At 40.7% G+C, this 144,179-nt stretch overlaps 2 protein-coding genes and 1 long non-coding RNA gene across 7 annotated transcripts in view; 2 read left to right on the top strand and 1 right to left on the bottom strand.

The window, feature by feature from the left end:
• The window catches only part of ccdc40 (coiled-coil domain 40 molecular ruler complex subunit), a 68,774-nt gene extending 16,553 nt beyond the window's left edge, over nucleotides 1-52,221 (top strand). For all 3 annotated transcript variants that reach the window (XM_084128059.1, XM_084128060.1, XM_084128061.1), the window contains exons 10-21: nucleotides 14,279-14,400; nucleotides 14,479-14,722; nucleotides 14,828-15,010; nucleotides 20,630-20,875; nucleotides 21,059-21,272; nucleotides 23,275-23,444; nucleotides 24,064-24,155; nucleotides 39,897-40,017; nucleotides 41,161-41,349; nucleotides 50,778-50,936; nucleotides 51,341-51,478; nucleotides 51,830-52,221. In XM_084128059.1, coding sequence (XP_083984185.1) covers nucleotides 14,279-14,400; nucleotides 14,479-14,722; nucleotides 14,828-15,010; nucleotides 20,630-20,875; nucleotides 21,059-21,272; nucleotides 23,275-23,444; nucleotides 24,064-24,155; nucleotides 39,897-40,017; nucleotides 41,161-41,349; nucleotides 50,778-50,936; nucleotides 51,341-51,478; nucleotides 51,830-51,943 — 1,992 coding nt within the window. In that variant the 3' untranslated portion in view covers nucleotides 51,944-52,221. The remainder of the gene's footprint in view (nucleotides 1-14,278; nucleotides 14,401-14,478; nucleotides 14,723-14,827; nucleotides 15,011-20,629; nucleotides 20,876-21,058; nucleotides 21,273-23,274; nucleotides 23,445-24,063; nucleotides 24,156-39,896; nucleotides 40,018-41,160; nucleotides 41,350-50,777; nucleotides 50,937-51,340; nucleotides 51,479-51,829) is intronic.
• Nucleotides 52,222-73,299: 21,078 nt separating this feature from the next.
• On the top strand, nucleotides 73,300-124,982 carry card14 (caspase recruitment domain family, member 14). 3 transcript variants are annotated; one of them, XR_014608178.1, is made up of 22 exons: nucleotides 73,300-73,996; nucleotides 74,816-74,953; nucleotides 75,213-75,419; nucleotides 75,672-75,790; nucleotides 77,483-77,635; nucleotides 77,746-77,865; nucleotides 78,121-78,246; nucleotides 79,570-79,719; nucleotides 79,855-79,965; nucleotides 81,707-81,837; nucleotides 82,714-82,763; nucleotides 90,284-90,353; nucleotides 90,448-90,664; nucleotides 102,920-103,046; nucleotides 108,544-108,781; nucleotides 109,421-109,484; nucleotides 110,128-110,242; nucleotides 110,857-111,021; nucleotides 115,616-115,798; nucleotides 116,300-116,418; nucleotides 123,175-123,290; nucleotides 123,443-124,566. XR_014608178.1 is itself a non-coding variant. In XM_084128058.1 (21 exons), the coding sequence occupies exons 1-21, from the start codon at nucleotides 73,786-73,788 to the stop codon at nucleotides 123,648-123,650; spliced, it is 2,952 nt and encodes a 983-aa protein (XP_083984184.1). In that variant the 5' UTR covers nucleotides 73,300-73,785; the 3' UTR covers nucleotides 123,651-124,982. The 3 variants fall into 3 exon arrangements, 2 of the variants coding, with proteins under 2 accessions (XP_083984184.1, XP_083984183.1); XM_084128058.1 differs by lacking the exon at nucleotides 115,616-115,798 and having other exon boundaries at nucleotides 82,717-82,763; nucleotides 123,443-124,982; XM_084128057.1 differs by lacking the exon at nucleotides 115,616-115,798 and having other exon boundaries at nucleotides 123,443-124,982.
• Nucleotides 124,983-136,812: 11,830 nt separating this feature from the next.
• Nucleotides 136,813-138,273, bottom strand: LOC311092958. The gene is made up of 3 exons (XR_014608342.1): nucleotides 138,225-138,273; nucleotides 137,162-137,204; nucleotides 136,813-136,871 (listed from the first exon to the last, which is right to left on the bottom strand). It is a non-coding gene; the product is annotated as an uncharacterized lncRNA (long non-coding RNA).
• Between the last annotated feature and the right edge of the window lie 5,906 nt (nucleotides 138,274-144,179).

Here is a 144,179-nt window from a genome sequence, read left to right as displayed (position 1 = left end):
GACAGGGCCGCAACGTTTTCGGGCAGATACTGCGATTTGTGTTCGCTGGAAGCCGATGTGTCCCGAAGCGCCATCGGCGGCGGGAAGTAAACATCGATTTTCTAAGGGCTGTATAAGTGGGCGAGACTCCTGTACTCGCTCTCCTGGGGGAACAGCCATAAGGGTCTGCGTGTTACGACAAGACCTCTTAGTTGAAGCCATCTTAGCCCGAGAGACAGTCCTCAGACCTGTCCTCGATATAGAGGGCCTCATGCGAGAATGTTTCTTCTGGCCCCAAGCCTTATACGGGGGGGCACAAGAGGAAACCTTCTCAAAATATGAGGAGCTGGCGGCTGTCCCATGAGGCTGCCCCCTGGCAGCAACCCCATGAGACCTGGATTGACAACTGGGGATAGCTGATTGTCGCTCTGCCTCCTGAAGCCTCTCGACAACGGTTCTTGCCGCGTCGCCAAAGAGGCCAGAAGGCGAAAGGGGGGCATCGAGAAGGAAAGCCCTGTCTTTCTCCCCGATCCCCAAGCGATTAAGCCATGAATGTCTCTCTGAGACGACTAGTGCTGCCATAGAACGGCCAATAGCACGGGCCGTCTCTTTAATAATACGAAGAGACAAGTCAGCTACTCTACGAAATTCAGTAATACCGTTGAGTGAGACCTCCCAGTTATCATCCACCTCCTTGAGGAGGTCAGCCTGGTATGCCTGTAATAACCCCATCGTGTGTAGGCATGCACCGGCTCGACCCACCGCCATATATGCTTTCCCTAACAAATTCGATGTACGAGATTTGGAGGGAAGTGTCTGAGCTATCGGGTGACGCAATGTCGGGGAGAAAATATTTCGCAAAATATTCCTCAACCCGAGGCATCACCTCATAACCATTCTCATTAGATTCCCTAATGGATGAGTAAATATATACATGGGGGGAAAATAATTGAGATGAACATGGATTTTTCCACGATCTTGATACCTCAGTATGGAGATCAGTGAAAAAGGGAAGGCTCTGACACAAAGATTGTGACTGGGTCTGCAGAAAGCGCTCATCCATTTTATTTTTCTTAGTCGCTTCCTGCTTATTATATGGCCATTCAACATTTAATTTAACCACTGCCCTGGTCACAACCTCCAGCAACTCCTCAATAACGGGAATATGGGGTGGCGAATCCCCATATCCACGTGATTCAGTGTTGATAATATCTAACTCCTCGGAGCCAGATAAATCAAACGCTGTGTCTTTAACACGGTCGGAAGAAGCCGCAGCGCGGGCTTCCGAACCGTGCGCGAGACCAGTGGAGCTGGTTAATAAACACTGAGAAAGGGTCGCAACCGTCTCAGTATTATATGCCAGCCCCACGTGCGAATCCCATGCATACAAGCGGCGCGCTGCCTCAACAGACGCGGGACCTGATGCACTGGGAACGCGAGCCTGATCTAATTGATCGAACAAGCTCAAACGGGAGCGGAGCTCTTTCATAGATAGCTGAAAACACTTTGCACAGACAGCGCCCTCGAGCACTGCCCGTGCATGCTCCTCTCCCAGACAAACAACACAGAACGAGTGCGTGTCATCCTCGCTCAAATAGCATGGGCAAGGGGACGCACACCGCCTGAGTCGTTTCTCTATATTCGCCATATATATGAGATAGACAGACAACACCAAATAAGACAATACAGTCACACAGAACGCTTGCTGAAGACAGAAAGCTGATGCGGCTATGTTCCGTTGTCCTTTTATAGCTTCCGGATCACCGTCACATGCATCGTCACGAGTGACGAAAGACACAGCACCAATCAAGATTGGAATAGTTCCATTACAGACTTCAGACGCGTCATGCCGAGGGCATTCCCCAAAGTATCGAGTATCGATGCAGCGGGAGTTCCCTTTACGAAAGGGAACTCTATACATTCGATTTTCATGAAAACGCATCGCAGGGAACGATCGACTCGGTAACCATGTGTTAATTACCCCTAGGTTCATTTTTCACTGGATTTGTCCTTTAACGGCCCAAACACTCAAATCATGGACCGATCACGCACTGGAAAAGCAAAGTCCGCTCAAATAAGGTGAAATTTCTCAGTAGTAGACTTCTGTTTGCTGAGCTGGTATAGTCATGCTGGCAACAATGGTAAAATGACCTGCTCTGATCACATGCTCTGGTAATAATAGCTTTGTAGGACTATATTTTATTTTGATAATTAGTAAAAAAAAGAAAGAAAAAAAAAATCTTAAATTGATTATGTTGATTGATTATTGAAAAATAATAATACATTGATATATTTATGTTTAATATTATTTTAATATAGGGCTATTTTCTGTTCCTTTTTCCCCCCCGGTGTTTCATTTAATTAGGTGATTCTAAGTTTAGGCCTAATTATTGATGATTACAAGCTTGGAGGAATTGCAATTAATTACAGCAAATTGTGCAATTAATTAGTTCTTTTTTTTTTTTATCGATTCCCAGCCTTAATTTTTAAATATAAGCAGGCCTACAAGCTGGAATTGGTAATGCTGCACTGTAATCATAGTTATTTATTTATATTTTTCATTAAATTTATTATGTGATATTGGTTTTGCTTTGCAGCAGTATTTTATTCTTATTCTTTTTTTTTATTTTATATATATTTTATTATATTTTATTAAAGTGTAAACAAATTGTTAAAAAAAAGTTTATAGTAATAAACAACCTGCAGTTTAATGTTTGCATTTCTTTCCCTTACTGTACCGAAAATAAACCGAACCGTGACTTTAAAACCGAGGTACGTACCGAACCGTGATTTTTGCGTACCGTTACACCCCTAATGTATACTTTTACTATGTAAAGTTTTGTTGTGGTAGGAGTAAAGGAAAAAATTAAGCCTATTTGGGTGAATTTTGGGCATGTTCGATTAGTGTATAGCTCATTTGCATATTCAAATTAATTTTCAAAGAAACTTGTAATACAAAATTTTTTACTTTTCATGGGTACTTTCATTTTGTAAAGTTTCATTTTGATAGGAGTAAAGGAAAAAAATAGCCCCATTTTATTTTAAAAATTATTTTACAATTAGTTCTATTTTTGGCTCCAAAATGAGTTACTTTGCCTGGACTATAAGTTAATTTTATGAAGTATACTTAAGTAATGTTCAAGTATATTTTTTAAGTATACTGTATGTAGTATACTAATATCATTGTGTACTTGTAGTAAACTTGTAAGTGTACTATTACTATTGTACTAAATTGGCCCACTTTTAGTATACTATATAAAAGTATACGTTTAAGTGTACTATAAGTGTAACATTAGTACACAACTAGGTTTCTCATTTGTAATGCATCTGTACTACAAGTAAACTTATAAGTATACTAGTAGTTTACTATTTTAATACTACCGTAGTGCATTTTTTAGTTTATGAAAGTACACACTGAAGTGTACTCTCAGTAAACTACTAGTTTAGTAGTTTATACTTCAAGTATACCTCTAAGTTTTCTTTAAGTGAACATAACATTATACTCATAGTTTACTATTTATATATTATTTTTGCACTTGCAGTATACTACTATGTTCAAATGTAGATATTATCTTTTATACTTGAAAAATACCTTTAACTGTACTTTAACTAATTTTAAAAACATTTTATTAGCTTCATGCATACTTTTTTATCAACACTTGAATGTTGGTAAGTTTAATAAAGAATGGCAACATTTTAAACAAAAACGTTGAGAAAATCTAATTTTGTCAAAGACGATGATCTTATTCATCGTCTTTGACAAACGCGTTGTTGTGTTTGGAGCTCCATCGATTGATTTATAATTCTTGATTTCTCTTTAAACTCACTTACAACGAACATTTTCTATTTTTCCTCACCTCATAGTTACAACGCGGACTGTTGAGCAGACGCGTCTCAAGCCTATTAGTGATCCAACGTCGGATACTCTTATGGCGCTTTTCCACTGCATGGTACGGCTCGGTACGGTTCGACTCGGCGCGGAACGGTTCGGCTCGCTTCGCTTTTCCACTGCGTGGTACGACTCGACTCGGTACGGCACGGTTCGGTTCGCTTTAGCTCGGTTGCTTTTCCACTGCAGTTAGTACCGCTTCAAAGTGGGTGGGACTGATCGTTATAGTTGCCGTCTCTACTGCCATGATATCATCATATTAAATGCGAATTTTTCATTCCGTGTTTCCCTATCCACTCCTCGGCAACCAACGAGAGGAACGTCTGCACCTCGTCCACTGACCACGATTCAGCCATTTCTTTTTTTGAAGTTTATACTTTTTTTTTTTTTTTTTTTTTTTTTTTTTTTAAGCAAATACTTTTAAAACAGGCGCTACAGCGCTGGCTGTTGTCTACTGGCTATTTAAATCTAGCGGGTTTAGTGTCTCGTGTCATAAATACAATGACGCTGGTAGTGATGATTCTGTCTGACCAATCAGTGATCTGCAGTGTTTTCACGTCACATTTTAGTATCGGTACGGTACGCTTGGAACCTCAACAGAGGTGGTACCATTTAAAGCGAGCCGAAGCGAGCCGTACCGTACCATGCAGTGGAAATGCGCCAAAAGTGAGCCGTACTGAACCGAGCCGTACCGTACCATGCAGTGGAAAAGCGCCAAAGCGTGCCGTACCGAACCGAGCCGTACCGTACCATGCAGTGGAAAAGCGCCATTATAGGTTACTCCTGTGGATCACGGCTGAACGCGTCTTCTCCACACTCACTTACAAACAAACATTTTTTCGCCTATCGTGCGTCTACTCTACACCTGTACCACTAAAAAGACGGATTATATCCAAGACTTCAGTCATAAATTAGTATTAATATTGATAGCATCACTGGTAGCGTCGTTGCTAACTTAACTTACTGTCCATCTGTTAAAATGGCGAATATATCAGATGTAAGTAGTCTACCTTTTGGTGCAGGTGAGGACACATTTGAGCTACACGCGTTGCAGTCTGAGCTGGAAGCTGTTGAGAAACAGATCCACGACCTTTTAGTGAGAAAAGCCGAGCTGATAGACCGGCGGTTAGCTCTTGAAACATCACGCGCCGATGCACACAAATCAGTGATCAACGTTACTAACCCGCTGACTCCGACCTCGTCTACTCCGTGCGTTACTCAGCATCGGTCACGAGCGTCGAGGCCGCGATCAGCTATGGTCTCGTTTACGCCGGCTCCAACATGCCACCACGAAGCCTGGATATTTCCGCAGCGGAAGACGCGAGTCAGGTCTAGACCAAGAAAACTCTCTCCGACCCTCCCGGTTTTCGAGATATCCACACAAAACCGCTTCTCCCCTCTTCGCGAAACAGAACGCGATGCTGTGATCATCGGTGATTCCATCGTTCGACACGTACAAGCTACGTTAAATAAAAGTAAGGTGCATAGTCACTGCTTTCCTGGTGCTCGTGTTTCTGAAATCGCTGCTCACGTTCCCGAGATTCTGAACGAGCGCGTCGGAACTGTGGTCCTGCACGCGGGAGGGGCCGACATCAGGCTGCGACAGACAGAGGTTCTGAAGAAAGACTTCAGGAATCTGATCGATACGGTACGCAGCATATCGCCTGATATAACGATCATTGTGTCAGGACCGCTTCCCACGTACCGACTAGGTCATGAAAAGTTTAGTAGATTATTCGCGCTAAATGAATGGTTAATGTCATGGTGCAATGAGCAGAAACTGCTCTTTGTAAATAATTGGAATCTGTTTTGGGAGCGTCCTAGGCTTTACCGTGCTGATGGCTTACACCCAAGCAGATTCGGATCGGATCTTCTGTCAGATAACATCTCCAAAATGTTAAATACCTTTTGACTAGTAACCAAAAGTTCAAATCATAGTCTCTGCTGCACCAAATTAACTGATATAAATAGTGTAGAACATTGCATAGAAACTGTGTCTATTCCTCGTTTAGTGAGATCAAATAATAAATCTACTGCAGGATCTAGAAAAAATCTAATTGTTATTAAACCAGAAAATGTTGCTATTAGTAACCAAAAACAATTTCTAAAGCTAGGTCTTCTAAACATTAGATCACTCACACCTAAGGCAGTTATTGTAAATGAAATAGTCACGGATAATAGCTTCGATGTGCTTTGCCTTACTGAAACTTGGCTTAAACCTAATGATTATTTCGGTCTAAATGAGTCTACTCCAGCAGGATACTCCTATAAGCACGAACCCCGTCTGATTGGTCGTGGCGGCGGTGTTGCAGCGGTCTATAGAGATATTCTCAATGTTACTCAGAAAACGGGTTATAAGTTTATTTCGTTTGAAATACTTGTACTAAATGTTACGCTCTTAGATGTTAGAAAAAAATCCATATTATCTCTAGCCTTGGCTACCGTATATAGACCGCCTGGGCCTTACGCTGATTTCCTAAAAGAGTTTGCAGATTTTCTCTCAGATCTATTGGTCAATGTAGATAAAGCATTAATTGTTGGAGATTTTAACATACACGTAGATAATCCAAATGATGCGTTAGGGGCTGCGTTTATAGATTTATTAAATTCCTTTGGGGTCAAACAAAACGTCACCGGACCAACTCATCGTCTTAATCACACACTCGATTTAATTATATCATATGGAACCGATCCAACCGATATAGATATCATTCCACAAAGTGATGATGTCACTGACCATTACTTGGTAACTTGCATATTACGTACTGCTGTAATATGTCATGCGGCGCCGCGTTTTCGACCAGGCAGAACAATCCTTCCATCCACCATAGATAATTTCTCGAGTTGCTTGTCTGTTCTGTCTCAGCTGCTGCCTGAACCCAAACAAACAGATGAACTAGAAGAACTAACTAGCACTATGAGCACCATTCTCTCTAGAACATTGGATGTTGTTGCACCCGTTAGATTAAAAAAGGTCACAGAGAAAATTAAAGCACCATGGTACAATAATACTACGCATGTTCTAAAGAGAGAAACCCGTAATTTAGAGCGTAAATGGAAACAAACTAATTCAGAGGTCTTTAGAATCGCGTGGAAAGACAGTATGTCACGTTATAAAAAGGCCCTAAAAGCGGCCAGGGCTGAGCATCTCCGCAAACTAATAGAAAACAACCAAAACAATCCTAGGTTTTTATTTAACACCGTGGCTAGACTAACAAATAAACAGACGTCACCCGAACAAAATATCCCGTTACAGTTTAGTAGTAATGATTTCATGAACTTCTTCACTGAGAAAATAGAAAACATCAGAACCACAATTGTAAACGTTCAATCCTCAATCGCACCTTATAATTCAGCCTCAATTTCCCCCCCGCAAGAACAATTACAGTGCTTTACAACTATAGAACAAAAAGAGTTAAATAAACTTATCACTTCATCTAAAACAACAACATGTTTATTAGATCCTATACCAACTAAACTACTGAAGGAAGTGTTACCTGTAGTGGAAGAGCCTCTCCTCAATATTATTAACTCATCTTTATCTTTAGGTCATGTTCCAAGAACATTTAAACTGGCAGTGATAAAACCTCTCATTAAGAAACCACAATTAGACCCGCATAATCTAGCAAATTATAGACCCATTTCAAATCTACCTTTTATGTCTAAAATACTAGAAAAAGTTGTGTCCACTCAACTGGGCTCTTTCTTGCAAGAAAATGATATCTATGAAAAGTTTCAGTCAGGATTCAGGCCGCATCATAGCACTGAAACTGCGCTCGTTAAAATCACAAATGATTTACTCTTAGCTTCTGACCAAGGCTGCATCTCAATACTAGTTTTACTTGATCTAAGTGCTGCGTTCGATACTATAGATCATACAATACTCTTAGATCGACTACAAAATTATACTGGTGTTCAAGGACAAGCATTAAGCTGGTTTAGATCATACTTATCAGACCGCTACCATTTTGTCTATTTAAATGGAGAAAAATCGATCATAATTCCAGTAAACTATGGAGTGCCGCAGGGATCTGTGTTGGGCCCTCTGTTATTCTCAATATATATGCTGCCACTTGGAAATATTATAAGGAAACATGGAATTAGTTTCCATTGTTATGCTGATGACACTCAAATATATATTTCATCACGGCCGGATGAAAACGCTAAATTATCCAAATTGACAGAGTGTGTTAAAGATATAAAAGATTGGATGACGCGTAATTTTCTATTATTAAATCCAGACAAGACAGAGGTAATACTTATCGGTTCAAAAAACCGCCCACAGAACCTCTCACAATACAACTTTGACATCGTAGGATGTCCTGTTACTTTATCCTCTACAGTAAAAGACCTGGGTGTTATACTCGATTGTAACCTGTCTTTTGAAAATCATATTTCGTATGTTACAAAAACAGCCTTTTTCCACCTTAGAAACATTGCTAAGCTACGTAATATGCTATCAGTTTCTGATGCAGAAAAGTTAGTTCATGCATTCATGACCTCGAGACTAGATTACTGTAATGCTTTATTAGCCGGTTGTCCTGCATCCTCAATAAACAAGCTACAGTTAGTCCAAAATGCAGCCGCTAGAGTTCTTACTAGATCAAGAAAATATGATCATATAACACCGATTTTATCATCACTACATTGGCTACCTATAAAGTTCCGTATTAATTATAAGGTATTGCTACTGACTTATAAAGCCCTAAACGGCTTAGCTCCAGTCTATTTAGCGGATCTTCTATCACCCTATAATCCATCGCGCTCTTTAAGATCAATAAATTCAAGGCTTTTGGTCATACCTAGGATATCCAGATCAACCAAAGGAGGGAGAGCATTTTCACATTTGGCTCCAAAACTCTGGAATAGCCTTCCTGATACTGTTCGTTGCTCGGACTCACTCTCCCAGTTTAAAACTAGATTAAAGACGCATCTTTTCAGCCAGGCATTCATATAATATTGTTAATCTCACAGTTTCAAACTACAATCCGGCCTCTAGTTCATAAATGCCAGAGGAGAACTGGCCCCCGACTGAGCCTGGGTTCTCCCAAGGTTTTTTTTTTCTCCATTAGGTCACCTGATGGAGTTTTAGGACACCATTAGGCCGCTTGATGGAGTTTTTTCGGTTCCTTGCCACTGTTGCCTTTGGCTTGCTCAGTTGGGGATATTTTGGGGATATTTAATTTTATTCTATCAATCAATAAATTCCACTAGAAACAAACTTTGTTGTATTATTTTATTTTAATACTGTGAAGCTGCTTTGATACAATCTGTATTGTGAAAAGCGCTATACAAATATACTTGATTTGATTTGATTTGATCTTAAAACACAGATAGCGTAGATCGAGTCCAAGGCCCCCAAAGCTTCACAGTTGTTTTCTCTTCATGGTTTATGCTTCATTTCATTTGGTAACATTAAGCAGTTTTGATTTACACGCTGTTTAATTTTTGATGATTACGTTATTTTATATTTTTTGAGTGGGCAATCTTCTATTGTTTCAGCTTCTTCTTCTCTTGTGTTTTTTGATCCGGAGATTCTGTACTAGAAGATGTGTCATATAGCGCCCCCTACCTTATAACAGTGAAAACATGGATAGCTGGAAAATTCAGTCAATGGTGGGGAAAGAGTAAAATAGAATTAAAGTAAATTCCTATGTACACTTTCATTGGATTAGCCTACACAAAAATTTAGATACGCAGAATTAGAAACATATCTGTTTTATATCAATATTCTAATCAACATTTTCAAACAATGTAAGTTTCATAAGACTGAAAAACTATGTAAAAAAAGTATATTTTACAGTATTTCTCGATCAAAAGATTGAGTACAAGTACAGGCCAAATATACTTGGACTTTTCTCTCAGTATAAATCAAGTACACTTAAGTGAAATTTTAAGTATATTTCTGAGAAGTACATAAAGTATATTTTTTTTAGAAGTATATAAAATGTAGACTGAAAGTATACTTTCTTATTTTTAGTTTAAAATAAGTATACTAATATAACACTTGAATAAACTTCTTTTTCGTAAGGGTAAACATCTATCAACAAATTAAACTTACTCATGCTGTCAAAAATGACTAAAACGTCATTGGAATTTGACAAATAATCAATTTTCTTGTCCCTAATAATCAACATAATGCAGGGGAAAAGGCAATATGAACTGCAGCAGTGCTAAACTGTTCACTGTTCATCATATAACAACACACAAACTGTCAATGTATGAATCAGACTCACTAAGACTGCCGAGAAGTTCTTTTCCACGCATCATTTTAATATATCCATGTTTATGGTTACAGTCAAATCATAACTGAAATCACACCTGGGGCCGTATGTATAAAGCCACTCAGAGTAAAAATGTTATCTTGAGTCTGTCAAAATTCTAAGAATGACATCATTTTACTCTTATTCATAGACTAGAATATGTGTGATTCATAAAGGTTCCTAAGTGTTAAGATTAGGTCTCAGCTCCTAAATTATTTAAGAGAGCTGGAGAGGTATCCTAACCTAGTTAGGAGTAACAAGATGGCAGCAGAGAGGATGCGGCCACGCACTTTTCAACGAAAATATGATGTATTGGAGTTAAATGATGATGTTGATCAAACGATAAAAAAGTTTAATCATCAAGGTATTCTTTTTGTAACTTACCTTTAAGAAATTTTACAGCAATGAAATGAAATTAAAGTAATAATTATATTTTTGGCAACTGGAAAAATGCAGCAGTGCACCTGTGATGACTCGGGCCCTTCAGTCCACAGTTAGCAGGCTCTTGAATAGCACTATTGTGGCACGTACCACACCAAATATACAGTAGTGACCAAAAGTGATGTGCAGAGTCTAAAAAAAAATTTTTTTTTTAATGACCCTACAAGTTTGCGTAAACCATCAAATTATGAGGAAAATATTTTTATATTTATATTTTTTTAATATTTTAAAATATGAGGGAAGAACAAAATTTAAAAAAAATTTAGCGAAGGTATTTATCTGACAAAATTATTTCAAGTCACCTTTATTTCTACAGTGCTTTTTACAATACAGATTGTTTCAAAGCAGCTTTGCAGAGTAAACAGGAAAATAATGCAATAAAGTTAGTCTTGGCTGTACAGCAGCTCTAGAAGAAAATAGTATCATTGTCTGGCTTAAGTAAGGTCAGTGTTGATTAATTTCTACCAGAAAGACTCGGGAGGCAAAATACCGAAACAAGTATACATTTATTAACAGCCCAGCAAGCAAGTATTGTGTTATAAAGTTCTTTGGCGTAGGCCCTGTCCATAGCTTGCAATCAGACGGTACGGATTCTGCATTTCCTGCCTGAAGACGAAGGCAGGGGTGCAGCCGACCCCTTGGGAGGTATGGACAGGGACCATCCTGGTGGTGGTGGGGAGGATGGAGGTGAATGTAGGCGTCAGCATCTGCGAACTCAGACATGTGTAAGTACCGATCTTTATACTACAAGTATTAGAACACAATTGGATAGATGAGAAGGTAATAAGTGACGTAACAATTTAGTCTTCCTGGCAGAACTTACGCTAAAGCTTTCATTTCCATTGTAAAAAATCATTAGTTATCTATTTAGTTCACTGATTTCTCCAGAGCGGCTGTATAGATAAATTATGTCATCGTCCAGCTCAGTTTAGTTCTCATATAATGGTGTCAATGCAGGCAGATCAACAATATTGTTGAATATTAAGTGACAAAAAAGGGCAAACTACAGCTACAGGTTTTAGAAAAACTAAAAAGCTCACAGGAGAAAAAAAAATCATACATTGTCTGCAACATAGTAATTTATTAATATTTCATTGTCCTCTCTTGTTTTTTCATGTGTTCATAATTTCTTTGTATGACATCCTGGCTAAAAAATATGTCTGTACAATTTGGAATGTTTCATTGTGTTAACACAAATAAAGAATTGACCCCAGGCACAACTACACAATACGCTTACAAAATCTTTAACACATTTTTAATACTATTTGAATAAATGGTGAATCTGACAATTTTCCTTTGCCTCACTTTTCCCCTGGGGATTCCACAGCATCAATACTAATTTGTGATAATTTTGCACAATGCAAAGCATCATTTAAAAATAAATTTAAATATTTAAGTTTCAGTGTCTTAATTAAATTATTTTATTATAATTACATTAAATGATTGGTGTCATGCTGCAGTGACCTCACCCTTGCAGGCTCACTATTGGCTTATTCAGTGGTTGAGGGTGGCCATTTTGGGTTGACATCATTGTAGTCCTTAGTTAACAACACTTAAGTGACTGACACTTAAGAATCAGTCTTATACTTTACTGAAAGTTGCTTTTTGCTTCTTTATAAAAGTCTCATACTCTTAGAGAAGTCCTACTTTTTACTAAGAATTTTTTGACACTTAAGTCAAAGCTTAAGACTATTCTTAAAGGGTTAGTTCACCCAAAAATGAAAATTCTGTCAGTAATTACTCACCCTCATGTTGTTCCAACCCCGTAAGACCTTCGTTCATCTTCGGAACACAAATTAAGATATTTTTGATTAAATCTGAGAGCTGGCTCACTGCTCCATAGGCTTCTAAAGACGTTATAACTTGCTGGCCCAGAAAATGCATTAAAGACATCGTTAATATAGTCCAAGTGACTACAGTGGCTCAATCTTAAGTTTATAAAGCGACGAGAATACTTTTTGTGCGCAAAACCCCCCCAAAAATAACGACTTTATTCCACTATTCATTTCCTTCTCTCTGGGCCTCGAGTTTTTTCACATAGTGTAATAGCGCAGCGCGTCTGTGTTGCACGTCACCACGTAGCAAAGTAGGACTTCTCTAAGAGTATGAGACACCACGTAGCACGTAGCTCACTATTGGCCGACGCTGGTCATGTGTGTGATGCGTGTGACGTGCAACACAGACGCGCTGCGCTATTACACTACGTGAAAAAACTCGAGGCCCAGAGAGAAGGAAATGAATAGTGGAATAAAGTCGTTATTTTTGTTTGTTTTTTGCGCACAAAAAGTATTCTTGTCGCTTTATAAACTTAAGATTGAGCCACTGTAGTCACTTGGACTATATTAACGATGTCTTTAATGCATTTTCTGGGCCAGCAAGTTATAACGTCTTTAGAAGCCTATGGAGGAGTGAGCCAGCTCTCAGATTTCATCAGAAATATCTTAATTTGTGTTCCGAAGATGAACAAAAGTCTTACGGAGTTGGAACAACATGAGGGTGAGTAATTACTGACAGAATTTTCATTTTTGGGTGAACTAACCCTTTAAGGCTGCATATCTCGGCTGCCGCGTCATCAAACGTCACTGAAGGCCATCTCAATTTGAAGGATCCCTGGAAAGCAGCCTTTGTTTCACGTCCTTGATTCGGCCTGCTTTGAAGGATGCATCAAATGTATCCTCCGTGGCCTTAAATCACCTTTGCACACATTCCAATTCACGAAAATAAACTGACGGAGAACGAGTCGGTACAGAGCTGGTCAGAGTTTAACATGAAATGAAAGACAAAAATTATGTTTTCGGACATGAAAGCATAGATGTTATCTTTTGTTTTGCTGTAAATTAATCACTAACACTAAACTGACAATAACGTAAGCCACTGGGAGACGGCTGTATTGCATTAATAAAAAGCCAGTTAATATAAAGATTTGAAATGCAGTATTTTTTTAAGATTTAACAGTATGTTCGTAGCTGTGACTGTGGGGGCGGGAACATGTGTGACGTAACCATGCGCTCTTACTAGAACGTCTCATTCTAGCATTTAATTGATGAGAAGAACACTAGCCTACAAGCCTCAGAAGAACTGAACTAGGAAGGACGCTGTCTTGGTAGGATGCAGCCTTTTGAAAAACACCGGTCCCTTTGTGTTCAGTTTGCACCATTTCCATAGCTGAGTTTGTTGTCATGGTTTCAGATTACTTGTCATTTAGTTCAGGTGTGTGTCATTAATTATCCTTCCTTCTTCGTTTCTCTGTTTCTGTTCATTGCTGTTGGGTCTCGTCTGTGTCTAGATGTGTTATATGCTGCTCTCTTTTTGTGGATTACTTCTGTGTGGATTTATTAAAGACTGCCTTTCATCTTCATGTCTGTGTACTTTCTACAACACAGCATTGTGACACATTAAAAACTTCAAATTTTAACACTTTCACCATTCAAAGTTTGTCTTGACAAATCTCTTTTAGTGTATTAAATTTGCACTTAGTTTAAGTTCCTTTTAATCTTACTCCTTAAATTCAGTTAGACTCAATTCTGCATCCTTTTTGCTACCTCCATTCAAAATTCATTTTAGATTTAAAAACTTAATTGTAAAATGCTTCTAAATTCAGTACTGAATTGTGCACAACCCTACCAGGCACATCTTACAAAAATATGTACATAAATAAACATTTGCAAATGTCACCCATGAACCCGTGTGTGTGTGTGTGCTATAGGCGCAGTTGGAACTGGACTCAGTGACTGTCGAACGTAGGCAGTTACTCCAGCAATGGAACAGCAGCCTGTTAAGGATGAGGAGGCGGGATGAGGCTTACACTGCAATGCATGAGGAACTGAGGTGAACATAATGTTCATGATGTTTGAGTATGTATGACCCAGACAACAGTATTGATGTGTATTGACGTCCCTCCTCCAGGCTGGCCAATGATCACGTGCGCTCTCTGGACACAGAGATTGAGGGCTATAAAAAGTCTATCACAAAGGTGGAAGAGCAGAATGAGCATCTCACTCTGCGTCTGAACCGAGCCCAGACTGACTCCACAACCTCACGTAAACTCATCACATACTCCCAGAACCACCAGGAAGTCCTACAGGCCCAGTACAGCACATATACGCGAATGCTGCAGGAGACAGAGAAGACCCTCAGCACATTGCGTGGGGTATATCATTCACATCATTCTACAGAAATATTTCAACTGCTTGATGGTAAATGAGCACCAGTCTGAAGGTTATATATGGGACCTATGTATTTCTTTCTCTTTCAGGACCACGAGGTGCGTCAGTCCGAGTTCAAGGCTCTCAGGAAGCAGATGGAGAAAGAGTCTGCAGTGCGTTTGGACCTGGAGGACCAGATCATGAACAAAATGCAAGAGCAGCTTACTCACAATAATGCAGCAAAGTACTCATGCCGACTGACTGATAAAACTGTAGGACACAGGAGAGAGAAGGTAGGATGCTGTTAGCTAATCTCACCACTCATTAAATTATTGTCATAATTGCACATTTAATAGTCAAGTCAAGTCACCTTCATTTATATAGCGTTTTTTAACAGTATGAATTGTTTCAAAGCAGTTTACAGTGATAATAGGAAATTACAGTAACAGAGATTGTTTTGGCTTTACAGCAGCTCTAGAATAAAGTTATTGTCCAGCTAAAGTTAGTTTTGATTGATTGATTCACTTCCGTTATGAAGATCATCTATCTATAAATTACAGAAACGTCTGTCTGTGTGTCTGTCTGTCTGTCTGTCTGTGTGTGTGTGTGTGTGTGTGTATGTCTGTTAACCACATATCTCTCAAACCGTTAGTCCGATGGATTTCAAACTCGACAGGTGTCTTGGCATGAGTAAGTGCAGTGCCAAGTTTGACGTTGTTTGGATGAGAAATGCTAAAGATATCGTTAAATATATCATTTTTAGAAGGTTGTGGTTTAAAAATAAACATTCTGACATTAGAGGGTTGTATCGGTCAAAGAAGCCCCAAGAAGGTTGTGGTTTAAAAATAAACATTCTGACATAAAACACTCAACACTGTTTACTTCTGAATATTATAGTTTGGTTCCAGAACATGATAAATCCATCTATCTATAAATTACAGAAACGTCTGTCTGTCTGTCTGTCTGTATGTCTGTCTGTATGTCTGTCTGTCTGTGTGTGTGTGTGTCTGTTAACCACATATCTCTCGAACCGTTAGTCCGATGGATTTCAAATTCGACAGATGTCTTGCCACGGGCACGAGTAAGTGCAGTGCCAAGTTTGATGTTGTTTGGATGAGAAATGCTAAAGATATCGTTAAATATATCATTTTTAAAAGGTTGTGGTTTAAAAATAAACATTCTGACATTAGAGGGTTGTATCCATAGATATCATATATAAAGGCTAGATGTCTCGTGCTCGCTGCTGGCCAATGGAGGTCGACATCCGCACGTGGCGGCCATCTTGCCACAGTGTGCTCGCTCACTCGTTTAATGGTGCATGTACTTTTAAATAACCATAACTTGCTCAATTTGCTACCGATTTTCAAACGGTTTGGTTTGTTATAAATGTCAGAGATGTAGTTATGACACTGCATACATACAGTGCATACATATGAATAATTATAACATACATGTTCAAGCATTCGGAATTATAGCCACGTTAATAACGTTTGTAAGAAACCAAACCGTTTGTAAATCCGTCAAGATTTCAGCGAGATAAGAGGATTTGTGTGCGTGCTGATCATTCACCTTAATGCACAGCTTCACTGTGACAAGATGGCCGAACGGTGATGCCGGAAGTGACTGCGCCATAAGACATCTAGCGTTTATATATGATATCTATGGTTGTATCGGTCAAAGAAGCCCCAAGAAGGTTGTGGTTTAAAAATAAACATTCTGACATAAACACTCAGTCAGCTACACTGTTTACTTCTGAATATTATAGTTTGGTTCCAGAACGTGATAAATCCATTTTGATTAATTTGAGTAAAAATATGTTTTCTTTACCAAGAAAGTGGCAAGATGAAAACCACTATTTTCTGTTTCAAACTTTCACATAGCATCTTTAGGTTATAATATCATAAAAAATTCAAATCCAGGTTTGGATTTTCAAAGATCTATTATAAAAACTGATTATTTTCCCCCAAAAATGCAATAAATTCATGACACTTTTTTTCCAAAATGCTATCATATTGAAACTGTTGAAATCAGCCATCACTAAGAAATATCTCCTGAACTTTTTTGACGGCGATCAGCTCACAAAAACTGATTTTGCACAGGCACTTTGCACTGCTCCCTGAATCGACGCGCTTATTCATTTGTGGATGTTAACTGAATCTGTAAGTCAGCTATGCTGTTTACTTCTGAATATTATATTTCATTCTGGTGCGCTTAAAGTTATCGCTACTGTGTAATAGTAGCCTATGCTATTCACCAACTAAACATATCCTATTCAATGTGTTCACAGTCTCTTTCACGGGCATCATTTGTAGTAGCCTATTCACAAACTGTTTCCTCAAGCATAGCGTTTTCTCGGAGTTCACTGTGTGCTTTCTACCATGCACAAATAAAAATGTCACTGAACTTTTGCTGTGTAATTGTAACAATGAGCACTCAAACACACCAAACCAACAATTACTAAAAACAAAAACTGATTTTGCACTAGCACTTAGAAGGTTGTGGTATACATAAACACTCAGTCAGCTACACTGTTTACTTCTGAATATTATAGTTTATTCACAGCCATCATTTGTAGTAACCTAGCCTGCTCCCTGAATTCAATGCGTTCACAGTCTCTTTCACGGGCACCAAACCAACAATTACTAAAAACACATGCAAAAACTGATTTTGCACGGGCATTTTGCACTAGTTTTGATTAATTTGAGTAAAAATGTGTTTTCTTTACCAAGAAAGTGGCAAGATGAAAACCACTATTTTCTGTTTCAAACTTTCACATAGCATCTTTAGGTTATAATAACATAAAAAAATTCAAATCCAGATTTTGATTTTCAAAGATTTATTATTAAAACGGATTATTTTTCCCCAAAAATGCAATAAATCCATTGAATCAATATAAAAGTTATTTTTTATCATATTGAAACTGTTGAAATCAGCCATCGCTAAGAAATATCTCCTGAACTTTTTTGTTCAGCGATCAGCTCACAAAAACTGATTTTGCACGGGCACTTTGCACTGCTCCCTGAATCAACGCGCTTATTCATTTGTGGATGTAAACTGAATCTATAAGTCAGATATGCTGTTTACTTCTGAATATTATATTTCATTCTGGTGCGCTTAACGTTAGCGCTACTGTGTAAATGCTATTCACCAAACATATCCTTTTCAGTGCGTTCACAGTCTCTTTCACAGGCATCAGTTCACGTTGTGCTTTCTACCATGCACAAATAAAAATGTCACTGAACTTTTGCTGTGTAATTGTAACAATGTGCACTCAAACACACCAAACCAACAATTACTAAAAACACACTTAAAAACTGATTTTGCATGGGCATTTTGCACTAGTCTATCTATAAATTACAGAAACGTCTGTATGTCTGTGTGTCTGTCTGTCTTTGTGTCTGTCTGTTATTCGCATATCTCTCGAACCGTTAGTCCGATGGATTTCAAACTCGACAGTTGTCTCGCTAGGGGCACGAGTAAGTGCAGTGCCAAGTTTGACGTTGTTTGGATGAGAAATGCAAAAGATATTGTTAAATATATCATTTTTAGAAGGTTGTGGTTTAAAAATAAACATTCTGACATTAGAGGGTTGTATCGGTCAAAGAAGCCCCAAGAAGGTTGTGGTTTAAAAATAAACATTCTGACATAAACACTCTGTCAGCTACACTGTTTACTTCTGAATATTATATTTTATTCACGGCCATCATTTGTAGTAACCAAGCGGCAACCTCCCTGTCTCTCTCTTGAAACCAACACGGAAGTGAATTAAACGGCAATTCACCAACTGGCCACTAGACACCGGCTGCAGAAGTGAGTCAAATCTGTATCTCCCCCATGTTAAAATGCCCAACTTTACAGCAGAAAAAAAGTCCATATTTTTTTACAGTCTATAGTAGTAACCTATTCACAAACTGTTTGCTCAAGCGTAGCATTTTTTCGGAGTTCACTGTGTAGCCTGCTCCCTGAATCGTTGCGCTTATTCATTTGTGAATGTTAACTGAATCTTTAAGTCACCTACGCCGTTTACTTCTGTATATTATATCTATCTATAAATTACGGGAATGTCTTTCTGTCTGTGTGTGTGTGTGTGTGTGTGTGTGTGTGTGTGTGTGTGTTATTCGCATATCTCTTAAAACCGTTTTTCCTATGGATTTCAGACTTGACAGGTGTCTCGCTACGGGCATGAGTAAGTGCAGTGCCAAGTTTGACATTGTTAGCTTGGAGTTCACTGTGTAGCCTGTCTGTCTGTCTGTATGTCTGTCTGTCTGTCTGTGTGTGTGTTATTCGCATATCTCTCAAACCGTTAGTCCGATGGATTTCAAACTTGACAGGTGTCTCTCTACGGGCACGAGTAAGTGTTTGGATGAGAAATGCAAAAGATATCGTTAAAAATACCAGTAAAAGAAGCCCCAAGAAGGTTGTGGTTTAAAAATAAACATTCTGATATAAACACTCTGTCAGCTACACTGTTTACTATTATATTTTATTCACAGCCATCATTTGTAGTAACCTAACCTATACTGTTTACTATTATATTTTATTCACAGCCATCATTTGTAGTAACCTAGCCTGCTCCCTGAATTCAATGCGTTCACAGTCTCTTTCACGGGCATCAAATCAACAATTACTAAAAACACACACAAAAACTGATTTTGCACGGGCATTTTGCACTAGTTAGTTATTAACTTAAAACACTCAACGTGCTCCGGCCGCCCATTCGCTCAAAACAGTGCCTGGTGGCTCGAGAACGCACTGGAAATAGGTTCCAAGGTGCAAACGATTATCAGTTATGCGCAAACCTATGCGCAAACCTATGCAACCTCTGCGCAAACCTCTGCACAAACACAGACGTACATGTGCACATGCGCATTACGTGTTCAGTCCATAGATACGTTTGAATATACTGTATATGTGCGTAGGCGTGTAGTCCTTCTTTACAAATCAACCCTCAACAAACTACTTGTCTGGCCTTAAAATTTTTAATTTACATAATAATATGTAACTACTTTATATAATGTGCCTCTCATATAACCAAACCTAAAAACCTAAAAACCAAAAAAGTTAACTTTCATGAAATGAAAACATCAGAGACATTATTGTCGTTGAATCTCACAAATAAACATGTCACATTTCACACCAAAATTAAAAGAAAAAGAATATGAAGTAATATTTTGTAATTTATATTAAAAAAAATTAAACCTATTTTAGGACCATTACAGTTTGTTTTTTTTACACGTTTTTGTGACTATGTTCCTAGCCCCCCACCCCCAATCTCATTTGTGTTAGGTATCTGTACATGTTACTTCTCAGTCCACACCTCCCCCGTATTACTGTATTACAGTAAAACAAATATTGAGATTTTTTTTTCAGCATAAATTAATGGCAGTACAACAAATACTACCATGATGTATAAATACTTTACAATTTAATCCATCATCATTATTTAAACATTATAGTAATTACAACTAAGTATATTAAAGATGTTATCTTTTTCAACATTGCTGCCTTCCTGTTGCCCAATTTGAGAATGGCGCAAGAACTGATAAAATGGTTTCTTTGAATGCAGTCTAAGTGTCACAGGTTGTTGTAGGCAAAGGAGAGGTTTTAGGTGAGGATCTAAAAGCAGCAGTCTTTATTAACCAAAACAAAAAACTGTGGAACACTAGAATGCAACAGGAGCAGAGGAAACAGAAAGTGCTCTTTTGCAGAAAAGCAAACCAACCTTGACAGTGACAATAAAGGACTAAGAACTGAACTATACATATATATATACAGTTATATATACATATATATATATATATACATACATACATATATATATATGACCATGATTTTGAGGTGTAATATGACCTGAATGTGTTCTTGACAGGTTTCATAAAATTCAAACTTGTGCATTGTATGTGATTTCTTAGGAGGCTCAGTTAACTAAATTGGAGAATGACATCAACACAGTAACGCTGGAAGGGCAAGAGGTGGTGACACATCTGGATTCTCTTGTTGCATTTCAAGCTGAACTTGAGCAAGAAATGAGCCAGCGACACTTGCTGCTGTCTTCTCGCGAGACAGAGATTGCTAAACAAGTCACAGAGATTAAGCGAAAGCAGGCCACGATCAGCATCTACAACAAGAAGATCAAGGATATTGTGTCCAGTACAGGGGTTAGTCCACACATTTCACACTCAGTTAATGTTTTAATGTATGGATGTTTTGAAAAAGACATGGACCTCCCTTTTCTCTGATGATTATAATAAGCCATAGCATCCATCTAGACTATTGCATTTCATATTGTAGTTACTGTAGATACTGTATATTTACACTGTCAAATGTGTGTGTGAGAGCAGCATGAAGATCTAGGTCCTCTGGAGATCCATGCAGCCACCCTGTCTAAGGAGCTGGAGGAAGTTGGTGCTGACATTAAAGAGCAGCAGCAGTTGTGGCTTTGGCAGCAGGGGGAGTTAGTGAGATTCACTCAAGAAAAACAGGCCCACGGCTCTTCTGTACAGATCCTACGATCACAACTCACAATACTGCAACAGAGCAAGATCAGGAAAGAGAGTAGGTACCACTTTTCACACATATATACACACTGTTCTCAAAGACTCTGTAAACTATTTCTGCACCACTAGTTGTATTAGTATTAGTATAATAATAATAATAGATGACTATAAATTTACTAACAGGTAGTAAATACATTCTGTGTGGTATTAAAAAAAGCAGCATAAATTAAAGTTAAAGGGATAGTGTTAAAAAAAAAAAAAACTCACCTTTATTCCAAACCTTTATTACTTTCTTTTGCATAATATATTTCAAAGAATGTTTTTTTCTATACAGTTAAAGTCAGTGGGCTCCAAACCAACATTCGACCCCACTGACTTTCATTGTATGGACAAAAAAACACTGAACAGAGAAAATTAGCATGAGAGCGCAATTCCAAAAAAGCGCCGATGTGAGTGGAAAGTTCAGAGCGTGATCTACTGACGACATGCAAATTAAAGAACACAGACGCAGCCGGATCATTTCCATAATGACAAACGCAATCTACCTGTTAGCGTATGATTTAAGACATGCTTTTTTGGGGCGGTAAATAATGGCGCAAACACCATTGAAATTGGCGAGCGCAAACCTTAATAAATCACCTTGCATGATTCATTTAAATACTCCCCTTCCATAATTTTTGCATCTGAAAGGGAAACTTCCACAAATGCATATGTAATAAGGTCAGCCGCAAAAATAACTGTGTCCATGCCTTTTCAGCGCTAATATTTCACTGCGTGACTTTAATAAATCCTGACAGTAGTTTTTGAATGCCACAAGAGAGTTTGCGCTAACGCAAGCTGTTAGTAAATCTGGCCCATAGATGAGAAACATTAAACGCATATTATATTATTTAAATTATATATACATTTAGTTTTTGCGACCGTCTAACTCACAAAAAAATTACAAATACAACACATGTGGGTCTTCCTCAACTGTTGTAAGTTTTGGTTTATCTTGCGCTGACCAATGTATCACTTACTTATACTGACACCTACCAACGTGCATGCAGCATCATGCAAAAATAAAGGTTTACAGTAACGGATGCGACTGTTAATGCGGTATTCGTAATGACCCATAATAGATTTATTACGTGTGTTTCCTAGAATGGGCAATTTGCATTATCAACAGCATACAGTATCACTCACTGGTATTACATAACATTCAGTGACACATGCCACTCAAATACTGACTACATATTTGAAAAATATTACCGTTTTGTAAATGTTAATTGATATTTAAAAATCACTAAATTAGGCTATTTATTTAGGATTTTGTGTCTCAATTACTTCAGTATAGCTGGTCAACTCATCCGTCAGTCACTACTGGAGGTGCCACAACATATGTTCTGCAACATTGGCAGTGGCACATAAGTGGCAATCCATCGGCACAACAAGTTTTATTCGGCACATCCATCGGCACATGTCACATGCCACTATCCACTGGCACGTCACAAGTTTTAGTGGCACATTCCACTATCTACTGGCACATGCCAATGAAAATTGGATGTGCCACCGGATGTACCACTAAGCACAGTGATTAAGCCAATGATTTCTGTGCATAAAATGCCATATGCCACTTAATGTTAATACCGCTACTGGCCTTTTCACTTCTAATTCTAATTAGCAGTGTTTGCTGAAATGCTGAGTAATTCATGGTCTGTTGAAAGTACTTTGTTAATGCTTTTACATTTTTAAGTTTCCTTTTAATGTTAGATGTTTGAAGGGTGAGTAGAATAATGTCACTTCATTGAATCCAGTTTTTTTTTTTTTTTTGCATTCATAGAGCAAGCCTTTCACTGATTGTTTACAGTTTAATGGAAGTTGCTCCCATAATTTGCGCAAAGCGTCATGCGACGAAGGAAAAAGGTGGATAACTTTAAGGATATCAAGTGCAGACCTTTTTACCATTTGTCCAAAGAGATCAAACAAAGCTCAAAGTAATAAAATGAGTCTGATAAATAAATACATTATTGATATCATCCTCTGCGTATATGTGTGTTGGTAATATTTATTTATATAAGGTGAGATGGAGCAGGGGCAGCGTGAGCAGACAGATCTGGATAAACAGATCAAAGCTCTCATGGCAGACATGGTAAAACTGAACTCTCTGCTCAGTAAAAACAGCGATCTGAATCAAGCCCTGCAACAGAGCAACAGTCTGATGGAAACAGAGTTCAGACAGAGACTCAAGGTACAACTCTACACACTGTGTAGCTTAATGTGGAAATTCAGGCCTTTTCCTTATACACTCATTTTTTCTGTATTCGTCTGTTCTTATTCTTTTCATTTCGTCATCTGTACTGTCATTTTCCCATGCACACACCCTACAATAAGAAAGAACTGATATTCCTTTGGGATTTTGTCCATTTACTGTATAACAATAAAGGGCTTTTTTTTTCAGTGTATACTAGATAGTAAATACACAAAAGATCAGCAGTTATGTAAATACTAATCAGTAGTAATGTAAACACAATACAACATATGTTCTATTCTATAACACAAGTACAACTTGGTAGAATATTTACCAATGGAAATTTTGAAGTTTAAACAATAAATTATTTAGCTTCCCATTCTGTTAAAGCAGACATTTAGCAGAGTTTAATTAGGTTATCACCTTATTCCAAGTAATCCTGAAGACCTTGATTAAGTTATGTTTAAATAGATGTGGGGCTAAATTCTGCAGCACAGTGAACCTCAGAAGTTAGACTTGAGAATCCCTGATGCAAATAGACATGGAATTGAAATCACTCACATGATTTATTGTTAAATATACATTTTGAACAGTTTATTTGTATCTATGTTGTGTGTAGGAGGCCGAGAGGGATTCAGTTGTGACTCAGTTGAAGCTGGAGAGGTTAAATGAAGAGAAAGAGAGACTTATCAACAGCCTAGTGGAGGCAGAGTGAGTCACACATGCAGGCACACACACACACACACACACACACACACACACACACACGCACTCACGCACTCACGCACACACACACACACACACACACACACACACACACTTGTTTTGGTATCTTCATGGGGAATAACGGTATTTAAAACATGTTGGGTTTCCATGTTTTATGGGGACATTCCATAGACGTAATGATTTTTATACTGTACAAACTGTATATTCTATCTCCTAACCCTAAACCTACCCATCAGAATACTTTCTGCATTTAAACATTTTCATTAAACATCACTTAGTATGATTTATAAGCCGTTTTCCTCTCACCTGCCACCTTTGTTGGGGACATTTTGTCCACATAACCACACACACACACACACACAACACACAACACACAACACACACACACACACACACACACACACACACACCCTGACTGAGTTTCAAAATCTGGTAACACTTTACAATAAGGTTCCATTTAACCAGTTAACATTAGTTAACTACATTAGTTAAAATGAACTAACAATGACAATACTTCTAAATATATGAATCTTAGTTCATGTAAATTTCAACACTTACTGGTACATTATCAATATCAAAAGTTGTATCTGTTAATATTATTTAATGGGCTCAAGCTAAAATGAACAGTTTTTTTTAATTTATTTTATTAACTAACATTAACAAAGATTAACTAGATGGTAAAGTTTGTAGACAAACTTTAAGTTGGCTTGAAAAAGCCTAGCCAGAAAGTTTGAAAAAGTTTTAAACTGTTCTAGCATGGTTTACCATGATTTACCATGATTTACCATGTTTCTAGTATGGTTTACCACATTGCTAGCATGATTTACCATGTTTTAGGATGGTTAGATGGATAGATCAAGATTAGTTAGAAAGAAAGAAAGAAAGAAAGAAAGAAAGAAAGAAAGAAAGAAAGATTGGTTAGAAAGAAAGAAAGAAAGATTGGTTAGAAAGAAAGAAAGATTAGTTAGAAAGAAAGATAGATTAGTTAGAAAGAAAGAAAGAAAGAAAGATTAGTTAGAAAGAAAGATAGATTAGTTAGAAAGAAAGAAAGATAGATTAGTTAGAAATAAATAAAGATAGATTAGTTAGAAAGAAAAAGAGATTTGTTAAAAAGAAAGAAATATGGCTTAGTTAGAAAGAAAGAAAGAAAGAAAGAAAGAAAGAAAGAAAGATAGATAGATAGATAGGTTAGAAAGAAAGATAGATAGATTAGTTAGAAAGAAAGATAGATTAGTTAGAAAGAAAGAAAGATAGATTAGTTAGAAAGAAAAAGAGATTTGTTAAAAAGAAAGAAAGATGGCTTAGTTAGAAAGAAATAAAGAAAGAAAGATAGATAAGTTAGAAAGAAAGAAGGATTAGATAGATAGATAGATAGATAGATAGATAGATAGATAGATAGATAGATAGATAGATAGATAGATAGATAAGAAAGAAAGAAATAGATTAGTTAGAAAGAAATATAGATTAGTTAGAAAGAAAGAATGAAAGAAAGAAAGAAAGAAAGATGGATTAGTTAGAAAGATTAGTTAGAAAGAAAGATAGATGGATTAGTTAGAAAGATTAGTAAGAATGAAAGAAAGATAGATAGATTAGTAAGAAAGAAAGAAAGATAGATTAGTTAGAAAGAAAGATAGATTAGTTAGAAAGAAATATAGATTAGTTAGAAAGAAATATAGATTAGTTAGAAAGAAAGAATCAAAGAAAGAAAGAAAGAAAGACAGATGGATTAGTTAGAAAGATTAGTAAGAATGAAAGAAAGATAGATAGATAGATAGATAGATAGATAGATAGATAGATAGATTAGTAAGAATGAAAGAAAGATAGATTAGTAAGAATGAAAGAAAGATAGATTAGTTAGAAAGAAAGAAAGATAGATTAGTTAGAAAGAAAAAGAGATTTGTTAAAAAGAAAGAAAGATGGCTTAGTTAGAAATAAAGAAAGAAAGAAAGAAAGATAGATAAGTTAGAAAGAAAGAAGGATTAGATAGATAGATATATAGATAGATAGATAGATTAGAAAGAAAGAAATATAGATTAGTTAGAAAGAAATATAGATTAGTTAGAAAGAAAGAATGAAAGAAAGATGGATTAGTTAGAAAGATTAGTTAGAAAGAAAGATAGATGGATTAGTTAGAAAGATTAGTAAGAATGAAAGAAAGATAGATAGATTAGTAAGAATGAAAGAAAGATAGATTAGTAAGAATGAAAGAAAGATAGATAGATTAGTAAGAATGAAAGAAAGATAGATTAGTAAGAATGAAAGAAAGATAGATAGATTAGTAAGAATGAAAGAAAGATAGATAGATTAGTTAGAAAGAAATAAAGATAGATTAGTTAGAAAGAAAAGGAGATTTGTTAAAAAGAAAGAAAGATGGCTTAGTTAGAAAGAAATAAAGAAAGAAAGAAAGATAGATAAGTTAGAAAGAAAGAAGGATTAGATAGATAGATAGATAGATAGATAGATAGATTAGAAAGAAATATAGATTAGTTAGAAAGAAATATAGATTAGTTAGAAAGAAATATAGATTAGTTAGAAAGAAAGAATGAAAGAAAGAAAGAAAGATGGATTAGTTAGAAAGATTAGTTAGAAAGAAAGAAAGATAGATAGATAGATAGATAGATAGATAGATTAGTAAGAATGAAAGAAAGATAGATAGATAGATTAGTAAGAATGAAAGAAAGATAGATAGATTAGTAAGAATGAAAGAAAGATAGATAGATTAGTAAGAATGTGGCAGGTTTTACCAAAGAATTCTGCGCATACTCCGCCCAGACCAAGAAGCGACTCCAGTCATGTTGATTCTGGTGACAATAGGTACGAAGAAAACGAAGGAGATCCTGATTGAGTCTCTCTACCTGCCCGTTGGACTGAGGATGGTAGCCAGAGGTGAGGCTCACATTAATGTGCAACTTAGAGCAAAGCTCCCTCCAGACTCGAGATGTAAACTGGGGACCGCGGTCCGAGACAATATCCTCAGGGAGTCCAAACAGGCGGAACACATGATTCAGAAGGGCTTCAGCAGTTTGTAGAGCAGTGGGCAAGCCAGCCAGTGGGATGAAACGGCATGACTTAGAAAACCGGTCTACTACAGAGAGTATGGTGGTGAAACCTTGAGAGAGTGGTAAATCAGTAACAAAGTCCACTGCCACATGTGACCAGGGACGTTGAGGAACGGGTAGAGGTTGTAGGAGACTGGCTGGTTTCTGATGAGAGGACTTAACAGTGTTGCATGTGATACATTGGTGGATGAAAGTTATGATGTCAGATTGTAGAGACGGCCACCAGAATCTGTTGGAAACTAGCTAATGAGTCGCAGTGATTCCCGGATGTCCTGCGCTGGGGGTGCAGTGAACCCACTGTAGAACACGGTGACAGAGATCAGGAGGAACAAAGAGGCGATCCGCGGGGCATTCAGGCGGAGCAGGATGTCCCTGTTGTGAAGCAGGGACTTCGGTGATTATATCCCACTGTACGGGTGCAACAATGAGCGAGGATGGTAGAATAGACTCTGGTCTGGAGAGTTCGTTAGGACTGTCGTACTGACGAGACAAAGCATCTGCCTTCCCGTTCTTGGATCCTGGTCTGTAAGTGATCTTGAAGTTAAATCTGGAGAAGAACAGAGACCAACGGGCCTGACGGGCATTCAGACGCTTAGCAGAACGGATATACTCCAGGTTTTTATGATCGGTGAGTACAATGAAAGGTTGGCGCGCGCCCTCCAGCCAGTGTCTCCACTCCTCAAAAGCTGCCTTCATAGCCAGAAGCTCTCGATCACCCACATCATAATTTCGCTCAGCCGAATTGAGTTTGCGGGAGAAGAACGCACAAGGAAACATCTTGGCCGGGCTTCCATGACGTTGAGAGAGAATGGCACCAACTCCTGTGTTTGAAGCATCCACTTCAACGATGAACTCTCTCTCCGGATCAGGGTGATGCAGAATGGGCGCGGTGGTGAAACTCGCCTTAAGCCGCTCAAAGGCCGTTGTGCATTCAAGAGACCACCGGAATTGTTTCCCCCCCCCCCTGAAGAAGGGATGTGAGAGGGACCACAATAGTACTGAAATTACGAATAAATCTGCGATAGAAATTCGCAAATCCCAGAAAGCGCTGTAATTCCTTAATAGATGTGGGTTGGGGCCAGTTCACCACGGCTTGGACTTTGCTGTCATCCATGAAAACCCCATCTGCACTGATAATGTATCCCAGGAAAGCGATTCGGGTCTGGTGAAATTCGCACTTTTGAATTTTGGCATAGAGTTGGTTGTCAATTAAGCGCTGAAGGACAGCTCGAACATCCCTGATGTGTGCCTCGAGAGTCTCAGTATAAATCAGGATATCATCAATGTAGACTATAACTGTATGGTTCAGCATGTCTCGGAAGATCTCATTGACGAATGCCTGGAATATGGAGGGACTATTGGAAAGTCCGAACGGCATAACCCGGTACTCATAGTGACCGGAAGTTGTGGAGAAAGCTGTCTTCCACTCGTCACCCTCACGAATACGAATGAGGTTGTACGCATTCCGTAAATCCAGCTTTGTGAAGTACCGGGCTGTGCGAAGCATCTCCAAGGCAGCGGGGACTAACGGCAGAGGATATCGATACTTGATAGTCACCTCATTGAGACCCCAGAAATCAATGCACGGCCGAAGCCCACCGTCCTTCTTCTTAACAAAAAAGAACCCCGCTGAAGCTGGTGAGGTGGAAGGAGTGATGAAACCCTTAGCGAGCTGTTCCTCGATGTACGTCTTCATTGCTTCTGTCTCCGGCTGAGATAAAGGATACACTCTCCCGCGCGGTGGAACAGCCCCAGGTAAGAATTCGATAGCACAGTCTCCTGCTCGATGTGGAGGTAAGTGAGAAGCTTCACTCTCGCTGAACGCCAGGGCTAAATCATGGTATACCTCAGGTAATTCTTGAAGATCCGATTCTCTCACAGATTCATGACTCGTTTCTGGACCCTGGACAGCAGACATGCAGTTCTCCTGACAGAAATGGGACCATTGAGAAATTTTCCTCTCAGACCAGGAAATGAGTGGATTGTGACGTTCCAGCCATGGAAATCCCAAAATCACCGGGTAATGAGGTGAGTTGATTGTGTATAGTTGTAGTTTCTCCGTGTGCTGAGGTCCGACATTGAGAGTGAGGGGTTGCGTGATGTACTGCGCCTCTCCTGTCCCCAGAGGGCGCCCGTCCAGTGCAGTCATGGCAACTCGAGACTCACAAGGAACAAGAGGCAAAGAATGAGTTTGTGCAAACGTAAGATCCATTAAATTCCCTGCAGCACCGGAGTCAATTAAAGCCCTCGTCTCAACAGTCTCTCCATTCAAAATTAACTCTCAAGATAAGAGAATGAAAGGAAGGAATTTTGGGACTCACCGCAGTAGATTCAGAGGATGCGGCCGTCTGAGGTGATCTCATGGGAGGTCTCACAGGACAAGCGGCTCTCAGATGACCAGGTTGAGCACAATACATGCATAAATTCAGACGTCTCCTCCTATCACGTTCGACCATGGAGATGTGCGTGACACCGATCTGCATAGGTTCAGATTCTGTGCTGACAGAGGGGAAACTGAATTGATGATTTCTGTGAGATGGACGACGAGCCCAGATGAGATGATCTAAACGAATGGCGAGCTCCATGATCTGATTGAGACTTTTTCCATCATCACGGCATGCCAGCTCTCCCTGGAGATCCGAATTGAGTCCTTTACAGTATAAGAGTATAAGTGGTCCGTCACCCCAGCCTGTTTGTGCAGCGAGCGTTCTGAAAGTGAGCGTGTAATCCGCCGCTGACGAGTTAGCCTGGCGTAATGACAGAAGCAGTTCCCCTGGGTCCTTTCCTCCCGCGGGATGTTCAAACACCTCTCTGAAATGAGTTTTAAACACATCATAGGTGAAAGAGGAAAGCTGACCTCCAGTCCACATCGCTGTTGCCCATTCCAGCGCCCTTCCCGTCAGAAGCGAGCATACGAAAAAGATTCGACTCTGGTCCGTATGGTGCTCTCGGGACTGACTGAAATAGATCTCACATTGCAATAAAAATCCTTTACAGGTGGCTGGTGATCCATCAAACTTCTCAGGTAATGACATTCTGGGATTACCAAAAGGGGGACTCACGGCTGGCGGAGAAGGATCGGGTGCAGCGGCTGCCGGCTGCGGAGTTAATGCCTGCACAGACCTCACAAGCTCTTCGGTGAGTGAAGTTAATTTAACCAGCTGTTGACGATGAGAGACCAGCTCAGAAGCTTGCGCTGAGACTTCGTTGGCCAAGTAAAGAAAGTCTGCTGGATCTTGGGGTGGCGAAGTCTTCTGTAATGCTGAGGCTGAGGCAGAGGGATCCATTTGCAAGACTTTATTAACACAGGTAAGAAACACAGGCAGGCAGACATAAACAGATGGCAGCAGTAGTCAGAGGGACAATCCAATACTCAAAGTCAGATACAGGCAGGGATCAGGGCAGGCAGCAAAGGTTCACAGAGTCCAGGATACAGGCAAGGATCAAGGTTCAGAATAACACGGTAAACAGGAGAGTATGCTTGGTAATGTCTGCTGAGCAAATCAAGACTTCGCACAGAACAATGGAAGACACAGTCAATATAAAGGGGGAGATAATGATGAACAGGTGATGGTGATAATGATGGAGGGAGTGCTGGGAAGTGCAGTTCTAATATTCAGGAGAGAGGGAGCGAATGAAACCAGAGGGTGGCGTAAGAGAGCGTTCTATGACAGATAGATAGATAGATGGATTAGTTAGAAAGATTAGTTAGAAAGAAAGATAGATGGATTAGTTAGAAAGATTAGTAAGAATGAAAGAAAGATAGATATATAGATTAGTAAGAATGAAAGATAGATAGATTAGTAAGAATGAAAGAAAGATAGATAGATTAGTAAGAAAGAAAGAAAGATAGATAGATTCGTAAGTAAGAAAGAAAGATAGATTAGTAAGAATGAAATATAGATAGATTAGTAAGAATGAAAGATAGATAGATAGATTGATTGATTAGTTAGAAAGAAATATAGATTAGTTAGAAAGAATGAAAGAAAGATTAGTTAGTTAAAAAGAAAGAAAAAAGATAGATTAGTGAAAAAGAAAGATAGATTAGTTAGAAAGAAAGAAAGTTAGATTAGTCAGAAAGATAGATTAGTTAAAAAGAAAGAAAGAAAGAAAGATTAGTTAGAAAGAAAGAAAGATTAGTTAGAAAGAAAGATAGATTAGAAAGAAAGAAAGATAGATTAGTTAGAAAGAAAAAGAAAAAAGAGATTAGTTAGTAAGAATGAAAGATAGATAGATTAGTTAGAAAGAAGGATTAGATAGATAGATAGATAGATAGATAGATAGATAGATAGATTAGTTAAAAAGAAAGAAAAAAGAGATTAGTGAAAAAGAAAGATAGATTAGTTAGAAAGAAAGAAAGTTAGATTAGTCAGAAAGAAAGATAGATTAGTTAAAAATAAATAAATAAAGAATGATTAGTTAGAAAGAAAGAGATTAGTTAGAAAGAAAGAGATTAGTTAAAAATAAATAAATAAAGATTAGTTAGAAAGACAGATAAGTTAAAAAGAAAGAATGATTGATTAGTTAGAAAGAAAGAAAGATTGATCAGTTATATAGAAAGATAGATTAGTTAGAATGAAAGAAAGATGGATTAGTTAGATGAAATATTAGTTAGAAAGAAATAAGTTAGAAAGAAAGAAAGATTAGTTAGAAAGAAAGAAGTTACAAAGAAAAGATGATAGATAGATATTAGTTTGAAGATAGATATAGATAGACAGAAAAAGTTTGACGATAGATAGATATTAGTTTGAAGATAGATAGATATAGATAGACAGAAAAAGTTTGACGATAGATAGATAGATAGATAGATAGATAGATAGATAGTTTATTAGTACATAGAATAGTAGTTTAATTGAGTCTAGGGCTTCAGGGAGTTTAGATTTGAGTTTTTGGCTGGTACACTAATGGGCCACCGTAGTCTAGGCTCAATTTGAACAGTCTGCAATGAAAGTCTATGGGATTTTTATGATTTTTAATATTAATTTTTAAGAAAACTGAAACTCAAATCAGTCTGAAAAAATATAGCACACTAAGTCAGAACAGTCTGAAGGTCTGACCCGAGTTTGGTGGTCGTAGCTTTAACGGTCTAGGAGGAGATACAGTCTAAAATTTGGCTCAGAAGAAGAAGAATAACTAGAATGTACATTTCCTGAAGAAAATGTGAAGTGGTGCTTGCAGTGGCAAAACTCGCCACTCGGTTGCTAGGGTGTTGTACATGATTGCATACGAGCCAACAACCATGTCTGTACGATGTTGTGGATCTGAAATATGGCTTCTATATGTTGCAATATGGTTGCTAGGTGGCTGTAAATGGTTGCTAGGGTGTGAAAACACAGTTACCATGGTGATATTTACAGACTGTTTTCCAACTGAAACTAATGAGCCAACCCCCATCTCTATACGATGTTCTGATGCAGAGATATACGTTTTGCTAAACGGTTGCTAGGGTACTCTATTTGGTTGCTAGCGAGTGGCTTGGCAGCTGCCAATGATGAAACTCCAAAGGCTTCTTGTCACTATGAATGATATAAACCAACTCCCATGCCTCTGCGACATTCAGAATGGAAGATATGCCTCTTTGGATTTTGGTTGCTAGGGTACTCTGTTTGGTTGCTAGGGAGTGGCTTGTCATCTGTCAATGATGAAATTCCAAAGGCTTCTTGTCAGTATGAATGATATAATCCAACTCCCATGCCTCTGTGACATTCAGAATGGAAGATATGCCTCTTTGGATTTTGGTTGCTAGGGTACTCTGTTTGGTTGCTATGGAGTTGCTTGGCAGCTGCCAATGATGAAACTGCAAAGGCTTCTTGTCACTATGAATGATATAAACCAACTCCCATGCCTCTGTGACATTCAGAATGGAAGATATCCCTCTTTGGATTTTGGTTGCTAGGGTACTCTGTTTGGTTGCTATGGAGTTGCTTGGCAGCTGCCAATGATGAAACTGCAAAAGCTTCTTGTCAGTATGAACGGTATAAACCAACTCCTATGCCTCTGTGACATTCACAATGGAAGATATGCCTCTTTGGATTTTGGTTGCTAGGGTACTCTGTTTGGTTGCTATGGAGTTGCTTGGCAGCTGCCAATGATGAAACTGCAAAGGCTGCTTGTCAGTATGAACGGTATAAACCAACTCCCATGCCTCTGTGACATTCACAATGGAAGATATGCCTCTTTGGATTTTGGTTGCTAGGGTACTCTGTTTGGTTGCTATGGAGTTGCTTGGCAGCTGCCAATGATGAAACTGCAAAGGCTGCTTGTCAGTATGAACGGTATAAACCAACTCCCATGCCTCTGTGACATTCACAATGGAAGATATCCCTCTTTGGATTTTGGTTGCTAGGGTACTCTGTTTGGTTGCTATGGAGTTGCTTGGCAGCTGCCAATGATGAAACTGCAAAGGCTGCTTGTCACTACGAACGGTATAAACCAACTCCCATGCCTCTGTGACATTCACAATGGAAGATATCCCTCTTTGGATTTTGGTTGCTAGGGTACTCTGTTTGGTTGCTATGGAGTTGCTCGGCAGCTGCCAATGATGAAACTGCAAAAGCTTCTTGTCACTATGAATGATATAAACCAACTCCCATTTCTCTGTGACATTCAGAATGGAAGATATCCCTCTTTGAATTTTGGTTGCTAGGGTACTCTGTTTGGTTGCTAGGGAGTGGCTTGGCAGCTGCCAATGATGAAACTCCAAAGGCTGCTTGTCAGTATGAATGATACAAACCAACTCCCATGCCTCTGTGACATTTAGAATGGAAGATATCCCTCTTTGGATTTTTGTTGATAGGGTGCTCGACAATGGTTGCTAGGGAGGGGCTTGGAAGTGTTGAGGTCATTCATGATGGGCTGTTTGCTGCCCCGAGTCAAATGAGACCACCCCCACGTTTCTATGACAATTCAGTCTGGAGATATCTCTTTGAACTCTTTCAATGGAAGTCTATGGAACTTGTTGCTAAGGGGCTCTAAATGGTTGCTAGGGCGTGGCTTGATAGCTTCACAATGATCCTGAGAGACTGATTGGTCGTCTGAGTAAAATGAGCCCTCCCCCTTGTCTCTATGACACTGTGATCCAGAGCTACGTTCAGTACAAAGTCCCTATGCAATTTACCATAGTAGGAAAAGCATGTGTGTTTCATGGGACGTTCCTTCCCCATAGTAAGTCAATGGGGCAACTTTGGGCAGCTCCTGCCCCCCAGGGGTGCAACTTTTACCCCATTGTGAGGTATGTTCTTACAGAGCCTGTTAGCCTCTTCAAATGTGGCAAATCACACGTTTCTGCGAAATCCTCGCTCAGAGCTACGTGTGGTCAAAGTTCGTCTCAATGTTAAGTCAATGGGACTTTTTTGGCCGCTTTTTCGCCCCTGGGGCGAACACCGCACCCCCGATCGCTTATAAAAGTCATAGCACACCTCTCCTTAATGAGCCGGTCGATTTGACACCTCACTCAGGGGTCTGTGACAAATGGTGCGGGGCGAGTTACGCGCCAAACTTTTGTCCAGAATAATAAAAAGAACTAGAATGTACATTTCCTGAAGAAAATGTGAAGTGGTGCTTGCAGTGGCAAAATTCGCCACTGGGCAGATGCTAACACAATGTTCATGTTGTGATACCATGATATACCACATTTTAGCATTATTTACCACGATTTACCATGTTTCTAAGATGATGTACTACGATTTACCACATTCCAGCATGATTTACTATGATTAACATGTTGTTAGAATGATGCTAGCAGGATTAGAATGTTGTTAGCATGATTAGCATGTTAGTTGGATGATGCTAGCATGATAAGCATGTTGCTAACATGCTTTTAACAAGATGCTAGCATGATTAGCATGTTTTTAGCATGCTTTTAACAAGATGCTAGCATGATTAGCATGTTGCTAGCATGCTTTTAACAAGATGCTAGCATGATTAGCATTTTGCTAGCATGTTTTTAGCTAGATGCTAACACGATTAGCATGTTGTTAGCATTATGCTAGCTTGATTAGCATGTTGCTAGCATGATGCTAGCTTGATTAGCATGTTGCTAGCATGATGCTAGCTTGATTAGCATTTTGCTAGCATGTTTTTAACTAGATGCTAACACGATTAGCATGTTGTTAGCATTATGCTAGCTTGATTAGCATGTTGCTAGCATGATGCTAGCTTGATTAGCATTTTGCTAGCATAATGCTAGCATGATGCTAGCATTATGCTAGCTTGATTAGCATGTTGTTAGCATGATGCTAGCTTTATTAGCATGTTGGTAGCACAATGCTAGCATGATTAGCATGTTGCTAACATGATGCTAGCTTGATTAGCATGATGCTAGCTTGATTAGCATGTTGCTAGCATGATTCTAGCATGATTAGCATGTTGCTAGCATGATGCTAGCTTGATTAGCATGTTGCCAGCATGTTTTTAGCAAGATGCTGTTGCCAGGTGGTTGCTAGGGTGTTCTGGGTGGTTGCTATGGTGTTGCTAGGCAGTTGCTAAGGTGTTCCGGGTGGTTGCTAGGCAGTTGCTAGGGTATTCTTGGTGTTTGCTAGGGCGTTGCTAGGTGGTTGCTAGGGTGTTCTGGGTGGTTGCTATGGTGTTGCTAGGCAGTTGCTATGGTATTCTGGGTGGATGCTAGGGCATTGCTAGGCAATTGCTAGGGTGTTCTGGGTGGTTGCTATGGTGTTGCTAGGCAGTTGCTAAGGTGTTCTGGGTGGTTGCTAGGCAGTTGCTAGGGTATTCTTGGTGGTTGCTAGGGCGTTGCTAGGTGGTTGCTAGGGTGTTCTGGGTGGTTGCTGTGGTGTTGCTAGGCAGTTGCTGTGGTATTCTAGGTGGATGCTAGGGCATTGCTAGGCAGTTGCTAGGGTGTTCTGGGTGGTTGCTAGGCAGTTGCTAGGTGTTCTAGGTGGTTGTTAGGCAGTTGCTAGGGTGTTCTGGGTGCTTGCTAGAGTTTTTGTGGTTACTAGAGCATTTCTAGACGTTGCTAGGGTGTTCAGGGTGGTTGCTAAGGTGTTTTTGTTAGTTGCTATGGTGTTACTAGGTGGTTGGTAGTTGTCAAATATGGTTACTATGGAGTTTTTATAGAGTTCTTAAAATCTTTAATAACGAGTGCCTTCTGTACGGCACTCGGCCTACGGCCTCGTGCCTATGGCCGAATAGGCACCAGCATGGAGCGATATCGCAAGGCCACGAGAGTAAAACTGCTTTAAAAAATAAAAAAAAATAAAAAAATGTTTTTTTTTTTGTTTAGGGTGGTTGCTATGGAGCTCTTAGTGGTTGCTAGCGTGCTGAAACTGGTTGCTAGGGTGTGGCTATGAAGATTTTAGGCCATTACTTATTGGTTGCTTGATAATATAAATCCTCTGAGGGAGAGAGAGAGGGAGAGACGCAGGGGTGTCAGGCCCTTTGGAGTCTGTGTGTGTGAAAACGTCGGTTGGGATTCAAATATTTTTAGAACTCCCAATGTAAAGTCAATGGGACTTTTTTGGCCGCTTTTTCGTCCGCTGTGCGAACATCGTACACCCGATCGCTTAGAAAAGTCATAGCACACCTCTCCTCAATGAGCCGCTCGATTTGACACCTCACTCAGGGGTCTGTGACAAACGGTGCGGGGCGAGTTACGCGCCAAACTTTTGTCCAGAATAATAAAAAGAACTAGAATGTACATTTCCTGAAGAAAATGTGAAGTGGTGCTTGCAGTGGCAAAACTCGCCACTCGGTTGCTAGAGTGTGGTACATGATTGCATACGAGCCAACAAACATGTCTGTACGATGTTCTGGTGCTGAGATATGGCTTAATCATGTTGTTCAGGTGGTTGCTAGGGTGTTGCTAGGGTGTTCTGTGTGATTGCTAGGGCTTTGCTAGGTGGTTGCTAGGGTGTTCTGGCTGGTTGCTATGGTGTTGCTAGGCGGTTGCTAGGGTATTCTGGGTGGTTGCTATGGCGTTGCTAGGGTATTCTGGGTGGTTGCTATGGTGTTGCTAGGCGGATGCCAGGGTATTCTGGGTGGTTGCTATGGTATTGCTAGGCGGTTGCTAGGGTATTCTGGGTGGTTGCTAGGCGGTTGCTAGGGTATTATTGGTGGTTGCTAGGGCGTTGTTAGGCAGTTGCTAGGGTGTTCTGGGTGGTTGCTATGGTGTTGCTAGGCGGGTGCTAGGGTATTCTGGGTGGTTGCTACGGCGTTGCTAGGTAGTTGCTAGGCTAGGGTATTCTGGGTGGTTGCTATGGTGTTGCTAGGTGGTTGCTAGGGTATTCTGGGTGGTTGCTAGGCGGTTGCTAGGCAGTTGCTAGGGTATTCTGGGTGGTTGCTATGGTGTTGCTAGGCGGTTGCTAGGGTATTCTGGGTGGTTGCTATGGTGTTGCTAGGTGGTTGCTAGGGTATTCTGGGTGGTTGCTAGGCGGTTGCTAGGGTATTCTTGGTGGTTGCTAGGCAGTTGCTAGGGTATTCTGGGTGGTTGCTAGGGCGTTGCTAGGCAGTTGCTAGGGTGTTCTGGGTGGTTGCTATGGTGTTGCTAGGCAGTTGCTATGGTATTCTGGGTGGATGCTATGGTGTTGCTAGGCAGTTGCTAGGTGTTCTGGGTGGTTGCTAGGCAGTTGCTAGGTGTTCTGGGTGGTTGCTAGGCAGTTGCTAGGTGTTCTGGGTGGATGCTAGAGCGTTGCTAGGCAGTTGCTAGGTGTTCTGGGTGGTTGCTAGGCAGTTGCTAGGTGTTCTGGGTGGTTGCTAGGCAGTTGCTAGGGTGTTCTGGGTGCTTGCTAGAGTTTTCTGTGGTTACTAGAGCATTTCTAGACGTTGCTAGGGTGTTCAGGGTGGTTGCTAAGGTGTTTTTGTTAGTTGCTATGGTGTTACTAGGTGGTTGGTAGTTGTCAAATATGGTTACTATGGAGTTTTTATAGAGTTCTTAAAATCTTTAATAACGAGTGCCTTCAGTACGGCACGAGGCCTGCGGCCTCGTGCCTATGGCCGAATAGGCACAAGCATGGAGCGATATCGCAAGGCCATGAGAGTAAAATTGCTTTAAAAAATAAAAAAAAAATAAAAAAATGTTTTTTTTTGGTTTAGGGTGGTTGCTAGGGAGCTCTTAGTGGTTGCTAGGGTGCTGAAACTGGTTGCTAGGGTGTGGCTATGAAGATTTTAGGCCATTACTTATTGGTTGCTTGATAATATAAATCCTCTGAGGGAGAGAGAGAGGGAGAGATGCAGGGGTGTCAGGCCCTTTGGAGTCTGTGTGTGTGAAAACGTCGGTTGGGATTCAAATATTTTTAGAACTCCCAATGTAAAGTCAATGGGACTTTTTTGGCCGCTTTTTCGTCCGCTGTGCGAACATCGTACACCCGATCGCTTAGAAAAGTCATAGCACACCTCTCCTCAATGAGCCGCTCGATTTGACGCCTCACTCAGGGGTCTGTGACAAACGGTGCGGGGCGAGTTTCGCGCCAAACTTTGTCCAGAATAATAAGAAGAATAATAAGTATGAGCAATAACAATAGTGATGCTTTCAAAAAAGCACCACTAATAATAATAAGTATGAGCAATAACAATAGTGATGCTTTCAAAAAAGCACCACTAATAATAATAAGTATGAGCAATAACAATAGTGATGCCTTGCTTTCAGCAAGCACCACTAATAATAATAAGTATGAGCAATAACAATAGTGATGCCTTGCTTTCAGCAAGCACCACTAATAATAATAATAAGAATAATAAGTATGAGCAATAACAATAGTGATGCTTTCAAAAAAGCACCACTAATAATAAGTATGAGCAATAACAATAGTGATGCTTTTAAAAAAGCACCACTAATAATAATAAGTATGAGCAAAAACAATAGTGATGCCTTGCTTTCAGCAAGCACCACTAATAATAATAAGTATGAGCAATAACAATAGTGATGCCTTGCTTTCAGCAAGCACCACTAATAATAATAATAAGAATAATAAGTATGAGCAATAACAATAGTGATGCTTTCAAAAAAGCACCACTAATAATAAGTATGAGCAATAACAATAGTGATGCTTTTAAAAAAGCACCACTAATAAGTATGAGCAATAACAATAGTGATGCCTTGCTTTCAGCAAGCACCACTAATAAAAAAAAGAATAATAAGTATGAGCAATAACAATAGTGATGCCTTGCTTTCAGCAAGCACCACTAATAAGTATGAGCAATAACAATAGTGATGCCTTGCTTTCAGCAAGCACCACTAATAATAAGTATGAGCAATAACAATAGTGATGCCTTGCTTTCAGCAAGCACCACTAATAATAATAAGTTTAAGTACAATATCAGTAAGTTGGCTTTTCCAAGCCAACTTAATAAATTCTGTAGCAAATGCATTGCTTGTTAATGGTAGATATGGCATCAACTAATATTAACTGGTGGGACCTTATTGTAAAGTGTTACCCGAATTCTAATTAAATGCCTACTTAGAGAACATTTTTGGGCATCATTGGAGCTGAGTGAGCTGCTCACTCTGAACATGTCTTTTGCCCAAAAATGCTGTTTCGGTAGGCAGCTCACTAGGTTTGAGATACAGCCATACACACAAATGCACATTCATGTGAATTCTCAGAGCATTTCCATAATGTATAGAATCAATACTGCAGAGCTGAACAATCAGTGTTGTGTAGAGTTAATGAATGGGACTATATAGCTGTTTCCACTGTTTTGTGTATGTGTGAAGGCATCAGATCATGCTGTGGGAGAAGAGAACCCAGCTGATGCGAGAGACTCGTTCTGCTATAGATTCAGACATCGGACAGGGAGACATACGAACCATGAGAGCAGAGATTCACCGTATGGAGGTGTGTGTATAACTTAGAAAGATAAAAAAAAAATCAATAGCCACGTTTTCAAAACTCTTCATACATGAATCTTGGTCAATGTAATTTACATTAAATTAAAAAGCCGGCTCAGAGACATTCCATATGTTGCACTGCCCTAATGGCCAGTCCATATGTGTACCTTCCACATGATACCTCCCTTCGGTCAGGATGTGGACTCCATAGCGCCCCTTTATGTTTAGAAAGGGCACGCTTTCCCAGTGTTATCCAATAGTCTCACTGAATGGGTTATGCGGTGATCGACTTTTCTCGGCGTAAAGCCCTGTCCCATCTTTCGCCCTAGTAGGTGCAGGGAGATCAGGTGGCTTACGCGGAGTGCTGGAAGGGTGTAGCAATAGTGGCACTTTGGTGGGGATCCCAATTTGTCAGTCATGTAAGTCTGATGTAACGTCGAACGTGACTGACTGAAAGGGAACGTCTCAGTTACGTATGTAACCCTCGTTCCTTGACATTACTTCCTGTCGCTACAGTTGCTGTACCACCGCTGAGCGGCCAGTCACCGGCTCGGCTCCAAAGCAAAAACCTGAAATGCAAGCGCACCCGCTTCCTTATTTACACCCACACTGCGGGCGGAGCGTGTGATGCAAATCTCGCATGCCAATGTCCATTGGCTCGTTTAGTTTACACTCGAAGGCGAGAGCCCAATTCGTTGTTCTGATGTAATTTCTCTGTTCTCTCCTTCAGGGAATGAGGGTTACATACGTAACCGAGATGTTTTCACTTTACTTAAATCCATTAATGATGCGTCACTCACAATAAGTATTTATAAGAAAACAACACGGCTATTAATAACAATATATTCACTTATTTGACAGAAATAAATCTGAATTATTAAAAAGTCATTGTAACTATAATATAATAACACTATAGCAATGCAGGTTGCATCTTTATAAATACATTCATGGAACCATAAGACTGATTCACAGTTTGGCTTTTGTTTCACTGAATGTGTGGAGAGTTTTGAAAATGTGGCTTCAGTTTTGACTGATGCTTGTTTGCAATTGAAAAAAACTGTAATATACAGTAATACTAGTACAGTAAAAGTAATGTAAATTAATAAAAAAGTGTGGTTTCAGTCTGAATGGATCTTATGTATGTGCCTAGGTTCGTCATGCTCAATTGATGAAGCAGCAGGAGAAATTGTTGAGAGACATGGAGTCAGTAGTGGCCAGACGTGAGACTATAACTGTTCGGAGTGAGGCTCAGGCACGATCCGACCATAAGCAGCCCACACACAGCGACTACCACAACACTCTCCAGAGCCTCCGCCGAAAGATTCTCCAAACTAAGAAGGTGTGTGTGTGAATCAAGGTTATTATAGTTTAGACCTTTTATTTTACTTTGAATAATTTCATTTATTTATTTATTTATTTATTTATTCATTTTGTTTAATATTTGTTAGTTTTTACTTAATTATTTTATTTTTTTCTAGTTTCAGTTTACTTTTTAGTAGAGTTGCTAAAGTTAAAATAGTTTCTGAAAATGATTAAATATTTCTGGTATACTTGACTGTATTTGGTCAGTGGTGGCATTCAAAATATTACAAAATATGTTTGCTTAATGACTGGTAAACTATACAATTGACCATTGCCCCAACCAACTGATTTTCTTTGTAGCTTTGTAGAGTTTTGAGCACAAATCAATATTTATTGTCCATTTATTTATTTATTAGTAAATAGTATGGAATTATTCTTGAGCCAATAAAAATGAACGTAGCTTTTCAAGAAACTAATGAAAATATAAATTGAAACTAAATAAATTATCTCTGAAACTGAAAAAGAATAAATCGCAGGCAAATTTTTTTACTTCGTTTTTAATACACTGCATGTTTTGCTAACTATTTCTTATATTTCAATCGCTGATCTGACCTTACAAATGCGCTTCCAGAGTTTTCATTTCCGCTTCTGAAGTTTTCGTTTATGCTCCCTGAGTTTTCGTTCGCCGTTCTGACACATTTCTCTCGTGGGGGTGAGGCTAGTAGCAGTGTGTTCTCATTGGCTACTGAGTTTTTGATTGACAGCTTCGTGACCTGGAAGTGAAGACGTCAGTGGTGTGTTTATGTGTGGATGTGAGCGTCTGTAATCGCAGCTTTCTATTTCATTTTAGTGATATTAAGTTATGTTTGTCTATTCAGGTGTAATTGCACATTAAAGTACTGTATATAATACTTAAAATATTGTAGTGTCCAATGTTTTCGGAGAATATTTGCTTATTCCTGATGATTCTTTTGCATGTTAGGCTCTGATTAGGTTCAGCTGTTACAATTTAAAGAGAATACTAGCAAACGTGTGTGATATATTCAGCCGTCAAGAAAGTCAAACTTCAACCAGGTAATCAAGGTTGGCAACCATGGCCATCACACTACTCATTGTTAGCATGATATACGTTTACACCATCAAAATTAATGATCACTTAAATAAGAGGAATTTAAACAATATGAAAATTACAGTCGTGGCCTGCTGTCAGATACAGACCTCAAAGGGCATTTCATTACATATGTCACACAAAGAATGCTCTTGTTGCCATTTTTTTAATTGATAATTAGTGGTGCTTTTTTAAAAGCATCACTATTGTTATTGCTCATACTTATTATTCTTCTTTTTCTTCTTCTTATTATTCTGGACAAAAGTTTGGCGCGTAACTCGCCCCGCACCGTTTGTCACAGACCCCTGAGTGAGGTGTCAAATCGACCGGCTCATTGAGGAGAGGTGTGCTATGACTTTTCTAAGTGATCGGGTGTACGATGTTCGCACAGCAGACGAAAATGCGGCCAAAAAAGTCCCATTAGCTGTGTCTGAAACCGCTCACTCGTTCACTCATTCACTAATCCCTGCATAGTGAATGGCAGTTGAGTGCACTACATCAGCAAAGAGTGAACGAAAATGAGTGAGCGAATTCGGACGCTGACATAATTATCACGCGCCAGAGAGCTCGGACAATTTCGTCATAAACATTACCTACCCATCTTTAATATTTCCTTTTTTGGCTGTATGAATTGTATGTAACAATTGTATGTATGTATTTTTCACGTTTATTGCGTTATTTGATAAAAAAAAAAGATAATAAAAACACTTATCATATTTATTTACTTTTTACATTTATATGTGAAAATAAAAGAGATCAAAACACTACACAGCACATTTGTTTATTCAAATATAGATATAACGGTATATATATAAATAAATAACCAGGCATCTGGTCTTATAAATGATTGTTTTCTATCTCGCGTGCGCCGTTGCCATGGTGACATTTTTGTTTATTTTTCATTCGCGCTCTATCGCCTTATCGTGTTGGATTGTGGGAAATAGTGTCTCAGCAAGTGTACATCGGATGTACACTCAAATTCAGAGAGGATTGTGGGTAAAAGTAGTGAACGAATGTAGGGAATGATGTCGTTCACTCAGAATTCGGACACCACTACAAAATGGCCGACACCCTAAATAGTGCACTATATAGTGGATAGGGAGCGATTTCAGACACAGCTATTGACTTTACATTGGGAGTTCTAAAAACATTTGAATCCCAACCGACGTTTTCACACACACAGACTCCAAAGGGCCTGTCACCCCTGCATCTCTCCCTCTCTCTCTCCCTCAGAGGATTTATATTATCAAGCAGCCAATAAGTAATGGCCTAAAATCTTCATAGCCACACCCTAGCAACCAGTTTTAGCACCCTAGCAACCATTAAGAGCTCCCTAGCAACCACCATAAACCAAAAAATTTTTTTTTTTAAATTTTTTTGTATTTTTTAAAGCAATATTACACTCGTGGCCTTGCGATATCGCTCCATGCTTGTACCTATTCGGCCATAGGCACGAGGCCGCAGGCCGAGTGCCGCACTGAAGGCACTCGTTATTAAAGATTTTAAGAATTCTATAAAAACTCCATAGTAACCATCTTTGACAACTACCAACCACCTAGTAACACCATAGCAACTACCAAAAATACCTTAGCAACCACCCTGAACACCATAGCAACGTCTAGAAATGCTCTAGTAGATCATAGAAACACGAAGGTGGTCTCGTTTCACTCAGGGCATCAAATGGCCAATCATGAATCACCTGAACACTTCCTAGCCCCTCCATAGCAACCATTGTCGAGCACCTTAGCAACCAAAATCCTAGAGGGATATCTTCTATTCTGAATATCACAGAGGCATGGGAGTTGCTTTATATCCTTCATACTGAAAAGCAGCCTCTGGAGTTTCATCATTAGCAGCTGCCAAGCCACTCCATAGCAACCAAACAGAGTACCCTAACAACTATTTAGCAAGACCTATATCTTTGTATCAGAGCATCGTATAGAGATGGGGGTTGGTTTATAAAATTCATAGTGACAAAAAGCCTTTGGAGTTTCATGATTGGCAGCTGCCAAGCCACTCCCTAGCAACCAATCAGAGTACCCTGGCAACCAAAATCCAAAGAGGGATATCTTCCAGTCTGAATGTCACAGAGGCATGGGAGTTGGTTTATATCATTCACAGTAACAAAAAGCCTTTGCAGTTTCATCAATGGCAGCTGTCAAGCAACTCCATAGCAACCAAACAGATTACCCTAGCAACCAAAATTCAAAGAGGGATATCTTCCATTCTGAATGTCACAGAGGCATGGGAGTTGGTTTATATCATTCATAGTAACAAAAAGCCTTTGGAGTTTCCTGATTGGCAGCTGCCAAGCCACTCCCTAGCAACCAATCAGAGTACCCTAGCAACCAAAATCCAAAGAGGGATATCTTCCATTCTTAATGTCACACAGGAATGGGAGTTGGTTTATATCATTCATAGTGACAAGAAGTCTTTGCAGATTTATCATTGGCAGCTGCCAAGTAACTCCATAGCAACCAATCAGAGGACCCTAGCAACCAAAATCCAAAGAGGGATATCTTCCATTCTGAATGTCACACAGGCATGGAAGTTGTTTTATATCATTCATAATGACAAGCAGCCTCTGGAGTTTCATGATTGGCAGCTGCCAAGTAACTCCATAGCAACCAAACAGAGTACCCTAGTAACCAAAATCCAAAGAGGGATATCTTCCATTCTGAATGTCACAGAAGCATGGGAGTTGGTTTATATCATTCATACTGACAAGAAGCCTTTGCAGTTTCATCATTGGTAGCTGTCAAGTAACTCCATAGCAACCAAACGGAGTACCCTAGCAACCAAAATCCAAAGAGGGATATTTTCCATTCTGAATGTCACAGAGGCATGGGAGTTGGTTTATATCATTCATATTGACAAGCAGCATTTGAGTTTCATGATTGGCAGCTGCCAAGACATTCCCTAGCAACCAAACAGAGTACCCTAGCAACCAAAATCCTAAGAGGGATATCTTCCATTCTGAATGTCACAGAGGCATGGGAGTTGGTTTATATCATTCATAGTGACAAGAAGGCTTTGGAATTGCATCATTGGCAGCTGCCAAGTAACTCCATAGCAACCAAACAGAGTACCCTAGCAACCAAAATCCAAAGAGGCATATCTTCCATTCTGAATGTCACAGAGGCATGGGAGTTGGATTATATCATTCATAGTGACAAGAAGCCTTTGGAATTTCATCATTGACAGCTGACAAGCCACTCGCTAGCAACCAAACAGAGTACCCTAGCAACCGTTTAGCTAAACGTATATCTCTGCATTAGAACATCATATAGAGATGGAAGTTGGTTTATATCATTCATACTGACAAGAAGCCTTTGCAGTTTCATCATTAGCAGCTGCCAAGCAACTCCATAGCAACCAAACAGAGTACCCTAGCAACCATTTTACAAGACCTACATCTCTGCATCAGAATATTGTATAGAGATGGGGGTTGGCTCATTAGTTTCAGTTGTAAAACAGTCTGTAAATATCACCATGGTAACTGTGTATTCACACCCTAGCAACCATTTAGAGCCACCTACCAACCATATTGCAACATATAGAAGCCATATTTCAGCTCCACAACATCGTACAGACATGGTTGTTGGCTCGTATGCAATCATGTACAACACCCTAGCAACCGAGTGGCGAGTTTTGCCACTGCAAGCACCACTTCACATTTTCTTCAGGAAATGTACATTCTAGTTGTATTTAGTTATTTCATTTAATTAACACTATCTTCTAACATTTAAAATTGTAAATATATTTTAACAATCATCAACCGTTTCAATCGTGACTTATACAACCAGTTAAATTAATGTAATTGAAAATATGAATTCAAATAAATTTACATTCTTTATTGTCACTAAAGCATATACACAAGTATCAAAGTGAAAGTCTTGGATGCAATTATGTTGTGACCGGAAAGACCAGAATCCACAAAACATTAACTGCATAATATACATGTAATGCACAGTATTCTCATGATATACATTACTATACAAAATGCACAATTACAAATACAGAATACATTTTAAAAATTCATATACATTTTTAATGTTGCAATGATTCTTTGAGCAGTTCCTGTTGCAGTACAAGTAACAAAGAAGTGACTGGACACAAGCAGAACAAGGATAGTCCACCCAAAACATGAGCATTCTCTCATCATTTACTCTCCTTCATGCCATCCCAGATGTATATGACTTTCTTCTTGACATAAACATAAACAAAGACAAAGATTTTTAAGGAAATAATCCATCTCTGTGAGTCCATAATACAAGTGGATTGTAACTCATGTACGTAAGACAGTTGGTCAGAAGTGATTTTTAATAGTTAAAACAGTCATATTATTAGTATTTTTCTTATCTAGCCTATTGTTTGACTTCAGAAGGCATTGATTCATCCACTGAGGTCGCATGGATTATCGTCACGCTCACTGTGTGTGGTTTTTAAAGCGTCTTTAGGACTCGCAGAGATGGATTACTTTCCTTACAATCTTAATTCGTGTTTATCTGTAGAAAGAAAGTAAAATGCATCTGGGACAGCATGAGGGTGAGTAAAATAAGAGAGAATTGTATTTTTGGGTGAACTATCCCCTCAACATTCATATGCTGTTGGTATGCTAATCCAAGATCAGCATAGATTAATAAGAATAAAGTGAAACCTCTTGTGTACTTGTGAACTATGTTTGTTTTAATCTAGAGGAAATTGAAATATTTGCTAGTTTATATTAAAATAAATCAGGTGTCTGAAGATCAAGATCCCAGTCATTCAAAGGTGATGTGTCTGAACAAAGTAAGATTATTGTCTGATAGGGACAGTGGATCTCTGGTACTATCACTCCATCCTCTGTGTCAGCATCAGAATTTTGTTTATGGAAAAGTTGCTCTACTTCCTGGAAAATGAGAGAGGAAATGTATTATAATCTAACAATACAAACTGCTTTGAACTCCCCATACAGTAACAAGTTGCAGACTTAAAATATTTATTATATATATATATATATTTTACAGTACTAAATATTTACCTCGGAGTCAAGCAGCATTTATCATCTGTAATACTGTTGTGTAACCAGTAGATGGCTGTATTGCCCTATATATAAACATATGGATGTGTATTCCCTAGTTGCTGGATGTTTTCAGTCATAATTACTTGCATGTATTACGTTTTTAATTTGGACATATATTTATTATTAAAGACTATTAAAGATTAAACATTTTTCTCAGAAATGTTCATTTGAAGTGCACTTTTTTTCATTATTATTAGTCAAATATTGACACAGAAAAAGCATTTTGTTACTCATACTAGATACATATAATAGCTTTATCAGTCATCTTTATCACACAAAAGTAATCAGAATAAATATTGCAACCAGGGCGATACTTCAAAATAATTGAGTGTTTACATATTACGAACAGAGACGTGGTCTGTGGTCAAGTCGTGTCTCTCCTCTTTCAAAAACTTTGCATCGCAAATTAATCAGCAATTGAGAAATTCAGGTTTAAATAGCTTTATTGGCATGGTAAAAAAGGCTTTACATTGCCAAAGTTGAATCAGGCAGTGATTGACAGCGCTCTGGTCCTATGGCATCGGTCATTGACTGATACAGTACAGAAGATACTGTACTCTAGCCCAATGTTGTTTGGGGTGGCTGGGGGGAAATATGATCTAATCGAAGACTGTAACCGAATGTAGATAAACAAGTCATGTAATGATTGGGCTAACAGTTAAATCAAGACAACACAGCTGTATAATGTTATGGGCTCTCACTGAGCTCTAAAATGCCTCTCCACCTGAAAAAAGCCAGTACTGTATTATAAATAGTATTAGTATAGTATTAAAAAAAAAAATCAGACTTACCACGAGTAGGCTAACGTTATCCATCCTCCTGATATAGCGACGATGACTATGATAAATATCATTCGTCTGTAGGCTACTATTCCTTCTATAAGAAATCATCTCAACAATATAGTGTAGCAGCAAATAAATACAGGGTAACACTTTAGAATACTGTATCTTACTTACTGCATAACTAATAAGTAATTATTGAAGAACTAATAGGTAATTATTCATTAACTACTTCTTCACTACTGTTAACTACTAAGGAAGATGTGTTAACTAATCAGTATGTAATATATTTTTATGATTGTGTTAAGTAACAGTTAGTTAATCAATAAATAATGAATTCTGTCATAACTCTTGAAGAACTACTACTAATTATCTACTAATTAAGGTTCAAGAAAAATAACTAAGAAGTAACTACTAATGAACAGTCATACAAAACTAACCTCAGATTAGTTTTTATATTTTATATACAGTACTGTGTGTGTCTGTTTTCCTCAGCATAGAATGCCATTGAGTAAATTCATGTTTGAGGCAATGACTGAGGGAAACTGAAAATATAGGGAACTTATTTGTAATTCATAAATAATTATCAAATAATTCTGCAGGAATTACTTAGAACCTGGAACAGTATTCTAAAGTGAGAATATAGGGAACTCATTAGTAATTAATAAATAATTATCAAATAATTATCCAGGAATTAGGCTACTTATAACCTGAAACAGTATTCTAAAGTGAACATATAAGGAAATTAATTAGTAATTAACAAATAATTATTAGATAATTCTTCAGGAATTACTTGGAACCTGGAACAGTATTCTAAAGTGAGAATATAGGGAACTCATTAGTAATTAATACAGAATTATCAAATAATTATCCAGGAATTAGGCTACTTATAACCTGAAACAGTATTCTAAAGTGAACATATAAGGAAATTAATTGGTAATTAACAAATAATTATTAGATAATTCTTCAGGAATTACTTGGAACCTGGAACAGTATTCTAAAGTGTGAATATAGGGAACTCATTAGTAATTAATACAGAATTACCACATACTTCTGACAAATCAAACTTACTGTAAAAAACACATTATTAACGGTATTATCTAAACCTTTGTAAAATAGATAAGTTATCATACATTATGATACATTTTGCTAATTAAATAAAAAGTTTGCTTATTTGCAGATCAATATATAGCCTAGTAAATGTCTGCACTTATCTTTCTTATTAGTGCTGAAGAATGACTAAAACTGGCTAGAAAATAAAATAAAAAACATTGATCAGTGCTTTTTACTTTTCAAGTAATTACCTTTGTACATTTACTAAGGTAATTTTGAAAATGAATAGGCCAATAGTTTATCATTTTACTGGAGTAATATTTTATTGGGTTATCTGTACTTTTACTCAAGTACTTGATTTGTGTACTTCATCCACCACTCCACTGCTAAAATAAAACGGTTTATTGTCACTGTGTATGACTGTTCATTAGTAGTTACTTCTTAGTTATTTTTCTTGCACATTAATTAATAGATAATTAATAATAGTTCTTCAAGAGTAATGACATAATTCATTAGTTATTGATTAACTAACTGAAACTTAACACAATCATACAATTCTATTACATACTAATTAGTTAACACATCTTCCTTAGTAGTTAACAGTAGTGACTTAAGTGTTAATAAATAATTATCTATTAGTTCCTCAATAATTCCTTATTAGTTATGCAGTAAGTAAGATACAGTATTCTAAAGTGTTACCAAATACAGATATAAACTTAATATCACTAAAATGAAATAGAAAGCTGCGATTACAGACGCTCACATCCACACATAAACACACCACTGACGTCTTCACTTCCAGGTCACGAAGCTGTCAATCAAAAGCTCAGTAACCAATGAGAACACACTGCTACTAGCCCCGCCCCCACGAGAGAAATGTGTCAGAACGGCGAACGAAAACTCAGGGAGCATAAACGAAAACTTCAGAAGCGGAAATGAAAACTCTGGAAGCACATTTGTAAGTTCAGATCAGCGATTGAAATATGAGAAATAGTTAGCAAAACATGCAGTGTATTAAAAACGAAGTCAAAAAATTTGCCTGCGATTTATTCTTTTTCAGTTTTAGAGATAATTTATTTAGTTTCAATTTATATTTTCATTAGTTTCTTGAAAAGCTACCTTCATTTTTATTGGCACAAGAATAACTCCATAAAATAGCAATGTAATAAGTGTGATAATTTCATATATATTCAAAATGTAAAAGAAAAATAATTTTAAGTTATTTAAGTTAATTAATAAAATTTAGCCATGAAAATGTATTTTTGTCTAGTTTCAGTTTTCCAAATATTTTGGTTTATATATTTAGTATTTATATATTTAGTTTCAATTAAATGTTTTTTCAAGTAATTTTTTGTGTTCAGTTTCATTTTATTTAATAATAACAGTGTATATGACCTTTTATTTTTTATTTTATTTTTTACAAAATATCTCTCACTGTTGTTTATTGTGTGTGTGTTCAGCAAGCAGAAGAGTGTGATGGTGTTATAGCTCAGCTGGCGGAGAGGCAGGGCTCTTTGACCTCCAGCCTCCGAGACAAACATGTGCATCTCAGTGACCTGCAGAATACCAGAGTGGTTCTCACCCAAGACCTTACTGCGCTACAAGAAGCCAAAGAAAGAGTCAGTGCATCCACCAACAGCATACGTCACACACTTGCGAACTGGACACCCAGTGGTGCCCCAGCCTTTTGGAGGCTCACAGCTTTATAAGCCCAGTTATATTATGGTTAAATCAACCTAGAGCAATTTTATTCCTCATAAACGTGGCATCAGAGCTAGTGTGTTTACATAGAGTTTATATTTACACAGATAATCACAATCGCAGAAAACATCGTATCACACATTTGAATGTTTATTCAATGCAAAATTCAATAAAAAAGACATTAACACTTGTGGGCAGGGGCTGAACGTACCAAAAGGTTGGGTTGGGTTGGGTTGGGTTTGCTAATCATGAGACAGGGGTCCACCTACTTCTTGTACAGATGCCTTAAACAAATACCCCCCTTTTCTTCTCTCTCCTGTAGAATATGTCTCGTCTGCCTGTGCTACAGGGTCGGGCGAAACACCTGCAGGCTGTTAAAGAGGGAAAGTACACTCCGGTGGCAAGTGGAGACATGGCATTGGAGCTGGCTACACAGAAACATGAAGAAAGATTGAAAATGGTCAGCATAAGATCCACTGAAGATTCTCTGATAAAGTAAATTAACTATATGGTACAAGCTGATTCCTGTCGCATCTGCAGCCAGTATGCTTGTTGATCAACATTTCAATAGCTGGTTAGCCTTTGCTTTAGAGTTTAGAACTTTCAGAGTTCCTCTGACATTCAACATTTAGATTTAGAAGCTTACGGCAAGCAAGGCAAAAGTTTTGTGATATTATCTGCATTATATTATCTATTAGCTGAAGTAAAACCAATGGGGCAAAGTGGAGAAAAGCAGAAGCTTGTGATTTCAAAAAACAGTAAAAAAAAAAAAAACGAATGATGCTAATTAATTCCTGCACTCTTATCTCAGGTCAGCACCATTATTCAGAATTTGGCTGAAGAGTATCAACACCACAGCGCTCTCCACAGGATCAACCTCACATTGGCAGAACACCTATACAATGGACTTCAGGGCCGCCAATAACCCTGAAATACGTATTACATGAAATAAAAGACATGTATGTACATACATACACATTTGGCAGCTCTTGTCCTGGTTAGTACGAGGTCTGGTTTATTATAATGACAGCGATAGAGACTGAATGTCTGTTATGGTAAGAACGTTTTTATCAAGAGGTGGGTGAAGGATGTCTTCAGATATAGCAAAACAGTCCATGTTAAACTAACTTTAATGAATCAGTGTAAACACAGTTGCAACCATATTTGTGATGGAGTATCTTGAATAAAATCTCTTTTGAACAATTTTCCCTAAATTTCTTATCACTTAACCATGATTTATTTAAATAAATAAAAAGATCCATAGGATATATACAAATGATAAGGGTCAAAGAGCATCTACATTAGTGCAATGGCTTCTGAAATAATCCTGAAACAAAACTGAAAGCTAAATTACATTAAATTAGAAGCTCACGCCACGGCAAAAGATTTGTGATATTATCAGTAGCCGAAGTGAAACCAGTGAGGCAAAGTGGAGAAAAGCAGAAGCTTGTGATTTCACAAACCAACAAAACAAGACTAATGATCCTGGGCGGAGCGAAATTAACCACAAATGACAGATGTACAATATTGTCAGATCCATGGAAATGCATTTTATTATTATTATTATTATTATTATACAATTTTCTTAATGTTGTACAATTCCTCAATAATTATTTTAAATGTGATTTGTTTTGGCATGCATTAGAACTCTATATTAACATTAAAGGGTTAGTTAACCCAAAAATGAAAATTATGTCATTAATGACTCACCCTCATGTCGTTCCAAGCCCGTAAGACCTCCGTTCATCTTCGGAACACAGCAAAAGACATGCTGAATAAAGTCGTAGTTTTTGTTATTTTTGGACCAAAATGTATTTTCGATGCTTCAAAAAATTCTAACTAACCCACTGATGTCACATGAACTACTTTGATGATGTCTTTATTACCTTTCTGGACATGGACAGTATACCGTACATACATTTTCAATGGAGGGACAGAAAGCTCTCGGACTAAATCTAAAATATCTTAAACTGTGTTCCGAAGATGAACGGAGGTCTTACGGGTTTGGAATGACATGAGGGTGAGTCATAATTTTCATTTTTGGGTGAACTAACCCTTTAATAAGAATATGCTTCATATGCTTAGTAATGTTATGTTCTTCTTCGCTAATACTGTATTCCAACTAGCAGCGCCCTGTTTATATTATTACAAAAATGTCTAAACAGCTATCTATGACACATGTAAAAAAAAAAAAAAAAAAAGTCTAGACAAATTTGACAGGACAACTTGGCACGTTTGTCTTTTGAAAGTAAACTAACAGATAATTAGGATTAGCAGGAGTCTGCTCGTGGATCGATTGCTCCGGTCTGCCTCGCTGTCTTGCTGCCATGTGGTTTGCATCTGTAAGCTCCGTATAGCTTTCCATTTTGAATCTCTATTTACTATCATTCCTTGTTGTTTATATCGCTAAATATATCGTACTCATCAACCATTTATCTGATAGTATCTAATTTTGTCTGTCACATTGATCTGACTTCGCTAGCTTTAATCTAAATCACTATCACTCGCAAAACGCGCAATCCTTCCGCTAGCCTGTTAATCTGCCATCCGTGTTTGCCGTCTTTTTTCTCTCGCGTGCTCGTGCCTTTTCGAGTCCATCAAACAACTGTGGTGAGTAGGATCAATCAACAAACACGGTGAGTCATTTCTTCTCCTATTATTGTCACTTGCACTTCATGTCACATGTATAGTATAGCCTTCTCTGTCAGCGCAGAGGGCTTTACATGATAAATGCAGGGAGATAGTCAGGCTGACGGAGAGGATTTCAGAACTAGAGACACACATCCCAATTTTAATTGAGGATAGTAAGAATGCAAGGGCTTTAGATACTGCTTTGGATGCGACTTGCTTAGTGAACTCTGTTCATTGTTTGGTTCCGGCTGTACAGTCCGTGCAGCAGGGCAACTGGGTGACCGTGAGACGCTGTAGTCGCGGGACAAAACACCGCTCTTCCGTTCCGATTACCATAACAAATAGATTCTCCCCACTCAGTGAAACACCCACTGAGAATCCTGTTGAAAGTGCCCTAGTTATTGGTGATTCTATTACACGGAACGTGAAAATAGAGCCACCAGCCACCATAGTCACATGTTTGCCGGGAGCCAGAGCGCCTGACATCAAAGCAAATTTAATCGTAAATTCTCTAAGATTATTATTCACGTTGGCATTAATGATGTTCGATTTCGCCAGTCGGAAATCACAAAAATTAACGTTAAAGAGGTGTGTGAACTTGCAACTACGATGTCAGGCACAGTAATTTGCTCTGGCCCCCTTCCTGTTCGAAGGAGTGATGAGATACTTAGTAGACTGTCCTCACTCAATGGCTGGCAGTCTAAGTGGTGTCCGCAAAATAATATAGGGTTCATAGACAATTGGAAAAGTTTTTGGGGCAGACCTGACCTGTTGAAAAGAGATGGTATTCATCCCTCCTGGGATGGTGCTGCTCTTCTCTCTAGTAATATGGCACATAGTCTTAGAGCTCAAACATGACAATCTGGGGCTCAGGTCAGGAAGCAGACAGACTGGCTGAACCTTACCGCCTACTAGCTGTCTCACGTCACTGAGGTCAGATAAATCCCATCACATAGAGAACTAGGAACTACAAAAAAACTCCCAAACCCATTTAAGGGTAAAAATTTGATTGATGTTCAACAAATAAAAAACAAATATAGTGCAGGTGAACAAATGATAAAGCTTGGGTTGCTGAATATTCAATCCCTTTCTTCAAAAGCACTTATTGTTAATGCTATGATTACAGACCATAACCTATATGTGCTGTGTTTGACAGAAACTTGGGTAAAACCAGAAAATTACATTACTTTAAATGATTCCACCCCGCAAGATTACTGCTATAAACACGAGGCTCGTTTAAAAGGAAAAGGGGGAGGTATTGCTGTAATTTATAGCAATATCTTCAGTATTACTCAGAGGTCTAGTTTCAAATATAATTATTTTGAAGTGATGGTGCTTTCTGTAATGTTATCTAGCGTAAGTGATAAATCCCGTTTGACATTTGTGCTGGCTACTGTATTCAGGCCACCAGGGCACCATACAAATTTTATCAAAGAATTAGCTGCTTTTCTATCAGAGTTAGTACTGGCTGCAGATAAAGTCCTAATTGTTGGTGATTTTAATATCCATATAGATCAGTTGTTCTCAAACCTGTCCTGGAAGACCACCAACACTGCACGTTTTCTTTGTCTCCCTAATCAAACACACCTGATTCAACTCATCAGCTCATTAACCCATGTGTGTTGTAGTTTTGAGTTCTGTTTCTGTGTTTTCAGTGTTTCTGTGATCGTTTTCCCCTGTCTTCTGTTGATTTTGGTTTAGTCCGGTTTTCCCCAGTCTGTCTAATTAGTAATTTCACTCACCTGTGCCCTGTTAATTTTCTTGTTTGTCCCTGTGTATTTAAGCCCTGTGTGTTTCAGTTTTCACTTGTCGGTCAATGTTTATGTTATGCTTTCAGTCCTGCTTTGAGCGCACGCTTCCTTTTTTGTTTGTATTTGCTAAAATTGAGAATTAAATCCTTGTTTCTTCATCCTCGAGTTCGCCTCCTACTTCATCCTTTCAGAAGCCTAACAGATTGACCGACCCAAAAAGAAGAAAGAGGATGGGGAGATTGATTGCGGGGTTCTTCTGCCCCAGAGCTCGTAAGCTGGTATCTAATAGTGCGGATCTGGCATTGAAGATGTTTGACCCAGCTTTCATGTCGGTCAGGAAAGCCTTCAAATATGCCAACCCAGCACTTCACGCCAGTCCAGCCGAGCCTGCACTTCACGCCCGTCCTGCCGAGCCTGCACTTCACATCAGAGCTGCCGAGACCAAGGCAGTATGCGTCGTGCCCGCCGCCCCTGAGACTGTGAGCGTCATGCTCGCCGAGCTAGAGACTGACAGCATCATGCCCGCAGAGCTTTTGTTTTCTCTTATCCCGCCGAGCTTGAAGCTCCCTTCGCCGCTGGTTCCGTCCAGCTCGAAGCCCTCTTCACAGCTGGTTCCGCCCAGCTCAGAGCCCTCTTCGCCGCTGGTTCCGCCCAGCTTAGAGCCCTCTTCGCCGCTGGTTCCGCCCAGCTCAGAGCCCTCTTCACAGCTGGTTCCGTCCAGCTCAAAGCCCTCTTCACAGCTGGTTCCGTCCAGCTCAAAGCCCTCTTCACAGCTGGTCCCATCCAGCTCAGAGCCCTCCTCGCCGCTGGTCCCATCCAGCTCAGAGCCCTCCTCGCCGCTGGTCCCATCCAGCTCAGAGCCCTCTTCGCCGCTGGTTCCGCCCAGCTCAGAGCCCTCTTCGCCGCTGGTTCCGCCCAGCTCAGAGCCCTCTTCACCGCTGGTTCCGTCCAGCCCAGAGCCTTCACCGCTGGTCCCGTCCAGCACCAAGCCTTCACCGCTGGTCCCGTCCAGCACAGAGCCTTCACCGCTGGTCCCGTCCAGCACAGAACCTTCTTCACCGCTGGTCCCGTCCAGCACAGAGCCTTCTTCACCGCTGGTCCCATCCAGCACAGAGCCTTCTTCACCGCTGGTCCCGTCCAGCACAGAGCCCTCACCGCTGGTCCCGTCCAGCACAGAGCCTTCACCGCTGGTCCCGTCCAGCACAGAGTCCTCTTCACCGCTGGTCCCGTCCAGCACTGAGCCTTCACCGCTGGTCCCGCCCAGCACAAAGCCCTCATCGCTGGATCTGCCCAGCACAAAGCCCTCATCGCTGGATCTGCCCAGCACCGAGCCCTCATCGCTGGTTCTGCCCAGCACCGAGCCCTCATCGCTGCCCTGCACCGAGCCCTCATCGCTGCCCAGCACCAAGCCCTCTCTGGTACCCGGGACTTTCCCCAAGTATTTTTTTGGGGGGGGGCTACAGGCCTCCGTCCTGGCCACTCGAGGGGCCACGGTCACCCGAGGGGTTCTCACCGCCGTGGCCACCCGAAGGGGCTTCTCCGCCATGGCCACCCGAGGGGTCCGCACTGCCATGGCCGCCCGAGGGGTCCGCACCGCCATGGCCGCCCGAGGGGTCGTCTCCGCCATGGCCGCCCGAGGGGTCATCTCCGCCATGGCCGCCCGAGGGGTCGTCTCCGCCATGGCCACGCCCATAGCCTGCTCCGCCGTGGCCACACCCAGTCTGCTCCGCCCTGGAGGCTTCCTGCCTTGTCTCCCCCGTCAGCCTCCAGGGCGCCCACCCCCCACCCCTTTTGTCTTTCTACGGCGCGAGGACGCGCCTACCGGGAGGGGGGAGTAATGTTGTAGTTTTGAGTTCTGTTTCTGTGTTTTCAGTGTTTCTGTGATCGTTTTCCCCTGTCTTCTGTTGATTTTGGTTTAGTCCGGTTTTCCCCAGTCTGTCTAATTAGTAATTTCACTCACCTGTGCCCTGTTAATTTTCTTGTTTGTCCCTGTGTATTTAAGCCCTGTGTGTTTCAGTTTTCACTTGTCGGTCAATGTTTGTTATGCTTTCAGTCCTGCTTTGAGCGCACGCTTCCTTTTTTGTTTGTATTTGCTAAAATTGAGAATTAAATCCTTGTTTCTTCATCCTCGAGTTCGCCTCCTACTTCATCCTTCTAGAAGCCTAACAATGTGATAATGAGCTGATGAGTTGAATCAGGTGTGTTTGATTAGGGAGACAAAGAAAACGTGCAGTGTTGGTGGTCCTCCAGGACAGGTTTGAGAACCACTGATATAGATAATGAAAAAGACGCATTGGTATTAGCATTTACAGACTTTCTAAACTCTACTGGAGTTAGACAACACGTGTCAGGACCTACTCATTGTCGTAATCATACTTTAGATCTAATATTGTCACATGGACTCAATGTTGATACCGTTGAAATTCTAACGCAGAGCAATGACATCTCAGATCATTATTTAATCTCATATATACTTAATTTAGCCAAGGTTGCAAAGCTGACTCTGTGTTATAAATATGGTAGAACTATCACTTCTGCCACTAAAGATTGCTTTATAAATAATCTTCCTGATCAGTTTCATCTCATCAGCATCCCAGATAGCTTAGAACTCGATGTTGCAACAGAAATGATTGACTCTCTCTTTTCCAGCACTTTAGACAGTTGCTCCATTGCGCTTAAAGAAGATTAAAGGAAATAGTCCAACACCGTGGCACATCGAGCACACTCGGGCCCTAAAGAGAGCAGCCAGAAAAATGGAGCGTAGCTGGAAGAAAACAAAATTAGAAGTTTTTCGCATTTCGTGGAGAGAGAGCACGATTGCCTACAGAAAGGCCTTAAAAACTACAACACTTTTAGAAGAAAACAAACACAACTCTAGGTATTTATTCGAAACAGTGGCTAAATTAACGAAAAATAAATCTCCAACACCAGACATTTCCAAACAGCACAGCAATAATGACTTTATGAACTTCTTTACTTACAAGATTGTTAATATTAGAGAGAAAATTATAACTATGCAACCGTCTACTACAGTATCACATCAGACAGTGCATTCTAGTCTCCCTGAGGAAAAATTTAATTCATTGTTTGCTAAAGGAGAGGAAGAATTGTCTAAACTCGTTAAATCATCTAAATCAGGGTTCACCAATCTCGGTCCTGGAGGGCCGCTGTCCTGCAGAGTTTAGCTCCAACCCCAATTAAACACACCTGAACCAGCTAATCAAGGTCTCACTAGGCATACTAGAAACTTTCAAACAGGTGTGTCGGAGCTGGTTGGAGCTAAACTCTGCAGGACAGCGGCCCTCCAGGACCGAGATTGGTGAACCCTGATCTAAATCAACAACATGTATGTTAGACCCTTTACCGACTAAGCTATTGAAAGAGATGCTTCTAGAGGTCATAGATCCTCTTCTTAATATCATTAATTCATCTTTGTCACTAGGATATGTACTGAAAACTTTTAAGTTGGCTATTATTAAACCTCTAGAGAATTAGTCAATTACAGGACGATCTCGAATCTACCTTTTCTGTCAAAATTAATAGAAAAGGCAGTATCCTCACAACTATGTTCCTTTTTACAAAGAAATGGTATCTGCAAGGATTTCCAGTCAGGATTTAGACCATATCATAGTACTGAGACAGCTGGCATTAGAGTAAAAAATTATTTGCTCTTATCCGATCGTGGTTGTATCTCTCTATTAGTGTTACTGGATCTTAGTGCTGCATTTGATACCATCGACTACAACATTCTTTTGAATAGACTCGAAAATGATGTTGACATTATTGGAATTGCACTAGCATGGTTCAAATCATACTTATCTGACCGTTATCAGTTTGTAGCAGTAAATTAAGAGATGTCATATCGATAAAAAGTTCAGTATGGAGTACCACAAGGCTCAGTACTAGGACCGTTGCTTTTCACTCTGTACATGCTACCCTTGGGAGATATAATTAGGAAGCATGGAATTAGTTTTCACTGTTATGCTGATGATACTCAGCTCTATATTTCTTCGCGTCTCGACGAAACTTACCAATTCACAAAATTAACGGAATGCATAGGTGATATAAAAATTTGGATGACTAGTAATTTCCCACTACTTAATTCTGAAAATACAGAGTTTCTAATTATTGGCCAAAACACCTCTGCACGTATTAACCAAGAATACTGTCTAACAATTGATGGCTGCTCTTGTCAAGTCTTCGTCGTCGGTTAGGAACCTGGGTGTGCTCTTTGATACCAATCTTTCTAGCATCTGTAAAACCGCATTCTTTCATCTTAAAAATATATCTACATTACAACATATGCTTTCAATGAAAAATGTGGAACAGCAGTGGTGGAAAGAGTACTGAAAATGCATACTTAAGTACTGTTACATTGCTGAAATAATACTCAATTACAAGTAAAAGTACTGGTGTCAAAAAATTACTCTTCTCAAAAACTACTCAGAGTACTAGTTACTTTTTAGCCGGCGATAGTTAATGTATTACCAATAAATATTCAATCAAATCATAGATCTATGTAGAAAATAGCTACTTTTAACACATTTTTACCTTATTGACAAAGGACATTAATTAGTGGTCATGATACTGGAATTTCTAACTTCAATATGACACCTTGAAAAATGTCAATATTCAGTATCATTTTCAATACCATCGGGAAAACCACCACATACTAAATATTTTAATATCTAAATTTTTGTCCATCCATTTTGTCAAGGCAATCATTATTTTCAAGCTTCAAAAAGCACAAAACTCACTGTAACAGTAATCTATTTGTATGGAAAAGTTTAATTCAAGTCTTCTGAAGAGACACATCCACTTTATATGATGAACAGATTTTAATTTAGGCTTTTTTTTTTTTTTACATATTTAAACATTGATCAATAACCATTACAATAATCTAACTTAAACATTTGCTCACTCTGTGTATTTGTCTTTACAATAGGGTAACTCTGTTGCAATTGCTCTCACACAGCACAAGAAAGCTTGATTTCAAACTGAACTGAATTTGCAAATAAGACAAGTAAACAGTCAGTAATAAAATAAGAACAAATAAAATAAATGACCTCAATACAGTTGAGGTATTCAAAATATGACAACACTGAATTTTTATATGCAGTGTGTGTTAAAGGGTTAGTTCACCCAAAAATGAAAATTCTGTCATTAATTACTCACCCTCATTTTGTTCCAAACCCGTTTGTGGAACACAAACGAAGATATTTTTGATGAAATCCGAGAGCTTTCTGACCCCACATAGTCTTCAGTGTAATTAGCAGTTTCAAGGCCCAGAAAGGTAGTAAAGACATCTTTAAAATAGTCCATGTTACTACAGTGGTTCAACCTTAATGTTATGAAGCAACGAGACAATATTACTGTGCAAAAAAACAAAAATAACTCTTTCAACAATTTCTTCTCTTCCCTTCACATCTCCAATGCTGTTCACATGGTAAACATAGTGCCGCGCTTCTGGGTTCTACGTCAGAATGCCGGCTCAGAACTCGTCGGTGTGCTCACATGATGCCTTTACTATCTTTCTGGGATAGTATAAAAAATATTTTAATTTGTGTTCTAAAGATGAACGGGTTTTACGGGTTTGGAACGACATGAGGTTGAGTAATTGTGACCCCACCGGCTAAAGTCGCAGAATCTAATTATGAGTTTAAGAGCATCAAAGTAGTCATAAAAAAGACACAAATAGGTCATGTGTGTTTATTGCTGTAAATGATAGATTATACCAAGGGTTTTGAGATGTAATACTCAAATTTTCATTTTTCATTCACATGGTAAATACTGAAATTAATGATTTTATTGACACTACGTTATACTTTTGCTGATTCTTATATCATTCGGTTCAGGAACTTCTTTTCTAACATAAGAAAGAGTAAACAGACCTTAATATCAATCCGCACGAGCGCCAATCAGGTCAACACTAGTTAAGCTAGCGCTATATAAATGCCGTCTGCCGGAAGCTAGTTATTTTAGTCGATAAAGTTTTAAATATGGATATATTTTTACACGAACGCATCGCTTTCTTTTAGAAGGCCTTTATTAACCCCCAGAGAGCTGTGTCGAGCACTTAAATCATGAATAGATGTGCTTTGATGGACTTCCAACGACAGACACCCATTCACTGCCATTATAAAGCTTGGGAGAGCCAGGACATTTTTTTATATAACTCATATATATAACTTTATATAACTAAGTTTAAATATAGACTAAAAATGCATCTCTTTTACCTGGCATTCATATAGAACATTATACATTTCTATTATTCTGATCAGTTAAATGATAGGCTGCATAAATTAGGTCATCCGGAACCGGGGACACTTCCTATAACACGTTACATCATAAGATCATAAGAATGGCATCTACGCTAATGTTAGTCTTTCTGTTTATTCCGAGGTTTACTGAAGTCAGCGGGATCCGGGCCGTATCCAGATCAGATGGTGGACCTGCGCTTGGACCCATCCACAATGCATCCCTGAAGTGCCAGCCTCATCAGCCCTGTGAAGGCCTCATCGACACAACAGCCATCTGCACTGATCCTCGACAAACTCGTCTACATACCGGCGTGATGACTCCGACTTCCGACCAGATGGAACTGGATAAATATTCTGAATGTTCTGATCCAGTCTGACTTCTGACCTGTAATGCTGCCTGAATCATAATCATATACTGTTTGTTCATTGGCCAGAGGAGAACTGGCCCCCGACTAAGCCTGGTTTCTCCCAAGGTTTTTTTCTCTATTCTGTCACCTGATGGAGTTTTGGTTCCTTGCCACTGTTTGCCTTGGCTTTTGGCTTGCTTAGTTGGGGACATTTAATATTTAACAATATTACTGATCTGCCTTACTTAAGGTGGACAATGACGCAATTTTCTTCTAGAAACAAACTTTGTTGTATTTTTTCATGTTATCACTGTGAAGCTGCTTTGATACAATCTGAATAGTAAAAAGCGCTATATAAATAAAGGTGACTTGACTTGACTAGGATTACGATGGTATTATCAACATCTTCAATTCAAAACCCAGTCCACAAGAACATAAAACATAAACAATCTAATCCCAAACTTTTGAATGGTATTTTTTACACACTTATTAAATAAAACAGTATATCAAAATTAACAAGAATGAACAAAGATATATTTATACAGGTTTATTTCAGTTGTTAGAGGCAATGATGTATTCATTAAAACATCAAGAGTTTGAACAACTCACTGAACAATGTAGACCAATGTTCAGCTCCAACCCCAATTAAACCTGATCTAGCTAATCAATGTCTTACTAGGCATACTAGAAACTTCCTGGCAGGAAGTGCTAAAACTATAGAAACTATTGTTACCTTACCTTATATCTTATGAAATAATCCATTAAACGTGCTGAGATACAAGGAGCGTGAACACGTGTGGTGAACAGCACATTCCAGGGCCCATTTTTTAATTCCTCAGGACCTCCGGGTGAAGCAAATATTTTTCCATCTTGTTTGGACTGTCTTTGTTTAGAATATTGCCAAAGGTATTCTGGTGGTGATTTGGAAAGTGAGACATCCATCTGAAAAACCTTAAATACACTTTAAAGATTTCTAACTGTGTGCTTTATGCAAATGAGTTCCACAGTGAAAAGAAGGGTGCCGCACTATGTGTGCCCCCTCTGATGCCATCAGCCAATCACAGCACTGGAATGGAGAAATACCAAACTGCAATCTCCTCCTCTTCAGAAAGTAATAAAGGTACCCTTTCAGCAGACACTCCTTGTTCTGAGTCCTGGCCTGCAAGGCTGAAACTGTAACAGATACACGGCACCGTTCTGACCCCGCGGCCCGGTACGGGGAAGGCAGCAACAGATACAAGTTCTGAGTCTCCCATCAGGTGAGACATAATAGATAGACTGTTCAGAGACTATGGTTCGTACAGAGAGACAACAACAGATTCCATGATCTGAGTCTACAGCCTGTGAGGCAGCAACAGATTCGACCACATTCTGAGCCTCCAGTCTGTGAGGAAAGAGACATTAACAAACACTACGTTCAGTCTTTGTTCAGTGAGACTGTAACAACTATAGCACGTTCCAAGTCTCCATGCCAGAGAGACAAATGTGGATTGACCAAGTACTGAGTGTTTGGCCCAGAGAGGCAGAAGACAAACGGATATTTGCAACTACTGTAGGTTAAGCTCAGTACAGCAAACCTTCTCTTCAAGGTTCATTCGTCTGCGTGTTCTAGATTGTTAAAGCTACACGGTGTCATTTTTTAAGTTGATTCTTAGCAAAAAAACACTTTGTTCTTTCAAAAAGATATGTGCTCATTAATGTGTAATTACTTCTACCAACTAATCAAGTATTCTCGTAAGCATAGAATCTGCCATTTAGAATACATACGAGCGAGTCGCTCGAATGGCGGCAGCCATGTTGCGCCTCCATCTTGAAAATACATTAACCAAAGAGGGACATACCTAGAAATTCAAGCTTCGCCTTTCGCTTTTTTACACTCAGTGGCACCGTGACGAATGCGAGGGGGAGATTACTCGCGACTGCTGGCAGATTTGAAATAATATGGCCACCGTAGGAGTTAAAACGCCCTCGGAATGGGAGGAGCTAGAAAGTAATATTCAGTTGGTAGTCATAAACAATTTCACTGCTAGATGGGAGAAAATCCTACACAGTGTAGCTTTAAGGACTTTCTGCACTTACTTCAGGGCCTCATCTGCATTTTCCAGACTTTAGGAGCATTTGGTGATCCAGGAGATCAGCATCCCACAGAGCTTTGTGTTCAAGGCTATTGAAACGGATTCCAGATCCTTTCCCCACTGCATTGTCTCCCAGCACAACCATTAGAATACGTCACTGCCATCGGACTGCTCACTCAATCATGTGGAATGTAAATATCACTTAACCAAACCTCTTTCCAGAGACCTTGGCATTGTTGTATATCATCAGTATATTGTTTTCTAATTTACATTAGATGTAATATAGCTGAACAGCACAGTCCATGGGTTAATGACAAATAATCTTTGATTTATTTGTTTGATGCATAATAAGGTTTAGTAACACAATTTAAACGTACAATATGTAATTTTTTTCGCCGCTAGGGGTCGCTAACCTCTTACAATAACAAAGCGTAGTTTGATGACGCAACATTTGCTAAGAATTATGGATCTTGTCGTCAACGTCAAGCCGACCGATCTAATAATGTTTATGGATGAGTAAATACATCAATGTTTTTATCATGACTGTGATATGAATGTGATATGTGATATACGGGATTGCTAAGAGACAGCTATCAGCTCCACACGCAACGCGAGTCCCGCGGATATAAAAGGAATATGGACATTTCATTCTACCGAACTACACGCAAGTGCAGAATTACTACTCACAGGTTAGTTTATTAGACAAATTAAACTTGTGAGGTAACGCAGCGCTGTTTCACTTGGTCTAACATTACACTATCACACTAAACTGCATTTGAATGTGTTGAAATTTATGTTATTCTATGTGTTAGTTTGTCTGTATGAGACTAGCAGTAAGCTAGATCAACATTAGAATAACATACAGACCATATTCTAACATTTTATCATTGTTGAACTATATAACATTGATTAGTTTTATGTAAATGTGCTCACCTGTTTAATAAAGTACATGTAGGAGCGGTCGAAGTCTCGGACGTGGAGCTCTAGGCATCTCGAAAACACCGCGCTGATATTGATTCTCGTTTTAGTTCTCCTTTTTTATCCAAAGTCTGCTTGCCATGGTCCATAATGTTTGAACGAAACAACAACAGCGTTCAGATAGACATTACGAACTACACAGTTGTCCACGTCTGTCGCCTTGGTTAGTATCAGAGGGCTCTGGTTACTATGGCAGTACGAGCGGAAACCAGGGAGAACGCGGATATGACGCCACTGACTGCGACAAAACGTAAATAAAGAAACGGTACGTGTCTTCGAATTAAATTACAAATTTCTCCTGGTTTGAAAGTTGTTGGAAACAGTCGGGATAATGTAAGTACACAACTAAAAAAATATATAACACAGATATAGTGATTTTTGCTATTTTTAAAGCAAAAAAAATTACATATTGTACCTTTAAAGGTGACTTACACGTTGCTACATGTACTTACTATAGTAATAACAGTAAATTATGCATAATTACAAGTAACCCTAACAACTAACCCTAAACCTTACACTAACCGTAACTTTATAGTAAACATGTAGTTAATCAATATTTTTTGAGTAAGTACAATGTAACTACATCACCTTAAAAGAAGGGTTAGGGTTGTAACCATATTGTTGGTAATCTGTATACTCATTACCACACCTTAAAGGGTTAGTTCACCCAAAAATGAAATTTCTGACATTAATTCTTCACCCTCATGTCGTTCCAAACCCGTAAGACCTTTGTTCATCTTCGGAACACAAATTAAGTTGCAACGTCATTGCAACTTTCAAGGCCCAGAAAAAGAGTAAAGACATTGTTAAAATAGTCCATGTGACTACAGTGGTTTACCCTTAATGTTATGAAGTGATGAGAATACTTTTTGTGCGCAAAAAAACAAACAAACATAATGACTTTATTCAACAATTTCTTCTCTTCCGTGTCAGTCTCCTATGCTGATCACATAGTAAACAGCGCTTCCGGGTTCTACGTCAAGCGCTGCACTGTTTACCATGTAAACCTTTCTTGACCTTGAAAGTTGCAATGACGTTGCTGCTGCCTATGGCTGGTTCAGAAACCTCTCAGATTCCAACATAAATATCTTATTTTGTGTTTCAAAGATGAACAAAGGTCTTACGGTTTTGGAACGACATGAGGGTGAGTAATTTACGGTAGTAATTATTATTTTATTTTTTTCATTTTTGGGTGAACTAACCCTTTAAGTGACGTGGGATCAAAAATCACAATGTCACCGGTGATGTGAGTATCAATCACCACATAATTGGTGTCCCTGGGTGGGCAAAAGTAAAATCATTACAGTCTATGCTACATACGGGTAGTTGCGCATGTCTGGGAAACTCATGAATATTAGTGTATACTTTGCCCATGGAAACCGAAAATCTCGTAACACCTGTCTGTAAAAAAAAAATGTTCTTCCAAATTAAGCCGGTTGAAAAACATGGGATGATGCGGATTATTTCAGTCCACCCACACTTTTAAAGGCCCATCCATCATCCACTTTTTGCATCCGCCACTGCTAATGATGCAAATTAATTTCTTCACTCTTATCTCAGATCAGTTCCATTTTCCAGAATTTGGCTGTGTGTATATAGCTTTCGTCCTCATTTCCTTCAGTGACCGGTAGGGCAGACAGGGAAATGACCTGCGCCCTAAACGGTGTATTGAGGGATTTCGGAACATAACCGTGCTTAGGTTTGAGTATAACCCTAGAGTCATTAGGCCCAAATTCCATGCACGTCGCGCTCACTGAGAGCGCGTGTAAGTCCCCTATGCGCTTCACAGAAGCGAGAGCCAGAAGAAACGCCGTCTTGAACGACAGGTGTTTAAGACCAATCTTCTGCAAGGGCTCAAAAGGATGACCTTTCATGGCTTCCAGTACCATAGAAATGTCCCATATAGGGACTGTGGGAGGTCTGGGAGGATTCAGTCTCTTAGCTCCTCTAAGGAAGCGGATGACTAAATCGTTCCTTCCTATAGACTGGCCAAGCGTTGTCGTAGAGAACACTGCTATGGCCGCCACATAGACTTTGAGTGTGGAAGGGGACCTGCCCTTATCCAGCAGCTCCTGTAGGAAGGAGAGAACCTCCGTCACTCCGCAATTTAGGGGTGACAAGCCACGAGCTGTGCACCAGCCAGAAAACACCGACCATTTGGAGGCGTAGAGACGTCGCGTAGACGGAGCTCTGGCCTGCATGATCGTGTTTAACACTCCCTGTGGGAGGTCAGCGGGTACCCGTTGATGGTCCACACGTGAAGGGACCACAGCTCCGGGTGAGGATGCCAGATCGAGCCGTTGGCTTGGGAAAGGAGATCCTTCCTCAGAGGCACTGGCCATGGGGCGGTGCTTGCTAACTGCATCACAACTGGGAACCAAGGTTGGCTCGTCCAGAGCGGCGCTACAAGCAGCACTGAACATCCTTCTTCCCTGATCCGTTTCACCACCTGGGTCAGGAGGGAGACAGGGGGAAAAGTGTAGAGAGGACGGCGAGGCCACATGTGGGTCAGCGCGTCCTTGCTTTTCGAGAAAAATTCTGGACAGTGAGCGTTTTCCTGAGACGCGAACAGGTCTACTTCCGCTCTGCCGAATTTCTTCCACAGCAGCTGTACTGTCTGTGGGTGTAAAGACCATTCTCCTGTCGGAACGTGGTTCCTGGACAGTCTGTCTGGTCCTATATTCAGGAGCCCTGGCACGTGCGCTGCTTTCAGCGAGAGCAGGTTGCTGTGAGCCCATATCAGGAGGTGTCTGGTTAGCCTGTACAGGGACAGGGACCTGAGGCCGCCCTGGCGATTTATGTAGGATACCACCGACACGTTGTCTGAACGTACTAGGACGTGGTACCCCTTTATCAGGGGACGAAAGCGCGTGAGCGCTTTGCTCACTGCTAACATCTCGAGGCAATTTATATGAAGGAGCTTCTCCCGTTTTGACCATTGGCCAAAGAGCGGTCTGCCCTCGAGCAGCGCTCCCCATCCTGATGCGGATGCGTCCGTGGACACCACCATCAGCCTCGAGGAAGTCCCCAGGCTTACACCTGAGTGGTACCAGTCTTTTGCCCGCCAAGGGTTCAAAGCTGAAACGCACGCTTGATTGACCTTGAGGCGAAGCCGACCGGAGGCCCACGCTCTGTGAGGCACTCTCTCTCTGAGCCAGAACTGCAGTGGGCGCATGCGCAGCAGGCCCAACTGGAGAACTGATGATGCTGAGGCCATCAGACCTAGCATCCTTTGAAATTTCTTGAGAGGGACTACAGCGCCGCAGCGAAAGGAGCCGACTGCGCGCTGAATGTCCAGTGTGCGCTGAGATGACAGGCGTGCTGTCATTGACAGCGAGTCCAGTTCTATTCCCAGAAAAGATATAATCTGTCTGGGGAATAGCAAACTCTTTTCCCAGTTTACTGTGAGACCGAGATTATCGAGGTGATCGAGTAAAATGGTTCTGTGCTCCATGATCTCTGAGCGAGATTGGGCTAGAATCAGCCAATCGTCCAAATAGTTCAAGCACTCGTATGCCCCGGAGTCTGAGGGGTACGAGCGCTGCGTCCATGCACTTCGTAAATGTACGGGGTGCCAGGGACAAGCCGAAAGGCAGGACTGTGTACTGATATGCCTGGCCCTCGAAGGCGAATCTCAAAAATCGCCTGTGACGTGACGCTATCTGTATTTGAAAATACGCGTCCCTTAGATCTATTGACACAAACCAGTCCCCTCGGCGAACATGCGCGAGGATTTTTCTGGTCGTGAGCATCCTGAACTGACGCTTCATAAGCGCTCTGTTCAGTTGCCGCAGATCTAGTATGGGTCTGAGACCCCCGTCTTTCTTGGGTACCAGGAAGTATCTGCTGTAAAGCCCCCCTTCGCTTTGAGCTTGAGATAAGGGTTCTATAGCCCCTTTGCTCAGTAGTTTCAGAATTTCGGCTCGAAGTAGATGTGCTACTTTCGATTCTACCGTGGTCTCGACACGCGCCGTCTTTTATGATGTTCAGCACCCATTTCGAAACCCCGGGAAGCTTTGCCCACGCGTCTGCACGGGTAGCTAGGGGCTGGGTGCGAAGCGCGCTTTGATCGGCTCGCGATACAGCGGCTTCGGTGAGCTGTGACATAAGCGTCGCGCTCATGACATCTGAGGCAGGGGGCGCGCTGATAACAGCGGGCAGTATGCCCGCGCTCGACTCCTCTGTGGTGGTTAACCGAGAGGGGGAGGGCTGGGCGAGTTCCATTGGAACTGTCATGTCTGTGTGTGGACGTGGGCGTAGGGTAGCGGGCACGTTTACCACTTTCATAGCATCGCTCGCCTGAGCAGAGCGTCTGCATACTGGTTTCGTTTTTACAGAAACTGTGGGACATGCAGGAAGTAGCGTTTGTGGGCACTGGGTCGTGGGCACGTTTGCTACGTTTAATGCGCAATCGATCTGGGTCGATTTTATGTGCGCGAGCCCCGTATGAGGGGCTGTGCTTGTGTGTAGGAATGGGCACTGAGTAGTGGGCATTTTTTCTACACATGAAACACCATCGGCCGTGGCCGGGACACCAGAAAATACACTCTTTAAGGGATTTATCTGGGTAGCCATAAAAACGGCTTTTGTGTGCAGGCAAGCGGGCAATGGAACCGGCTTGTTGGCTGCTAAATACGCTGGACCAGTCACATTTCTTGGAACTGGACGAGCGGCGAGCTTTGGTGGAAGTCCGGCCGCAGCGGGACTTGGACACCGTCGCTTTCCTAGGCGTGCTAGGACGACTTCGGGGCCTCAGGTTTCAACGCAATCTTCGGCCGCAGGCCACGCGGGGCGGGGAGGCGGCTGGAAGAGCGAGAGCGCGGTCTCGAGCCCTGGGTCTGGCGGCGTTGAGAAGAGGAGGCGGCGGGCGGAGGCTTAGGTTGTGAGCTCTGGGCAGACGGTTTCGCACGGCCTGCTGCAGAGCTGGAGCACTTCGGGAGGAAGTGCTTCATGGCCTGGGTCGCTTTCTGTACCTCAGCGAACCTGTCGGTGAAATCTTTGACCGAGGTTCCGAAGAGGCCGGCAGGGGAAAGCGGCGCGTCGAGAAACGCGGTGCGCTCCGACTCAGACATGTCCGAGAGCTTTAGCCAGAGATGTCTCTCAGACACGGTGAGCGAGGCCATGCTCCGTCCTATGGCCTGTGCCGCAGACTTGGTAGCGCGGAGAGCGAGGTCTGTAGCGCTCCTCAGGTCTGGCACGCAGATTGCGTCAGGTCCTTTCTCGTCCAGCTTGCGGAGGAGATCGGCCTGGTAAATCTGGAGCGTGGCCATGGTGTGCAACGCTGACGCGGCCTGCCCGGCGGCGGAGAAAGCGCGGCGGAGCAGGGATGACGTCGTGTGGCAGGCTTTTGAGGGCAGTGCCATCTTAGCACGCCGTCCAGCGGAGGGCGGGCATAAGTGCACTGCAATAGCCTCTTCGACCGGCAGCAGGGAGTGGTATCCTCTGTTCTTGGCGTCGTCGACAGCGGAGAACGCCAGAGAAACAGAAGAACGAGTCCTGGCCGAAAAAGGGGAGTTCCAAGATTTAGCGACTTCTTCGTGAAGCTCAGGAAGAAAGGGTGCTGGCTTGGATGCAGGCGAAGTGCGCTCCCCGGGCAGGAAGTAGCCGTCCAGTCGATTGTGAGCGGGCTGCTCAGGCGTAACCCAATCGAGGCCGAGGCTCGCCGTGGCCTGAGTGAGAACGCGAATGAGCTCCGCCTCAATGCTCGCTCTCTTTCCCGTCGAAGCATGGGCAGGGGGCGCGAGATCCTCAGAGCTCGCCCAGCCCTCACTGCCTGATGCTAGGAGAGAGCAGGAATCCCCTTCTCGCAGTATCGCGTCAACCTCATCCGCGTCGTCGACAGAAGCGGCGGCAGACCGCGGCCGTTGTCCGTCAGGAAGCGAGACAGATGAAGCCGGTGAAGCAGGCGGGCGCACCGGCGAGCTTTGGCGGCTGGGAGAAGGTTCCGGGATTCGTTGAGCGCGGCGCTTTTTACGGCGCGGCACTACAGCAGGTGTGGGCGCAGTCTCGTTAAAGAATGCCAAGCGAGTCCTCAGAGTCGCTATGGGCAACAGCTCGCAGTGAGGGCAGCCGCCGTCAGCGAGCGCGAGAGCTGCGTGTTCTTCACCCAGGCAGGAAACGCAAACCACGTGGCGGTCCCCGTCGCTGAGTGTGGCTCTGCACGAGCCGCAGGAAGGCATCTTAAAAAAGACGCAAGCTCTTTCAGTCAGTGTGTGTTGCGCCGGCGAGCACACACACAGTGCAGAGAAAAGGATATAGGCGCTGGATAGCGCAGCAGGAAGGCGATGAAGGCGGCGCGGCCAGCAGCTTCTCGACTCGTCCCGCTGAGATGCTTCTTCAACAGCGCGGCTTCTTCTCGGATCCAGCGATGTGAGTTGCTTCGCTGAAGGATTAAAAATCAGAGATATGAGCCCGCGAGCGACATTTATGGACCTAAGCCACGCCCGTTTCGGCGGGACGTGACGCAGGGTATGACTCATTGGGTATGACGTCACTCTAGGTCTCGCTCGATAGACTCAAGCAGTTGCCAGCAGATCAGCCAATAGGCGCGCGAGCTGTCTCGCCTATGCCTGTATGCTGCAGCAACGCGTTTTACATTAACGCAAAATTAAGGATAATTTTTTGGCTTCAGTATTCTCGTGGAAAAGGATTTTCCCCTAGCGTATTCTACGCAGTACGAGATAATCTCTCGTAAGAGAACCCAACATGTGTGTGTGTGTAATGACACTTGTTCAGTTGAGTCTTCAGGAATATAATAGGAGCACAGGTTTTGTTTACTGTTCTAATACAGCAGGAGTCTTGTTTCAGTCATACACCCAACCCTTCATTCATGACTGCCTAATATATTCATACAGGTTTTGTTATGTGTTTTGATTTAGAGATGGCAGATTGGCATCTCTACATTTAAAACATCGATCCATTGTGTTATTAGTCCAATTTAATACAGATTATAATAAATACATATGCAAAAATCCTTGGTTAATTAAAACAATAGTCAACTACTGAGCAGATTCTCATCCGTTCTTACATTTCCTGTTGTTGTTTTTGTTCTGTTTTTAGGTTGTACGAAATGACACCAAATGACTGATTAGATAAGAACATCCAGGTGGGTTTATGCTAGGTAGTGCTGGTCTACTAATTGACCAGAAATAGTCAGCCTGTCAAGGTGTCGTCTCAAAAATTAATTTAAAAAATCTGAATCAAGGGAATTCTACTCAGGAGAATCGACTCCAGTAAATGACTTATCTATCCGTGTTTAACACGATTGAGATCCCAAAAATAGCAGGTATTTTGTTTAAAAGTTAAAATCGTTACACCAGTAATATAATAGACCAGTGAGTGTTTTAGAGTAATATGTGTTAGTCATTTAGTCATTCACTAATTTGTTCAAAAAACAGTTGTTCACAGTTGTTCAACTAACTGAACATAAAAATCATGACTTGTATCTTTGAAAAAAGAGGAAATGGAGGTGACGACAAAGTTTACTCATTTATGCTTCACTGAGGCCAATGAGGCTTTTCCAAGATATTGTGTGCTTAAAAATAGACATATTTAATTCCATAGGTAATTTCTGTACAACTGGTCACTGATTATATTACTGTAATCATAATATTATAAATTACTTAATATTGCACTGTTTATTATAAGAGCTCACTTGGAACTCTTCGACTTCATAGTTTAGGAAGAACGTGCAATAGGATTCGAAATTCCAACATCTCAAAGTAACAGCTTTGACAGTTGTTTGGTGTAGATAATTCTATATTTTTGTTTGTTTGTCAGGATTTCTAGAGGATCCTTTAAAGAACAACAACTCTTTGAATGCGGATACATGAGCGTGTTTTAGAACTGGACATTGTTTTGTTTTCTTGATGCTGGAATGTCACCATGACTGATGTAAACCGTCATAGTGCCTAAACCACTCTGGGGGTTTTATTTAGAACTTTTTTTAGTTCCTTTTTTTTTTGACAGACACTTTGACATAACTTTTCCTCTGGCACAGTGAAACACTAAAGTATGTCCCTTGCAGACAGTTGTCATTAAAGTGACATAGGCAGATTTTGCACCACCACACCATCATACCTCCGCAAAGGCAGATTATCATCAGCAAAGTATGTACATACATGCTGTGTTTGCATGTGACATGTAATTTCCCATAAACTTTGGAATACCTCTTTCATTTCCTTTTTTCCTGTTGGACTTTGTACCTGTTTCATTTGCTTTAGATAGGAAGAACTTGCTTGACACAGACAAATCACACAAGAACAGCGGATGAGTATATGTTTTTGTTTGTCAATTGCAGTTTGCTAAGTAAATAAAATCTCTGTATTGCTTTAGTCTCTGTATAACTATCATACTGTAATTTCCCAATCCCCTAATGAAAATAAAGAATTTGTAATGTCAGGCATCTTTAAGTAATGTTTAAAATGATGTGTGCTTCTTTTTATTCAAGGGGAAATCCACATGACATGCTTTGCATATGTGTCAGTCTGTGTCTGTTGTCGGGAAAACCTCTCCTTGTTATTCAGGTTTCCTCACGCACCTGTGGGTGTGAGGGGGAGGAGATTTAACTTAACCTCCCTTACAATCTCACTCCTTCTCATTTCTCATTTCACTTCTGTTGTGTTTATGCCAGCATTGGAGTTGTTTTTATTGGAGTTTATAAGCTTTAATTTTAAAAACCCAGTTTTTATGTGTTTGGCAAAGTGTCTGATTTCAGGATTTCAGCATGGCTGAGAGTGTCCTGAACACTCCTGACTTGAAGGATCTAGAAGAAGAAGAACTGTGGGATCTTATTGACGATAACCGCCATGCCATCTCTCTCGGCATCCGTCCCTGTGTTCTCATCCCTTACCTGCGCCAGGCACGTGTCCTCACAAACCTGGATGAGGATGAGATTTTTACCAGTCCCCATTTCACCAACCGCTGCATGAGGACCAGTAAGACACTCTGACTTATCATGAAATACTGTATACCAGAGCATGACAAAAGTTAATGAAGTACAGATATCTCAAGGGGTTTTCTTCTTAACAATAAATTTTAAAAAAACAAAACAAAAAAAAACATGCTTTCTAATATTTGCCTAAAAGATTTAATGGAAAGGTGGAAATTAAGATTTTTTTTCCAGGATTGAAGTTGATGTTTTGTTTTTGATTAGAGCAATGAATGTGAAAATTAAGAGTTATTGGAAGGTTCAAGGTTGAGGGATTTTATCTTTCTGAAATGTGAGCAAGCTTATGGAAATATGGGTTAGATACAGATAGATAAGTCAGCTGTATCAGAGGTTACACTGATAAACAAAAACATTAAAAAAAAAACTTTTTTGTAGATGCCTTCAATTTTTAAGACAAAAAATTGTATATTGCTTAAATTATTTTGATGAGTTCAAGTAATGTAATGTTAAAAAATAAGTTGCTATGACTTACTAATCATATTTATTTTTACAGTGTAGGTCACAATGAATTAAATTTCATTATTTTCATTATTTATTCACTCTTATGTTGTTCCAAACCTGCAGCTGTGTGCTATTATTTTTTCAGTGAAATATATAAGTACCAACGTACATTTTGGAACCCAGATATAAATAGCAGCGTATGGTTTTGGAATGACATTAGTGTGAGTAAATCATTTCCATTTTTGGGTGAACTCTTCCTTTAAGGAATACTTGAAAGTTGATTGACAGTATTGAAAATAAAACCTTTTAATGTATCTTGCAGTATTTGTGATATGATGTCTGAAATGTTAATCTTTTTCTACAGGTCATATGCTTGACATGTTACGTGTACAGGGTCGTAATGGAGCAATGGCTCTGCTCGAAAGTCTGATGATTCATTACCCAACTCTCTACACACAGATCACTGGCCGCGAGCCCAGCATTGAGCCTTCAGGCTTCAGTGGTCAGTCAATGCACTTTTAATCTCAGTTTCTGATGATGCATTAAGCACACACAATGTGTGTTGTAGTTAAAGCTGGTAGCTGTAACATTTGTGGATTTGAACCCCAGGCCTCGATCTAGACTTCTAAACTGTCTATTAAACAATGTAATACCAACGACAAATGTGTACAACTGAATATATTTTCATGTGTGTGTTTGAGGGATGTTTTTATCACCTTATTTAAGGCTAATAAGTAAAACCTTGCTTTTCTGCTTGCCAGGCCTGATAAATTACACTGAGCTGACAGAGTACCTAGTTAATGCGGTAAGCAGTATGCAGACAGAGCTACAAGTGGCACGGCAAGAGGCTGTGCGGCTGCGAGCTCGATGCTGTGAGCTGGAGGGGAAACTTATACAGGTCCAACAAAATAATGAAGAGTTCAGCCAGATGCAACAAGAGCATGGACAACTGCGCAGTCACCTAGATGGTGTGGACTTAACACAGATTTACATCAATGTGGTTAATGTTTCATTAACAATCATTAACAGACATGTATTGTCATTTATGTACATTAAAATAAGTTGTAGCATTAACTACAGTTAAATGTAAGATGTAATTGAGATGTAAATGTAAGATGTTCATGAAATTATTGAAAGTGAATTAAATTTTAATTATGTGCTTTGAGAAAGTTTCTTTGCCTGTGTCAAGATTATTTAATGTCTGCTTGTCTTCTGTGTAGGTTTAAACAGGAAACTGCTGAAACTGAAGGATGAGAAATGTGATCTCTATGTCAGATATACTTCAGTTCTTGAGGAGAAGTCTGCAACCATCATACGCAACAGAGACCTGCAACTGGAGGTAAAGAACCAGATTTTATGTCTTTGTATGCTTTTACTTGGACTTTATTTTCATTTCAGTAAGTTACAAAAAACAGACTGTGTCATTCATGTGCCTGATAGAGAGCAAAATTCCTTAAAGAGGTTAAAGAGAGGCAAATGTTAAGGCTTGCTAAATATTTTATTTTATTTTATTAAGTTTAATCTTTGTAGCAATAAAACCAAGTGTCAAACAAAGATGTGGAATGTATTACTAGCAATTGCAAGCATACTTTCATATTAATAGTTTAGTTGAGTTTTGTTTGGTTCAAATGTATTAAAATGGTTACTGGGAAATGGATTTTAAGCTGTTGTTTACAAGAAACCTGAACCCTTTTGCTTTGCATTTTTTGCTGCATTAAAGTGCCCCTATTATGCTATTTTAAAGGTTCCTAATTTTGTTTTGGAGGTCTACAACAGGTTTACATGCATCAGAGGTCAAAAAACACTTTAATTTTCTCATAATATACATTGCACATCACCACATTTTTCAATGATTCACAAACGACTCGTCGGATGATTAGTTCTCTCTAAATCCCTCCTTTTCACAAGCCTACTCTACTCTGATTTGCCAGATGGCACAGTCTGTTGTGATTGGTCTACCGCTTACAGCACTTTTCGGCTTCCTAAAGCTCAGCAATTGTACACAATGTAAAGACAGTAACGATGGCGTAAATTTTACAATATCAATCTGAGCGCGCGCCCGATGATGAAACATTGGAATAACTAGTTATTCAACCCCAACCTCCATCACAAGGATGACTTTAGCAGGATGTTTCTCAGTGATACGCTACTCAGTTTGATGTACATTGTGAGATGTTTCAACTGTAATTCCTCACCATCAGCATTAACAAGTGTATGTCCATCAAAAAGCCGATGTATATTTCTAATTTATTAGCAGAAGTATTTCATTAAGTAATAATGTGAGTAAGCCAGTTAGCTGGAAACTTACACAACATAAAACACAAAACTACGTATTTTGAACACCCGGAAGAAAAGTATATACATCATTAATTAATCATACTTTCTAGGTTGTGATTCTGAGGAGCAAGCTGGTCCAAATAAACTGAGTACTGACCCATCTTTCCAGAGCAAGTGCTTTGTGCTCGCGTTAAACTCTGAGATTTGAGAAGCTGTCATCAGTAAAATGACGTGTTCGAGGGCGGGTCAAGTTGTTCACGGGCAGACAATGTAGATTGTAGAACATAGGCGGGCATTATGCAAATGTATTATCTAGTGACGTGTGACAGTAACGCATTGGGATACAGACGACTTGTTTAGGAGGTTCAGAGTCGATTCTTCCTTTTGGGAGACAATAACTTTATTTATCGAGCACTTTCGACTTTACAACTTTGCTGAACTTTCACAAACAACTATATTACACACTGCATGAAAGGGAATATTCAAAAAACCATAATAGGGGCACTTTAACGAAACACCTTTACATTGGCAGAGAGCCATTAAGAGTAAAGAAAGAAAAACTACAGTATAATCGAGCCATTAAGAGTAATGAAAGAAAAACTACAGTATAATCAACACACACACACACACACACACACACACACACACACACACACACACACACACACACACACACACACAAAACAGTAATGCTGGATTGTTTTACAATAACATCAGGGCATAATGAAATCTCTTCTCCTCACCTCTTCTCCAGATTTACCAGCTGCAGTGCGAGTTAAGGAAGGCACAGAAAGAGACAGACTTCCAGAGGCAGCGTTCCTTAAAGAATCCCAGTGACACACAAAAGCTCAAAGATGAACTCAACGCTGCACGCACAAAGTTACTGGAGATTGAGATATTCTCCCCGGTGAATAAGAGACTCATTTATTATAGTGATATAACAAATCAACACATTTTGGAACTCAATCTTATCTGACTGACCTTCACAGTAAATCCGTCTCTTTCTCTTTCAATCAGGTACAGCAGGATATCCTTGAGAATGATTTAAAGGAGACAGAGACCAGACGTTCAGAACTAGCTGAGGATGTCACTAGACTAAGTGAGGAGAATGAACGACTCCAGCAAGAGAAAGAGGAGGTAAAACTGGTCTCCTTAATGTTGTTTGTTTGTTTTGTCTTTCAAAATGTTGTACTTTGTATAAAATTTGTGTTGTAGCCTACTTTTTTCTTATTTAAGAGGAGGAATTCATATTTTTATCATTTGTATCTAGTCTCTCTCTCTCTCTCTCTCTCTCTCTCTCTTTTTTTACCTCTTTACTTCGGTTTACATTGTTTCTTTTAAATGTCCATATTTTTTGTCACCTTCACCATGCTCCCCTCTCACCTTTTTTAGCTCATAGAAGAGAAGGACTATTTAGCCCTGGAGGTGGAGAAGTTGACTGTGGACTGTGAGATGTACAAGCACAGGAGCACACTGTTCCAGAGTCAGCTAGAAGAGGTGCAGGTAGAAAGAGATAAGGTCAGTATCATCTGTGCTCATAATAAACAAGTATCATACAAAATCATTAAGTCTTAAATAAGAGTTTAGATTCAACAATGAGATCAGTTTACATGGAAGCTATCTAACAGTACAGTAAATTGTCAGTTTAGTGTTAGTGTTTCAAACAAATGAACACAGTATACTGGACGAACATCGTTACAGTATGTAAGTGAAATAACATTTTTAGATCTAGAAACCTACATGCATTATATGCAGTAAATGAATATTGGGTCCAAAAGTCTGGGACCAATTTGAAAATATGGGATTCACAATTTAAATATTGAAATAAACAAACTTTTTTGTATTTTTAAAAAATTAAAACAGCAAAGAAAATAAATATTTCTGATTCTGCTCTATATCATGTTCATAAATCAAATAAGAGAATTTGTGACACTGACCTTGTGAACTCCTTTCTTCAAAAGGTCTGATGTTTTTGCTTTTATTGAGGCACACAAGATGCTTTTAGAGTCCTTCTGAAATCATGCTGGAAAACATAAATCATTAGCTTGCACAGACTACACTCTAAACAAAAATGGTGCTAAATAGCACTTAAATTGGTTCTTTGGCTTGTAATCATGGGAAACCACTTTAAGTGCCATATAGCACCTCTTTAAAGGTGCTATACAGCTCCTTTGTCAAATGGTGCTACGTAGAACCGTAGAATAAGAGGTGCCATATAGCACATTGATTGTTTACAATTACTTCAACAAAAATGGTGCTCAACAGTACCCAACAATGGTTCTTTGGTTCGTAATAATAGGGGAACCTCTTTTGTTACTATATGGCACTTAAGAAGCTTTATAGCACATTTGTCAAATGGTGCTATATAGAACCATTTGTTTGTTTGTTTTGGGGTTTTTTTTTCTTCATTTTTGAGGTAGTAGGGCCCATTATCATGCCAGATACTACAACTGATGAGTCAATATGCTTCTAAATGACACTTTTACTTAAAAGATGGATAATTAATCATTTTAATGTTGTTTTTCTAATCCTACTGTATCACCAACTAAACTAAGAGACTAGAGAGAGAGAGAACCTTTAAAGAACTGTAGGGGCTTAACAGGTTCTTTGAATGGCAGTGGTGCCATATAGCTCCTTAACCACCTCAAAGAACTGCTGAAGAACCGCTGAAGAACCAAACTGGGCTTAACAGGTTCTTTAAATGGTAGTGGTGCTATATAGCACCATAACCACCGCAAAGAACCCCTGAAGAACCGCTGAAGAACCATTTTTTGTAGAGTGTACTGGAAAATGAAAACTTTCTTATGACAGATACTGCTCAAGATTTTTTTTTTTTTTCAGGCATATTTGTCCCGTGATGAGGCCCAGGTTCAGATCGCACGGAGTCTTGCAGAGAAGGACATGCTCAGAGGCCAACTAATGGAGCTACAGGAGAAGGTTTTCACCATGAAAGCCTGTAGCAGGGAAAGAGAAAGAAGAGAAAAATCCAGGGTAAAACTGTAAATTTTATATTATAAATTCAATACCCAACATAGTAATTTTCAATATTGTGCAATCAGTTACATCTGTAACTTAATACAGCCACACAGGCCTTTATTTTTAATGTTATGTCTCTTGAATGAGTAGGACAGGAAGATCAGTTGCGAGAGCAGCGAGGACCCTCCTTCCAGCCCGGCACCCAGAAGACGGCTGTGTCGCTTGAAAGCAATCCTTCCTGAGTCTTTCAGCTCAAATGAGGTACATTTATACTGTTAATGTTCTACTTATCTAAGCCTAGTGTGACTTAAGCTGCACCCCAATTGCAGTTTTGTAGTATAAATAGTGTGAGTAGTGTGTTCATATTGAAAATTCCAAATAGAAAAAGTTCACTTTAAATACTTTGATGATGCACTTAATTAACTGAAAAAACGAAATGTGAAATTTTGAACACTTCATGCACTCAACTATTGGCAGCTTTAATTACGTAGCTGAGGGGCTATAAGACTCCGATGTTGAATGACAAAATAATCTTATAAAATTCATACACTATACAGATGAGTACATAGTGTATAAGTGCATAGTGTAGAGCGTCATTTGGGACGCAACATTAGGCTTAGCCTCAGCATGCTCTTTTCAACATGCTGTGCTTTGGGACACACTTATTCTAATCTCACATACTATTTAGAATGCATAAAATCCACATTATTATTACGCAGAGTCAGTAGTATTCACATTATTCTCTGTGGACTATCCACAGAGAATAATGTGAATACTACTGACTCTGCGTAATAATAATGTGGATTTTATGCATTCTAAATAGTATGTGAGATTAGAATAAGTGTGTCCCAAAGCACAGCATGTTGAAAAGAGTATGCCAAAAGAGTCTACACTTTCCAGTAGATTTTCGAAGTATAGATCCATGCACACTAAAGGCTGATATTGCCCACAGCTCATTGGAGGATTTGGTTCAGAACTACAAAAACTAATAAAAAGAACTAAAAACATGGAGGATGTTGGTGAAATTGACGGTTAAGAAAGGGGGTTGAGTTACTAAAAATCAACATCTAACTTTAATTCAATGAAATGGGGAGTGTGTATATAAAGATTTTAACTGTGACAGGATGATTGACAGGCCAGTTTCCGGTGACAGAATGCATGTAACTATGCGACAGTGCACAATATTGTGACGTTATATGGTCCCAAACTTTCCTAGTCTTCTTCTTTTTTTTCTTTTTTTTTCTTTTTTTTTTGAGAATGAAATAATCATTGGATATGTCAAAGTTTGCAAGGTTAGTGACATAGTGATTATTTACTTGAGTTTTAATTCTCCACCCTAATGTGGTATATACATGTACTGCATCTCAGATAACCCCACCCCTTAACAGCACAAATGAACAAAACAACACTACTGACAAATGAAAGTTTTCTTAATTACAGATACTGCTCATGTTTTTTCTTCAGGCATATTTGTCCCATTAAAAAGTCATTCTTGACATGCAGTTACAGCATTTTTTGTGTGATACATATAAGCATTACTGGAATGCAGTTTGACAGTGTTAGTGCAAACAAGAGTGCAAAGCACATGCTTTAAAGAACAATAACTATGAAAACCATAGATATAAAGCTTTAAAAATGGTCCTAATTTTTATTTAATTGTGGAGTCCACACTTGATCAAGCAATTTTTTTCCAGCCTATGATTAGCCAGTCAAAATCCATCCGACTTTAAAAAAGCTTTATTAACAGAACTTCATTGTCAATTGGTGTGGATGCTAATATGGTTATTATATTTATCATTCTTGGTGTGAATTGGCCTTTACACTTATATTTCATTTGTGTCAACTGTACATGCAGTATTAGTAACAATAACTTTGTTTGCATTTGTTAATGTGAGAATGGGCTCTAAAGGAGGAAAAAGCATTGCTCTGCCTGATGGCATTAGGTAGGAAATATAGAGCTTTTGTTTTTGTATATATTTTGTGTGTATGTGTGTGTTTACAGTTCAATGATGAAGTAATCAACAGTATCAATTCCAATCAAGTGGAGCCCCCCTGTTCTGAATCTCTCCGTAGACGAGAGTTACACTTTCCAGATGTGACACACTCCAGAAGTGACATGGAAGACATTTACAGGTGAGCTGCTCATCTGGTCCATAGCAGTGAACTGTAAAACTGAAAATAACAGTTTGGTATTGAATTTTTCAGCTTGGCTACATTAAGTATTGAGTTATTACTTTTAATTGACATTTTAAAATGGTTGCCCATTGAGAATTAGTATATTATTGTAATAATATAACTTGATAATTGTATAATCTAATTTACATGAGGAGAAGGACCACGTTTTAACCTATTTCCATACTTTCATTATTTTAGTTTATTTATAAAGCACTTTTAAAACAACATAATGTTGACCAAAGTGCTGTACAATCATAAAATTACATAACTGAGTCTACACAGACCAGAATCCAAACCCAAAACCATTGCTTTAAAGTGTTTAAATAATCTGGATTCAGTCAGATTTACTGAATAAAAAGTGCTGTTTGCATGTCAAGCCCAGTAGACACTTTCAAACAGTGGCTGTTGTAGGGTGATTTACGTAGAAAGTATGAGTGTTATAACCTGTTAATATGGTCACCAAAATGAATAGGTAATGCTTACATCCTGTTTTTGCATCCAGTGGAAAACAGGACTAAGGGCACTTTTCTTTCTTTTTATTGTTTGTATGTATTCCACAGTATTATTAAACCATCAATTAGTGTTTCCTGTTTCCTTGTCTCTATGATCTTAATGTTACATTGTATGTGCCCATGACTCAGACACACTATAATAAAACTAACTCATAAGTCAATAATGTTTCCGTATGTACATTCACCTTGTGGTGGAGATAAAAATTGTTGTTTGTATCTAAAAATAACTTCTGACCTCAGAGAGAGGAAGTTTGCATGCAGATTCTCCAGAGAACTGGTATACAAAATAAAAAAATAAAAACCCTCTTTGTTTCATTTTCAGCAGTCAGGAGCTGACCGATGACTGTTTTGATTATGTTGTCATTCCTAAAGGTATGTTACTTCCCCCTACATTACACTGTGGTTACCCAAAGTCACAAATGTTTATGCTTTCACGCAGTAACATACAGTGCCCCAAAACACACTTAAAAATGTCTTTGCATGACATCACTAAATATCAAACCAAGTGCCATTTATTTTTGAAGAACAAGCACACTTTTCAGGCAAATCGTGTTAGGAATAAGATAATAATATTCAAAATTAGGACAAAAGTATTGTACAATTTCTGGTTGCAGTTCACAATTCATGTGATGAACAATACCTCTGATAAGACTTAAAGGAGCCGTATGTAAGATTGTGGCCAAAACGTACTCGGTTACTAACGTAACCTCGGTTCTCTCTAGAAGAGGGAACGAGTACTGCGTCTTAGCTAAGACGCTGCGGGAAAAGTCTCTTTTCACGAAATACTGAAGCAAAAAAAATTATCCTTAATTTTGTAATATTGTAAAGCGCATTTGCAGCAGCATACAGCCATAGGCGAGACGGCTCGCTCGCTCATTGGCTGCTCTGCGGCAACTGCATAAGCCTATCGAGCGAGGGCTGATGCAACATCAGACCAATGAGCTTCGCGCCCTCCTTGCCACTTCCCGCCGAAACGGGCGTGGCCTAGCCTTATAAAGGTAGCTCGAAAAGGCTGACTCACTTGATTTATTTCATCGCCGAAGCGAACCAGAGTGAATCGTACGCACGGCGGGGAACGCAGTACTCGTTCCCTCTTCTAGAGAGAACCGAGGTTACGTTAGTAACCGAGTACGTTCTCTTACGAGAGTTCTCTCGTACTGCGTCTTAGCTAAGACGCTGCGGGAACCCAATGTAAAACGCCGTGCGTGCAGGGATGAAACACCAATAAACCTGGAAGCGAAGCCCAGGATTTACAGTGCACAATCACTAGAGGGACTCACAGAGAGTCCTAGAACAGGAGGGGGAACCCTCCGTCCCCATATATAGCAGCGTCCGCAGACGCGATAATATGACATCACATAGTCAAGGCAAGAGCCTGACTAATGTGGGAATGTGGGTCTTACGCAATACTGCCCATATGACAGTCGGCAGCGCGCTGCGCTTGCGATCTCAGTGTTCCAATCAGACTACTGATTCAGCTACACCGACAACAGCTTAGCCTGTAAGGCGGGAACCTCTAGGTTATAAAACCTGATAAATGTAGACGGCGAGGCCCAACCTGCCGCCATACATATATCCTGTAAGGATATCCCACTAGACCAGGCCCACGACGAGGCAACGCCTCTCGTGGAGTGCGCTCTGACACCCAGTGGGCACTGAAGACCCCTGGAAGTGTAAGCTAACGCTATGGCGTCAACTATCCATCTGGATAGGCTTTGTTTCGAAACAGCCATTCCCTTGGAACGTCCACTGAACGAGACAAACAGCTGCTCAGTCTGTCTGAAGACAGCAGAGCGAGACACATAAGCTCTTAAAGCCCTAACAGGGCAAAGAGAACTTAAGTCTCCTTCCTCTTCCGACACCGGCAGGGCAGACAGGGAAATAACCTGAGCCCGAAACGGTGTGTTGAGGTTTGAGTATGACTCCTGAGTCATTAGGCCCAAACTCCAAGCACGTCGGGCTCACCGAGAGCGCGTGCAGGTCACCTATGCGCTTCACTGAAGCGAGAGCCAGCAAGAACACTGTCTTAAATGACAGATGTTTGAGGCTAATCGTCTGGATGGGTTCGAAAGGGGAACCTTTCATGGCCTCCAAAACCGTAGAGAGGTCCCATACAGGGACTGAGGGAGGTCTGGGAGGATTCAGCCTCCTAGCTCCCCTGAAGAAGCGGATGACCAAATCGTTCCTTCCTATTGACTGACCATGCGTTGTTTCAGAGAACGCTGCGATAGCCGCCACATAAACATTGAGCGTGGAGGGGGCTCTGCCCTTATCCAACAGCTCCTGTAGGAAGGAGAGAACCTCCGTCACCTCACAATCGAGGGGTGAACATCCCCGAGCTGTGCACCAGCTGGAGAATACAGACCACTTTGAAGCATAGAGCCGTCGAGTCGACGGAGCTCTAGCCTGAGTGATAGTATTTAGCACTCCCACTGAGAGATCAGCGGGTAACCGTTGAGCGCCCACACGTGGAGGGACCACAACTCTGGTCGAGGGTGCCAAATCGAGCCCCTGGCCTGCGAGAGGGGGTCCCTCCTCAACGGCACTGGCCACGGGGCAGTGTCTGCTAACTGCATCAAATCTGGAAACCATGGTTGGTTCTTCCAAAGTGGTGCTACAAGCAGCACTGAGCATTTCGTTTCCCTCACCCGTTCTATCACCTGAGGAAGGAGGGAGACGGGGGGAAAAGCATAGAGTGGACAGCGAGGCCACCTTTGGGACAGCGCGCTTTCGTTCTTGGAAAAGAACACGGGGCAGTGAGCGTTTTCGTGGGACGCGAAGAGGTCCACTTCCGCTCTGCCAAATCTCTCCCACAGCAGCTGGACTGTTTGTGGGTGTAAAGACCATTCGCTCGTGGGAATGTTGTCTCTGGACAGTCTGTCTGGACCCAGATTCTGTAGCCCAGGCACATGAACTGCTCTCAGCGAGCGCAAGTTGTGCTGAGCCCAAACCAGGAGGCGTTCCGCCAACCTGTACAGGTCTCGGGATCTGAGACCGCCCTGGTGATTTATGTAGGACACCACAGACATGTTGTCCGAACGGACTAAGACGTGATGGTCCTTGATTCGGGGACGAAAGCGTGTCAGCGCGTTTTCCACTGCCAGCATTTCCAGACAGTTGATATGTCGGAGCTTTTCTCGTTCTGACCACAGGCCAAAGAACGGTCTGCCCTCGAGCAGCGCTCCCCATCCCGAGGTGGAGGCGTCCGTCGACACCACTTTCACTCTCGAGGAAGTCCCCAGGCTTACACCTGATTGGTACCAGTCGTTCGCTGTCCAAGGTTTTAGAGCTGTAACACAGCTCTGATTGACCTTGAGACGCAGCCGACCGGATACCCACGCTCTGCACGGTACCCGCGCTTTCAGCCAGAACTGCAAGGGGCGCATGCGGAGCAGGCCCAACTGAAGAACTGGTGATGCTGAGGCCATGAGACCTAGCATCTTCTGAAATTCCCTGAGCGGGAAGGTCGCGCCGCAGCGGAGAGAGCTCGCTGTGCGCTGAATGTCCAGTGCGCGCTGTGGCAACAGCCGCGCCATCATAGACTGTGAGTCCAGAACTATACCCAAAAACGGGATCGTTTGACTGGGGTTCAGTGAACTCTTCGTCCAGTTGACTCTGAGACCAAGTTTCTCGAGGTGATCGAGTAAAATGGCCCTGTGCTCCACGAGCTCTGATCGTGATTGAGCCAGAATCAGCCAGTCGTCCAAATAGTTCAGCACTCGCATGCCTCTGAGTCTGAGAGGAGCGAGCGCTGCGTCCATGCACCTCGTAAATGTACGAGGCACCAGGGACAGGCCGAACGGCAGGACTGTTATACTGGTATGTCTGGCCCTCGAAGGCGAATCTCAAGTATTGCCTGTGACATGACGCTATCTGTATTTGAAAATACGCGTCCTTCAGATCTATTGACATGAACCAGCCTCCTCTGCGAATATGCGCGAGGATTTTCCTGGTTGTAAGCATTCTGAAACTGCGTTTCGCTAATGCTTCGTTCAGCTGTCTTAGATCCAGTATGGGTCTGAAACCCCCGTCTTTCTTGCCAGACAGTATCTGCTGTATAGCCCCCCTTCGCTTTGAGCTTGAGATACAGGCTCTATAGCCCCTTTGCTCATCAGTTTTGATATTTCGGCACGAAGTAGGTGTGCTACTTCTGAATTCACCGTAGTTTCGACGCGCGCTGTGAAGCGGGGAGGGCGTCGACAAAACTGTAGCGAGTAGCCTCTCTTATAATGTCTAGCACCCATTCCGAAACCTCTGGGCGACAGAGGTGCTTCGGGCGTGCTGTAACGTAGGCGTTATGCCTGTGACATTCGAGGCGGGGAGCGCGCTGATCACAGCGGGCAGAGCGCTCGTCCTCGACCCCCCTACGGTGCTTAACCGAGAGAGGGAGGGCTGAGCGAGTCTCGTGGGACTCGTTGTCTGTGAGTAAGTGTGGGCGGGAAGCGGGCACATTTACTGCTTTTGACGCGCTGTCTGCCTGAGCAGAGCGAGCGTGCACAGGTTTCGTTTTACAGAAACCACGTGACACGTGTGACATAGTGTTTGTGGCACTGGGGAATGTGCACATTTACTATGTTGGGTGCGCGATCGACCTGAGTCGAATTTATGGGCGCAAGCCCCGTGTGAGGGGCTGTGCTTGTGTGTAGCGATGGGCACTGGGCATCAGCACTACATTTATAGCACCATCGGCCGTGGCCGGGACACCAGAAAATACATCCATATGGGATATTTCTGGGTAGCCGTAAAACGGCTTTTGTGTGCAGGCAAACAGGCACGGGTTGTACCACGTGGTCGTCGGCTGCAAAATACATATCTGCAGTCGCCTCTCAGGGCACTGGCAGAGCGATTTGTATTTGGCGGCATAAAAACTTTTTGCCGTCAGACCTGGGAATCGAACCCGGGTCGCCCGCGCGAAAGATTTAGAATCTACCACTGGACCACAGTGGAAGACACATTGACTTTCAGTTAAACGCGAGTATTTGTTTGCAAGCATGCGGGTAGCATAACATGCAATATCGACATTTTCAGACGCACTCGACTTCGCCACGGTGTTTAACCGAGTGAGGGAGGGCTGGGCGAGTCCCGTAGGACATGTAATGTCTGTGAGTGAATGTGGGCTCGGAAGAGCGGACACATTTACTGCATTGAGCGCACTGTCTGCCTGAGCAGAGCGAATGCGGACAGGCTTCTTTTATAGAAAAACCATGAGGCATGCAAAACATAGTGTTTGTGGGCACCCAATGGAATTTTTCTAGGTAGCCGTAGAACGGCTTTCGTGTGCAGACAAGCGGGCACGGGTTGTACCACGTGCTCGTCGGCTGCAAAAATTCACATCTGCAGTCGCCTTTCAGGGGACTGATAGAGCGAATTGTATGTGACGGCATAAATTTTTCTGCCGTCGGACCTGGGAATCGAACCCGGGTCGACTGCGCGAAAGGCTATGAATCTACCACTGGACCACAGAGGAAGACACATAGGCTTTCAGTTACCGCGAGTATTAACCACACTAGCGTTTGTTGCAGGCATGTGTGTAGTACAACATGCAATACTGACATTTTCAGACGCCTGAAAAGTGTCAGAATGTGAGAAGAGTGGATATCGCCCGGTTTCAGCGGGGCTAAAACACTCCATTCTCTTTTCGCCAGTGACGCACGGGAACCGTAGAAACGGTGTTCGGTTGCAGGCAAGCGGGTACTACGCGCTTGCTAGCTGCAAAAATACACCTCTGCAGTCGCCCCCGGGGGACTGACAGAGCGGAGCATTGGCGGCATAAATATATGCCGCAAGACCGGGAAACGAACTCCGGTCTCCCATGCGTTAAAACCTATCATTCCACCACTGAGCCACAGGGGGATACAGGCTTTTGGTATGCGTTGAGCGTCAAAATGTATTCTTCGGCGTTTGCTGGCAGGCGTGCGCTTGCTGCAAATGACATTTCCAGTCGCCGACAGGAAATGTAAGAGAAAAGGGGCCAGTAACTACGAACACACTTTTCTCCTTTCGCCGGTGAATGACGCGCAGAGGCAGGGTAGTTTTTCTTGTAACGTAAAGAAAAACTAACCCCGACCGTCCGCTTCCAGGAGGAGCAGCCTCGGAGAAGGATGCCAGGTGAGTCCTCAGAGTCACCATAGGCAATCGGCTCGGAGTGAGGGCGGTCGCCGTCAGCGAGCGCGAGAGCTGCGAGATCCTCTAGGAAAGGGGGGCGTCTTGAAAAAGACGCCCGGCTCTTTTAGTGTAAAATGTACATACATAATACACATTATACACAGAAAATATATAGAAGGATATAGGCGCCGGAATGCGCAGCAGGTACGGCAGTGGAAGGCGGCGCTGGCCAGCGGCTTCAAGTGGCTCGTCCCGCTGAATTGCTTCTCAGACGACGCGTTGCTTCTCTCGTGATCCAACGATGCGTGAGCTTCGCTGAAGAGATGAAAAATCAAGTGAGTCAGCCTTTTCGAGCTACCTTTATAAGGCTAGGCCACGCCCGTTTCGGCGGGAAGTGGCAAGGAGGGCGCGAAGCGCCCTCATTGGTTTGATGTTGCATCAGCCCTCGCTCGATAGGCTTATGCAGTTGCCGCAGAGCAGCCAATGAGCGAGCGAGCCGTCTCGCCTATGGCTGTATGCTGCTGCAAATGCGCTTTACAATATTACAAAATTAAGGATAATTTTTTTTGCTTCAGTATTTCGTGAAAAGAGACTTTTCCCGCAGCGTCTTAGCTAAGACGCAGTACGAGAGAACTCTCGTAAGAGAACTGGTACTGCAATCACTTTCAAATTACTGTAGAGCGGTGTATCCCCTCCCCCTCCCCCCTGACTCGAGGTTGCCAGATAGGTTGCAGGATCCAGCAGGAACGTAGGCTGCTATGTAGCTGTGGTAACTAGAGCAGAGCTGGCAACCCGGATGCCGAAACACTACTGACTTCGTGATTGGTAGATAGGTGGAGGGTGGAGCATCAGGCCAAAACACAAGATGACAACATCAACATCAGTTGAGGGCTGCAACTTTTTAAATGACAATATCCTGGCCGTACTACTGTTGTCAGTGATATAAGTATTTGAAATGAACATGATTTCTTAATGTCTAGTGACATATCAGGGCCATTTTATGATTAATTGAAATACATTTCTTACATACAGCTCCTTTAACCCCTTCATCGACAAACAAGAAATGTACTATTAAATCAAAATATACTAAAAATGTTTTATTTATGTTGCAGTATAACAACATATTTCTTTCCATTCATTTACTGTCTCAAAGAATTCAACCATTTCTACTCTTCAGTTTTTAAACTTGATTTTCTTAATCAGTAATTAAATGGAATACTTGTACTCAGCTTCATGACATACTTCCATTACATACTTTGAAATATCTTTTTCTGAATTATAAGTGGCAATGGCACAACACAATCAGAATTTAGTCATTTTATTTGGCATATTGGTACGTAGTGGAAGTATGTCATGAACCTCAGTACAGGTATTCCATTTAATTACTGATAAGAAAATCAAGTTTACATTTTCAAGTTTACAGTGTGTACATTTTCAGAGAAAAGAGAGGAAATATTCTGAGCATTACCGTGTACATCATCTTCAAAATACAGGATTAAAAGCTTTATTTTAAACATTTTTACATCATGCACCACTTCATACATCCACTAAAGATGATATTGGGACCAGTAAGTTGCAAAAATGGCTCAGCAAAGTGTAGTTATTTCTAAGAACAGCTCTAGCATTATTTGTTTGCAGATTCTATTTGCTTTGATATATTGCTAGGTAATGCAATTACATTCATATATTTGTAGCTTAAATGTCAAACAGTGTCCACATACTTTTTAAGGACACTCTGCAATTAGAATGAATTACAATACACCCCTTGTTGATCTCCATTTTGATAGGAAATAATTTGAATTTGAATGAGTCAAAATCACCCACATCACTACTTCACAAGAGAATCCCTACTGACAGGTAAAATAAAAACTAAAGACAAAACATAATTATCACATTTATTTATGTATTGTCACACTGCTAAAAAAAAGAATGTAATTTTGTATAAATCTAGCGTCTCAAGAGCATCAGCTCCTCCCTTCCTAATGCGCTCCAGACCTCAGGCCCTGCGTATCACTGGTCGTGTACTCACCGTGGTTTTCCAAGGAGAAATGCTATTGAACCAACTACAGGTCATTGGGGGTAATAAGACTGGTGTGTTTGTGCATTTTGTGACCGAAGGATCATCTGCTCATACCAGTGGCATCAGCTCTGGAACTCAGATACTTCAGGTGAGAACATCTGGGTTCTGAACTCTACAATTTTTGTTTGAGGAAGATTTGGGTATTTATAATAACACTTATGGCCGGTTTCACGGACAAGGCTTAAGCTTAGTCCCAGGATAAAATGCATGTTTGAGCTGTCTGAACTAAAGGCGACTTGCACTAGAATCTCTTAAAATATGTCACTGCCGTTGTTTTGTCTCAAGATGCACACCAGTAATGTTTATAAAGTGTTTAGGCACGTTTATAAAAGCTATTAAATGTCCTAATGGAGCTAAAGCCAAATCGGTAACCCTTCCTTTTACAGTCCCCTAATTACTATGTATTTACCTGGTAAATATATGGTAAGTTATAGTTGGTTATTGGTAATTACCACAGGTAACAAGTATGTAAATGCAGAGAAACTACAAACTAATTACTAAGTTTTTACCTGGTAAGCATATGGTAAATTATAGTATTTTAGTGTGTAATTACTTAAGGTGATTAGTATGCAATTACAGAGAAACTACCAGGGAAAAAAACACCACTGTTAAATATCAACTCAACAAAGTAATGTGTACTTGTTACCTGTTTAGGTTGGTAATAACTCATATTTAATTGTGTACGTCCTCAGAATGTAGGCAGCCAATTTTTAGAAACACCTTCAGTATTACCCATCAATTCAAGTTAGATGTGTAGTTATCCTAGGGTTATGTTGGTAACAGTCCATGTTTATTTATTACTATTAAATTACCTTGTCTTACATAGTTGTTGTTCATTGCTACACCCATTTATAGAGGGTTTATCAAATAATCTACCTTACACTTACCTGGTAACTACCCCGCAGGAACAGTTTTCCCTAATGTCATGGCACACCTTAAATACTGGGTATGTTCTTGCAGATGTTTTTACAATTTACTCAGTAAGTAAAGTGCAACTGTACTGTAAAATGAAGCCTTGTTTATTTCCATGGTATTACCGGAATTGTACCATATAACTTGATCATTCCCTTTTCCATATAGTCACAATTTTTTACCTCGTATGTCCTGCAACGTTACCAAGGAAAACATGACAATTTACTCAGTAAGTAAAGTGAAACTGTACTGTAAAAGGAAGCCTTGTTTATTTCCATTGTATTACCAGACTCTTACCACATCCTTTGCTACTGCTTAAACATTTTTGAAAATCACAAACTTTTACCATGTGTGTTCTGCAACTTAACTAAAACATTCCAGCGTGGTCTCATTAATACGTAGTATTAATACGTAATTTTCAAAGATAGAAAACTACATAGGCTACAATTATGAAGAAAAACAATATAACGTTACGTGTAATCACAATAATTTATTTATTGCGAAAATGTCAAAACCGGTACCAAAACTGGTCGTTCACATGACGATGTGTTGCAGTCACAGTCCTCTCTTTCAGTATATAATAGTTTTGAATGAGGTACAGAGCAGAATTTAAGTTATTAATCCATGAAAATGTTAACCCGGCTTCGCTCTGTGTGAAGTAGTGATGGGCGGATCGATCCTGAAGTATCGATACTTCGATACTGACGTGGTATCGAAAAGGATCGATCCTCACATAAAAATATCGATCCAAATGTGTGTTTTTTTACCAGTAATGTTTTTTATTAATTTAGCACGCAATTTAGTTAGTAAAATAAGTTTCTAAGTTGAAAAATAAGCGAATGTTAGCGGATAATTGTGTAGGATAGAACTTTTTCTCCTAGTCATCTGGATACAAGACGAAACCAATCAATCACAGAGAGCGTGATCGGGAGTTATTTCGCAATAAACAAACCAAAAGTGTAGGGGTACATAACAGTTCAAAATGTTGACGTCAGTAAAATTTGTTTACTGAAATTAATATTTTTATTCAACAAGGATCGATGCATTAAATTAATCAAAAGTGACAGTCAAGGGTTTTTACACTGTTAAAAAAAAATCTACTTCATAAATGCTGTTCTTTGAACTTTGTTCATCAAATAATTCTGCATAAATGTATCATGGTTTCCACAAAAATATGAAACTGTTTTCAACATTGATAATAATAAGAAATGTTTCCTGAGCAGCAAATCAGCATATTAAAATTAATTCTCATCATGACTGGAGTAATGATGCCGAAAATTCAGCTTTGATCACATGAATAAATTACAGTTTACTATGGCATAGAAAACAGATAGCCCATGTTAAATTGTAATATTACAGTTTTTACTGTATTTTTGATCAAATTAATGCAGAAGAGAATTAAAAATGTTACAGGCCCCAAACTTTTGAACAGTAGGCTAGTACTAGTAGGCTAATACTATAATTAGGGTAGTTTTGTAAAAGTCACTGACTAATTACAGTCGAGTTGACAGCACAAATCACAAAATATTTAGGCCTAGTAGTCATGAAAACGTATTCAGATTTAGCATATTAATGATGCATTCACCTCATAAATCATGACACACTGCTCTAGCACAGGAAAGTGCATACAAGTTCAAGTGCATGCTTTTAAAATAAAAAAGTATTGGTATCGGTATCGATATCGGCGATACTGGCCCTGTATTTACTTGGTATCGGATCGATGCCGAAATTTGCAGTATCGCCCATCACTAGTGTGAAGGCGCGCGCGCTTCTCCATTTCAAATGTAGTTTACCGACTGAAATACGGCATGTCGCAATCTGTGACGAACATGGACGAACAGGCGAGAGCCAATGAGCGTTTGATATCACTGCCGTAAAACATGTCGTAACGCTTCTTGAGGGCGCAATTTTTGAATTTGAATTCATCACGAGCGCGGGATTTGACAGTTACGGACTGCGCTGCTGTGATAGCCTGTGAAATGGAGATGAAGTAGATCACTCACTGGATAAAGGGCTGAATTTGGATCTCTTTCTTGCAAACGTATGGATTCTAAAGATTTGGATTATATCAAGTATAATAAAATTGATGTATTTTGTGAATTTATGTTGGGTTTTGGTGTATTATTGTTCTATTGGAGAAAACGCATTTTGTGTCTCACTGTAAATAAACTAAATATTAAAATGGTTAAACGATTAAATAAGGTATTTTTAAGTTTTTAAAGTGTATTCTTGTTTAACTGCATGTAGGCTAATCGTGTTTGTGCTGTTAATACGTAAACATTTTACATTTTAGTGCTGTAAATACGTCAGTATTATACGTTTCTGTGTGTATAAAACGTAAGTAAATGTACGTATGGTAGAATTACACTTTACGTAAAAATACACACGTATTCTCATGAGATCACGTTGAACATTCTCAGTAAGTAAAGTGAAACTGTAGCTACTGTAAAAGGAAGCCTTTTTATTTCCATGTAATTACTGGGATCTTACCCAATAATCTGTAATAGCTACAGTAGCTATTACAGATTATTGGGTAAGATCCCAGTAATACCATGGAAATAAACAAGGCTTCATTTTACAGTACAGTTTCACTTTACTTACTGAGTAAATTGTCATGTTTTCTTTGGTAACGTTGCAGGACATACGAGGTAAAAAATTGTGACTATATGGAAAAGGGAATGATCAAGTTATATGGTACAATTCCGGTAATACCATGGAAATAAACAAGGCTTCATTTTACAGTACAGTTGCACTTACTGAGTAAATTGTCGTGTTCTCTTACGTGAGGTTCTCTCGTATTGCGTAAGTTGCTTACGCTACGGGAAAGTCTTCTTTCTTCGAGATCTGAAGCCAAAAAATTATCCTTAATTTTGTATTCATTGTCAACGCAGTGCGGTGTGCGCTACTGCGCCGCTCACAAGGGATGGCAGAAGTGGACGGTCTCGGAGCGAGCTTCCTCTCCCTTTGTTCGAGCCGCGCTACTGCGCCGCTCACAAGGGATGGCAGAAGCGGACGGTCCTGGAGCTCTCTTTACGTTACAAGAAAGCTACTCCGTCCTCGCGCGTCACTCACCGGCGAAAGGAGAACAGAGTGTTTTCGTCCCGCCCTGGCCGGACCTACCTCCATACCTCACACATTTCTCAGTCCCCTCTTGAGTTCAGGCGACTGGAATTGTTCATATTGCAGTATACGAGCCTGTTATAAATACACGCACGTCTGCAAGCAAACGCCGTCGCAAGACATGACGCTCTTATATGCTCGCTCTAACCGAAAGCTGATGTATTCTCCCCTGTGGCTCAGTGGCAGAATCTTAGGCTTTTGCGCCAGGGATCCGGGTTCGATCCCGGCTCTCGCGGCAGATAAAAATGTATGCTGTTCGCTTCTCCAAGCTCGCGGCAAGCTTTTCTTATTTACAGAAAGCGAACTCGCTCTCCCCCTTGTTGGGCCGCGCAGATTGCGCCGTTCACAAGGGATGACAGAGCGGACGGTCACGAGCAACGTTCAGTAGTGATGGGCGATACTGCAAATTTCGGCATCGATCCGATACCAAGTAAATACAGGGCCAGTATCGCCGATATCGATACCGATACCAATACTTTTTTATTTTAAAAGCATGCACTTGAACTTGTATGCACTTTCCTGTGCTAGAGCAGTGTGTCATGATTTATGAGGTGAATGCATCATTAATATGCTAAATCTGAATACGTTTTCATGACTACTAGGCCTAAATATTTTGTGATTTGTGCTGTCAACTCGACTGTAATTAGTCAGTGACTTTTACAAAACTACCCTAATTATAGTATTAGCCTACTAGTACTAGCCTACTGTTCAAAAGTTTGGGGCCTGTAACATTTTTAATTCTCTTCTGCATTAATTTGATCAAAAATACAGTAAAAACTGTAATATTACAATTTAACATGGGCTATCTGTTTTCTATGCCATAGTAAACTGTAATTTATTCATGTGATCAAAGCTGAATTTTCGGCATCATTACTCCAGTCATGATGAGAATTAATTTTAATATGCTGATTTGCTGCTCAGGAAACATTTCTTATTATTATCAATGTTGAAAACAGTTTCATATTTTTGTGGAAACCATGATACATTTATGCAGAATTATTTGATGAACAAAGTTCAAAGAACAGCATTTATGAAGTAGATTTTTTTTTAACAGTGTAAAAACCCTTGACTGTCACTTTTGATTAATTTAATGCATCGATCCTTGTTGAATAAAAATATTAATTTCAGTAAACAAATTTTACTGACGTCAACATTTTGAACTGTTATGTACCCCTACACTTTTGGTTTGTTTATTGCGAAATAACTCCCGATCACGCTCTCTGTGATTGATTGGTTTCGTCTTGTATCCAGATGACTAGGAGAAAAAGTTCTATCCTACACAATTATCCGCTAACATTCGCTTATTTTTCAACTTAGAAACTTATTTTACTAACTAAATTGCGTGCTAAATTAATAAAAAACATTACTGGTAAAAAAACACACATTTGGATCGATATTTTTATGTGAGGATCGATCCTTTTCGATACCACGTCAGTATCGAAGTATCGATACTTCAGGATCGATCCGCCCATCACTAACGTTCAGCGCGCGCGCCTCACTCACCGGCGAAAAGAGGAGAGAGAGTGTTTTCGTCCCGCTGTGGCCGGACAAACCGCCAATTCTCACACATTTCTCAGTCCGCTCTTAAGTTCAGGCGGCTGGAAATATTACTATTGCAGTAAACGAGCCTGTTTTTATTACACGCACGCCTGCAAACAAACTTGAGGTCGCTCACTTATATGCTCGCGCTAACCGAAAGCTATTGTGTTCTCCTCTGTGGTACAGTGGCAGAATTATAGGCTTTCGCACTAGAGACCTGTGTTCGATCCCGGCTCTCGCAACAGATAAAATTTATGCTGTTCGCTTCTCCGAGCTCGCGGCCAGCTTTTCTTACATACAGAAAGTGAACCCGCCTCTCGCACCCCTCCTACTCATGGTGCTCGATTATTATTGAGCCTCTATACACGAGGGAAAAAAAGACGGTTAAGTCCCGCTGCGGTTGGACCACTGTCAAAGCTTCACGCTCTGTCAGTCCCCATTGCCATGGCTACTGCAGATGTTTACCTCGCAGCCAACGAGCCGGTATATCTACCCGCTCGCCTGCACGCAACCACCGTTCTCACGGCGACCCAGAGAAATCTCAAATGAGCATAATGTCTGGTTGCACGGCTCACGCTGTATGTGTTTCAAATGCAGTGAATGTGCCCACGTTTCCGTGTTCACCCCTGCACACAAGCACTATAAATCCCGTGTCTCTCACAGAGCCCACTCTCATAAAGCAGGCAGAAGCCGCTCTAGTGTTAAATGTAGGTCACGTGTCCACCTCCCCGTGCCCACACCTACTCACTGCCCGCTCTGTCACACGGCCTCTCACGACCAGTCATGTTTTAAATGTAAGTCCTGTGCCCGCCCTCGAGCGCTCACACATACTAACAAACATTTCGCCCCGACGCCGCCCTCGCGCGTCGCGCCTCACACTGTATGTTCCCCGTCCAAAGCCACTGGGATACTGTGTGTAAAACGGCCAGCTATCGCTGCATGCGAGCTGCCGTATCTAAGCACCAAGAGCACGCGCGCTGCGCCCGCGCCTCCGTTTCGAGCTCTCGAGCCCGCGACGCGCGGCAATCAGAGCTCGGAGGCCATTCTGCCCCTGGCTGCACACGCGAAAGCGTGGGAAGCTATTCCAGGCGCGTCAGAATGGGTGCTAAGCACAGTAAAACAGGGCTATACTCTGCAGTTCGCTCGCCGCCGTACCGAGACCAGAGTGAATGGGGAAGTAGCACATCTACTTCGAGCAGAAATAGCTACACTTCTGTGCAAAGGGGCTATAGAACCGGTTTTCCCCTTCTATGAGCGAGTCGGGCTTTTACAGCCGTTATTTCCTCGTTCCCAAGAAGGACGGAGCTCTCAGACCAATTTTGGATCTGAGACGTTTGAACAAAACTCTTATGAGAAGACCGTTCAAAATGCTCACAACCAGGCAAATTCTCGCGCAAATTCGCCCGAGGGACTGGTTTATATCTCTCGATCTAAAAGACGCGTACTTTCAGATCCAGATAATACCCCGTCACAGGCCATTCTTGAGATTCACCTTCGACGGTCAGGTATATCAGTACACCGTCCTGCCTTTCGGCCTGTCGCTGGCACCCCGTACATTTACGAAGTGCATGGACACGGCTCTCGCTCCCCTGAGGGGTCGGGGAATGCGAATTCTGAACTACTTGGACGATTGGCTAATTCTAGCGCAGTCAGAGGCTGAACTCATCGCCCACAGAACAGTGCTTCTAAGCCACCTGGACAGCCTGGGGCTCACGGTCAACTGGACCAAGAGCTCATTAGTGCCCAGTCAATCAGCCTCTTTTCTGGGTTTGGATCTGGACACTGTGGCAATGACGGCCCGCCTGTCGACACAGCGCGCGCGCTGCATTCGACGCCTGGCCGCGTCTTTCCAGCCGGGCAGCACCGCACCTCTCAAGACATTTCAGAGGATGCTGGGTTGTATGGCTTCAGCTGCAGCAGTGCTTCAGCTGGGTCTGTTACGTATGCGCCCGCTACAACGCTGGCTGAATGCCCGAGTGCCTCACAGAGCCTGGGCTTCCGGCGGCATTCGAATCAGAGTGACTCAGAGCTGCGTTTCAGCACTGAAGCCCTGGTTAGCGGCCGACTGGTACCAGCGGGGAGTGACAATGGGAGCCATCTCGCACCGCAAAGTTATCTCGACGGACGCTTCCACCTCAGGTTGGGGCGCTCTTTTCGAGGGCAAACCGGTCTTTGGCCTGTGGTCAGACCAGGAGAAATGCCTCCACATAAACTGTTTGGAGATGATAGCGGTCGAGAACGCGCTCAAGCGCTTCCTCCCATTTATACAGGATCACCATGTGCTAGTCCGCCCGGACAACATGTCAGTGGTATCCTATGTGAACCGACAGGGCGGCGTCAGATCCAGAAACCTGTGCAAGCTGACAGAACGCCTTCTCGTGTGGGCTCACTGCTCGTTGCGCTCGCTGAGAGCCGCGCACGTGCCGGGCCACCTGAATGTCGGTCCAGACAGACTGTCCAGAGACATCATTCCCCCGGGAGAATGGTCCCTGCACCCCCAGACAGTCCAGTTTCTCTGGCGCCTATTCGGCAGAGCGGAGGTCGATCTCTTTGCGTCAAGAGACAACGCTCACTGCCCGAAATTTTTCTCGAAAAGCGAGGATGCGCTGTCCCAGACATGGCCCAGCCTCCCGCTGTATGCTTTTCCCCCGATCAGTCCAGTTTCTCTGGCGCCTATTCGGCAGAGCGGAGGTCGATCTCTTTGCGTCAAGAGACAACGCTCACGGCCTGAAATTTTTCTCGAAAAGCGAGGATGCGCTGTCCCAGACATGGCCCAGCCTCCCGCTGTACGCTTTTCCCCCGATCTCCCTGTTACCACAGGTCATTGCGAGGATCAGGGAAACGCACCACCCAGTGCTTCTTATAGCCCCGCGTTGGGAGAACCAAACCTGTTACCCAGAGCTGGTGAGGCTGTCGCACTCATCCCCATGGCCGATCCCCGTGAGAAAGGATCTCCTCTCTCAAGCCGGTGGATCGATCTGGCATCCCCATCCAGAACGATGGTCTCTGCATGCATGGGTAATCAACGGATACCCGTTGACCTGCCAGAATGGGTCGTGAACACGATCACGCAGTCTAGAGCCCCCTCCACGAGACGGCTCTACGCGTCTAAGTGGTCGGTGTTTTCTAAATGGTGCGCTACTAAGAGCTTAGATCCACGTGCATGTGGGGTCCCACGGGTGCTCTCCTTCCTACAAGAGCTGTTGGACAAGGGCAGGTCCCCTTCCACGCTCAAAGTGTATGTGCCTATTGCAGCGTTCGCTGAGACGACGCGCGGCCAGACATTAGGAAGGAACGAGCTTATTATCCGCTTCCTCAGAGGAGCCAGACGGATGAATCCCCCGCGGCCCCCCTCGGTTCCTATTTGGGATCTGTCCTTGGTCCTGGAGGCCCTGAAGGCTTTTCCCTTTGAACCGCTTGAATCTGTGGATTTAAAGTACCTGTCGCTCAAAACCGTTTTTCTGATAGCTCTGTCTTCAGTAAAACGCGTGGGGGATTTGCACGCGCTATCTGTTAGCCCTGCATGTCTTGAGTTCGGACCGAACGACTTGAAAGTCATTCTCAGACCGAGACACGGTTACATCCCCAAAGCGATTGGAACCCCTTTTAGGGCACAAATTATTTCCCTCTCGGCTCTGCCAGCATCTGATAATGGGGACAGTGATAACCTCCTATGCCCTGTCAGGGCGGTGAGAGTTTACATCACGCGCTCCGCCGCTTTCAGGCGTTCCGAGCAGCTCTTTGTTTCCTTCGGCGGGCGCACCAAGGGTCTCGCCGCCTCGAAACAGAATCTGTCCAGGTGGATAGTGGACGCGATTGCAGCAGCTTATGCCTCCAAACACCTGCAGTGCCCTCTGGGTATCAGAGCCCACTCTACTAGAAGCATGGCCTCTTCATGGGCATGGTCCAGTGGAATTTCTATCCACGATATTTGTATGGCGGCGGGCTGGGCCTCCCCATCGACATTCGTGAGGTTTTATAACCTGGAAGTTCCCGCCTTACAGGCTAAATTGCTGTCAGTATAAGTGACATGTATGCTCTGCCCAGTCGCTCATGTGCAGACTACGTTCGCATGCTGACGATATTTCTGGCATGTTACTTAGGGTGAAGTGTTTTATACTCAGACCGGCTGGTCCGCTCTGTTTCTCATTCCCCGTTACGCGCTGTTTACCGGTGCTGGCCCGCGCTGCTGGCCGCCCGTCTTCCACTCTGCTGCGCGGGGGGTTATTCTCTTCGTAAAAGACCGATGATGTCGCTCTTTTCTTCCCCTAATGTGTGCTTATGTACTGTGTGGGCTCGCGCTGCCGGCCCCACTGTTTTGCACTGATATATACTTATAGACCGGCGGCGCTGCTCTATTTTATACACTGAGTGAAGTGCTTTGTACTGTGTTGGCCCGTCTCTCCGACCGGCCACCTGTTCCAGCAGAATGTTTTCCCCGGTCTCCCTGGGTTTCAAGTGCTGGATGCTCGGCGCGCACGGCGTTGACAATGGGTTCCCGTAGCGTAAGCAACTTACGCAATACGAGAGAACCTCTCGTAAGAGAACGTACTCGGTTACCTAATGTAACCTCGGTTCTCTCTAGAAGAGGGAACGAGTATTGCGTAACCTGCCGTGTCGCGCCACGAGCTTTTGCGCTTCAGACTACGAAAACCAGATATTCAGCCTGTGAGCCTTCGTTATATACACTCTGGCCACACCCATCTTGACGGTTAGAAGGGTGTGGAGGGCGCGTAGCGCCCTCATTGGAGGCCACGTTTCACGAGGCTCACTGATAGGCTTAAGCAGTTGCCGCCGAGCAGCCAATGAGCACGCTTATACAGCCTGCCTTGGTCTGCCGGCTGCCGCACTGCGTTGACAATGAATACAAAATTAAGGATAATTTTTTGGCTTCAGATCTCGAAGAAAGAAGACTTTCCCGTAGCGTAAGCAACTTACACAATACTCGTTCCCTCTTCTAGAGAGAACCGAGGTTACATTAGGTAACCGAGTACGTTTTCCTTGGTAACGTTGCAGGACATACGAGGTAAAAAAAAAGTGACTATATGGAAAAGGGAATGATCAGGTTATATGGTACAATTCCGGTAATACCATGGAAATAAACAAGGCTTCATTTTACAGTACAGTTGCACTTTACTTACTGAGTAAATTGTAAAAACATCTGCAAGAACATACCCAGTATTTAAGATGTGCCATGACATTAGGGAAAACTGTTCCTGCGGGGTAGTTACCAGGTAAGTGTAAGGTAAACTATTTGATAAACCCTCTATAAATGGGTGTAGCAATGAACAACAACTATGTAAGACAAGGTAATTTATTGGAAACTACCGTCTTAATTTCAAGATAGTAATAAATAAACATGGACTGTTACCAACATAACCCTAGGATAACTACACATCTAACTTGAATTGATGGGTAATACTGAAGGTGTTTCTAAAAATTGGCTGCCTACATTCTGAGGACGTACACAATTAAATATGAGTTATTACCAACCTAAACAGGTAACAAGTACACAGTAGGCTACTTTGTTGAGTTGATATTTAACAGTGGTGTTTTTTTCCCTGGTAGTTTCTCTGTAATTGCATACTAATCACCTTAAGTAATTACACACTAAAATACTATAATTTACCATATGCTTACCAGGTAAAAACTCAGTAATTAGTTTGTAGTTTCTCTGCATTTACATACTTGTTACCTGTGGTAATTACCAATAACCAACTATAACTTACCATATATTAACCCGGTAAATACCTAGTAATTAGGGGACTGTAAAAGGAAGGGTTACCGCCAAATCCTTAACAGACAAGGCTTAATCTAAGGGTAGGTGGGGAGTGGGAACCAGTCTAACTTGATAGTGAAGTAATTTACTCTGAAAAACAAAGTGGAAGGAGACACGAAGAGAATTCAGTTATGAAAGCAGTGGCAGGTCTCTCCTGATTCTTTCAAAGATAAGATGCCCTGACAAATAACAGAAACCTGTAAGGAAAGATACCACACACACACACAAACACACACACACACACACACACACACATATATATATATATATATATAGTCAAGTCAAGTCACCTTCATTTATATAACGCTTTTAACAATATAGATTGTTTCAAAGCAGCTTTACAGTGATAATAGGAAATTACAGTAACAGGGATTGTTTTGGCTTTATTGCAGCTCTAGAATAAAGTTATTGTCCAGCTAAAGTTAGTTTTGATTGATTGATTCACTTCCGTTGCAAAGATTAGTTATTAGTTATTATTAGTTATTAACTTAGGGGCCGCTAACACGACACCTTTCTAACAGAAAACACTCAACACGCTCAACAGTGCCTGGTGGCTCGAGAAAGCAAACCCTGAAATAGATTCCAAGGTGCAAGCCTTGAAAAATCTTGAAAATAAGGTTATCTCTGCACAAACCTCAAAAACCCAAACCCGCAAAAACGAGAGAGACTAGTTGACACTTCAGGACTGCGTTGTCGTCGTGTCCAAGTGCAGGTCCTTCATCAGATCTGGATACGGCCTGAATCCGGCAGACTGCGGTAAACCTTGGGATAAACAGAGAGACTAATATTAGCGTACACACCATTCTTCTTATGATGTAATGAGTACATCAGGATCTATGCAGCCTAACATTGAATTATAGAAGTCTATAATGTGTTATGTGTATAATGTGTTATGTGTAACTATACATATATATCCCTGGAGCGATATTCAGGTTTTTTAGCTGCAGTTAAATTGAGTGGGAACTAATCAAAACCAAAATTTGGTATTTATAGCTGAAGTGTGAGCAGGAGCAGAGAACTGTACAAATGGTTCTGGAAGACACGACTATGGAGGAGGCCCTGTGGGCCCTGGGGCAGGTCCAGGGACCATGCCACATTACACTGAGACCCAGCCAAGATGGTAAGGGCAAATAATCACAATCGCAGAATCATACATGCTGGTGAATGTGATTTCACAAAATACATGTTCCTGGATCAACATCTTTGTTGATCCTGGAACAACATTCCAATCAACCAATCAGATTTGAGGGACAAGTTTATGTCAAGTTTAGGTTTACAACCAGGGTTAGGTTCTTCTACATCAGTGTTATTCTTCTATCATTTCCCTCTGATTTTAGGGAAAAGTAATGGATAGGGTTAGGTTCATGGGTAGAGATAGGGGTAGGACAAAATTTTCAGACTGGAATGTTGCTCCAGGATCAACAAAATATGTTGATACAGGAACACGTCTTACTTGGCAAAATCATGGTGACAGATACATGCTATATATTAAATTATTTATTTTAAAGCAATCACTTGTGTGCTATAGAGAAAATTAGAGTATATGGCGCTGGCAATGGTAATTCATAGGTTTGATTCACAGGGAATGCATGAACTGATGAAATGTATACTTTGGATGCAAAGTCACTTTGGATAAAATGTCTGCAAAATTCAAACCTGTATATACACATGAATGTACTTTATATTAATATTTTTATCTTGGTAAACTTTTACTTCTCTTCATTCCAAAGCATAATAGCATACTTTTTACTCCACTACATTTCATAAAAACGTATTGTTCCTCGTTATTTCGAACTGAATAAATGCATTGCACAGGTCAGGCCACAGCGTGTCTGCATATTAGGCCTATGTCCATTCTGCAGGCATACCAGGCTGACCTGATAAGAGACCTTGTTGAGGGTGAGGGTGTGAGCCCAGACGCAATAATAGAGCTGTGCTCTCCGAGCCACCAAGGAGACTGTCACACTTTCATTGTGTTTGGTTTTCATTTTCAAGGACTCTTAGTTTGCTTATGGTTTCCTGTTTCCTTTGTCCTCATTTTCCCACCACTAGTTTATCACCATGGTTATTGATTTAATGATCACACCTGTTTGTATTCTGTTCATTATCACTGTGTATCTAAGTCCCTTATTTTGGTTAATTCAGTTGTCTGGTGTTGTTTGTGCACAGCACTCTGTTTCGTAGACTCTCGCTTTTGTTTGTACCTGTTTGGATTTAGTTTAATAAATTTAACTAATTTTTGATTCTGGATCATCTTCATCTTCATCTTCATTGTAATCTAAACGTTACAGAGACGGCCAAGTCAGTCGGCCGGTCTATGGCAGCCCAGGTGGCTACGTAGAAACATCTATGGCTAAACTTGTCTGGTATAAAAGAGAAAGATAAGAGTTTTTTCATGGACGCTCCAATTGCCCCTCCTGGCCTCTTGGGTGACAATGTCACCTCAGTCGTCAAGAGGTTTCAGGAGAAAAAAAAAGGCTGCGGCATTCCAGAGATATCTGGCTCTTGGCTGAGATCTTCTAGGGGTAAGACAGATAAAAAGTATACTTTGTCTCTAAAAAGACAATATATCTAAGATATATTATCTCTAAGAAGACTTTGGTGAAAAGGTTCTGATGCTAGTGGTGTCAGGCCTCTGAGGGAAGACATAATTACACCTCATTTTACTTTGGCCATCTCCTTTCTGTGCCCTCAGGAGACCATTCTGCCAACCCCGCCACCTCAGTAGCTTTGGGGGCGCAGAGGTCTCCAGCAAGCCCATATCTCAGTGTCTGCCCGAGGATGTTTTGTGGCACTGGGATGATTGCTCCCTCTAAAGAGGTTCCCACAGCAGTCAGTTTGGTCATTCCCTGCCAAATCGTATCTTCAGGGCGCTGAATTTGCTGCTCAAGTTACACCAGAGACTTCTCTTCTCTTCTCTCTCTAGATCTCAATGGGCCCTGCACACCCTAGAAAAAGGTTACAAAATTCAGTTTGGGTCTTGCCCTCCCAGGTTCAATGGGGTCCTGTCCACAGTGGTATGACCCGAACAAGCCCTGGTTATGGAACAGGAGGTAAAAGCTCTGTTGGGGAAGGAGGCCATAGAACATGTTCCTCCTCCCGACAGAGTTCGGGTTTTACAACCGGTATTTTATTGCTCCAAAAAAGAATGGGGGTTTGCATCTGATTTTAGATCTACGCCAACCAAATCCTTCTGTGAAAAGCAAATCGTGTCACAAATCAGGTCAGAGGACTGGTTTGTCATAATAGATCTCAAGGACGCATACTTCCATTTATCCATCGTTCAACAGCACAGGAAGCTTCTGAGGTTTGTTTTCGGGGACGGAGAGTACCAATATCAAGTTTTTCCTTTTAGCCTAGCCTTGTCACTCCACACTGTCACGAATGCGTGGATGCAGCACTGGCTCTTTTGCGACTCCAGGGCATTTGTATGCTGAACTACATAGACGACTGGTTGATCTTAGCTCCGTCGGAACAGCTTACAGCTGGGTGCCAAAACTAGGGAGCAGACATCCTGTTGAGGCAGGGGCTGAGGCCTGGGGAATGGAAACTCCACCCTGAGGTGGGTGAGTTCCTATGTCTAGTCAAGTCAAGTCACCTTTATTTATATAGCGCTTTTTACAATTCTGATTGTTTCAAAGCAGCTTTACAGAGATAACAGGAAAATAATGCAACAAAGTTTGTTTCTAGAAGAAAATAGCGTCACAGTCCAGCTAACTGTAAGTAAGTTCAGTGATGGTTCATTTTTGTTGTAAAAAAGTTATTAATTTAGTTCATTTATATATATAATAATTTGTTATATTTATATAGCGCTTTTCTGGGTACTCAAAGCACTTTACATGGAAGGGGGAATCTCAACCACCTCAACCACCACCAATGTGCAGCATCCACCTGGATGATGCGACGGCAGCCATACTGCGCCAGAACGCCCACCACACACCAGCTTATTGGTGGAGAGGAGACAGGGTGATGAAGCCAATCAGTATATGGGGATGATTAGGAGGCCATGATGGATAGAGGCCAATGGGCAAATTTGGCCAGGATGCCGGGGTTACACCCCTACTCTTTTTCGAAGGACATCCTGGGATTTTTAATGACCACAGAGAGTCCCACACAGACCACAGGGTGAGCACCCCCTACTGGCCTCACTAACACCTCTTCCAGCAGCAACCTGGTTTTCTCAGGAGGTCTCCCATCCAGGTACTAACCAGGCTCAACCCTGCTTAGCTTCAGTGGGCAACCAGTCTTGGGCTACAGGGTGATATGGCCACTCTGGAGAAAACCGTGATGTCATTGTCCAGCTCAGTTCAGTTCTCATTTAATGGTGTCAATGCAGGTAGATCAATAATATTGTTGAATATTAAATTAAATGTCCCCAACTAAGCAAGACAAAAGCCAAAGGCGACAAAGGGGGAAAAAGGCGACAAAGGCGAAAAAGGTGACAGTGGCAAGGAACCAAAACTCCATCAGGTGACAGAATGGAGAAAAAAAACCTTGGGAGAAGCCAGGCTCAGTTGGGGGGCCAGTTCTCCTCTGGTCAACGAATGAACAGTGTATGATTATGATTCAGGCAGCATTAGGTCAGAAGTCAGATTGGATTGGAACATTCATAACATTATCCAGTTCCATCTGGTTGAAGATCAGAGTCTATGGTATGGAGACGAGTCTATTGAGGAGGTTCCAGCGAAGTTTCTGATGCTAAAAACTTTATTTCTCCTTGCTATTATGTCTCTCAAAAGAATAGGATACTACAAGCCCTATCGGTTTCCCCTTTGTGTCTGTAATATGCACAAGGTACGGTGAAAGCCTTTCTATACCCTACACCAGATTATGTACCTAATGTCCCCACTAATGTGGCAAGATCTATTGTTCTGCAGGCCTTTTGTCCTCCCCCCTTTTGAACTTCGGACCAGGAGAAAATATGAATGCATATATGCATAGAGCTGCTCTGTGGCACAAATCTGACCAGCTATTTGTTTTGGGTAATGATGAAATTCTGCATAACACCGGCCCTGCCCATAGCCCAGACGGATGGAGAATACTAGAGATAGTTATCAAATGTAGGGAGCAAGTACTTGCCAGAAAGAGCTGCAACTCTTTTAATGTGGCTGTAGGCCTCTTGAGAGCAACTTTTACATTGAAGGTGCAAAAGTTATTACTTTTTTCGTTGTTCATTTTTTACATCAGAAAAAAACTGCTGTTTTAAAGGGGTCATCAACTGCATTTTTTAATAATTTTATATTTTTTTTCCTGGGGTGCACTTATAATGTTAGTGTGATTTTTACATAAAAAAATGGTCATAGTTAAAAAATAAAAGGCATTTTTCCTACCCTGATTTTAGCCCTATGATTTGAATGCTCTGCCTGAAAGGGTGTGTCTGCTGTGTGATTTCAGTGTAAATGCCCTCTGCTACGATTGGCTAACATCTTTGCAAATGAAATAGCTAAGTATTACATGTGGAACCCTCTTGTAAACTTTTACCACATTTTTACTATTACAGCTGCCAAGGTTAACTAATCGTGAAAAGTGTTGATTATAGCACTATATTTAGATCTATAGCATTATATTTAGATTGTGCCATGAAAGGTTGCAATAATGAGCATTGTAGCCCATGTATCACAGACATGTTGAGCGCATTAATGTAGTGATCTTGTCATTGTTACTCGATTTCTCTTCTCTCGCGAATGCTTTAATCATAACTAACAGTGCAAACACGATGTAAATAAGAGATTTGTCATTGATTATAAGGGTATTTTTGGTGAGAGTCCAGAACTCAGTTATTGATAAACTCGGGCTGTTTGTTTGACAACTCCAGCGATTGTATAGGGAGCGTTCTTTTATCGCTTTCTATATATAATTTAATCACAGTTTAAATAACAGATTATTTTCATCCTACTAAGAGAAACAATGTGAAGTTAACCGTTTAGTCACTGGTTTGATTTACTGACACATTGACAAAGAACATCTGACTGTAGTTACATGAATCATTACATATCTGAAATCAGTGGTCAGAGATCAGGCATTAGAATTAACACAGTTACTTGCGTGTTGTGGCGTTACTGTTGAGTCCATATCGTAAAAGTCTGCAAAGCTTGTGCCAAAATTGCAACTGATTTACCAAAGAATCCACAGTGAAATGTACCGAATACAAATAAATAATGCTCAACTGAGACTTTTACTTTGTTGAAAATAAATAACTACATCCCTAGCATTAGGATCCTTTGGAAGTTGCAATGAAGTTGGTGTTGATTTTCTCCTGCAGAGGCGACATCATAAATAAGCACATTCTATAATGAGCCGTTCTCTGGTCTTGGTTACAATAAAAAGCTGTTTTTGGACTAAAAAGTAAGTTTTCAGTTCTGAAACTTACAGGATATTCATATAGTATGATGACCTCTTATATGTCAAATGCTCAAGGAAAATTTGATTTCTCAATTCATGACCTCTTTAACAGGTGTGTGTAGACTTCCACTGTGTGTGTTCATTAATTGAACCAAAATGATTTGATAATGTTTAACCTTGATTTGGGATGGCTTATTTAATGTAAATAGTCAAGATTGCTTGTTAAGGTCAGAGATGTACTAAACCAAAATAAAGATCTGCTGATTTTCTCCTAGCCTACGAGAACCTTCTACAGCAGCTAAAAAATGGAGAAGTGATGTCAGGTGATTCCTTCTATGTCCGTGTTAATATGACGTTGTCGGGCGATGTAGCAGGAACCCTGCCGGTCAAGTGTAATGACATTGTCCATGTTACAAACACTCACCATTCCAATGACGGCTTCTGGTGGGCCAGTCATGTGCACCCTTCTCACCTGGAAGACCTTCAGAGTGGGGCTCTGCCCAACTACTACAGGTAGTAAAATAATTTGTATTATTAGCAAAACTTACATCTTGGGAATTTTTTTTTACATTGTAAAATGTACCCAGTCAATGTACAATTTTCCTGCGTATAGCTCCTGGGATTCAGAAGAAAAGCACAAATTTTTCAATTATCATTGTGTGTAAAAATGTGAACCCATTAGACCTGTAGTTTCATCATCTATACTACCTTTTAAAAGTTTGTGGTCAGTTAATTTTTTTTTTTTGCTTTGCAAGAAATTAATACTTTCATTCAGCAAGTACACAATTTATCAAAAGTGACAGTAAAGAAATTTATAATGTTACAATGATTTCTATTTCAAATAAATGGTGTTTTTCATCAAATAATCTTGAAACAAGTAAAAGTATTACAGTTTCTACAATAATAGTAAGCAACTGTTTGCAACTGATAATAACAAGAAATGTTTTTGAGCACCAAAGCATATTCAAATGATTTCTGAAGGACCATGTGACACTGAGTAATGGCTGCTGAAAATTCAGCTTTGTCATCACAGGAATAAATTACATTTCAAAATATAATAATATTTTGCAGTTATTTTAAATTGTAATAATATTTCACAATATTACTACTTTACACACGGACACTCGCACATAATCTTTGTACATTTTTCAGAGCACAGAGGCTGTTAATCAGGGCTATAGAGGATATGACCTACCCTCGCAAAACTCACAGAAAGGTGAGAATCCATCAGTAAATTCACACAGTCCATATAGTCATTGCAGAAATTATTTTTCTCTGTTTCTTTAACTTTATGTTATTGTGATTTGTGTATATTAAGATTATACTAATAAAGCTCACATGCAATTTTGCTCAGTGTTTAAACAAATTACACATGAAGTTAATGGAATGCTGCACAATGCTTAACTGAACTATAAATTGATTGTCTTTGCTGCCCTTTTGACATGACGAATTAAAAGTTTAGTCATAATTCATGTCATAGGTTAGTCATAGTCCATGTTTCAGATGAATAATTCTTGTTTTTAGAAATTCTTGTCTAGATTTGTATCGCCATACTGTGGAATTACGGAAATGCTTGCCAAAATATTGAACTCTGGGTGTGATATGAAGATCTATGTTGAGTGAATAATAATGTGTAACTTATAACTCTGAAACTAGCCATAGACAGAAACCATTCAAACTAATTAAAGAAAAATGAGTCATGCATTCTTGCCATCAAGATTAAAGAGACAGACATGCACAAAATGATTGTAGACTTGCATTGTTAGATTCTGTCGAGATTTGTCATGAAAAAGCATTATTAGCACAGATTGGTAGAATATCTGTTACATTAGTCCTCAGTACTTGTTTTCTGTCCACAGGAGAGAACTGCAGCTAATGAGAAGCAGAGAGAGGTGAGGATCGTCAGCACCTGTCAACAGAGCAGAAACCCTCTGTGGGTCAGTGTGGAAGATGACAACAGCACATCACTGGACAGTTAGTACAAGACAAACTCATTCAGCTGTTTTGCTCATAACTAGGCATGGGAAACAAGACATTTCTGATTCTTAATAGTTCCATTAACAATTATTCTAGTACTTTTGAGGAGGAAATATTTGGAACAGTGAGATTCAATATTTCTTTCTTTTTTTAATTCAAACACTTCTTGCAAAAGGTTTTTACACTGTCGTCTTAATTACCTTTCATGGACATTTTGGAGGCTGCATAAATGCAACACTAAACAAACAATTTGGTAACATACTTCATTTATTTTAGAAAAATCCTACTGACTGATGACAACTACACATTGCCATATGTACAACTACTCAGTAACTACACTGATTTAAGTCTCACAAAGATTAGATTGTCATTCAGTTGCAGAAATATTTAATATGGAACCAGTTCTGAATAAAAACATATTAAACCTTATTCATAACATCCAGATTAAACTTCAATTACAATCTCTCTCTCTCTCTCTCTCTCTCTCTCTCTCTCTCTCTCTCACACTCTGTGAGTGTGTGTGTGTTAACTGTGAATCATTCAATTAATTATAAGCATCAGGCAAATTTTTTTTTTAATCTTAAGTGTCAAGTAAATCTGTCTCTTCATAGGTTATGGCTGTGTGCAGAGCAGATGTGTGACTCTGATGCCTTACACCCTGGTCACACCTCAGTTCCCTCCCATCTGTCGCCCAGTCCTCCTCCTTCCCACAATCTTTGGCCATGTCTTGCACAAACGGTTGGCAGAACAGGAAGGTTATCAGCTCTGTGAGCCAGGTAAAAAAAAATCACTTTATTTTCAAGCAAGAGGAAAAGAAAAGGGGGAAAAAATAGATAAAGATACCATAGAGAAAACTTTCCCATTACGGTGAGAAATTCAGGTTTGAGTCACAGTATCAACAGGTTTCCCTATTAGTCAGTCACGTTCGATGTTACGTCGGACTAAACTAAGGTATTGGGATCTCGCCTGAGAGCCCAATCACCTTCGAGTGGTAACAGAACAAGCCAATGCACATTGGCGAGTGAGATTTGCATCGCAAGCCACTCTTTGCTTCCGGGTATATAAGGCAGCCTGCAAACTCACACATTAAGCTTTTGCTTCAGAGCCGAGCAGGCATTGTTTCAGTCTGCTCTTCAGTCATCGTTCAGAGAGTCTATGGAACAAGAGGAAAGCTGTTCCTGTGTTGGTGTAATGCCGCATTTCAGCGGAGGTTACGGTTGCTGAGTGTTTTCACGGTTTAGTGCAGCGGCTATTCCTCTGGGCGCTTCAACATTTAAAGAGCAATTTCCCTAAAAGAGTAAACACGGGTGTGATGTTGGGTCTTTTTCAAGATGTCATTCCACCCATGTGTTTCTGGATGCAGTTGTTTCCTGGCCCCATCTGACAGCCACAATCTCTCATGTGTCTGAGCTGTAAGCATTCTGAGGAAGCATTCGTTGATGAGTCATGCACCCACTGCCGGCAGATGACCATTGCGATGTTGAGATCAAGACTGAGATACAGTGAAAAAGTTGGAGTCCCCTCTGTTATTCCCCGATCTGGTCTTTCTACACAGCAGAGAGCCACAGGGCTCGCAAAATTTCTAAATCGCTGGTAGCCCTTCGGGCAGGCACTCTTCAGATTTTGGTAGGCCAAAATAAATTTTACTAGCCCAAATAAAAAGACAATTTTTAATGTAGAAAATTGGTTAGTAGTCAAAACATCAATCAAAAACTTTTTCAAAACACAAATATCAACAATCGGATATAAAATAATCAAATTAGAATCATCAATACATGCATCTGGGTGGGGTTGCACCAGCCGTTCGTAAGTTCTTTCTTAAATTGGAACGTAAAGTCCACACTAGAGGCTTAGTAACTACTAGCTAGTTTGCAACTAACTCTGTACTTTATTCCATTGCACCATTTGTTCGTAAGGCAGAACGTAGTTAGTAGGTCGTAAGTTCTCTGTAAAGTAATGTGTAATCGCATAATATGACGTTTAGCCTCGATGATCCAATAGCAGCCTTCAAATACGTGAGCAAAAGTTGTGTTGAAATGCCGTGAATTTCAGTTTATCCTTCATTCTAACTTCTTTTGCCTCACGTTACTAATGGTCAAAATAAGTTTCCATTGAATACTATACTTGATCATGAATAACAAGTGTATATGTAAATAACATTCAGAAACTGAATTTGAAATGAAATTATTAAGGATCAATAAATAAATATTGATACAAAAAACATAAGAAATTAAGTTTATTGATTATGACTGATATTTGACATGCACAACATGGACCGATGCACACAGCGGCGTGCTGTTTAGGACGGGTTTGTGTTAAAGATAGCCGCTAACAAAGTAATTTTTTCACATAATGTTCTCTCTCTTAAAATGTAAGCGAATGTAAATGTCAGCATTATCATATATGTCTAAAGAATTGAAGTCTGTCAGGTAAAAGAAAAGCTTATTGATGCAGTTCAGTCTGTCTGATATTTTATTCCAACCATTACTTCTGATTGGAGGCTGCCATTGTTTTAAAGCACCATTGTTTTTAAAGCCTGACAACGCTAAAAGTGTTAATGTTCTGATGGAATAATTCACATATTGAAGTGTAGCAATAAATAATAATAATAATAATAATAATAATAATACCAGACTTTTTGAGGCAAGTAAATGGTGCTCTAATTATTTTATGCTCTTTATATAGCAGAATATATGATGGTTAAGTCACCTTTATTTATGTAGCGCTTTTTACAATACAGATTTTTTTTTTTTCAAAGCAGCTTTGCAGTGATATTGTGTTAGCACATGGATTCAAACATTCTGACACGCAAAATAAAGCATTCATGTGAAAGTGGAGCTTTCCCGGGCCGCTACAAACGTCAGGCTTGTGTGGAACCCTCCACTGTATTCCTAATGCTCACGGCTGGATGATTGGTTTCTCTGGGCAGGGCATGCTGAACAGCAGCATCCCGCTCTGGTCCCTTTGTTCCCGGAAGTGCATGAGGAGGTCACAAAGTGAATTTGCCCAGCAGTTCTCAGTAGTACAAAAGTACAAACACATCCTGCCCCGAGATCACAGTCCTTCTGGTGAGGACGCGATAGAGCCGGTCCCTCCAGCTGATATGAACTCAGGGTTTTACAGCCAATACTTCATTGTGCCCAAGAAAGGCAGTGGGTTATGACCGATCTTGGATCTGCGTGTCTTGAATCGGGCCCTTCACAAGCTTCCGTTCAAGATGCTGACACAGAAACGCTTACTAACGTGCGTTCATCACCATGATTGGTTTGCAGCAATTGACCTGAAGGACGTGTACTATCATGTCTCGATCCTACCTCGACACAGACCATTACTGCACTTTGCGTTCGAGGGATGGGCATAGCAGTACAAGGTCCTCCCCACTGGGCTGTCCCTGTCGCCCTGCGCCTTCACGAAGATAGCGATGGCTGCCCTTACCCCTTTGAAGGAAGTGGGCATTTGCAACCTCAACTATCTCGACGACTGGCAAGTTGCAAGATCAGTTATGCGAACAAAGGCACCTGGTGCTCAGGCAACTCTGCCTGGCATATCAACTGCCTCGAGTTGCTAGCAGTGCTGTAGTCCCTTGTGCCGGTTTCTGTGCTGATTTCTATGCAAGTATGTGTTTCCCCCAGTGAGCCTGCTCGCATAGACACTGTGCATGGTCAGGGAGGACGAGGAGCAGATCTTTATGGTGGACCTGGTTCCCAGAACTTATGCTCCTTGTGACAGCCCCTACCTGGTGAATCCGTGAGGAAGGACCTGCTTTCTCAGGGATGGGGCACCATATGGCACGCATATCAGACCTCTGGAACCTCCACGTGTGGTCTATGGATGGGACGCGGAGGACTCAAGTGGCCTACCTCCAGCGGTACTTGACACTATCACTTCAGCTAGAGCTCCCTCTAAGAGGCGTGCTTACACTTTGAAGTGGAGCCTCTTCGTTGATTGGTGTTCTTCCTGCAGGAAAGACCCCCTTAGATGCCCAATCAATGTCATGCTTTCTTTTCTGCAAGACGTGTTAGAGCGAAGGCTTTCTCCCTCCACTCTCCGCAGTTATATCCGCACATCACGACGCAATAGACGGTAAGTCTCTGGGGAAACACGACTTGGTTCCTGACTCATCAGGTTCCGGAGAGGCGCCAGGACGTTGAATCCTCCTCGGCCATGACTCATCCCCTGGTTTTACCTAACGACCCTACAGAGAGCACCCTGTGAGCCCTTGCAGTCAGAAGAGATTAAGATCTCTGTCTTTGAAGACAGGGCTCCTGACTGCGCTCAAATCCATTTTGAGGGTGGGGGACCTGAAGGCATTTTAAGTCAACAAAGCGTGCCTGGGATTCGGACCGGCCAGCTCTCAAGTCATCCTGGGACCCCGACCTGGTTATGTGCCCAAAGTTTCCACCACTCCTTTTAGGGACCAGGTGGTAAACTTGCAAGCGCTGCCCCCAGAGGAGGCAGACCCAGCCCTTGCGTTGCAATGTCCTGTTCGCGCCTTGCGTTTGTACGTGGACTGCACACAGAGCTTCAGAACCACAGAATAGCTCTTTGTCTGTTATGGAGGCCAGCAGAAGGAAAATGCTGTCTCCAAACAGAGGTTGGCCCAATGGATAGTGAATACATCGTCTTGGCATACCAATTGACTCGGAGTGTTGCTTCCTGCTGGGAGTTTGCACACGGCGCCTCTATAGCTGCAGGCTGGGCAGCACATTCACATTCAACACATTCACAAGATCTACAATCTCCGAGTGGAGGCGGTTTCTTCCCGTGTGTTAGGTACAAACAGATAATATGTGGGAATGCTGGCTCTGTGTCTCACTTGCTACGCCATTCTCCTCTGAGGATGGGACACAAGCACCTATCTGCTCCTCAGGTGTGTTCCCCGGCTGGTGAACCCTGGTAGAGTTCCTCCAGCATCCTCGGCAGTCAGTTGCGGCGGAGGCATCTAATGCCAGGTCTAGTACTTGTGTGTATGCCCGGTTGTTCAGCCCCTGTACTAGACTAGATGCCTATGTGTTGTGATTCCCCTCCTAGGTGATCCCATGTTTGCATTTTTCCACGGTAGGACCTCCCTGTTGCCAAGCCCGTGTCTTTCCCTTGGCAGAGTCCACTCTGCCATCTCTCTAACAGTATCGACTCCACCCCTGCACAAGGCGGGATATACCAGAGAGGTCTTCCATATGTAGCACTGTCCTAATGGTCATTCTATATGTGTAACTCCACATGTTACCTCCCTACGGGCAGGATGGGGTCTCTGTAGCGCTCATTTCCAGTTGGAATAGGCACGCTTTCACAGTGTTATCCAATAGTCTCTCTGTATAGGGTCAACAACATTCTCCATTCAAAGCCCTGTTCTTTCTTCCACCCCAACAGGTGCGGGGGACTATGTGGCTTACTCGGGGCACTGGAAGGGGCAGCAGTTGTGGCACTTTCCATAGGGATTACAATACATCAGTTCATTCTGACGTAACGTTGAACGTGACTGATGGGTGGAGCTACTATGCTACTATGCTACTATGGAAGCTTATTTTCGCCACTGAATAAAAAATAAAAAAGGTAATTGCAACTTTTTATCTCAAAATTCTGGCTTTTTTCTCTGAATTGTATGATATAAACTCACAATTGCGAGAAAAAAAAAAGTCACAATTGCAAGATGTAAGAAAAAGTGTCAGAATTATTTAGATACAAAGTGGCAATTATCTTTTAAACTGTTTTATTCCGTGGCGGAAACAAGCTTCCATAGGCTACACCTGGTGATGAGAAAAAACACTTACTTAAAAAGTACTTTACTTTAAAACTTTAAAGACAAATTATTATATAATTACTTATTATAATTATATAATTATAATAAGTTCTGGCATTAATGAAAATTAATACTGAGGTGATGTATATTGACCTATATGCCCATCTTTGTTTCTTTCTGTCCCGTGATATATGGCCATCTCTGTTTCTTTCTGTCTGACTTTAATTTCCCCTCTGTATAGTTTTATTTATCTGCTTTGTTCTCTGGCTGCTCCCTCCTTTCCTCACATCTGACATCCATCTCTTATATTTTAGAATTGCTGATGGCAAATGAGCATGCCGTAAAAATGCAGAAGGGGGAAATTCTTGAAGAATGTGACTCGAAAACACACCGTTGCTATACACTGCAGGGAGTGGAGAAGATCATGAAACGGGTGTGTCATAAAACATTGCTTTCATATTACTAACTGCCTGCTCAACAGGATTCAGAGCAATTTTATTTAGTAAATTCAAAAAAAATATGGAAGACTGGTTTTAATACAATAATACAATACAATAATAGGATTTACAATAATTAATCAGAAAGAGAAAGCCTACAAAAATGTTTTGCAAAAATTAAGGTCAGGGGTGAAACTTTATTTTGAGAACGATTAGACAGTCAGACAGACAAACATAGATAGACAGACAGACAGATAGACGTCATATGGCGTCAGACAGACATGATATGAATTAATATTCAATTCATTGTTGTAAAATGTTTGGTAACACTGTGAAGCCTGTATTTACATAATGCCTTATAAACAACCTTATAATATGTTGTATCATCTTATAAATAATCACAACAACAGGTACAATACAGTATATAATACTACTTACCTATTTGTGGTTAAATTATTATTAATGCATTATAATACACACATAATCCCTTATAAACAATCTTATGAAGTGTTGTATCATCTCATGAATAATCGTAACAACAGTAATAATACATACTTTTTTTGTGGTAACTATTAAGAATATGATGATTTATAACACAGAATGGACATACTTTTATCCACTTAAGTTATAATGGATTATATTTCCCATAGTTTCATATCTTTTACTTTCCAAATCTCATATCTTGACATTGTTTACTTAAGATCTGCTCAGTATCATACTACATTTTATGAAGTAGTCTTTTACTGCTTAAAGTAAAGTGACAAAAACAAAATCTTCTTTTAAACATCTAAAGCGCTTGTGGTCATAATATTTATAAGTGGTCTTTGTCTGCTTTAAGTAAAGTAACAAAAGTTAAGTCTTCATTTAAACAGCTATAAGATATCATGAAGGGGTTATAAGACATTTGCTTTGAACATTTTTATAAAATGAAAAATAAAATTCCATATGTAAAATCAACAAAACAATATTGTATTGTTTTAAATGTTAAAGAGTGTCCAGTGAGCTTAAAGGGATAGTTCACCCTCAAAAAACATTATTTATTCATCATTTATTCATCCTCAAGTTGTTCCAAACCTGTATGAGTTTCTTTCTTCTACTAAGAAGATATTTTAAAGAATGTTGGTAACCAGACAGTTGATGGTAGACATTGACTTCCATGTATTTTTTCCTACTATGGCTGTTTAATTACCATTGATAACTCATTTTAATGACCAAAAGTCCACATTTTGCATCCATCCCTAATTCCAGTAAGACCATTTTATATGACAGAGTTTGCGGCTTTGAAAGTGACCTGTATTTAAAAATAGTTCCCTTTCAAAAGCTACAATCGATGCTGCGCTGCTCAGCGCATTGGGAACGTCTTTAATCGTGACCTGCTGTGAATATAGTGTGTAAACACGTCGATGGAATCGACCGGAAGTAATATAGCCTCGGTCGGTGACGTCATCGGCGCGCACCCGCGACACGAGGCTATAAATAGATGAGCCACAGGTGCATCGACAGGTCTTTTGTCTTCAGAGATCTCTCTGTGTTTGGTGTGCAAGCATATATATATATTTTTCTCTCTCTGCTTTCTCTTTGTTAGGAGTTATTTAGCTTTATACCTGACAGTGTGCAGATTTTTCACTCTTTCTCATCTCTTCACGATATATAAAGAGTTTCAAAAAGTAAAAAGAGAAATGAGTCAGCAAGCTAAGCGTTGTGTCCCTCCATGTTCTCGTCCTATGTCAGAACTGGATACACACGCTTACTGCTTTGTGTGTTTGGGGGAGGAGCATGCGGCCGCTGCATTGGAGTCAGGGGAGTGCGAGCATTGTGATTTCTTCACAGTTAAAATGCTTCGCGCTCGTCTTTCAGTCTTCGCTCTCGGCTACTTTCAGTCCGCACCCGCATTATCATCATGGGGCTCCCGAATGGATGTGGCTGACGAGCAAGAGACGGGTCCGTCCCTTTCCCTTGCTGCTTCACCAGATCCACAAGTTCCCTCGCGTGATCCCGAAGCGCACCCCGGTGCTTCTTCGGCTCACGCAGGGGACAATAATGAATCTCTTGGGTCTACGGACTTCGAGCAGCCAACCTCTGAGCGTTCCTCGCGCGACGATAAATCTGTCGAGGAATTACTCGAGGTGGTTACTCGCGCGGTGGCCAGGTTGCAGATTGACTGGCCTCGCGAACAAGAGACCCCCAAACGCAGTAAGCTTGAGGATAGGTTTTTGTCCGGTGGCAGGGGGGAGGGACCTCAACATCAGTCTCTCCCCTTTTTCGAGGACCTCCATGATGAGCTATCTAAGTCATGGAGAAAACCATATACTTCTCGTGTCTTTGTGCCTTCGACGTCGACTTTTTCGACTATCATGGGTGCGAAGGCGCTGGGGTATGCGGAGATGCCCCAGGTTGAAGAGACGCTCGCGAGCTATCTCTTGCCTGGGTCTGCATCTTCGCTTAAAAAACCTACCCTCCCCTCGAAGCCGTGTAGAATAACATCTTCGCTCGTGGGAAAAGCTTACCAAGCTGCAGGTCAGGCTGGTGCTGCGCTGCACACAATAGCTGTGTTACAGGCGTACCAGGCTGACCTCTTGAAGGACCTGAGTGCGGGTACAACGATAGATGAGGAAGCGTTTACTGAACTGCGCAGAGCCACGGACCTGTCTCTCCGTGCCACTAAGCAAACGGCCCGCGCCATCGGCCGTTCTATGTCTGCTTTGGTTAGCACGGAGAGGCACCTGTGGCTCAACCTCACGGGGATAAAGGATAAAGACCGTGTCTTTCTCCTGGACCCCCCGGTTTCTCCCTCGGGCCTGTTTGGCGACACAGTCATCACCAGGTTCAGGGAGGTTAAAAAACATGAGGAGGCGTTTGTTCAGTTCCTTCCTCGCCGCACTCAAGGGGAGGGGCCATTGGCCACCCAACCTCTCCCCGGTCCTTCAAGACCTAGGGAGGTGAAGAAGCAGAGCGTGGCGAGCCGTGCTCCTCCTAGTAAGAACTGGAGACAGGCTCGCCAGGCTCAGCAGCCTCCCAAGCCAGACCTCAGGACTATCATCAACAAAAAGAAGAAGTCCCGATGGTCTGGCGCCCAGTCTGGTGGGGGTAGCCCCCCACGGGACGGGGCGCGTATTACATCTGACCGCCCCTTCCCGGTACCCCCACAAAACCTCTCCATCCCCGCCACCTCTCGTGCTTCGGGGGGCAGCGGTTTCCAGCGAAATGTTACATGTTCCGTTGTTTCCTGCCGTCATTCAGGACACGGAACATCTAACGTCCCCTCAAAAGGAAGTGTTAAAGTTGATACCACTCTCAGAGAGTCTGGCAGCGTGGAAACTTCTGCCAGGCATTTCTGCGTGGGTATTAAGCACAGTACAGATAGGATACAGAATCCAATTTATTCGTCGTCCTCGCGTTTCAACGGCGTGGTCTCCACTTCCGTGAAACCGGAGCTGATGCACGCACTGTCGCAAGAGCTGCAAACTCTTCTGAGCAAAGAGGCCATAGAACATGTTCCTCTTCCAGAGAGGGAGTCAGGTTATTACAGCAGATACTTCCTAGTTCCCAAAAAGGATGGGGGGTTGCGTCCAATCTTCGAGGCTTAAACCGTACAGTCAAAGCACTCAAGTTCAAGATGTTAACCGTCAAGACGGTCGTGACGCAGATTCAACATCACGATTGGTTCGTCACGATCGATCTGAAGGACGTATATTTTCACATAGAAATATTGCCACAACACAGGAAATTCCTGAGGTTCGCTTTCGGGGGCGAAGCGTACCAATTTCGGGTTCTTCCATTCGGCCTAGCCTTGTCACCCTGCACATACACAAAATGCATGGATGCAGCACTGGCTCCATTACGACTCCAGGGCATTCGCATTTTGAATTACATCGACGATTGGTTAATACTAGCACAATCGCAAGAGATGGCGCTCCAACACAGAGACATCGTGTTAGCTCATCTAGTTTCTCTAGGGTTGAGACTCAACACCAAGAAAAGTGTTCTTTCTCCTGCCCAGAGAACGACTTATCTCGGGATCGTTTGGGATTCGATCACGATGCGGGCACAACGGTCTCCCGCTCGAATCGAGACCATTCGGCAGACCATGAGCAAAGTCAGGCTAGGCCAATATCGCACTGTTCGTCAGTATCAAAGGATGTTAGGTTTCATGGCTTCAGCATCCACTCTGGGGCTGTTGCACATGAGACCGTTTCAGTTGTGGCTAAAAGCCAGAGGATTTCATCCAAGAGCCAATCCTCAAAGGCAAATAAAAGTGACGCGCCGCAGGCTTCGTACACTATCTCTGTGGCTCAGACCCCGGTTCCTCGCCTTGGGTCCCACTCTAGGGGCGCCGTGTCGTCGCAGGCTGCTAACGACAGACGCCTCCCTGATGGGCTGGGGAGCGGTCTTAGATGGCCGTCCAGCTCAAGGGGAATGGGAGGGAGGGTCATCAGCTCGATTGGCACATCAATTGCCTCGAGTTGATGGCCGTATTTCTGGCTCTGAAATATTTTCTCCATCAATTGAGGGGCTGTCATGTCCTAGTGCGGGTGGACAACACAGCAGCAGTCTCTTATATAAATCACCAGGGAGGTCTGCGCTCACACAATCTGAACAGAATAGCGAGGCAGATTTTTCTCTGGGCCCAGGAAAAGTTCCTGTCACTCAGGGCAGTATACATTCCAGGGCATCTGAATGTGGGAGCAGATTTACTGTCCGGACAGACACTGGGGAATGGAAACTCCACCCGGAAGTAGTGAAACAGATTTGGACCAAATTTTACAAACGCGGAGGTGGACCTCTTCGCCTCCCAACAGACAGCGCAATGTCCCCTCTACTTCTCTCTGAGTCACCCAGCCCCACTGGGTCTGGATGCGATGGCGCATACATGGCCCAAGATGCGCCTGTATGCGTTTCCTCCAGTTTCTATGCTCCCGGGAGTTCTAGCCAGAGTTCGCCAACAAGGGTCTTGCCTCTTACTGATAGCGCCGCGTTGGCCGAACAGAGTATGGTTCTCGGTTCCCGTGGGCGATTCCAGAGAGGAGGGACCTTCTGTCCCAGGCGGAGGGCACGATATTCCATCCCAGGCCCGACCTGTGGAACCTTCATGTTTGGCCCCTGATGGGTACCAACTGAGGGACACTGGGCTTTCGCCTGCCGTTGTTGAGACCATTCTAAGTGCTAGGGCCCCCTCCACTAGAAAGAGTTATACCAAAAAATGGGTTGTCTTTGAAAGATGGTGTGTCTTAAATAATGCAGATCCGGTCAACTGCCAGATTGCTTCAGTTCTGGAATTCCTGCAGGGAAAATTATCATCGGGCACATGCCCCGCCACTCTCAAGGTTTATGTGGCCGCTCTTTCGGCTTGCCACGCCTTGGTTGACGGGGTATCACTCGGGAGGCATCCTCTGCTCACTCGCTTCATTCGTGGGGCCAGACGACTGAGACCTCCCGTAAGAACCAAGATCCCTTCATGGGACTTAGCTTTAGTCCTCGAGAGTCTGGTTGAGACCCCCTTTGAACCTCTAGAGTCAGCGTCTGACAAACTTCTGACCCTAAAGACCCTTTTGACCCTAAAGACCAAACTTCTGACCCTTTTTCTCATGGCTATAACCTCTCTAAAGAGAATTGGGGACATGCAGGCTCTGTCAATATAGCCATCCTACTTAGACTTTGCCCCAGGAATGGTGAAAGTGATTTTGCATCCTCATCCTGATTACCTGCCTAAGGTACCATTTTCGGCTGTACATCCGGTCATTCTAGAGGCTTTTTGCCCTCCAATTTTCACAACGCCGGAGCAGGAGAGATCTCACAGACTGTGTCCAGTACGTGCTCTTCAAGCCTACGTCCACCGCACTAGCCAGTGGCGTAAGTCAGAGCAATTATTCGTTTGTTATGGGGGCAGCAATAGAGGTGCTGCCGCCACCAAACAGACCATGTCACATTGGGTCAGGGATGCTATTGCTCTTGCCTATGAGGCGCGCGGACAAGCTTCGCCAACGGGTCTAAGGGCTCACTCCACCAGAGGGGTCGCCTCCTCTGCTGCCTTGGCAAGAGGTGCCCCCTTGCAATTTGTTTGTGATGCGGCAGGCTGGTCCTCTCCGCACACATTCATAAGATTTTATAGCTTGGATGTTCATTCCACTCCGGGCTCTCGTGTCCTTGAGTCAACGTCACAAGCTAATGTCTAGGGCTTTCCTGCGTTCTTGTGAGCACACCTACACAACCATAAGGAGTCCAGACACCTTCAAGCACGGCGGCGTGGGCATTCTCGTTCCCAATGCGCTGAGCAGCGCAGCATCGATTGTAGCTTTTGAAAGGGAACGTTCCGGGTTACTTGACTGTAACCCTGTTCCCTGAAAAAGCGGAACGAGATGCTGCGCTGCATTGCCGTGCTGATGATGTCCCAGGACTGCTCTTCAGACAAAATATCCTGTCGATGCACCTGTGGCTCATCTATTTATAGCCTCGTGTCGCGGGTGCGCGCCGATGACGTCACCGACCGAGGCTATATTACTTCCGGTCGATTCCATCGACGTGTTTACACACTATATTCACAGCAGGTCACGATTAATGACGTTCCCAATGCGCTGAGCAGCGCAGCATCTCGTTCCGCTTTTTCAGGGAACAGGGTTACAGTCAAGTAACCCGGAACGTTATAGTTACTACAGTATATATTAGGTAAAACATATAAGCCATGTATTAGACCGTATGTGTGTCCACAAAAGTATGGTCATATAATGCTATCCTGTTTGATATCCATTGTATAGGGCACTCACTGTGTGTTACCGCTGGGTTTGGACTGTGTGCGTCGTCTCCACCGTGCTGAAATCTTCCCCATCATTGTCTACATCATGTCTACAGAGAGAAGTCTCCGCAAATTGAGGTATTATGATTTTCTCTGTGGCTGTAAGAGCATTATTAAATCAATCTACACGTTCTAGCCTTTGCTATGAAGGTTCTGATTTTTTAGACAAAAAAAAATCTGTTCTGAGCATTACAATTGCTGTATTTATCTATTCTGTTATTGTTTCCTAGACACAAACTACGGCAGAACTCTGTGACTGAGTCTCAGGTGCTGGAGTGTTCCTGCAATGAGGAGCCCCTTCTGGATAAACTACCCTGCCTTTATCGAAGCATTCCACCAGAGAGCTGGAATGACAGTGCCAGCCTAGTGGAGACTGTGAAAACTGTGGTGAGGGAGGAGCAGAATAATATTGTGTGGGTTGAGGCAGATCCCTGGTGAGGGACTAACGGGAATGAGGGCATACATTCAAAATTCCCTCACTACAGGCAGCTAACTATTAGTATTAAGGTCAGTTTATAATTCTGCTTCAAACCTATGCTGTAGACCCTGTGTAGCAAAGGTGGTTACGGTGTAGTTTGGTTACTTTACAGAAATGCTGTGATTGGTAAGTTTTATAACCACAGAACTTCCCCCAGGATGATGAAAAAAAGTGCATCCATGGATAATGAATAATAGAGCCTGATTGCTTGATGGCTTTAATGAAAGCAGTGAGGCTGATTAAAACACAGCATGTTAGACAGAGATGATGATAAACCATAAATTAACATAGTGATCCAAAAATATCAGTAATATATTTGTTTATCCCTATAACAACAATATAAGTCATAACATAATGAATAGAGAATTCAACTAAACATTGATTTTTTAAAAAAAAAATTATTTTAATTTTTTATTTTTTTTACAATCACTGACACATTTCTCATTACCTAGGTCACTTTTTCAAAACTCTTGACACATTTTCCTTCTTACCCCCGGCTTGGCACAGCAGTAAATTTCACAGTCAAAATGCACTAAAACCACCAAACGTCGCAAATCTAGTCATTCTTCCATAACACTAGCAAAGGTTGTCACCCAACAAACATGCTTTGTCACAAAATTACCACAAAACTAACTATTTTACAATGTTTTCTTTTGTAAAAATGTATTCACAAAACAAGAATGACAAATATCTACTGCTTAGAATGTATTGCATAATATGTTGTATGGTCCATGTGTAGGGGTTCAGCTACATCTAATTATTTTGATAGCATTTAATTTTTTAGGTTTGAAATATATTACAATATGGTATTACTGTGCAAATGTTGCAAACTGTTGTCTTGTTCAATTTTGTTCTATGTTAAGTTTAACAGTTTTGAAAAAAAAAAAAAAAGTATGTAAAATGTACACATTAGCCTGTAGGTACATAGTGGTCTGGTGGTGGTTGTGTTTGAGTGAGAAAAAGAATTTATGCAATTTGAAAGTTGATAATGATAAATGATCCACATTTTAGCCCACATGGACTGCTGTTGTGCTCAATGTGTGAAGAGTTTTAAAAAAAGTGACCTAAGTATTGAGAAATGGATCGTGATTGTAAACAAAAGTGTAATAACCACCGCTTAGAGGCTACACCGCAGGTCCAATGCGGAAGTATAATGGGCCCTTTCTGTGCATTAAGAGCAAAAAATGGAGATCTGCTACAGAGCTATAACACGTGAAATGTTGCCTTATTGTTTCAGACTTTATAAACCATGCGTTTAGTGCAATAATCAAACAACAAGTGGTCAGTAAGATAAAAAAAATAAAAAGAATTCAGTAAGGACACGTCAAATTAATGTTTTCTGTTTTCAGCTTTTCAACAGTTTTTTTCTTCTTCTTTTCTTCAGTTTTTCAACTGTTTTCAACATTAATAGTAAAATGTTCAATCAAATCAACATATCAGAATGATTTCTGAAGGATCATTTGACTAGAGTAATGGCTGCTTAAAATGTAGCTTTGCCATCACAAAAATAAATTACATTTTAAAAAACACTTCTTTTATATTATAATATTGTTTCAACAATAATAATATTATTTTTACAACATTAGATTTTAGAACATTTGTCCATTTTAGGCATTTGTCTTGTGCTGAACCCTGAGGGTTCCATGACTATCATTCAGTACCAGAACTTAAAAGTATTTCTCAGAAACGGGAATATAAGGTGCTTTATTGGGACATGATGGTAGGTGCATGCTATACTTTGTAATTTCTATAACTAGTCTACTCTTTCTCTTTAATACTGTTCTACTGTTTTGAATGTTTTGTGCATTAATAATAATAATAATAATAATAAAGCATTTAAACATATACTGGAACATTTACAGGAAGCTGTAAATCATATCCACTGAGGGATATTTAAATAATTTAAATAAGATAACATGTTCAAAACGGCACAATAGATTGCTGTAATAATAACATTTAGCGGGATTTCACAGTAACCATCTGTGTGTAAAAACTTGTGGACTTTTGTTTACAGTGAGCCAGTTACATTAGTTTCTTTCAATAGCATCAACACAAACTTCAGTGTTGATATTACTTAAAAGTGCTGTTTACCTCACTCAGGCTCACAAATAGAGGTCTTTGTTCAACTTACAAAAATACAAATAAGACAGAAATCCAAAGAATGAGGACTTCCCCTCAAGCCTTGTATCTCAACTACCCTGCATGCATTCCTCCAGACCAAACTGTCTTTCATACACTGGGAATGTTTTTAACTTTGTAAAACAAAATGTTTTACTTTTCACAGTTTGAAAACAGCCAGTTTAAAACTGAAATCAAATAACTATTGTATAGTGAATTATAGACAATACACATTACAATGTAAATGTTCTCTTTTATTGTCTATTTCCTTAGAAGCCAAATGACATTTGTCTCACCATTTGTGTACTATTATTGTATACTATATTTGTATTCTATTATAGAGTATGTCTTGATTATGTAATCATTTTTATTTTTCTTCTCCATTGATATGTAGGCCAACTTACCTACACCAAATAAACACTTTTTTTCTTCATTGATAAATGGATTAGCACTTGACGTAAACAAACACCACTTGGAAAACTGTGGGGGGGGGGGGGGGGGGGGGGGGGGGGGGGGCAGCAACATGCCCTTCATTGTTACCATACCACAAATGTGTACTTTCCCATAACGTGAGAGATGTCAGCAAGCATTTTAACAATGTTACAAGAATTACAATAATCATCACAAGAGGACTTATAAAGCCTACAAAAGTGCTTTGTGAAGGTCAGATGTGACAGATGTGATGTGTCTAAATTATAGACAGTGATAGATACAGTGCCCTCCACTAATATTTGCACCCATATGAAAATAAATCTGCATTGTGTATCCTTTTGATCTTTTATAAAAAATAAAAATAAAAATCACAAAATTATAACCTTTCATTGAAGTAAAACAATTGGAAGTGGGGGGAAAACTCACATTATAAAATAAATGTTTTTCTTTCCACAATTATTTGCACCCCAGAAATTCTTATGTGTAAAATCTCTCTCTCTCTCTCTCTCTCTCTCTCTCTCTATATATATATATAGATATAGTATATTCCCATTCATATTTATGTTTTTTTTAGCACACCATGGGTGAGCATGAAATTATCCAGCCATGACTTCCTGGAGCACAAGTATGAGGAAACACAAAGGCCAAATTCCCTTAATCATTCATCACAATGAGTAAAACCAAAGAATAGTTTTGATGTGCAGCAAAAGATCAAGCTTGAAAAATTCCCATTTACACCATCAGGGCAATAATTAAGAAGTTCCAATCAACTAAACAAATCTGCCTGGAAGAGGACATGTGTATATATCGTTTTAATGCATGGTGAGGAGGAGAGTGGCCAAAGACTCTCCAAGGATCATAGCTGGAGAATTGCAGAGATTAGTTGAGTCTTGGGATCAGAAAGCCTAAAAACAATATATCAAACAACCCCTACATCACCACATGTTGCTTGGGAGAGTTTCAAGAAAAATCCTCCTTGCTTGTCCAAAAACAAACTCCATGATATTCAGTTGTCAGACATGACTGGAACTTCAAAAGGGTCCTGGTTCTATGGTCAGATGAAACTAAAAAAATAGCTTTTTGGCAGTAAACTCACCAAAACAAACATCAAAATCAACACAAAAATGTGTCACCGAGCACAGAATGAAGCATTTGCAATGGCCATCCCAGATTCCTGACCTGAACCCTTTAGAAAATGAGTGGGGTGAACTGAAGAGAAGCACCACCAACATGGATCTGGGAATCTGAAGGATCCGGAGAGATTCTGTATGAAGGAATGGTCTCTGATCTCTTGGCAGTTGTTCTCCAAACTCATCAGGCATTATAGAAGAAGACTCAGAGCTGTTATCTTAGAAAAAGGACATTGCAATAATGGTGGCCAACGTGAACTAGAGAAAAATATTTATTTCATAATGAGATTTTCTGCCCACTTTTAATTCTTTTACTTCAAGGAAAGGTTCGAATTTTTGGAATCAAAAGGATAAAGAATGCAGATTTATTTTCACAGCTGCCTTTGCTCATATTTACAAACGGTGCCAATATTAGTGGAGGGCACTATAGATAGATAGATAGATAGATAGATAGATAGATAGATAGATAGATAGATAGATAGATAGATAGATACTTCCAGTCCTTTTCTACCACGAGAGGGAGCCAAAGAGCAGTGGAAAAATAAAAGGGAGTGGTTGATGGGAGAATAATAATATATGGTGTTCTGGAGAAAGGAAAATAGATATGGAGACTCATTTTAATACACAAGAGATGGCTCCTAAATAATTTTGCTGGAGTAGTCTTTCAGCTGTTGGTTTGTACTGTTGCTTTGGATTCTCCCTTTCTGTAAAAAAAATATATACTAAGCCAAATCAATGCATATGCCTTTCTACTATTGACTTTAGTATTGTACAGCAGTTCACCAAATCAATTTCCTGGCTCAGGCTGATTTTTTTTTCTTTCTTTTTTTTTTTCTTTCTCTTGGTTTCACTGAGGTTCTGGAACCCCTCTGGTTGCCAGGAAACGGCCCGAGTGATTTGTTGTGTGTTAGAGTAAATTTGAGATGGTGACAAACCCTCTCAGTACATGCAGCCAAACCACTGCTTTTGGGATTAGAGAGAAGAGCTGAAAGATATGATTTGTGTGGTCGAATTCATGTACTAATGCTCAAACACACATGCATGCAGCATGGCAGTTAAACACTCAGATTTGTTCTCGTCTGGTTTGACTCGTTGCGGTTTGACCTTTTACATTCTGGCAAGGATACTGTTAATGAAGGACATTCTGTTTTTCTCCCAATATTTATTGATTAATTTCAAAATGATTCAGGAGATTTTGAAACAGTTTTTTCAAACACCTCTGAAGCCTCTTTTTTTTTTTTTTTTTGTGCTTCTATTCTGGCAAACACAGTAACAGTAACATTAGCTTTGGACTCTGGTTGACCACCCTACTGAAAAATAAATATACTAAAATGTCTTTTAAATGCATTTAATTTATGCTAAATGTACTACAAATACATTTACATATCTATGTACTTAATACCCTGCAATTGTACTTTTGGTGAACTAAATTGGTATACTTAAAGTCACAATATGTATTTTTTTTTTGCTTTAAAAATAGCAAAAATCACTATATCTATGTTATATATTTTTTTTAGTTGTGTACTTACATTATCCTGACTGTTTCCAACAACTTTCAAACCAGGAGAAATTTGTAATTTAATTCGAAGACACGTCCCGTTTCTTTATTTCCGTTTTGTCGCCGTCAATGGCGTCATATCCGCGTTGTCCCTGGTTTCCGCTCGTACTGCCATAGCAACCAGAGCTATGAACCAGAGCCCTCTGATAGTAACCAAAGCGACTGACGTGGACAACTGTGTAGTTCGCAATGTCTATTTGCACGCTGTTGTTGTTTCGTTCAAACATTATGGACCATGGCAAGCAGACTTTGGATAAAAAAGGAGAACTAAAACAAGAATCAATATCAGCGCGGTGTTTTCGAGATGCCTAGAGCTCCCATAGACAGTATATAAACGAGAGCTCCACGTCCGAGACTTCGACCGCTTCTACATGTACTTTATTAAACAGGTGAGCACATTTACATAAAACTAATCAATGTTATATAGTTCAACAATGATAAAATGTTAGAATATGATCTGTATGTTATTCTAATGTTGATCTAGCTTACTGCTAGTCTCATACAGAGGTACAAAACGGACACATAAATTTCAACACATTCAAATGCAGTTAGTGTGATAGTGTAATGTTAGACCAAGTGAAACAGCGCTGCGTTACCTCACAAGTTCAATTTGTCTAATAAACTGACCTGTGAGTTGTAATTCTGCACTTGCGTGTAGTTCGGTAGAATGAAATGTCCATATTCCTTTTATATCCGCGGGACTCGCGTCGCGTGTGGAGCTGATAGCTGTCTCTTAGCAATCCCGAACTGCTTCATATCACAGTCATGATAAAAACATAGATGTATTCAGTCATCCATAAACATTATTAGATCGGTCGGCTTGACGTTGACGACAAGATCCATAATTCTTAGCAAATGTTGCAACATCAAACTACGCCTTTGTTATTGTAAGAGGTTAGCGACCCCTAGCGCGAAAAAATCCATACTGTACGTTTAAGGTCTGCTAAATTGTAACAACTAATTTTGTACTTAATGCACGTTATTTTTCCAGAAATAGTGCTGAGGTCCAACTATATACTTAAGTATATTTGATTGTGCTAAAATGGAACTATTGCAAGTATACTTAGGCTACTTTAAATATCTTGTATTTAAAGACTGATATTATACAGAGATCATACTATCTTAAATTATTTTTTTAGGCTTAATATTAAGAATTCTGCATTGTGCAATAAAGGTGCTACTCCAAATAAAGTTTAATTATATTATCTGTATCAGTAATCAGTAATTAGTCTCAAGCAAAATGTCAGTAGCCTAAATATGTTAATGGATTTGTAGTATACTTAGTGTGAAATAAATGTATTTTGAAATGTTTTTTTTCACTAGGACATAAACAGTTAGCTTTCTTGTATTGTAACTTGTAAAATCAGCTGGCTTTCATTGACTTTTTAAAGTACAGAAATAAATGTTTTTTTATTTTTTTACATCAGCTATAGAGGTTCTAAATCTTCTGCATGGGAACCTTGACACACTGCTGGGTCATGAGATCAGAAAGCACAGCGGTAGGTCTGATTTTTCAGAAGAGTTGGACAAGGAATCACATCCAGCATATAGAGAAATTATCCTCACGATGCTGAAAATTGAATTTGAAAATGTGTTTAGCTTTAGAAACTGGAGTAGAAAAGGGTGGGGGAGGGAGCTAGACAAATTCAGAGAGAGAGAAAAAAAGCATGACCCTTTCATCACTGGTGCTGTTTCAGGGTTATTTGAGACACTGTTGTGTAGCCATACAGTTACTGGAAAACTGAACAGATACCTGGCGATACTATACACAAGGTTGGAACCCCTCACTGCTCAGGTAGCAGAGAGTGTGTGGTCTGTATTGTAGAGGTTCATCTATGTGTGAGTGTGTGTGTTGGGAGCTTTCATGTATCTAGACAGCCTGCAGTTGTGGAAGCTTCTCCTTAGGTTACCACAGCAGAGCCCCCCTCCTCAGGTTGCCGGGAGACGTGTAGTTCAGATGCAATGTCAGGGGGAATTAAGCTCACACAATCTGATTTTACTGTCTGTCCGGTTTACTTCAGAGCGCTCTAGCACAAAGTCGCTTGTGAGACCCACGTGCATGCAGCTTGTAATAGAATGCCTTTAATTGGCTTTAGTAGATTACAGGTTAGTTAGTGGTTACATTACATCATAATAGTCTTGATACAACTGCAGGACATTATAATGTCCCACCCTTTTTTTCTTTTTTTTTGTTATTTTTCTTTCTTTTCTTTTTTTTGATTGCTGAAATTCAGGTTTTAGGATTCCTGTGCCTTTGCTTTTCAGTTAACTTTTCTATCCATATGTACCCCATTGTAAAGAAACCGTGGGTGGGGATGTTGTATTGATGTGCTTTCACATTCTCAATCTGGTTTGTTTATTGTTAAAGAATGAAATAAATATCGTAATAAAAAAGACTAGTGATAATAGTCAGCTTCAGATTTGGGTGTAAACGACATAACACTTTTTTGGTCTATATCTATATCTTTGGTCTATATATATATATATATTATATATTGTGCCGATATATGTCATCATTCCCAAACGGTGTTACTTTCTCTTCTTTGTGGAACATAGATATTTTTTGGGAACGTTTTTTTTTTTTTTTTCAGTACCAAAACAAAATTATACTTTTTTTTATATACCTTAAATAATTGTTATGTTCTAAAAATTTAAATAAATCATGTGAAAGAATGTCACTCTTTTCTTTGAAGAAAATATTACTTTGTATGAAGTCACTGAAATTGTTCAAACTGTAAAGATGAAAAGTTTGTATTTTCTGTATTGGTGTTTCATGCTAGTGTTTTTACTCTCAGTGTGTTCTGAGTGACAGTGTGTGTTATCTCAGTGAGGGTTGTGCATAGTGTTTGGCTGCACTGAGCCTGTTTTGAGCCATGTGTTAAGAGTTGTGTTGCTTGGAATGAGTTTTGCAGGTGATGTGAACTGTTTAGCTCAGTTGACTGTTGGTAGTGCAGACTGTAGTTAGAGTTTTGCACATGTAGCTCCAGTTGTGCTCACTGTCGTTTAGCAATCGAAAAAAACTGTAAGTGACTTAAAACCATTTTTTTTTTGGGGGGGGGGGGGGGGGGGGGGGGGGGGGGATAGAATATTACATGAAATCACACAGTAATTACACAGTGATACCATGGTCATTGAACCAGGTTTTGGTTCTTTTGGCAGTGTGGGCAGGTGCAAATCCTGCTGGAAAATGAAGGAAGCATGAAGTGCTCTGAAAATGTCCTGGTAGACGGCTGCGTTGACTCTGGATTTAATAAAGCACAGTGGACCAAAGTCCTCTTTTCTGATGAGAGCAAATTTTGCATCTCATTTGGAAACCAAGGTCCCAGAGTCTGGAGGAAGAATGGAGAGGCACACAATCCAAGATGCTTGAAGTCCAGTGTGAAGTTTCCACAGTCTGTGTTGGTTTGGGGAGCCATGTCATCGGCTGGTGTTGGTCCACTGTGCTGTCCACTCAACGCAGCCGTCTACCAGGACATTTTCAGAGCACTTCATGCTTCCTTCAGCAGACAAGCTTTATGGAGATGCTGACTTCATTTTCCAGCAGGATTTGCACCTGCCCACACTGCCAAAAGACGCAAAACCTGGTTCAATGACCATGGTATCACTGTGTAATTACTGTGTGATTTCATGTAATATTCAAATTTTTTGAAATCCTGTTTTATGAGCTGGAAGCCCAAATTATGTACAAATAAACAACTAAATACTTGAAATCTTTTAAGTTGTGGGCCCTGAATCTATAATCTATGGAAGTTTAACGTTTTGAATGGAATTATGGAAATAAATAAACTTTTCCATGATATTCTAATTGTTTGGAAAGGGTCTGTATATATATATATATATATATATATATATATATATATATATATATATCTTGGCTGTGTTTTACTTGCAAGGTTTGTTTAAAAAAAAATACCACAGTGTTAAACTATATATATATCAAAGTGAAATGCACATGAAATGTGTAATCTGTGCAGTTCATTGACAGTAAATGAACATAATGGAAACAACTATTGAATGAACAAAACATTGTTTTAGACCATGTATAGAAACAATAATGCTTATAAATATCTGAAACAGGATCTTTCTTTAAAATACTTTAAATTAAAATGAAAGGAGTTGACTTTTTTATTCTGTGGGGTGTGCATCACAGGTATGAATACCCAAGGACACTGTTAAAAAAAAAACGGTGAAATTTACGGTAAAAAACCGGCAGCTGTGGTTGCCAGTATTTTACCGTAAAAAATAAGGTAGCAACCTTTTATGTTTTATGGGATTTAAATTTACAGGCAAAAAAACACAATGTAAAAAAAACCCTGTGAAATTTACGGTAAAAAACGTCAGCTTGGTTGCCAGTATTTTACCGTAAAAAATATGGTAGCAACCTTACTTTAAAAAAAAAAAAAAAAAAAAAAAAAAACCTTCAGCAGGATTTAAATGTGTGGTAAAAAAAACATCAGCTGTGGTTCCCAGAACCTTTTAGTTTTCACGGGACAACCGTTATATTACATAAACCGATAAATGTTATCATTAAATTTCACTAAAGTATTAAAGTCTGCTTTATATCTTTGTAATATACTGATAACCATCATAATAACACAAGTGGTAAAAAAGAAATGCACACGATGATTTAAGTATACCATTAGTTTTCCACAAACTGAGGTACATGTTAATATTTAGAAGGTGCACAGTGTCATACACACAAACACAAAACACCATCATGGTGACACACACATGACTCCAAATAATGCCATAAACATTCATTAAACAATATATGATGTAATATAAACCACAAATGTATAAAACTGATAACAAAAACCAAGAAGAAACATAATTATTTAAATGAAATAGCATCAAATGTGAAGTGTCACACAGGGAATTCTGGGAATGTCCATTTAGAGAAACAACAGGAACAGAAAAAAGAGACGAGCAGAAACACAAGAACTACAACTGACTTCAGCCACAGCCTTAGATGAAATCAACTGAAGATAAAAAACATTAAATCTGTGAAGATCTCAGCAGAGGAGGATTAAACAACTCCACAAACAGCATTACCAGCTTCACTCATTACTAACCAGACTGACTTTATTTCTGTCAGACGTCTACAGTTCTGTTTGAGAATTAACAGAGGTTTAGATGTTGATGATTTATTGTTTCATTTGAAGTCACCATGATGGAGATCAGTGACTGCTTTAGTTGGGCTCTTGACCCTTGACTTTCTGACATTAGTTTTTCTCTGCCTGCTATAACTCTGTGTTTATAAGACATGCTGATTATAGCTAAGAAATCAGAGAGAAAATGAATCATGTGATGTTGGTTGTGTATCAGTGATGGCAATCACCATGTTTGATTCACTGAGCTCTTATAGAGTCTTATCTTTGATTATATGTGTTATTAATTTTACATTATTGATTGTAGTAGCCCTATGATTCTACAGCATGTGATCCATCATTGCTGTGATAATCAGAAGAATTTTTGAAACATTGTGTACAATAAAGGTTTGAACTGCTGTATCTTTCAGACACACACAGACATCAAGAGTCAGCGTATGAATCTCAACAACGGTGATGATAAAAGTGCAGTGCACTTGATGGAGCCTCCAATCAAAACTCATCAGTATCTCCCAGCATGCATTGCAACAGGAATACATTATGTTGAATTGCCTTAGTATTTTCTTTTATTATTATATCTGCTTTTATTTTTTATGTTGTTTTTGTTGCAGCTTTTTAGTAGCTTGTTTTGTGATGTTCAGAGTTTTATCTGATTATTGTGTTGATTGTCACCGTTGTTGAGATTCATACGCTGAATCTTGATGTCTGTGTTGGTTTAAATCAAGCAGTAGTTCAAAACCTTTTTTCTACACCATGTATTTTTAAAGTTCTTCAGATTATCTGTTGCTCGCTGCTGGCTTACAGAGATATTATTCTCAATAATATGAAATATTTATTTTTAATATTATAATTAATATTATCACTTTGCTCATAAAGTGAGAGATAAGACTCTTTATGAGATCAGTGAATCAGGCCACAATATGACGATTATGTCATCATTAACCTGCCATCATCACCTGGTCACATTTTCTCTCTGATTTTCATGCCATAACGTTTGTGTTATTGTTTGTGTAACTGTTACCACACAGTTAAGGCAGTCAGAGTACATCTAAAGTTAAAAAGTCAAGGGTCAAGAGCCCAACTAAAGCAAACACTCATCTCCATAATGGTAACTTCAAACTTTATTATTTTCAATAAAACATCAACGTCTGAACCTCTGGTAATTCTCAATAATTAGATTACAGGAAACCACAGCTGGCAGGTTTTTATTTTTTATATAAAAGTTCAGTTCAATGTTCAATGCCATAAAACCTAAAATATTACTACCGTATTTTTTACGGTAAAGCACTTGCAAGCTGCTAGTTTTTTACCGTAAACTTTAGTTCAGTGCCGTAAAAACCAAAAAAATTTTTACGGTATTTTTTACGGTAAAGTACTGGCAACCACAGCTGCCAGTTTTTTTCCGTAATATTTAGATCACTGCCGTAAAACCTAAAATATTACTACCATATTTTTTACGGTAAATCGCTTGCAACCAGCTGCCAGTTTTTTACCGTAAACTTTAGTTCAATGCCGTAAAACATAAATATTTATACCGTATTTTTTACAGTAAAGTACTGGCAACCAGCTGCCAGTTTTTCACCGTAATTTTTAGTTCGATGATGTAAAACTTTGTAAAATTAGTAAACATTTGCTACCGTATTTTTTACGGTAAGGTATGGTAAATGCAACGGTAAGTTTTTTTTTTTACAGTGTACTTCCAAAATCCGTACATTTAACAGTATATTAATGTAAAATTACATGAAATGTCCCGTGAGAGCTATTACAGTTTTTCACTGTATATATTAAGGGTACATACCGTTAAGGAATTAAAACATTTTTTCCGTTGCTTTTTTACAGTTTTTTACTGTTAAAATTACGAACATTTTTTACAGTGGATTTACATAAAATTTGTGTTTTATTTTGTACTATCACTGAAAAAAAGCAAATCATTTACAGTTTCTGCTTTGATTCTAAGCAATGGAGGTTTTTGGCAGCCTTCTTGCATGCTGAGGCTGTGTATATTTGTCACGCCTGAGCAGATGTGCAACTAGAAACGTGTTACTTTGCGCTCAGCGTGTGTGACAGCCAAAGTGTGTTACCTGGCTTATACCACACTAGTGCCCTCAGGTGGCAGATCAAACTAGCAGGGGGCTCTTAGTCTCAAACACACTCCCTACATCCACAGGTTGCCAGATCTCACCCTCACTTTCCTTTACAGAACTGAATGCCAAAGTTCAGCTGTAATTTCCCTGTCTGCTGTGGTTGCTTTCTTTATTATCCCTGGTTGTACGTGTTCTTTTTAAACTATTTCAGAGGAGGCTTAATGCAATGACATTTGCAATTTCCCTTTTTTCCCCTCTTATACCTCAAGGCCTCAGTCAAACCACTGGTGTAGCCAGATTCCACTCACACCTTCTCTAACTGTGCAGGTGGTCATATCTTTCCAAACCCCTTGCTGGGCGATGCGTTGGCTGTGGTCTTGAATCCAGCTGGACTGGCTTATTATCTCCAGATGACACCAGCGGGAAGAGCAGATGCCTCGTGGCCATGCTTGGCTCATCTGTGAGCTAGAACATTCATCACTCTCCCAAATTTCAGTCCTGATACTGAACTAACCACATACAGGCCTGTATGCAGACTATAAACCTGTTCATGGACCCCTTTATAACAAAAAATGCTGAACAATGATGCAAGTCAGCTCAGAGATTAAAAATAATAATGATATTAATGCATGATAATCAGTGAATGAGAATGAAATAAGGATTTAGAGCCATAAACACTCCACTATCACTTTGTCTTTATAAAGCTACTCATTTATTTGTGTGTGTGTGTGGCATATAGGCAGCCGGTCCGCTAGAATATAGAATGAAAACAAATCAAAGCAATGTTGTCAGATTTTGATTAAACCAGCTTAAGAATGCCTGTGTCAGTAAGTATCAGTTAATGTATATGTTTTTATAAATGTATATATATATATATATATATATATATATATTTTTTTTTTATTATTATTTTTTTTTTTATACGTTAGCATTGTGTGTCTGTCTGTATGCATGAATCTTTCTGCAGACTGATGCATATGGTAGTGTGTATGTGAACATACATGTGTAAGCTATCTTTGTCTCTCTGTTATTATTATATACCTTCTGCTGTGTCTCTGTATGAACTTCCTTCCTGTCTGCATGCCTGCAACAAGAAAAGAAGCTGAAGTCAGGAAATGATATTTTTAATCTGCCCCCCGCAAAGAGCTTTTCTTATTAAAGCTGCAGTTGGAAAGGACAGATCATAACCGACTCAGGATTCTATTAAAGCTTCATGTGATTCTTCCTCATACTGTCTACTCTCTCTTCTCCCACTCTCTTTCTTTCTTTCTTTCTTTCTTTCTTTCTTTCTTTCTTTCTTTCTTTCTTTCTTTCTTTCTTTCTTTCTTTCTTTCTCTCTCACACCTGTTATGTTATGTCTCTCTTGCACACTAGATTCACACTCTTTATTCACCAGCCTTTTTCTCAATAAATTATAAACATAATGAATGAACAAAAGGGCATATACATGTCTAAAGGGATCTTCTAATTGGATTTTAAGAAATTTGATTCAGGACTGCATGATTATATAAACCTCTCTAAGCTTTCAAAACAGGCTATGTGACCCGGAGGATAAAACAAACACGCCATTCACTGATGCCAGCGTTGCATTTGAATTATTGAGTTGTGAATGAATGCTTAAGAGAAAGGACTTTCTGTTATTATGCATGGAATTATTCTCAGTTTTATAATCACGGTTTAGATCACATCATGATGTGAAACTGATCAGTGAATGACAAATGAGAGTCAATGTCTTCATTTGTGCCTCCCCTCAAGCTGACTGCTAGGGTGAGCATGCAAATAGCTACTGACCTTTTTAAAATGCAAGTTTTTCTCACTCCCTACTGCTCTAAAAGCCCATGTCGTTCTGATTACCTAATGTGTACCTAAAGTGTTTTATTGATTGAAGTTGCTCTTTCCATTATTACCTTATAAGTCTAGCACATTCGTCTCGTGTTCTTGCATTAGTCTCACTGTGACTGGTTTGTTTGTTAACAAAGCCTTGCAGCTGTGTTAACCAGATCCATATGTGGAGTGCTCATCTTGGTGTTAGAACCATACTTGTGACTGGCGATCTTTAATGCTTTGTTTGGCATTAGAAAGCCAGCAAAGGTGCTGAACTCACTTCGATTCCTGCACCAATAAATCCAGCAGGAATGGGAGAGGGGGAGGGGTTTATAGGCCTATCCCAGAGAAAGATGGAGAGAAGGAGGGAGTTCTGAGGATGGAAAGAGAGATATAAAAGAAAGATGGCAGGAAGGAAGGAAGGAAGGAGAGAGAGAGTACATGCGAGTGAATGACTGCAAAAAGGCAGATCAGATAAGCTGACTTTTATAGTCTCATGGTTTGTCTTTCGAACATAGCCTGCATTAAATTTTGTTCACTGGATTTTAAAGCATTAATATGTGAATATTTATAACTGTCAGATGTAGAATCTAGTAATTATAGTTGCACCGACATTGTACTAAAAGCAAATCGTTCTATTCCGCACATACTCTTGAGTTTACTTTACAGTAATACAAATACAGTAAAATTCACTTAACACATTGGATAATTAATTAATTTATTTATTTATTTATTTTCAGTCTTATCTTTACCATAGTTTCTCTGGTGTGAGCTCTATATTTTTAAACTATAACACAGCTTGAACTGTAAATTATTTCAAGAAGAAGCATTAGGTACTACAGGTACCACCAATTAACAGAATTAATGGAACAGCCTTTCATCTGGACTTTCAGAATACTTGAATGCAATAACAATAAAATCTTCCAGCAGGATGAAAACTCTTGCTTTATAGTACTTTGAACTGCATTTTTCCTTGAGGCACATAATACAGTTTTCCCTCATCCCTCCGGCTCCCCCTTGGTCAGTCGTTACATCACCTCTGCCACTGACTTGCAGATTTTCCGCTACGCTACGTTCCTCCACTCCTACGGCTGCACCTTAAGTCTGGCTCCACCTCAGACGATCGTCACCGTGGCATCGCCCAGGCCTCCTGTGTCAGCGATGTCGCTCGTCTCTATCGGCTCTCTGTTTGCACCCTGGGATCCATCGGGTCTGCCTCCGTCGGTCATCCCCCAGTTGACGTTAGCCTCCACGCCACCTTGTCTCCCTCGACTCCACCGTGGGCTGTCGTCTCTGGGCTTTGGATCTGTGCCCTTGGACATCCTTCATCTTGCCGCCAGGTTTTCGTCGTCCGTATTGCACCATGCCCTCATCATCTTCTGTCTTCCCTGTGTCATCACCTCAGCCACCTCCAAAGCCCCCTCCATCCCTTCTTCACGTCTGCTACAGTAGGCCTTGCGTCATCTGGGAAGGGACGTTCTGTCACAGTTATCTGGACTCACTCATCTTTAGTTTCACTTTCATGGACTTTCAGTTTGTTGTCATCAGTCACGTTTCTTTGTCTTTGTTTAAAGATAAAACAGATAAAGTGCAGTCTTGTGAATTTTCAATCATTGTCATCAAAATCGTTGGTATAGTTTACATCTGAAAATACTGACAGAGTATACTGTTATTAACAACACAACTAGGCATTTTGACTATCTTGTTTGTGAACTAGGACTAGGAAGCTAGGACTTGTGATTCTGATAGCACTGATCTGTTCATTGATATAAATGTAACCAAAGCGACTGAGAAAAACCTTAACATGCCATTTTGTGAGCTTTACAAAAAGCTTGTTGTAAGCATTTCAACATGAAACCATTAAAAGCAGCTGTGAAGCATGGTAACTAGATAGATAGATAGATAGAGCTTTGTGTTTCCCTGATCTGAACAATAAAATTAACATTTACCCTTTGTCAGCCATGATTCCCCACCGATGTTTAAAGACACCCCCTGCCTCTGTAGATATCCAACAAGGAACCTCAACTATGAAAGCACCCAGAGAGGGAGGCGATCATCTGAGAGGAGCATTAAGAGTCTCTTGTGGGGGAGAAATTTTCTGCAAATCGCTTCTAAAATGAAACATTAAATCCCCTTTCACCCTGGATGTGCTATATCCTAAAATTACCTCCATTACACTGCCAGCCCCTGCCTGACCATTATGTACTTGGAGAGGATACCTGGCAGACTAATGATTGAATTGTGTGTGTGTGTGTGTGTGTGTGTGTGTGTGTGTACATGTTTTTCTATCCCGGTGGGGACTTAAACCTGAATGCACACAGACTCATGGGGACTCATGTCACTGTGGGGACCTAAATTAACCTAAATTTATCATGCATTTCAGATATGCTAATATTTAATGCCATACAGTGTATGTAATAATCATAATCCATGCATCCAACCTTCACACAAAACACAGTTCTTTGTGTATATGTATTTCAATTGTCAGTGTGTGTGTAATGTTAATGTGTGCTGTCTGGGCACATGCTGGCATAAGTGTGTGCTGAGGGTGGGCAGCTCCTGCTGAGAGATTGCACTGACTGCTGAGTTATTGCTCTTTAATTATCAATTACTGCTGCAATGGTGGGCCAAGAGAAGAAGAGGTGCTAATGAAAACAGAGGAAGCATTAAAATACACGCAGTCTAGTGTGGTGGTGGTGGTGGTGGTGGTGGTGGTGGTGGGGGTGGGGGGTGGGGGGGGGGGGGGTAGTTGGTGGTTTGTTATAATGTGTTCATGAAATAAAACTATGGCCACACCAAAACTTCCAGAAAGACAAATACAGTGGATTAAGCAAATAAAGCAGTCAAACGCTAACACATTTTAAGAATCAGAGGTTAATAAGAATGACGAAAAGGGGAGGATCTCAAGCGAAATCCGAAAGCTAGAGGTCACAAGAGACGCGTTTAAAACACATTAATAGATAGATAGATAGATAGATAGATAGATAGATAGATCATATCAAGGATCAGCCAAATTTCCACGTGCATCATCAAAAGAGGTTGTTAAGAAAAGTGCTGAGTTGAATTTATGTGGCATCTAGTGGTTTAAAAGAGAATAAAGTCAAATGCGCCTTTCACCCTGGTGTGCCTTTAGCCCCATTTTTCTCATAGTCTGTGAAATGGGAGGGTCTAATGGGGTAGGCCGTTCAAGTCATGTTTGAAAGATCGTATTTACGATTTTAATGTACATAAATGCCACCACAAAGTAGTAAATACGAGTGGGAAGCTCTGACTTTATTTAAGCACAAAGTTTACGATTTAGGGGTGTGTCAGTGAAAACGTGACAGAATACCAGAACACTTATTTAGCAGTGATCTTTATCAGGCTTTTTTTTTTTTTTTTTTTTTTTTTTACAAAATACTTGTAATAGAACATCGAACATAGAACAAGTTTACGGTGGCTTCATAATGTAAAACATTAAAAAACATTTTTAAAAAAATATTGAAAAAAAGCAAAACACACTTGAAGCACGTTGTTTTTGATTTTCTAGAAGAAGAGTTTAAAACCTTGCTGTATTTTTGTGTAGTTAGTTAATGAAGGTCCACCTCCATTTTACAGAGAGACTAATATTTGCGTAGACGCCATTCTTCTTATGATGTAACGAGTACATTAGGATTTATGGGGAGTGTTCCCGGTGCCAGCTGGCCTAATCTATGAAGCCTAAAAGTAGGGATGTCCAGATCCGATCACGTGATCGGAAATCGGGCCCGATCACGTGGTTTCAGACTCGATCAGAATCGGACGTTACCTCCCGATCAGGACTCGGATATATATGTATATATATTCTCATTATTTTTTAACACATCTATAGTTATGCGGTGGCACAGAGTTAGACCCTTTTGACTCCACACAGAAACAGCAACGCGTGCGGCATCACATCACTTTGTTGCAAAGACGTATGATGTGTAAAACCAAGTGAAAAACAAGTGAAAGCGCGGGCGCACCGCTGTCTCCTTCTTTCCACAAGCGCTTGCTCTCCCGTGGCGTCTGTCATTGCTATGCAACCATGAACTGCGCTCTCCATGATGACAAGGAAGTATCAGCAAAAGATTAATAGATTTCTAGCCCTTGCATTAGCTTTACTACTAGATATATTTATGGAGATGAAAAATAATAAGGCGCCCTGTACAGCTATGATCAGCTGTTCGGCCGAGCATTCAATGTTGTTACGCTGTAAGCTGATCAGTTGGTTCGTTGCTGCCGCGCTCTATCACTCGCACACCATAAAGACTAGAGCAACATGTTTTTTAATGTTTCAGTTTCTTGATTAAAATGGCATAATTTGGAAGCGGATAATTTCTTTACAAACAGCTCATTATGACTCAAAATGATAGAATGCTGCACCTACTACACTCGATAGTGTGAATAAAATCAGCGCAACTCAGACCACTGCATTGACAGCGTGAAACATATGATCTGTCTACAGCCTGAAGACAGAGAAAGCCGGTCCAGCACTGATTGAGGAATTAAATTCGAATTAAAAGTAAATAAAAGACAGTTTGACATATTTTTTCTCGCATCTGTGATTTTTTTTATTTATCATTTGCTCTGAGATGAAGCAAATATATTTGTGCGGGAACTTCTCGCACTATAAAAGCTAACCTTGCGGGAAGGTTTAAATTATGCGCAACCCCCACATTCCCGCCCCGAAAATTCAAGCCCTGCAAGAATTTATGTTATTTATTACATAAATTATTGTTCAAGCTACCTCACAGAAGTGCTCTGTTTGTAAGAGTTGTTGAATGTTAAAATAAGGTGAATTAAATAAAAAAATAAGGAACATCCTGGATCTGTTTTTTTGCTGTTCTTTATTCTTTTTTATCGAAGTATCGGATCGGGACTCGGTATCGGTAGATACTCAAAATCAAATGACTCGGACTCGGACTCGAGGGCAAAAAAACCTGATCGGGACATCCCTACCTAAAAGTTTATAATCTATTATGTGTATGCTAGGTCAAAGAGATGTGTTTTTGGTCTAGATTTGAACTGACAGAGTGTGTCTGCTTCCTGAACAATGTTAGGAAGACTGTTCCAGAGTTTTGGTGCTAAATAGGAAAAGGATCTACCACCAGCAGTCTAGGTATTCTAGGTATTATCAATTGGCCAGAATTTTGAGATCGCAATAGACGTGAAGGACTATAATGCGTTAAGAGCTCGCTCAAGTACTGGGGAGCTAAACCATTTAGTGCTTTGTAAGTAATCAGCAATATTTTAAAATATATTGTATACAATGTTTAATAGGGAGCCAATGCAACGTTGATAGAACTAATATGCAGCGCTAATCTGGGGCACATTCAAGTTCAAAACGGTGCACAACGTTTTGCTACGGTTTCCGGGTTGAACGTCATGTTTCCTGGAAACGGCGTGCACCGGTGTGCAACGGGGTTTGAGATACATTTTCTCTTGTTTGGTGGGTGTGTCAGAACTGCAGTCCAATCAGCAGCAACATGTATATAAAGCACGCGGTATTAAAGTGAACTCGCACAATGGGTTCAAGGAAAGTAATTTACAAATGTGTTCGATGCAGCTCCACTGTCTATGTGCAGCTCGGTATACACAACAACTGAGGATATTAGAAGACATGTTTGTCATAAGTTTTATTGTAAAAATATAGGATATCAACATAGTGATGTAGTTGTTTATATGTTTAGCTTCATTGCGTGTATGACATTTGGTATAGAAATAAACAATGGTAATTAAGTGCTTTTCCTAAAAACGAGAAAGAAAATACAGGGTATTAAAACAGTATGAACTACAAATAAAGTCAGTATGTGAGGCTAAATAGATGTGTTTTAGTCTGAATTAGGTAAGATGTGTGCTTCAGTTTCAGCAATCCCTTCACTCGATTGGGATGTTCTCTTTTGTTCTGGGCGGCAAGTGCAGTAACTGTAACATCGGGCATATTTTGTAGTATTAAACACATATTTATACCGATTTCATCAGGCTCCGAAAATTCTTCACAAAGAACACAAAGAATGGCCTTCTCAGCTGCCATAGTTGCAACTCTTGTGTCATCAGAACAGTGTGTTCAACGCATCACCGTTTCTGTTTAAAAAACGTTGTGCAACGTTTTGTCGGGGCTGAACGCAACCATGGTCATACTTCCTGGTTCTAGTAAGAACTAGCTGCTGTGTTTTGGACCAGCTGTAGTTTGTTTATTAAGGGTGCAGGGCAACCACCCATAAGAGCATTACAA

Source organism: Abramis brama (genome assembly GCF_963993115.1).
Source record: "Abramis brama genome assembly, chromosome: 11".
Lineage (NCBI taxonomy): Eukaryota > Metazoa > Chordata > Actinopteri > Cypriniformes > Leuciscidae > Abramis > Abramis brama.
Note: the sequence above shows the minus strand (reverse complement) of the source record. Positions and strands in the feature narration are given on the sequence as shown.

Excerpts from the sequence above, each read along its gene's own strand:
- card14 (XM_084128057.1), top strand. The coding sequence starts at position 73,786 with ATGGCTGAGAGTGTCCTGAACACTCCTGACTTGAAGGATCTAGAAGAA. Across the intron at positions 79,720-79,854 it reads AAAGAAGAGAAAAATCCAGG|GACAGGAAGATCAGTTGCGA; the intron begins GTAAAACTGTAA and ends TTGAATGAGTAG. Across the intron at positions 108,782-109,420 it reads GCTCTGCCCAACTACTACAG|AGCACAGAGGCTGTTAATCA; the intron begins GTAGTAAAATAA and ends TACATTTTTCAG.